The following is a 144,179-nucleotide window of genomic DNA, read 5'->3' on the forward strand; positions in this document are numbered from 1 at the left end:
CTTCAACTTTGCTAGCTATTGATGTGGTAATTTTGGTTATAGTTATTTATTTAATTATTAATCAGAGTTCCAAATTTGTAGTCAGTAAGACTTATTTCTTAAATTGGCTATCTTTTCCCTTCCTTTGAAGGGTGGTGCCCCGATTTATCCTTTATCAGTTTAATATTAATATTTTTAATATTAATATTTAATATTTCTCTGATAGCTACATTTATTGAATGCCCAAAAGCACACCATTTAATGGTGCCCCGCATGAAGGAAAGTACATAATCGTACCCCGCGCAAGGGAAAGTACATAATCACAACATTTTTGGTGCTCTGTGTGAGGCAAAGTCATGAATAATAACATTATTTTGACTCCTCGTGGAGCACAGCACAACAGTCAACGTTATTTAAGTGATCGCTACTGATGACGGGCTCTCCATCTTCCTCTTTAGTCGCATCCATTTTTTCACTAAATATTGATTTATCCTCACCCAAAAGGCAGAGCATATTCTCCAGTCCCTGCAAAGGCTTTGTTCTCACATGTGAACTGGTCCACGCACCCCTCCAGCCAGCCACGTCAGATGAAGATTCAGAGAGACTGCATGGAGAGGACACTGTGATGGGAGAATCTCCAAGAGTAGTCACACCACTGGGGCTGTGAGGTGGCCACCTTTTGTGTTTTCCTCCTGTGGATGACTGCTCTTCAGGGTAGGACAATTTCTCTTCCAGGAGTCTTTGGAGCTATTATATATGGATTGTTGGACAGAGCTGGAATTAGTGATACTGTGGCTTAATTGTTCATTTCTTCTTTGTTCCACAGGCACAGCAGCAGTGCAGCACGGCTAATCTCCAATTGGGACATGATGTTGCAACTTATCACCTAACTAATACTATTTCCAATAATGTGACTATTCCACGGAAATAATTCAGAAAAGAAAGGAGTACGCGGGAATTAAGAAAGTTTTAAAAGAGAGAGGAATCCGTTTCTAGACACCTATGGCCAGAATGAGGATACACTGGGACATGGCCATGGCAACAGGTAGGAAACAAAGAGGACACCGCAACACGAGCAAAACATAAACTACAGAAATACAGAGGAATGGACAAATAAAGTATGTAAGTGCATCTAAATGAATAAGTAAGTGAAAGATAACACATGTTAGACACTGAAGACAAATAGTCTAAGAGATTGTATATAGGTCTTCAGTCTTCACTGTTAGGACTGATCGGACGCTGTATGTGTGAGCTGTAATGATCACTTCATTCCCAAAACACAGGCTCTCTAGTGGTTCCAAGAGTCTGTAAGAGTAGAGCAGGAGGTAGAACTTTTAGCTATCAGGCTCCTCTCCTATGGAACCAGCTCCCAATCTGGGTTCGGGAGGCAGACACTGTCCCAGCATTTAAAGTAAAACTAAAAACCTTCCTCTTTGACAAAGCCTATAGTTAGGGCTGGATCAGGTGAGTCCTGAACCATCCCTTAGTTGTGCTGCTATAGGTTTAGACTGCTGGGGGAACTCCCATTATGCACTGAGCACTTCATCACTTCCCTCTGTCTCTCTGTCTCTCTGCCCCCCCACACCTGTTTATTTATTTATTTATTTATTTTAACATGTCATCATGTCAAAGTGTCACTTTTTCCTCCCATAGTCCCTCTGGCTCTTCTCTCTCTCTCGTTTCAGATAACTCTGGCACCGGGACTGCAGGACAACAACAACTACCATCACCATTTTTATCATTAATTACAATAACTCAGTAATTCATTAATATATATAATCCTTCTGTAGATCACTACATTGTTATTGTTATCTCTCTCTTCTCTCCCCCGCTTTCCACCCATCTCTCCTTTCCTCCCCCCTTACTTTTCTTTCCTCACCCCAACCGGTCGAGGCAGATGACCGCCCACATTGAGCCTGGTTCTGCCAGAGGTTTCTCCCTGTTAATGAGGGAGTTTTTCCTCCCCACAGTGCTTGCTCATTGTGGGAACTGTTGGGTTTCTCTACGTTAATATTGTTTTAAGGTCTTGACTTTTAAATGTAAAGTGCCTTGAGATAATGTAAATTATGAATTGGCACTATATAAAAAAAATTGAATTGAATTGAATTAATGAGACAGATGCTCAAGAGAATCTGGATAACAAGAATGGACCTCACTAAGGAGGGGCCCCCATATTTCATCTGAATTTCCCCTCAACCCACGGGGGAAACGTGGGGGGCAAGTGCCTACTGTTGTATTCTTAGTTCGATTTTTTTTTTATTGCTGAGTTGCTCAATGTTCTTTGGGCTATTGTTTGTTCTCATGGTATATAATATATATATATATATATATATATATATATCATGGAGTATAATGCCATTTTCCAAAGCTATAAATGAACAGCATATCGTTAGTGTCGTTAAATGTTAATGGGTTAAATAATCCAATTAAAAGGACTAAGATAATTTTGAAAATGAGAAAACTTAAGGCTCAAGTTATCTTCATGCAGGAAACACACCTTTCCCAGGAAGAGCATGAAAAGCTGAAGAAATTTGGTTTTAGAAACACCTATTACAGTACTTGTAAACAAAGGAACAAAAGAGGTGTGGCAATACTTATACAAAACTCAACTAAATTTGAATGTCTAAAAGAAATCAAGGATACAGAAGGATGATATATTATAGTGAAGGGGAAACTAGAGGAAGAGATGGTTACGTTAATTAATGTATATGCCCCTCCAGAGAGTACTAAACAATTCTTTAAATCATTATTCCCAGTCATGGCCTTAAAATCTGAAGGTATAGTGATATGTGCTGGTGATTTTAATATGATAATGGATCATAGGGTAGACACAACAAGTATAAAAAGAAATAAGACACATATATCTATATTTGTAAACATGTCGTTGAAGGAACATAAACTGTTTGATGTATGGCGTGAACTGCATCCGAAGGAAAAAGACTATACACATTACTCTACTTTATATAACACCCCTCGCCCGGGGAGTAACTCAATGTAGAACCGCCACTGCCCTTAAGGAAGGTAGATTGCCACCCTCATGTAATGAAGCAATCATATCTGGAGGGTAAAGACGCAGAATATTGTAACAATTACAGACCCATTTCTATGCTCAATGTAGATTACAACATATACACATCAATTATAGCAAGGAGATATCAGAATTTCATGACAGAATTAATTGACGAGGACCAAACTGGATTTACTACAGGACGACAAACATTAGATAACATAAGAAGGACCCTGCAAATAGTAAACTCGATACAAATGAAGGAAACTAAGGCTATATTGCTGAGTCTTGATGGCGAAAAGGCTTTTGATGGCGTAAATTGGATATTGGTATATTTAACATTAGAATGTTTTGGATTTAACAAAGAAGCCATTAAATGCATCAATACAATATACCAGAATGCTATAGCTAGAATAAAAATGAATGGTAGTCTAACAAAAAGCATAAAGCTACAGAGGGGAACACGCCAAGGATGTTGCCTGTCCCCTCTCCTCTTTGACTTATACATTGAACCTCTGGCGCAGGCTATAAGACAGTGTGAGGAAATAAAGGGAATACATATTAAAAAACCAAAACATGTAATAAGTCTGTTTGCAGACGATGTAATAATATATTTAGAAAGACCTGATACAAGCCTAACACATTTAAGTATATAAGGATATACAGAGACCACTCATGATATAAAACAAATGTGAATAAAACACAGATTCTGGCTTTTAATTATACCCCTTCCCAAGAAATTACAAATGCTTATAAATGGAAATGGAAGTCAGAAAGCATAAAATATCTTGGGGTAACCCTAACAAAACAGATAAGCCATCTTCAGAAGATAATTCCAGCCATGTTTTCATTGTGATCAGATTCATATACAAATTAAGAGGATATTGAGAAATGGTCGACCATATCACTGGAGTTCAGTTCAAAGATTGACATTATTAAAATGAACATTTTCCTGAGGCTGTTGTATTTCTTCCAGTCCCTTACTGTCAAGATACCGTTAGAAAGATTTAAAACAAATTGATATCGAGGTTCATTTGGAGTGGTAAAAAACCAAGAATAAAATATAGCACGCTACAACTGGCTAAGAATCGGGGGGGTATGGCACTCCCAAATTTAAAGGATTATTATGAGGCAGCACAACTTGGTCAAGTGGTGTGACAAGCATTATAACTCCAAATGGAAAGAGATTGAGATGAGGGTGGCTAACAAACCAGTGCAATCCCTTTTGGGCAACATTACATTGATAAAAACACTAAAGGGTTCAATAGATCCAATAACCTCCCACACACTGACTATCTGGGCTGATTTCAATAAAAGGCATAGATTGGAAAAGAAAGTGAGATTGTTGAGCTGGATTGCATATGATGAAAGATTCAAGCCAAACTTGAGTGACCTGACATACAGAAACTGGGAGAGGAAGGGAATCACTGCCATGTGTACAATACTAAAGAATGGAAACATAATGTCTTTTCAGGACCTTAGAGAAATGTATGGATTAAAAATTTAGGATATTTTTTTAGATAACTACAGCTAAGGCATTATATTATAAGGGAAATAGGGAGTGCAAAAATATTAAACGGAGTGATAGATGTACTAATGCGAGTATATAATGGGTCAAAAATCAAGGTGGTATCTGTGTTATATGAAAACCTCAGAGACTGTACGAGTGCTTCAACTGATTACATTAGGGCTAGATGGGAGACAGAGCTGGTCCTGCAGTCAGGCCCCGTGTTCAGCCAGGCAGGGCCTCACAACCAGACACAGGTAAGGTACTAACTATAGGTTAGAGAGCGATTCAGAGGAACTTTATCAATACCTGTATCAAGAAAGATACTTATTAATGGAGGAGGTCGTAATTCATGATTACTCAGAGTAGTGAACCTGACTGAGTATAGAGACTTATTATAATGGCCCAGTAAAGTATATGAGTTGCTTATGGACGAGGCAGTTATGTGATCCTGTAAGATAACTATAGAATAGATTTTTTTATTCGTATCTGAAAGAACATAGTTCCAAAGAAATCAGGTGTAATCATGACAGTGGATGTAAAGTATATAGTATATAGAAGCATAGGAAGTGTCCATATCTCCATTTAGCTCAAAATCACAGTGAAAAAATATCACAACAAAACAGCTTCTAAATAAAAGTATTAGATTCTTGTGTAACCCAGGTTAAAAATCTGTATTAAAAACAATAAATTAGTTGATTGAATGAAGACAAGTGAAATTCATGGTGGAAAAATCAATTCATTAATACTACGTTTTGGTTAATAATAAAAAACAGATGTTTATCTAAAAGGAGAGATAGAACCATAATAAAATAATTTATAGAGAGTTTTAGTTTGAAGGAGACGGGTTGGAGACGGTCTGTCACCCAATCAGAAAAGAAGCCCCGCCCATTGAGCTGATCGGAGCAGGTTCACTTCCTCTGAAGTTGCCGGGAAGAGAGAGAGCAAGGCGTATTAAACAGACACTCACCATAGGAAGATAAAACAAGAAAAGTGGATCAGACTCGGAAAAGCTGCCGAAGAAATCTCCCGGGACGACCAGGACCTGTGTGAGCACAGTCGGAGGAACCTCTCGGGAAGAGAAACGCATCGGTGAGCGGCCGTCTTGAGTTAAACCGTTAGCATAGGAGCTAACATCAGAGCACTAACTCCGGTGCTGATTGGCGCGAGAGAGACACACTACGACACACCACACATTAATGCTGAAGCCCTGATCCGACATTTTAAAGGTGCATTGTGAGACATTTGTTTGCTCCTTTGTTGCACATAGAGCTGTATTATGTGTGTGTTTAGCACCTTATTTGTGCATTCTAAGCTCATCCAGCCATATTTTATTAGCTGTGCACATTACATATTTTTCTTTCTAGATGATTGATATTGTTTTATGTGCTAATTACGATGTAAAGAGCACAGGATATTTTGATACTGTTGATTTGGAGTGAGGAAGATTATTTCAATAACATAATGTGATATTTTGAGTGTTGCTTATTTTATTACTGAACATTGTGATAGCATGTTGCAACAGTAATTGAGTAAAATTGTTATTCTCTATTAGTCGTGGGACGATAACAAATTTTGCTGGACGATATATTGTCCCACGAATTATTGCCGATAAATGATATTATTGTCAACATGATAATATATCATAATAATGCACACCCTTTCAAATACAATAAACTTTTATTTTTCAGTGATTTTTACCATCGTAATAAATACGATAAATATTGCGTCGACGCAAAAAATACGTCGACGCAAAAACTGTACGTCGATGCGTCGTCCGACCAAAACAAAAAATGGCGGCAGCGAGTAGCGGCAGCGAGTAGCGGCAGCAGCAACGCCAGTGAGTCAGCTGAAGCTGAACTCAGCAAAAAAAGAACACGTATTTCGAAGGTATGGGACTATTTTACAGTGAAAGGGAGCGACTCTGTTGTTTGTCGTCTTTGTAAAATGGAAATGGCCTATCATAAAAGCACGACGGCTATGCACCAGCACCTCAAAAGGCGGCATCCAGGAGCAGCTTGTGCAGATGAAAAAACACAGTAAGTTTTAAGTAACTTTTTTTTCTTTTCTTGTTTGTTTTGTTGTACATAGTATATTACGCAATGAGTCGTCACATTTTAATACCGTATTATAACATTAAACATCATAACGTACCCTGTCATTCATCCAAACACACCCCACGTACACATGCACGCACACCCACTCACTCACATACACACCCTCCTCAAACTCAAAACTGATATAAGCTGCTCTTTGTTTTGTTGGTTTTTATTTCTGAATTTTGTTTGTTTTGTTTTGGTTTTTTTTTTGTCTGCCTGCTTTGTTTTGCACTTTAGTCCTGTACTACATACATTGTTGTTTTGTAATTTCTTTTTTGTAATTTTCATTTTGTAATTGGTCACTGTCATGCCGTGACAGCTCAACTACACACATAGGATTTGATTACTTGCTGATTTAAACGATGGTAATAGACAGTATGATTAGGATATATTAAAATCCTACTATTATTATTATTATTTGTATTATTTATATATAATTAATATTTTTTTAAATTATTTTTATTAATCTGTGCGTTGTGTGTGAGATTTATGTTTTCAGGAATAAGCAGAAAAGTGTGGAGGACTACTTTCAGAAGAAAAAAACAACCCCCTGCACCCCCCAGGAGGCTGCTGTACTGACTGAGAGCATCCTATCTATGATTGTGAAAGACATGAGGCCACTTGCTATGGTGGTATCAGATTGCACTACTGTATTCATTACTTGAATTTTATTTTGGAATTTGTAATTAAGAGCAATAAAAATGTATTGGAATGAAGAAATTTGTGTTTTTTCATTGAGATACATAAATTAGCATATGTAAATTGCTATATAGGTCAAATTATGGGAAAATAATCGCTAATCGAATCGAAATTGAATCGAATTGAAAAATTAATCGTTAGATTAATCGATGCATCGACATATTTGCTAGATTAATCGATTACAAAAATAATCGTTTTGCCCAGCCCTAGTAGAAAGACATTTTTTTGTACAATGTTTACTTTTTTTAGTACATCAGTTTGTCTGAAATCTGTGGTGCTTCCACCTGCTGAACACAGAATAAACTATAAGTACCAGTCTTGGCTGCTTAACACAGCTCATATTACATGTGTAAAAATTATTGTAGGCTATTGTATTGTACAGTATCTGTAAATAATCGTGTTTCTCCTCTGTTCCTTAATATCTACAGATATGACAATGATTTCAGCATAAAACATCCTTTAACGTGACTTTTTTCATTTCATTACATGAAGCACTGCAATACCTGATGTCCTCTGAATCCACTGTGGCAGCAGCAACAAGGTGGAGATCGGCAGCTTCAGGCTGGTCAACATGATAATATTGAGTCAATTTCTATATCCATTATGGTTGGTAAAATGAACACTGTTATCACAACAATGTTCATCTTTTACTTTCTGATTTGATAAACTTTAGATAAAAAGTCTTTTCTTTTTTGCCATAAGAGACAGAACACGGTCAGCACAGCTGTGTCCCTCAGGTTCGTCCGTCCCTAATAAAATGACAGGAAACATAAAAGTATGGCATTATTGCAGAGATAAGTGTTACTTTCAAACAAAGTCTATGTCCTTATATTCTGTGGATATTCAACTATGTATTTGAATATGGTATCATTTGCTTTAATTGTTAGTAAGTTATGAAAACAGGTCTATACCTGGTAGGTAAACTGTTCATTCATAAATAAAGTCCAGCTCAACAAGTTTCACACTGCAGCAGCTGCACTAACCTTATTTCTGAACCAATAATCTAATAAAACATTATTACTGAAGTTACCCACAGTAACGTAGTCAAGCCAAATAGGTTGGGGAGCTGAACAACTTTACATAACGTTAAATATCTAACTTGGTGGAGCTCATTCACTAAACACACAGTCGCCTTCAGTTTAAAAGATTTATCACCATAAACTCTAACGCTCCTCTCTCCGCTGTGTGAACCGCTTCATGTCATGCCGCTCCAGTTAGCATTGCCATTACTGCTGGTATGTTGCCTGGAGGTTAGCGGAGCTAAGCTAACCAGCCAGGTACAGAGACAATGATACCTGCTCATCACTACTGACACGTAAATAAAAGGCAGTACTTTACACACCACAGACACTTCTCCGTCAGGACAATCAGCCGAACAACAAACGATAATATTCACATGTGAGTGAAAACTCCTCCCCAGACCCGGTCGCGTTCGGTGACGGGGATTAGCCTGTTAGCTCAGGTGAAGCCGAGCAGACCACAGGCTAACAGCCAGAGTGATGAGCTAACAGTGAAGTCACGTGTCAATCAAGTGATAATTATTCACAATTTCAAACCTCTGTATTATCTAAACGAGGGAGTAAGAAAAAAATCGCGCATGCACATGGCAATAAATCGAGGCCGGAAAAATTATCGAGTTCATTTTAATTTATCGTGCGAGTAATTGATTTATTGATTATCGGACCAGGCCTATTCTCTATTGATAAAGAGTTTATGTAGATTTAACATGATTAATGTACTATAATTCATTTTTTGAGATTTGAGAAAATTAAGATGAATGCTCTGATCCAACTTATCGTAGGTCAGGTTTTTTGATGGACCCATTGAGAGTTTGACCTACCTGGATGTTGGAGCCAGTCAAAGTTTGATGGCGAGCCAGACCCCGGAGGATACTTAGAGATACTACGCCATGGAACCTGAATCCTTTTACACTTCACATACACACACACACACACACCATCCACGCAACAGTGCGGTGGGACTGAACAGTGACTGAAAACAGGTGAACTGAACTTTAGAAAAAACGCAGCTGCAAAACTTTATTTTATATTTTATTTTCTATACTTACCCGGGTAAGAGTTGTGATAATTTGTGTGATTGATGTTTTTATTCATCCTTCCCATCCTGTAATAGATAGGGAAGCGTTATTGTTTCTTAAAGAGTATACTGAGTTTGTCTCATTCCTGCGTCATCGTTTGATCAATCCTGGGCTCCATAGTCGATCTTAGAACTTCTGATTTCACTGCTTATTGAACCTAGTTACTATTTTTCAGTACTATTCTCTTTTCCTCTCAGAAGGGTTACACTTGTATAGTTTTATTTCATAATACATTGGTTCAGTCATTTGTATTTATCAGCATGTAAGCTTGTTGCAGTGTCTCAAACCCAGTTTCTCATCAATGTCACAGAAGAACAACAATGAAATGGACGGCTACACACCAGAATTGTATGGACCTGAGGGCAGAAAGTGACCTTACTTTGGAGGAGATGGACGACAAAGAGTTGTTGGACATGGTCTGGGCAGTGGTCAACAAATTGTCAGAGGGCACAAATAACCATCCACTTCCTCAAGATGTCCCTGCTCAGGAATGGCATGACATGTTCAACTGGACTGGTTCTGATGAGGACCCCCCCCCCAATAGCATCACCTCTCAGCTTGGAGCAGCATCCTCCTGAAACCCAATGGTGAACTGGCTGCTGCCATAAACCACCAGCAGCAAGTGTCCTGCAGTCAGGCCCCGTGTTCAGCCAGGCAGGGCCTCACATCCAGACACAGGTAAGGTACTAACTATAGGTTAGAGAGCGATTCAGAGGAACTTTATCAATACCTGTATCAAGAAAGATACTTATTTATGGAGGAGGGGGTAATTCATGAGTACTCAGAGTAGTGAACCTGACCGAGTATAGAGACGTTTACATTGGTAGAAACCTCCCGTTTGGCATGAAGAAATTCTTCTTTCATTAAATTGTAAAAACTGTGCATGATTGATTTCTTCTGTGGTTGATTAAAGAATCAGTGGTGTCAGTGATAGTGCTGTGCTTTAGAGTTCTGGGAAACACCACAGAGCAACTACAGGTTACAGATATTATTCATCTTTGGTTCATCATGTTCAGGAGGACAATATTAAGATCAGGACAGAGATTATACAAGGCTGGGTTAGGTATAAATGTGTGTGGTGGTGGTTTTAACTCTCTGACACCAAGGGGACAGATGACACAGAGGATGCAGGTTGTCTTATCTCTTATTTTGTGTCTGTTCTTGTCTCCAGTTCAACAATGTGCCATCAGGGAAGCTGACCAATCACCTGGAGGTGAGGCTGGCTCCTGTTGGATTATTGTAAGTATCGCACACATTAATGCAAACACACACAAACACACCTCTGAGCTACTGTTTCTATTTGTCTTCTTATGTGTCTGATTGTGTTTATGTAGCAAAGGAAAGGGGGTTTACGGGGCTCCAGGAGACAGACTTCCTTTTCCCGTGAACAACCGCCACTCACAGTAAGTCTGCCTGACTAGTTCAGAATCACCTTTTCTGTCATGAATTTATATTTCTTTGATTGAGATGCTTTCTTGTTCTTTTCTTTCCTCACAGTTTTAAACATTGGTAATTCATGCTTTCTGTGTTTTTTCTGTTTTTCCACAGAAAGAGAAAATGTGAGAGCTAGCAGGATGATGACATGCCGTATGTCAAGCTTTCGAAGACGGAACAGACACTAAACGCTGTTGCTGAGCTCGAAACTCCTGACTGTGCAGTCGTTGACCCCAACGTTGAAAAGAGAGTATGTGTCTTTGCTTTGTAGGTTTGAGACTCTGTGTCACACAAACCTCATCCAGCTGTGTCTATGACCACACTTCTAAAACTGTTCTCTAACTATAATTCTTGACATCATGACACATCTATATACCCAGATTTAACTTGTGCAAAACAAGAAAGACACCAGTTCATTGTTGATATGCATTATGATACATACCAAATAGATATTAGAAATATAATAAAACAAATGATTTACCAAAATAAAATTAAAATCGCATTTATAAAAATACTATATATATATATATATATATACATATACATACATACAGATATACATGCAGATATACATGCATTTATACTTCTGACCAAATGTATTTATGCAAATATTTTAATGACCTACTTTTCTTATAGTAGAGTAGGTTTTAATAATGTGACTTTACTTTTACTTTTGTTAATATAAAGTATTCTGTTACATTTCATTACTGGATGTATAAGAAGTATTTAAGTGGGCAGAGAAGAGACGGGGACTTTGATACTGATTATAAAGGCTCAGTATAGTGTATGACTTGCTTATGGATGAGGCACTGATACAATCCTGGATGAAAACTATTATAACTAACAGGTTGTGGTTTTAACTCTCTGACACCAAGGGGACAGATGACACAGATGATGCAGGTTGTCTTATCTCTTATTTTGTGTCTGTTCTTGTCTCCAGTTCAACAATGTGCCAGCAGTGAAGCTGACCAAACACCTGGAGGTGAGGCTGGCTCCTGTTGAATTATTGTAAGTATCACACACATTAATGCAAACACACACACACAAACACCTACCTCTGAGCCTCCGTTTGTATCTGTCTTCTAATGTGTCTGATTGTGTTCATGTGGCAAAGGAAAGGTGATTTACGGGGCTTCAGGAGACAGAGTTCCTTCTCCCTGTCCAGACACAGGAGGCTCTGGAAGAGATGGCAGCTGACATTGTCGCTGCTGTCCAGATACAGGAGGCTCTGGAAGAGATGGCAGCTGACACTGTCGCTGCTGTCCAGACACAGGAGGCTCTGGAAGAGATGGCAGCTGACACTGTCGCTGCTGTCCAGACACAGGAGGCTCTGGAAGAGATGGCAGCTGCCGTTGCTGTCGAGGCACAGGGGGCTCAGGAGAAGATGGCAATGGAATTGAATGCTGCAAGAAAAAGCTCTCTGTCAGCTCTCCTGTTTTCTACTATGGATTATCCAATGCATCTAGTTGAGGACAATCTTCTTCTCCAAAATTCAGTTAAAATTAAAAAAAAAAGATTACAATGGTACTTCAAGCTCCTGAAGTTTGTTACATTCTCCTATGTGTTTTAACCTGTAATGGAAATTACATTTAATTGCATGAGCGGACAATGGTTGACCAAATTGTTAATCTAAAAAGGGTAACCTTAAGGTTTATGATGGTGGCTTAAGAGACACAGAAATTGCCACCACAATATCCAACCAGATGTTTTTTCATTTATCCAACCACCTTTTGTTTAAAAAAATGAGAAACCTTGGTGAGACAAACAAGGGGTGTTTGGATAAATTTATGAAGTGGGATGATTCAGATCTGTACGGACATTTTAAGGTCCTCATCAGTGCATAAAAGCAGAAGAGATAATTCTGTGCTTGGTTTCTCCTCAGAAACAGATCTCTGTCTGCTCGACAAGCTTTAAAATGATGGAGTACATGACAGTGGTTGTCCGATGGTGCCGTGTGCCACAGCCTCACATCAATTAACCCACATCAGGTCTTGGTGGTACATGAGCAGGTGGAACTGTACAGAAAATGAGACCCAGCATTTGAGAGTTATTTGCGCTCACCTATCCAGCGCTGGTGTTTGGAGCTATATAGCCAAAGTGTTCTCTACAATGAAGAAGCTATGGGCAGACCTGACGTTTAATCTATTGGGCTCTGGAGCTTTTGAGTTATTGTTGACAGATAAACAACCATTGACTGAAATTGTCAACCAATATAGTGTCACATACACTGAGATTCAGCCAGGAGTTAGCTTCTACGAAAATGTCATGAAGACAGTAGCATTGGTGAAAGTGTGCAGTCGGACCCTAAGAAAAGAGCTGACCGTTGCAGACCATAGGATGATGTTTAAGCTATCCTGCAGACATGTAAGTACTGAGCACATCCTCTCTTAAACTTTTTTTTTCTCAAAAAGTTTATATACTCCTTTTCTACAAATCGTTTGTTTGTTTGTTTCATGTCACCCTGACAGGAACCCCACAGCCTGGTAGTGTTGCCACCTGGGTCTGCCACCAACATGATCACAGTGCGATGCACTGAGCCCCAGACGATATATGACCTTATGCTGAAGCATGGCTTACATTGCTCCTGTAATGGAAATTTTTACATTTGTGTATGTTTAATTGCATGATGTATGTATGTGAATGACTGACCAAAGAGTTGACCAAATTGTTAATCTAAAAGGGTAACCTTAAGGTTTATGATGGTGGCTTAAGAGACTTGAGTTTTATGGCCTTGAGAAACCACAACTTTATGGTATCTCTTGGTATCTCTTATTGGGATCTCACACCTGGGGTCTCACAGGGGGGTCATCCACAGAACATGTAAACAAATGGACAGGATATCTCCTCCACTGAGAGAAACTACAGGAGGGTAATAAATACCTTTGCATGCTTAGTGGGAGGGGGCTGCGAGTTATAGGAACACTGATTCTCCTATGTTCTTTGCTCATTTGTGCATGTCATTCAGGTGATGTGTACTGATGAGTCCATCTGCAGATGCTGAATTTAACTTTCAGAAAGAAGTGTTTGACTTTGTGCTTGTTTCACAGAAATTGCCACCACAATTTTGGTGTTGTCGGCAGGATCACTCTTGTGAGAAGACACTCTGGATCTCAGGGCTGAAAGGTAAAGCTGCGCAGGGAGTCTGGGACTCTGACCTCAACCTCCCTGACAAAAGAAGGTAGAGACGTGAGGGCCTGATGCCTGAGAACCAAAGAGTGCTCTCACTGCTCTGATCCAGCGGACCAATTAGCACAAAGACACTGTCTTTCTGGGAAGACAAATTCAGAAGGGAAACGGTTCTCTCACAGGGTGAGTGACAGACGTGTCGGCATGGCAAGGTTTGGAACCGATGTAGAATCAAGGAAGCTTCGGGTGATCTTGGAGATCACGGGTGGTCTTGGAGACCACAGAGTTAATATAGAATAAGCCTCTTAGTGATCTTAGAGAAGGTCACATAGTTAATTGGGAACTAATGAGTATGGTATTAGAATAAGCAGGTTGGTGATCTGAGAGGAGGTCACAGAGTTAAGGAGTATGGATATATACAAGATATAATAATAGGAATATACGGAGTGTTTGTTGATTTTAATACACTTGTTATATTGGGTTCTGACGTCGAGTTCATGATTTAACAAACTATGATATAATATAGTAAATAGAGTTTTGCACTGGAGATGTGACTGGGACTGAAGGACTGAGACCTGAGCCAGGATCATCTCGACACTGCGATGAATCTGCTTTAAGAGAAGTTCTCAGCCCCCAAAGGTAAGTACATTTAAGTAAACTTAAGTATATTAGGGGTATAATTGGCTTTTTGAGGTTAAGACTTAAATCCTAAAATTAAAATCCTAACAACACATTTTTAACAAAAGTAAATTAAAAAGAACGGATTAAAATAAATTAGGGAATTTCTAAATGTCTTTTCCCATATCAGCATAACTTTGGTCCTCCAAATTTTGTATTTTGTTGAACAAATGGGGAGTTTAAATTGATAAATAAGAGTTATGTTAAAACTGCTGAGACAACCTATTAGAGAAATGGGTTTAAACATTGGCAAAGATAAGGATAATGCTAATCCACTTTCTTTTCTTAATGTTCAGTATATGTTAATAAGTGATAGTAAGTGTAGAGTTAGAGAGGAACGAGTTAGTGAGGACAAATTAGAAGGAAAAAAGAAATGTAGGGATATTTGTACTGGAGCGTGTGAATTTTGGTTAACTGAAGTGAATATCAGGGACAGTTTACAGAAGGTAGGGATTGAACTAATCTCCAAGTCTCAGTGTGTCCGACTAGACCCTGATCTGGACTCAGCTCCACCGAGAGGACAACTACAGCCAGCAGCGGTGCAGTGTGATGACCAGCAGGACACTCAGCTGCTACCGGTGCAGAGGGCGCAGGCGGCAGCTCCAGCTGTCCCTAACCTCCATCCAGACCTCGACCTTGTTGCAGCAGAGGAGTTGGATAGGCCTCCATCATGCACCACTCACATACTCCACGGCGCACCGGGAAGGAGGCAATTTATGATTTGAATGCAACCCTGCAAGCACCGATGGTGGAGGTGGCTGCAGGAGATGGAAACACTCAGCTGATCTCCAGACCATGGACATTCACCAATATGAAAGAACCTACCATTTCATCTCTCCCACAAGTGTTAAGTGGGGGAGCGGTATGCAGTGCAACTGGAACCAGCACTGAACAGCAGAGACTGCTGATGACTGAGATGGGGACTCAGTATTCGAAAGTGGCAAGATCCGTCTCTGCACAGGAGTGGAGAATGGTGAATCCAGCATGGGGTCATGCTGATCATGCAGAAAAACTCTTGAACAGCAAGACAAAGAAAAAGGACAGCTGGCAGCATATCAAAACCAAGTCTGCGGGCACAAGAAAGGTCATGGACGGAGAGGAAGGGGACGTGGAAGAACTGACGCTTGTTTCGAATGTGGCAAAATTGGACATTAGATCAGGGATTGTCATGAGAACCAATACACATAGTGTGATTGAGTAGTGGTGGAGCTGGGAACAGTATATAGAGAGATACACTGTACCATTGTTTTGTTAAAATGAGGTTAAGGAAATTTTAAACATACATTTTTGTTGTCACCACGCTGGCTGATAGATTTTATTGGTAGAGATTTGATGTGTTCATTGAGTAATATGCTAATTTTAACATCACAAGGCGTAGATGTAACTAGAGGATTTGATATATGCATATCAATGGAAGATTCTGAACTCTTCCCTCACCTCTGTAAGTAACACTTTCTTGTGTGTTCAATCACTGTGTTGTCTCAGTAGCTTACATTGACTCACTGGAAAGGTATCAAATTCTGATCTCCATGTTCTATCAGGCAAAGGAGAACAAAAACAATTGGTATTGAAAGTTTTGGAACTTTGGACCAAAAGGGGTTATGGGAAGGGAAAAAACATCTGATCCCAATAATAATAATAATTTGATCAGAGGTTTCGAGGTAAATCACAAAAGATTTCTGCAGTGATAAATGCAATTATCTTAAAACAGATCAGATCATTATAGCAGGTGATTTCAATATTCATGTAGATGTTGCCAATGACAGCCTTAGTTCAGCATTTAAATCAATAATAGACTCGATTGGTTTCACTCAACATGTGAATCAACCGACCCACTGCCTGAATCACACTCTTGATCTTGTCCTGACATATGGCATTGACATAGAAAATATAACTATTCCAACAGAACCCTCTTCTGTCTGACCATTTTTTACTTACATTTGAATTCAGAATAGTTAATTACGTCAATTCTGGACGGAAATTCTACTATAGTCGATGTCTATCCGACAAAACTGTTCACATATTTAAAGAACTGCTCCCCTCTTCCCTTCCCTCTCAGCCATGTGTCAGTACTATACAAGAAGATTATCAAGACCTTACTCCCACACTTGTTGATAACTTTGTAAATAGTACTGCAGCCTCACTAAAAACAGCACTTGAAGCTGTCGCCCCATTAAAAAAGAAGAAAGTAAGTCAGAGGAGATTAGCTCCATGGTATAATTCCCAAACGCGCGTTCTAAAACAGACATCGCGGAAGCTAGAAAGGAAGTGGTGTTCCACCAATCACCAAGACTTCCACCTAGCCTGGAAGAATAGCCTTATAAATTACAAAAAATCACTTAGAAATGCCCGAACCTCTTATTATTCATTATTAATAGATGAAAATAGGAACAACCCCAGGTTCCTCTTCAGCACTGTAGCCAGGCTGACAGAAAGTCACACCTCTACTGACCCATCTATTCCTCTAGATCTGAGAAGCAATGACTTCATGAGCTTCTTCACTAATAAAATTACAACCATCAGGGATAAAATCCACCACCTCCTCCCAGTGAATAACACTGATACATTGTCTGGTCCTGAAACCATAGCACCAGATTTATGTCTAAACAAATTTTACTCTATTGATCTTCCTGAACTGACCTCGTTAGTTTCATCATCTAAACCAACTACTTGTCAGCTGGGCTCTGTTCCAACTAGACTTTTTAAAGAAGTCCTCCCCCTAATTGACCGTTCCATTTTAAATCAGATTAATATGTCTTTGCTAACCGGCTACGTACCACAGGCTTTTAAGGTAGCCGTTATTAAACCTCTGCTTAAAAAGCCTACGCTTGATCCAGAGGTTTTAGCTAACTATAGACCCATATCCAACCTGCCCTTCATTTCCAAAATCCTAGAAAAAGCCATTGCTAACCAGCTGTGCGGTTACTTAGATAGTAACGGTTTATTGGACAAATTTCAGTCAGGATTTAGAACCCATCACAGCACAGAAACGGCACTATTGAAAGTCACCAATGACCTTCTTATGGCATCAGATGATGGACTTGTCTCTGTCCTCGTCTTGTTGGACCTTAGTGCAGCCTTTGACACAATAGATCATAAGATTCTGCTACAGAGATTAGAACAACATATAGGAATTAAAGGAACAGCACTACACTGGTTTAAATCATATTTATCAGATAGATTCCAATTTGTTAACGTTAACAATGACTCCTCCATGCACATTAGGGCTGGGCGATATGGACCAAAAGTCATATCCCGATATATTTAGGCTGAATATCGATATACGATATATATCCCGATATTTTTATCACAAAGTGACGGCAAATGTTCAGTCAAAGTCAAAGCCAAATATGACATGTCACAGGTAGTTTTATTGAAACCGGCTATTTCAGTGAACAGTTGCAAAATCAAATGAATGAATAAATGCTCAGCTGTTCAAATAACTATAAAATGTAAACATAAATACTGTATAACAACAGGAGTACCTTTTTTTTTAAATCAAAGCTCTGTAAAAAAATATCTTAAATAAAAATAGCCTATGAAAAAAAATAGGCCAATCTTTTATGAGAAAAGTACAATATCAACATTAGCCCTAGTAAGGGCAGCATTTATATATAAAGAAAGAACAAAATAAAGTGCTCAGTTTAAGGAAAATGTTTTTAAACATCTTTTTTTACTTAAAAACAACATAAACAGTAGTGCTGTCTTGAGGTAGACATTAGAATACAGACAAGCGTGTCCTCCTTAGTTTAAAGATTTTGTGCGAGAAACACCAGCCTGTCAACGGCATCTGGCTTCAGAGATGCTCTTTGGCAGGTCACAATATTGCCACTGCAGCTGAAAACCCTTTCGGAGGGTGAACTGCTAGCTGGTACCAAGAGATACTTTTTTGCCAGGTGGCTCAGAGCTGGAAAGACAAATTCATGATCCTTCCACCACTTGAGGGGATCAGTGTCACTCTCCACACTTGCTGACTGCAAGTAACTTGACAGTTCATTTTCAATAGCCCCCCTCTTGGTTGGTGCAGTGGTGGTTGCTGTGCGCTGCTTGAAGAAGCTTGCCAGTGTCTTCTTAGCTTTTGGTGCCACTGCTGATGCTTCTTCTCCATCTGCAGGCTCAGGCACAGTAGGCACACGTAAGTAAGGCTGCTGACAGCTGCTCTGATCAGCCAGTAGCGTCTCCACCTCCAAGACAGCTCTGTGCTTCAATGCATCGACCTTTTCACTTGGGATGTAGGTGGTCCTGAACCGTGGATCCACAAATGAAGCCATCTCCAGTAGGTCAGTAGTGGCTGGTTCAGAATACTTACTGTTGAGGTACTCAACAATGCTGGTCTTGATCGATTTGCAAAGCTCGCTATCACCCTCTTCACATGCCAGGAGACTTTCGTTAAAAAGGTGCAGCACAGGTTTCACATATGATAGAGTGATGTACTCCTCACCTGACAAAGCATCGGTAAAGTCCTGGAGAGGTTTCAGGACCTTTTGGACTGCTTCTAGGACCTCTAGGTCCTGCCAGGTAGGGACAAGGTGTCTGGTCTTTATGTCACTAGACAGGACTTTGGCTAGTGCTCCTTCCTGCTCCAGGACTCTCTGTATCATCTGCTGCCTTGATCCCCAGCGTGTGGCAGACTCGGTTATGAGTTTGTGACTTGGCAGACCCAGCTGAATCTGGACTTCAGCAAGATGTCTCCTTTTCTTCCAGCTGTATGAAAAACAGCTTACAACTCTCTTGCACAGAGAAATGGCCCGAGTGACGCGCGTGTCATTCATGCCATGTCCTGTCAGAATCATAAAAAACTATTAATTAAATGGGTTTATGCGAGAAATTCAACTCTGGTTTCACTTTAACACACTCATACAGCCAAGTGCTTTCCAAAATCAAGCTTTAGATTTATTCTACATTAATATTATTTTTTCGTTTCATAGTTTATTTTTTTAATCAACACCAGTCCTAAACATAAATAACAAATATTATATTCATTTATTTTCTGAATTTTAATCCTGTAAGAGATGTTTATGTATTATTATTATTTTTGTAGAATTTATAAATGATGACTTTACTATATGTACATTTACTCATGTTTCGTTCTTGTTGTTCTTAGAATGTATGCTATTTTTTAATGCTACTTCATATTTCTACTCCACTAAAAACTCCACACTGTTTAGGCCTACGTGTGAAAGTTGCAGACAGACACACAGGAAAATAAGGAAAAACTAACATTTTAATATGTTTTTGTTTAAAGTAAAAAATCTGAATACTCCTTAGAACACTGCACTCACCAATAACCAGGTGTAATCTGTGACCGAAGCACTGCATCCTCAGCCACTTGTTCAGCTCAACCGCTTTGACGATGTTGCTCCCGTTGTCGGTTGTTATAGCAACCAGATGCTTTTCTTGGAGTTTCCAGCTTGCAATTGCGTCCTGTAGGGCCTCAGCTATATGCTCACCAGTGTGATCCTGGGGGAAATAACTTGTCTGGAGACACACTGTTTTTATCTCCCAGTCTTGAATGAAGTGAACTGTCACGCTCATGTACGGCCCACACGTCCTGCTCGACCACATATCGCTGGTCAACACAAAATGGGTCACGTTAGCGAGCCGGTCAGCAAGGCTCAGTCTGACTTCATTGTACATTTGTGGCAGTGCTTCTCATGCAAAGTAGTTGCGACTGGAAAGCTCATATCTCGGGTCCATAGTTTTCAGTAGCTTTTTAAATCCGACTTGTTCCACAGTTGCAATAGGGACCATATCTTTAGCAATGTGATAGGACACCGCTTTAGTTATATCACACCACTTGTCACTTTTCTTTTCATAAGGCACAGTGCGGGAAAATGAAGCTTGCAGTGAGCTTTGTTTCGGGGCTGGAGCTTTTTCGGATTGTGGACGGCTCGCGGCTGGGGCTTCTGCAGCGTGCAGTTTCACACACTCTTCGTACTGCAGTTTGTGCCACTGTTTTAGGTGGTGAAAAAGATTTGTAGTGCTTCCACCCCTGGCTATAACTTGTTTATGGCACTCCCTACATATGATGTGATTTTGTTGCTCATCTGATACCTTGAATCCGAGCCATCTCCATATTACTGAGCCACTGCATTTTCTTTTACAAACCAAGTCCTCCTTCGCACGCTCCGCAGACGTTGTTGCTTCCTCCATGTTTTTTTAAGAGTGCCGGAGTGTCTGTTCCGGCCCCTCCCCTCTGTGTGCATGAAACAGGAGGGGCGGGGGCGCAGGGAGCAGTGCAGAGAGCTCCGGGTGAGCAGCTTGCCTGGAGCAAGGATCACAGCGCAAATTTGAACTATATCGATATGGTCTAATTCCATATCGCATTTAAAAATATATCGATATATTTTTTATATCGATATATCGCCCAGCCCTAATGCACATGCAAGCTAATCATCATCACAAGGTTCTGTCCTTGGACCAATACTCTTCACCTTATATATGCTCCCCTTAGGCAACATTATTAGACAGCACCACAGCAGACTGCTGGGGGAACTCCCATCACGCACTGAGCACTTCATCACTTCCCTCTGTCTCTCTGCCCCCCCACACCTGTTTATTTATTTATTTATTTATTTTAACATGTCATCATGTCAAAGTGTCACTTTGTCCTCCCATAGTCCCTCTGGCTCTTCTCTCTCTCTCGTTTCAGATAACTCTGGCTGCAGGACAAAAACGACTACCATCACCATTGTTATCATTAATTACAATAACTCAGTAATTCATTAATATATATAATCCTGTTGTAGATCACTACATTGTTATTGTTATAATCAGCCCTGATACTGATGGTGCCCAATTGTTCCCGGTCTCTCTCTCTCCACCTCATCTCTCTCTTCTCTCCCCCGATTTCCACCCATCTCTCCTTTCCTCCCCCTTCCTTTTCTTTCCTCACCCCAACCGGTCGAGGCAGATGACCGCCCACATTGAGCCTGGTTCTGCCAGAGGTTTCTCCCTGTTAATGAGGGAGTTTTTCCTCTCCACAGTCGCCTGTGCTTGCTCATTGTGGGAACTGTTGGGTTTCTCTACGTTAATATTGTTTTAAGGCCTTGACCTTTAAATGTAAAGTGCCTTGAGATAATGTAAATTATGAATTGGCGCTATATAAATAAAATTGAATTGAATTGAATTCGTGTCCCACGGAAATAACATTAACTTTATAACCTTACAGTAAAGTTTTTTCGTGGTGTTGCTAAGTTAAGCTCACGCTACTTTATACTGTATATGCAGTAGGAACAGAAAAGCACAGATATCGATGTTATTATATATAAAATGCAAAGACTTTCCCTAAGACAACGTGACATACATATCTGTCAATTATGTTACTATGCTTCCCTGCAGACTCTTCACTTCCTGGCACTTACCGAGACCTGGATCACTCCAGAAAACACTGCCTGAGCTGCTCTCCTGACGATTGCACACCGCTCGTTGTCCTGGGTGATTTCAACATCCCCCAGAGAAGCTGCGCTCCTCTGAATTCATTGACTTCTTCTCCACATTTGACCTCACCCTCTACCCCTCTCCACCGACCCACCGGGCTGGGAACCAACTCGATCTTGTCTTCACAAGATCCTGTAGTACCTCGCCACCCTCTGTTACCCCACTCACTGTGTCTGACCACCACGCTGTCACTTTCTCTCTCCCCTTAAAATTCACCACCTCCCTCGCCCCCAGGCCTCACACAGTCATCACCCGCTGCAATCTGAAATCCCTCTCTCCCTCTGCTCTCTCCTCTACTGTTCTTTCCTCACTACCATCTACAGACCAATTTTCACTAATGTCTACTGAGGAAGCCTCCTCCACTCTGCTATCCTCCCTCTTGTCCTCTTTAGATGCTCTATATCCTCTCACCTACCTACCGGCACGATCACCCCCCCCTTCCCTGGCTGTCTGAATCTCTGCGAACCAATAGATCGGTGCTACGAGCAGCAGAGAGAAAATGGAGAAAATCACATCATCCTGATGACCTTGCCCATTAGCACCACATCCTCTCTGACTTCACCTCAACAGTATCAGCAGCTAAATCTGCCTTCTACCTGTCAAAGATCAACTCCTCTGCCTCCAACCCCAGGAAACTATTCTGCTTATTCTCTTCTCTCCTCACCCCTCCTTCTCCTCACCCTCCTTCCTCCCTCACTGCTGATGACTTTCCAACTTACTTTACCAAGAAAGTAAAAGACATCAGCTCCTCATTTACTCCTATGCCCATCCAGAAAGCACCTCCCCCAAACCTCACCTCTGATGGCCTTACCTGCTTCAGCCCTCTCTCCTCTGAAGATGTTCTCACGCTAGTGACGTCTAACCGTGCCACCACCTGTTCCCTTTACCCGATTCCCTCCTCCCTTCTCCAAGACATCTCTCATGACATCCTGCCATTCCTCACCACTCCGATCAACTCCTTCCTCACTTCAGGCATTATTCCAGCTCCTTTCAAGACAGCCATGGTAAAGCCACTCCTAAAGAAACCCACCCTAGACTCAGCTGACATCTGAAACTACAGACCTGTATCTCTTCTTTCATTCCTCTCTATAACACTGGAACGTGCAGTCTAAGACCAACTGTCCTCCTATCTTTCAGAAAATGACTTCCTTTACCCTAATCAGTCAGGCTACAAGACTGGTCACTCCACTGAGACGGCCCTCCTCACAGTGACTGAGTTTCTTGGTGCCGCCAGAGCCTCGTCCGACTCGTCAGTCCTCATTCTCCTTGACTTATCCTCTGCATTTGACTCAGTCAACTACCAAATCCTCCTCTCCACTCTGGCTGAACTTGGCATTGCTGACTCTGCTCTGACCTGGTTCACATCATACCTGACAAATCGCACCTTTCAGGTCACATGGAATGGCTCCTTGTCCAATCCCTGCCTTCTGGAAACTGGTGTCCCTCAACGCTCAGTATTAGGACCACTTCTGTTTTCACTATACACTAGATCGCTAGGCTCTGCAATCACATCGCATGGATTCTCTTACCACTGTTATGCTGACGACACCCAACTGTTCCTCTCTCTTCCCACATCCTCCTCCAGCACTCCACTTGGACAGCTACGCATCACCTCAAACTCAACCTTAGAAAACTGAACTGCTCTTCATCGCGGGGAAATACTGCCCTCATATGGACCTGTAAGTCACTGTCGAGGATGTCACGGTACCATCTTCGTCGACGGCAAGGAACCTGGGCGTAATCCTAGACGATGGACTGTCCTGCGCCCCCCAACATCACTGCTGTGGCCCGATCCTGCAGGTCTGCCCTCTACAAATGTTCCCTAATGTTAGGCAACATTATCAGAAGGCACCACATACAATTCCACTGCTATGCAGACGACACCCAATTGTATATTTCCATGAAGCATGATGAATCTAATCCCCTAGTTCAACTTCAGGAATGTCTCAAAGATATCAAGGCCTGGATGACCCAAAATTTTCTACTTTTAAACTCAGACAAAACTGAGGTTGTTGTAATTGGCCCTAAACATCTCAAAGAAACACTGTCTGACCAGATAGTCACTTTGGATGGTGTCAGTCTGGCTTCCAGCTCCACTGTGAGGAACCTTGGAGTGTTGTTCGACCAAGACATGTCATTTGACCCCCATATTAAACTAGTGTCTAGGACGGCTTTCTTCCATCTGCGCAATATTACCAAAATTAGAAACATCCTGTCTAAGCAGGATGCTGAAAAACTAGTCCACGCGTTTGTAACCTCTAGATTAGATTACTGCAACTCTCTATTAGCAGGATGCTCCATGAAGACTGTTAAAAGTCTCCAGTTGGTCCAAAATGCTGCAGCACGAGTGCTGACAAGAACTAGAAGGAGAGATCATATCACTCCTGTCTTAGCTTCCTTACATTGGCTCCCGGTAAAATTTAGAATAGAATTCAAGATCCTGCTCCTCACTTTTAAAGCCCTCAACAATCACGCCCCCTCATATATCAAAGAGCTGATAACACCTTATTATCCAAGTAGATCACTTCGTTCCCAAAACACAGGCTCTCTAGTGGTTCCAAGAGTCTGTAAGAGTAGAGCAGGAGGTAGAACATTTAGCTATCAGGCTCCTCTCCTATGGAACCAGCTCCCACTCTGGGTTGGGGAGGCAGACACTGTCCCAGCATTTAAAGTAAAACTAAAAACCTTCCTCTTTGACAAAGCCTATAGTAAGGGCTGGATCAGGTGAGTCCTGAACCATCCCTTAGTTGTGCTGCTATAGGTTTAGACTGCTGGGGGAACTCCCATTATGCACTGAGCACTTCTTCACTTCCCTCTGTCTCTCTGCCCCCCCACACCTGTTTATTTATTTATTTATTAGTTTTAACATGTCATCATGTCAAAGTGTCACTTTGTCCTCCCATAGTCCCTCTGGCTCTTCTCTCTATCTCGTTTCAGATAACTCCGGCACCGGGACTGCAGGACAACAACGACTACCATCACCATTGTTATCATTAATTACAATAACTCAGCAATTCATTAATATATATAATCCTGTTGTAGATCACTACATTGTTATTGTTATAGTCAGCCTTGATACTGATGGTGCCAAATTGTTCCCGGTCTCTCTCTCTCCACCTCATCTCTCTCTTCTCTCCCCCGCTTTCCACCCATCTCTCCTTTCCTCCCCCCTTACTTTTCTTTCCTCACCCCAACCGGTCGAGGCAGATGACCGCCCACATTGAGCCTGGTTCTGCCAGAGGTTTCTCCCTGTTAATGAGGGAGTTTTTCCTCTCCACAGTCGCCTGTGCTTGCTCATTGTGGGAACTGTTGGGTTTCTCTATGTTAATATTGTTTTAAGGTCTTGACCTTTAAATGTTAAGTGCCTTGAGATAATGTAAATTATGAATTGGCGCTATATAAATAAAATTGAATTGAACTGAACTCCCTCTTGGCTGGACTCCCAGCCTCTGCAGCTAAACCGTTGCAGCGTATCCAGAACGCTGCAGCGCGCCTCGTTTACAATCTTCCCAAATTGTCCCATGTGACCCCCCTCCTCCGTGACCTCCACTGGCTTCCTGTTGGGGCCAGCATCCGATTCAAGATGATGGTGCTGGCCTTCAAGGCCGTCAATGCAACTGCACCTGTCTACCTCCAAACACTAGTCAGACCACATGCCCCAGCGAGAACACTTTGCTCATCTACATCAGCTGGCCGACTGGTACCCCCATCACTGAGAGCAAACAAAGCCCGCTCAGCGAAGTTGCGACTCTTCTCTGTTTTAGCACATCAGTGGTGGAACAAACTCCCGACCAATGTCAGTACAGCGGAATTGCATTCCATCGCCGCAAAAGACTCAAGACTCATTTGTTCAGACTTCACCTCGACCCGAGAACTGGAGATGAAGCTGAAACAGCGCCAAAATTTTCAGTGACATTACGGGAGGGGCATTACGTCTATAGTAGTTTAGCACTACCATAGACAATGAATGGGAATGTGTTTAGGGCCATTTAGCTAAACAATCCACGGCTGCTGCGCGGGAGACCGGGGTCGATTCCCTGATGGAGAGGAACATATTTTTTACATAAAATGTCGAGAATTTCCTGTGAAAGTGAAAAAAAAATGTTAAAACTGAATCCACACCTGCATCCACATTAAATGGGTTCCTCCCCTTCCATTCATCAAGTTTGCACAGGATCTAGAAAAGAGGGATTGTAGAGGAGGAAAAGATGTTCTCCATCTCATACATTATTATCTATTTGCTCAGGGTACTTTGTAAAAGACAAATAGAAGAAATATCATCTGAAAGAGGACAACAGTTTTGCTCTACTTCCACTGAATGTTGCTTGGTCAGAACCACTTCTTCCAACTGTCTGATTAAAGTTTTCATGACTTGTTCAGCATAATTTATATAAATAATATATAGATATAGATATATAAATTGTATAGATAATATCAATATACCTCTAGTAGCTGGGTTGAAGAAGACTGTGACTGTGTTGCTCCTCTTCATTGGAGGGATGAACACAAGAACAGCGAGATACTGTAGGACGAGGACGCTGAGCCAGTGAGGCACGGCACTGTACTGACTGGCCCTGAACTGGATGTTAGTGATGTGCACCGTCTCCAACAGACTGGCCACCATCAGGATGAGACTGATGCAGAAGAAAACGTCTGCAGGACACAACATACGACAGTTCAGTCAACTTTTCAATAACATCACGTATCTTAGCTATGATCTTGTGTTGGAAATGATGTTTACAATAAAACTCGAGGAACCTGTTGTTCACAATAAATTAAACAAATTAATAATTTCTTTTAAAGTCACACTGTCCCGTTGACCAAATAATTGACACACTTTTCAGTGGAACTACTTTCTACCAAGAAATGTTCTCTTTCCAGCATCACAGGGGTCGGACACTCACTGATGAGAGGCGTCCCCCTGGTGATGGGCAGCAGGTTATTCATGATGAGCAGGATGAGGGTCAGCTTGAAGGAGGAGCGGTTTGGGGCCCAATAATACTCAAGATTAACCGTATGATACATCTTACTGTGTGGTTGTTCACGTATATGAGGGGCAGAGGAGATCTCAGCATGTAGATTCCTGAAAAGATCAATGGTTCAGTTACAACCAGTATACTACTGTTTACTTCCCCTATTTACTTTGTATTCCATTTACATGCTGAAAAACACATATGGGTCACAGTGTAGAAATTGTTAAATAAAACTTTTGACTGTCCTTTCACTTTGCTGGGGACAGTGGAGGGGGCTGAGGCCTTAAGACAACAATAGACTTTATTTGTACACATTCACATGGATATATATAATCTTTTTTTTTTTTAGAGTTCATTTGTCTAAGCCAAGAAATATATCCTATATATCATCAAAAATCATGTACAAATACAGTAACAGAAAATCACAGAGATGGATGTAATTTAATATAAAAAACAAAGAGACACTGTGACACAAACAGTCTCTTACCTTTGCTGAATAAAACACCTCACATGTGTAAATTAGTTGTAGAGCAACATCTGCTGTAGTTTGTTGTTCTTCAGTCACGGAAGTTGAAGGAAAAGTTGAGGAAGAGAGTGTGGTGGCAATTTCTGTGAAACAAGCACAAAGTCAAACACTTCTTTCTGAAAGTTTAATTCAGCATCTGCAGATGGACTCATCAGTACACATCACCTGAATGACATGCACAAATGAGCAAAGAACATAGGAGAATCTGTGTTCTTATAACTCTCAGCCCCCTCCCACTAAGCATTCAAAGGTATTTATTACCCTCCTGTAGTTTCACTCAGTGGAGGAGACGTCCTGTCCATTTGTTTACATGTTCTGTGGATGACCCCCTCCTGTGAGACCCCTGGTGTGAGATCCCAATCAGAGATACCCCGAGAAGCCATAAAGATTGGTTTCTCGAGGCCATAAAACTCAAGTCTCTTAAGCCACCATTGTAAACCTCAAGGTTACCCTTTAAGCAAAACAATTTGGTAAGTCCTCCACATACATGTCTGCTAATGCAATTAAACATTCACAAATGTAAAAATTCCCATTACATTTCCCCCCTTTGAGCATTTCATGCTCACCAACCAGTAATCATTCCTACACAAACACATCATCTTGAAATGGAGGAGTCCATTCTAAATGAGAATCCGGGAGTTGAACATATTGTCCAATCGTAGTCTTGATTAAGGTGGCAATCATAGCTTTAACACAAGGGACAACACAACAGGCCAACAACAATATCATACAAATGGAAAGCAAAACAGGTGATACAAACTTCAACAACACATTTTCCCAACCATTTACAGTCAACCATGACCACCAAGTCCACCCGTCAGGAATCCGAGTGTCCTTGGTCTTTTCTTTAAGCAACAGGTCATTCAAATGAGAAACAATATGTGTCATATTGTCAGAAATGTCCGGTATGTATGTGCAGCAATCCGTCCCGATTATGTGACAAACACCTCCAAAGCCATCCTGTTTTGCAGCGCCACATTTCTGAGGCCCTGTATGCTGGGAGAAAGAGATGTAAACCCAGCCCCCACTAAAGCTGTTAAATTTTCCAGTTCCAGAGCAATCTCATCTATTCTGTGGGCGTTGTTCACAGTCCCCCACCATGGGAAGAGTCCTCCAAATCCCTTTTCCTGTGGAGACACTCTCACTGTGGAACGCTTACGTCTTGATGGTATATAATAGTGAGTGTAATCTGTGTGAAAATAAGTAAGGTTAGGTAACAGGATGACAGAGGGCAGTAGTTTAGCAAGATAACAAGTTCCACACCATCCTGGTCGAAGTGACTGGTATACATATGGCCCACACACCCACACATGTTCCTTCAGGGACCCATACCCATCACTAGATGGCATCCTAAGAACTGGGTTGTCAGCACCTGGGCGATGTAAACTAATTGTGTCAGTTAAATTTAATGGTGCTAAGTATGGTGTATTATATTTGCATGTGACTGTTTCCCCTTTATCCCATACCATCCCACAGGTAGCTGTAACTGTCTGCTTGCATAATGATGTTCCCAGAAAGTAATCGTTAACTGTAAAACACTGTCTAGTAAAGCAAACAATCCCTGTTTGACTGGTAGGATTTATCATCATCACAGGTTGGTGAATGTCTTGATCTGTCACCAAAGACACGTTTTGAAACCTGAATGTTGAGCCCCCATAGTTAACTACACTGATATTTAGTAGTTGGAGTTTATTAGTCATGTCCCTCACTTTCCTACTTTGAAATGAAACACCCTGTGTGAAAGCAACCATGACTCCTAATGTCTCTGAGATGTTTATTGGGTTTGTCTTCAGGGGCAGAGCAGTGCCTACACCATGTGGGAGTTGTGCACAAGCATAACAGCTCTCATTGGTGATCATCCTTGCAGTTATGCACATAGCTGCATACCATGCATTATCCTCAGGTTTTGTCAGTCCTTCAGGGGGGTCAAACAAGAGTTCTCTTTTTGTTCTAACCTCTATCTTCTTGCTAGCTTGATAGTGTTCCTCCTGACAAGGTTTTACATACCATATCAGCAGTGTAAGAACAACGATGACGGTTAGCAAGAACAGGGAGCACATCCCTTTCCTCAAACCAAATCCTTGTCGTCCCATCAGATGCCACTGTTTCTCTATCGGCGCCATCATATATCAGCAGTGTCACCCTAGCCAACCCCCTAATCAATGTGCCGCCTCTTCTTGAGTTTGGAGACGTATGGTCCTAGAGATTTTCACCCCCTCCTTACTCGCGGACACAAAGCAGTTGAAGGCTGAAGGTTCACTCACTGACATTAATGCACGCCCTAACTTGAAGAATTCCCTCCTGGCTCAGGAACTTTCCTGCAATGGCTTGCATGTACCCAGGTTGCCCTCTCTGCGACCTTCACTGCCGTCTCCGTGGTGAGAAGCACTTGGTAGGGACCACTCCACCGACGTGCTCTCCAGTTTTTCCTCCTAAGATCCTTCACCACAATCCAGTCTCCTGGGTTAAGATCATGCAGTTTCCTGTCTGTAGATCTTGGCAGTGCGTCCTTCACCTGTTTATGGATTTCAGAAAGCACAGAAGACAGGTTTGCACAATAACGCAACATTTCATCCTCACACTGATTAGTCTGGGGAAGCAGCCTCTTAACAGGTCCAACCCCTGTCTCCATTGGTCGTGCAAAAAGAATTTCATAAGGGCTCAAACCATGCCTACTTCTCACTCTAGCCCTCATGTACATTAAAACAATTGGCAATGCTTTTGTCCAGGTCAGTCCTGTTTCTTCACAACATTTTACCAGTTTGTTTTTCAATGTGCCATTTTCTCTTTCCACTGCCCCTCCGCTGGCGGGATGGTAGGCACAATGTTGCCTCATGTTGATACCCAGATACTCACCAACACTCTTTAATGCTGCGCTTACAAATGGTGTACCATTGTCACTGGATATCTTTCTCGGAATACCCCACCGTGGAATGAGATCTCCGAGCAGTGCCTTCGCCACTGCTGACGAGTCCTGTTTAGATGTGGGGAAAGCTTCCACCCACTTGGAAAACATGTCAACAACAACAAGACAATATTTCTTTCCCTCACTTTGCGTTAATTCAATAAAATCCATCTGTAGATGATCAAATGGCTTGTCTGGTGGTGGATGTACACTATGTTGAGTCTGAATACCCCTGCCAATATTATTTGTAGCGCAAATCACACAATTCTGACAAAAGTTTTGTGAGTAATTTGAGAATCCTTTTGTGTACCAATATCTCTGTATCTCTGCTTGCATTCCCCCTTTTGATACATGGTCCCTTCCATGTACCAACTTAGCATAATGGGGAAACAGATATCTTGGTAAACAAGGCTTCCCGTTTTGACCACACCAAACTTTATCAACCACTGAACAACCTGCTCTCTTCCAGGCAGTCTTTTCCTCCTTTGTGGCCCTCAGCTGCAGGTCCTGTAAGTCAGCATTAGGTGTTAATGGCCCATCAGGCAAAGAAACAGCCTGGATAAATAGGCTGCGTTTTGCTGCACCCTTTGCAGCAGCATCTGCTCTCGCATTTCCCTGTGAGACTGAATCAAGATCTTTAGAATGTGCTCCACATTTGCAGATGGCAATCAGTTTTGGCAACAACACAGCATCAAGAAGAGCAGCAACTAAGGTATGGTGGGTAATGGGTTTTCCTGTAGATGTTAAAAACTTCCTATTAGCCCAAAGTCTGCCAAAATCATGTGCCACCCCCCATGCATACCTACTATCAGTGTAAATGTTGACACTCTTGTCACCCGCATATTTGCATGCTTCAGTTAAGGCCACTAATTCTGCAGCCTGTGCAGAATAATGTGGTGGGAGTGGTTCAGCTATAATAGTATCATATAAGGTTGTAACCGCAAAACCCACTTGATTTCTACCAGTTGTTGGATCTCTTGATGCTGAGCCATCTACAAACAGCTCCATATCTGCATTCATCAGCGGTATATCCTGTAAATCTGGTCTGGGAGAACAAACTTCAGTTATCACTGCAACACAATCATGTGGCTCCCCATCTCCTGGTATAGGGAGGAGAGTAGCAGGGTTAAGAACAGTGCATCTTTTAACAGTGATATTTGGCATTTCAAGTAACACTGTATTGTATCTCAGCCACCTAGCTGTAGAAAGGTGAGAGGTCCTTTGTTCAAGCAAAATCATTGAAACCGCATGTGGCACCAGCAAAGTCAAGTCAGCATAACCCACAACATCACGTGATGCAATCACAGCCTTCTCAGCAGCTGCCACAGCTCTGAGACAGGTTGGAAGTCCTGCTGCCACTGAATCAAGTCGTGAGGAAAAATAGGCAACTGGTCTCTGTCGTCCCCCATGGTCCTGAGTCAGCACTGATGTCATGTATCCCCTCCTTTCATCCACTGTCTGTGTGAAAGGCCTGGTACAGTCAGGTAACCCTAATGTCGGGGGAGATTGCATAGCCAATTTCAAGTCAACAAAAGCTTTTTCAGCTTCAGTTGTCCACGTGACCCTGTCATTTGCAGTAAGGCCTTTTCCATAAACAATTGCTGCTAATGGTGCCTCAATTTCTGCATAGTGTGGAATCCACTGCCGACAGTATGAAGTCATTCCCAAAAAACTCATAACCTGCTTCTTATTTTCCGGCTTTGGAATACTTTGAATGGCTTCTATTCACTTAGGTGAGAGGGTTTTTCCCTCTGAAGTGATTATATGACCCAAAAAAGTAACTTTTTCAGACACAAACTGTAGTTTAGTCAAACTAGCCTTGTGACCATTTGCTGCTAAATGTTGAAGCAAAGCAACTGTGTCCTGAACACACAGTTCCCTTTCAGGGGAACAAATCATTAAATCATCTACATACTGCAAAAGAGCACTGCCTGCTGGTAGTTCCAGTGATTCAAGGTTGTCCCTTAACGCTGAATTAAAAATTGTAGGTGACTCACAATACCCCTGACAGAGGCGTGTAAATGTGTACATTTTCCCCTCGAAAGAAAATGCAAACCAGTACTGACTGTCTGGGTGAACAGGAATACTGAAGAAAGCATTTGACAAATCGACCACAGAAAACCACTTACTCCCGGATGGAACTTGTGAAAGAATAGTGTGAGGGTTTGGAACATTTGGTGCACGAGCCTGGACTGCAGCATTTACTGCTTGCAAGTCCTGAACAAATCTCCATTCCTGTGGTTGTCCAGCTCCTTTCATTTTTCTCACCGGAAAAATTGGTGTACGAACAGGAGATTTTTCACATGGAATTATTACTCCAGATTTTAAAAGGGATTCAAAAACTGGTTTAATACCTTCCACTGCTTCCTTTTTCAATGGGTATTGATTCTGACATGGTCTATGAGAAGATTTGGGTATTATTACTACTGGGTCTGCTCCTCTGATCAGACCCACATCATACTTATGCTCAGCCCACAAACATGATGGTACTCCTTTCAGTTCAGGAATACTACTGATGTTTACCACCAAACTGAACCCTTCATCAATTGTTTCACAAGATACCCCTATTGCCGGTGTATCACTGACATTGATAAAATCTAAATCAGGAATGAGTTCAACACTCCTAACTGCATTTACCACTGCACAAAATCTTTTGCGATTCACCTTTAACCCTCTGTGAAAATCAATATTGGGATCTGATGTCTTTTCCCATCCTGTAGCCGCATTACACCTTTTGGTCCCGTATTCCAAAACTTTCCACCCCTTTTGTTTGGGTTTAATTAGTGGAACATGGGGATCCGAATTTAATACTCTGAACAAATCTTGGTCCAATGAGCCAGTTAGAGCTACTGAGACAACACAGTGATTACTATTCCAATACAACCACTCTAACCTAAGTTTATCTTTACCCTGACCTTCTCTATACCATTCCTTCTCAAACAATTTATCTACCCCCACTGAAATGTGTGCCATGCAATATAAGTTCTGTGGTGCCATAATATCAGTGAGCACATCTGTAGTGAGGGATTCTGCCTCCTTCAGGAGGATGCTGTTTACAGACGTGAGGGCAGAGTTTGGAATTCTCCATTGATATGCATATACTAAATCCTCCTTAGCATACTTAACAAATGCTAATGTTCTTGGGACTCTAGTTACTTCGACACCTTGTGATGTTGAAATTACCATAATACCCAATGAACACATCAAGTCTCTGCCCATAAGATTTATTGGGCAGCGTGGTGACAACAAAAATGAATGTTTAAAATTCCCTTCAACCTCATCTTGACAAAACAATGGTACAGTGTATCTCTCTATCACTGTTGTACCTGTTGCTCCAATCGTTTTGAGATATCTAGCACTCATTTTAGGAGTAATTTCAAACTCTTCACATTTAATGACTGATTCTGTGGCCCCTGAATCTACCAAAAATGTGATGTCTTTACCACTTACTGTAATTGTGTGTTTTGGCATTTGTTTATATGCATCATGTGAATATTTAGCATAGAGCCCAGTGAGCCTCCTTTTACAGATCTTTTGATTAAGCTCACAGTGATTAATAGCATTCTTTATCATCTGCTCTGTTTCTAACAGTCGTTCACATGTGTGTGTGTCCGTGTTCTTACGAATTTGATGAGTAGGTTGACACTTTCTCTCCATCTCCGCGCCCGCACCAGATGAATCCTTCACTGTACCCAGCTCCACATCTAGTCAATCGCACTGTGTGTATCGGTTTTCAGGGCAATCCCTGATCCAATGTCCAATTTTGCCACATCTAAAACAGACGTCAGTTCCTCCACGTCCCCTTCCTCTCCGTCCACGACCTCTCCCCCGCCCGCGGATTTGGCTTTGATATGCCGCCAGCTGTGCCATTTGCAGTTTCTCTGTAAACTGCATCGTATTTCTCTTCTTCTTGTTGTTTAAAAGTTTTTCTGCATGAATGGCATGCACTTCAACGGTCCCAAGATTTGCAGACTCCCAAGCAATGCAGCTTGCTTGCACCATCTCACTGATTTCTGGCCTCATGCCATGGATGAAGCGATCTCTCAAATGAGCTTCCCATGGGGTGATAGGATTCTGTCCCCCCATAGCATTTGGTTTTTCAAGTCCACTATTTGCAGTGTGGATCTCTGAGAGTCTGTGAAGATATTCAGCCACATTCTCATCTTCACCTTGTTTACATGCAGATATTTTCCCCATATTCATTCTTGCGGGAAAAACTGCTCTTATCTCATTACACAGTTCTGTTATGAATTGCCTATACTCCACATTACCGGCATGGCCCCATACTGGATTAACCATTCTCCGCTCCTGTGCAGGGAAAATTCTTGTCACCTTCGAGTACTGAGAACCCATCTGAGTCATCAGAAGCCTCTGTAATTCAGTGCTGGTAGGTTTGAACTGCTGGCAAAAAATATCCAGTTGCACTGCATATCGCTCTCCCCCAGTTAACACTTGTGGGAGAAATGAAGTGCTCGACTCCTTCATATCGCTGAACGTCCATGGTCTGTAAATCAGCTGAGTGTTCCCATCTCCTGCCGCCACTTCCACCATCGGTGCTTGCGGGGTTGCATTTAAACCATAAATTGTCCCCTTCCGGGTGCGCCGCGGAGTATGGGCTGCCACATATGGAGTGGTGTATGCTGGAGGCCTGTCTACCCCGTCCGGTGCGGTGAGGTCGAGGTCTGGATAGATGTTGGGGACGGCTGGAGCTGCCGCCTGCGCCCTCTGCACCGGTAACAGCTGAATATCCAGATGGTCATCACGCTGTACCGCTGCTGGCTGTGGTTGTCCTCTCGGTGGAGCTGAGTCCAGATCAGGATCTAGTCGGACACACTGAGACTTGGAGATTAGTTCTGTCCCTGCCTTCTGTTTTCTATCCCTGATATTTGCTTCAGCTAACCAACATTCATACGCTCCCCAATCTGGCACAAATATCTCTACTTTTCTTTTCCCCTTTATCTTTTCCTCTTTGCTTCGTTCTTCCTTAACTAGCAATTTGATTTTTAGTTGCTGCAACTGGTTTAAACTTAAACTTCCCGTGCTCGGGAACCCACAGTCTTTCACCCACAGCTTGAACTGATCAGTACTACGTTTACCATAATTCGTTACCATATACTGAATATTGGGAGAAGAAAACTGAGGTGGATCAACGGTATCCTTATCTTCCTTACTAAGGTTTAAACCCATTTTCTTTAATTGGTTGTCCAAGCAGCTTTAACACAATTCTTATTTTATTTGTATTTTTAATCTGTCTAAACAGAATACAAAATTTCTAGGAACCAAAATTACGCTAACATGGGAAAAGACATTAGAAATTTCCTAATTTATTTCAATCCGTTCTCCTCCTTTTAAATCTATATTTTTAAAGAAAAAAAAATGTTTTATTTATTTTGGATTTAATTCTTTCTTAATAACCTCAAAAACCAATTTACCCCTAAAGTACTTAAGTGTACTTACCTTTTTTTTTTTTTTTTTTAATATTAACTCGTCTTTACGCTTATTTATTTATTTATTTATTTTTAACACCTCTAGGCACACTTCTCCTTAATACTATGTATGCAGATATTACAAGATATTCTTACCAGATTGATTGCAGCGCTGAGATGATCCTGGCTCGGGTCTCTGTCCTTCCTTCCCAGCCACACCTCCAGTGCAAAATTCTATTACTATATTATATAATAGTTTGTTAATTCATGAGCTTGACGTCAAAACCCAATATAACAAGTGTATTAAAATCAACAAACACTACTCCTTAACTCTGTGACCTCCTCTCAGATCACCAACCTGTTTACTCTAATAACTACGTGATCTCCAAGATCATCAACAGGACTCCTTAACTCTGTGGTCTCCAAGACCACCCGTGACCTCCAAGATCACCCGAAGCTTCCTTGATTCTACATCGGTTCCAAACCTTGCCATGCAGACACGTCTGTCACTCACCCTGTGAGAGAATCGTTTCCCTTCTGAATTTGTCTTCCCAGAAAGACAGTGTCTCTGTGCTACTTGGTCCGCCGGATCACAGCAGTGAGAGCACTCTTTGGTTCTCAGGCATCAGGCCCTCACGTCTCTACCCTCTTTTGTCAGGGAGGTTGAGGTCAGAGTCCCAGACTCCCTGCGCAGTTTTACCTTTCAGCCTTGAGATCCAGAGTGTCCTCTCACACGAGTGATCCTGCCGACAACGCCAAAATTGTGGTGGCAATTTCTGTGAAACAAGCACAAAGTCAAACACTTCTTTCTGAAAGTTTAATTCAGCATCTGCAGATGGACTCATCAGTACACATCACCTGAATGACATGCACAAATGAGCAAAGAACATAGGAGAATCTGTGTTCTTATAACTCTCAGCCCCCTCCCACTAAGCATTCAAAGGTATTTATTACCCTCCTGTAGTTTCACTCAGTGGAGGAGACGTCCTGTCCATTTGTTTACATGTTCTGTGGATGACCCCCTCCTGTGAGACCCCTGGTGTGAGATCCCAATCAGAGATACCCCGAGAAGCCATAAAGATTGGTTTCTCGAGGCCATAAAACTCAAGTCTCTTAAGCCACCATTGTAAACCTCAAGGTTACCCTTTAAGCAAAACAATTTGGTGAGCCATTTGGTAAGTCCTCCACATACATGTCTGCTAATGCAATTAAGCATTCACAAAAGTAAAAATTCCCATTACAAGAGACAGAGATGAAGCTGAAACAGCGCCATAATGTTCAGTTGCCGGGAGGGGCATTACGTCCATAGTGATTTAGCACTACCATAGAGAATGAATGGGAACATGTTAGGGGACGTTTAGCGCAGAAGGCCTTTGTTCGATTCCTGGCAATAGACTATTTTTAGCCAATTTTTTGTATTTCGAAAGTTGAGCAGATGTAATGTCAACATGTACTTCTGAAATTGGTTTATTTGTGTAACAGACAATGAAAACCATTTGAAACTTTTTTCTTGAAATATCACTTTTGTAATCATAAGATAGTAAAGTGGGCCTTTTCATGTTTTAAAAAATTTGTGGCAATGACATTGACTTGAAAATGAGAGCAGGCACTGCAAGTCAGAACTGTTCATCAATAGGCAACACAAGCACAGCATTCTGTTTACACGGTATATTTTAGAAGCTCATAGAATCAAGACTGTTCCCTTCAAGTCTAAATCACACGCTTTTAGCCCCACCCTGCCCGAGGTGTGAGTTGTTGGGCCATGAAGAGGTATATTGTTATCGTGGTAAAAGGCTCAAAGTTAACTAGGAAGTGATTCTGAGATTTACACACTTCCAGCACTACCAATTATTCTTTCAAAATGACTTTACAAGTGTGGATACGTCATGAGCCATAGTCATCCATAGTTATGCTGCTATAGGCCTAGACAGCTGGGGGATCACCCATTAGGCACCAGAAACCAGCACCTTCTCTCTTCTCTCTCTGCCTTGTTTATTTTATTGTATCTTATTACATGTCTCTAATTCCTTGGGTCTTCTCCTCCCCTCCTTGGTCCATGCTGTGCGGCTCTCTGGAGCCCATCCTGGCTCGGGTCCTGATGAGGGATGGACCTAGTGAGGTCACCGGTTTGTCACAGGGCTAACATGGAGGGTCATGCAACCACCAGCACTCTCACCTGAGGACCTCTCACCTTTGGAGCCATGTTCACTACTACTACTGCGCATGTTGGACCATGAGGGAGGTAGGAGTGCCCGGAGGGACCAACGCGCCCTTGGAAGACCATGCCAACATCCACGTGGAGATTCCCGGGCTGGATTCAAGCCCATGACCAGAGACTGTGACTCCACCCCCCCTTTATTTCCTTTTGTACCCTTTTTTTTTTTTTTCTCCACTCACCCCAACCAGTCCTGGCAGAGGCCGTTGATAGATACATGTAGGGAAAGTAGATTTAGTTCTCGTGGCCAATGTGTTTGATGTGCAAGTGCTGTCAAATATATACAGAATATATCCCTGCTGGCCCATCCACTGCAGACAGAGAGGGGAAAGCTGACATGGAGCTCCGGGATCCCCTCCCTCACCTGTTTATAATGCATGAAAATCGAACTTAACTGATTAAAGCTTTTGACAAGACCAGTTGATGCAGTCGTAGATGCCGTTTTTTCTGCCGCCGACTTGTTGATGCCTTTTGAGTACCTGTAGAGGGCTCCGATATGGATGATACCTCATCCTGTTGCCCCTCCATAGATGTTTCTTTAGTTGTCTGGAGATATTAATGACAGATATCAGACTGATGAAATCAAGTAAAAATAAATGTTCTAATATAGTCAATATCTTTCATGTGTGCATGTGGCAGTGTAGATGTATTTCACTAAATCTGAATGAATTTGAATTACTGTATTTAATGCAGTATAAATTATGTTAACTACAAAGCAAGATGGAATATATGTGTATGTATGTGAATTTTTGTATGGTAAGAGCATGTCCTTTATGAGAACTATCAGTTATACAAAGAATCATTTTGACCACCTTGCATTTCCACCGCCAGTCTGATTCACCATAATTATAGGTGATCTCCTCTCCTGGACTTATGTCACGTTTTGCAAACAAACACAGATGGGGCTTCCCTTCCACTGTCAAGTACTTCATCTTGGCATTGGGATTCATATGGTTGTCATTTACGAGCCTTCCAAGTGACACATCCACTTTTGCTGCATCAACACTACAAAAGCAAAGATAACACATTATTACAAATTGTAAATTGGCAATATAAATTTGCCTGACTTAGAAGCCTTCCCTCAACAATATAGTCTGAAAACTGGCTTACTGGCATTCCAACTGGCACGTGCATGTTCAATTGCAATCACCGATGTCTCAGCGTGCAAGAGAGCAGCATTAGGCCATGTCACAATGACTTGAGCTGAGTCTTGCAGCATATAACGAAATTCTCCCCAAACAAGGAAGAGGGAAACACAGAAATAACTTAACCTATTACATGTAAGAATTAAAAGTAGTTAGTAAATAATTGTTTTGCTGTATTGAGAGCCCTGCCTGACATTAACAGATAATTTACTCAAGCTGAGAAGTGCACCACCAGTGATGATGATTCCCAGACTGAGTGAGTTTGAGACGATATGTAATTACTTGCCAAAAAGTCCTTCTTTATGAAGTAACAACTAATTAAACACATTCCTGCACATGCCTAAACATGTTTAAACACATTAGCAGCAGTGTTCAAACATTGTAAGTGAAAGAAGTTTGACTTCTGACCCAGCTCCGAAAGCTGCCTGAAATGGACCACACTAAATGTCTGATTACTAGCAGCCAGTTTGTGCTAGGGTGGAAAGCTGATATTTGTTGGGAAGAGGAGAGTCTAATCTTTAATTTAGTGTACAATGGCAAAATTAAGCGAAATGTTTCTACATGTCACCGCCGGTGTACCAGGCGATGTACAAGTTCTTACCCCTTTTGCAAAATAACTTCCGCAAAATTCCACCCCCCCAACCGAACTCCACTCCTCGCCCGCTCTCCGCTTCCCCAACGGGCGCTGACCTTCGGGGACATGTGCATTTATCAGACCCGTGGTGCCCCGGCTGCTTTGGTGACACTAGATGACCTCGAACTGATCGCTGGCCCTCGTGGTGGCGACGTCTCATTCGAATGTCTGCCCTATAAACTTTCAGTGGTACTTTTTGTGCCTACAATGACCACAGGTAACAGGGATTCAGGGTTCGATTCCGGAGAGGGAGCCTGAGATAAAATATTAGTAAATTATTCATGACTATATACGACAAAGAATGACATAATGTGCCACACTCACAGCTGATGAAGGGCTGGATGCTGAGGGTCAATGAATTGTGTGAGATGTGTCAAATCTGTTGGTTATTATTTTTGTTCATTATCATATGTAAACAAATGGAGGCAAGATTTTTAAAATATATTTTGCATTGAAGAAATAATTGTCTGCATTCAGATTGAGCTCTATATCATCAAATCAGTAATGATTGGATGACTAATGTGCATAACAAAGACATAAATATTACATAAACAAATCCTTTTAGCCCAGTATTAAGTGGAACAAAGTAAATTAAGTTAAATGGAAACAGTCAAACACATCTGCAGAAGCATTGACAATTGTATTGATTTAATATACACACATACAAATATTAATAATATGCATTTTCATTAATATTTTATGCCAGTGACAGTATTCGACCAACACTCACAAAGCACTGCTCAATAGCCATGAATCTATGAATGAAATTAAAATATGAAACCTTTATTTGCAGTGTCAAATCACATTGAACACATGAACAACACACAACAATACAATGCTTAATCACAGAATGTCAGTGCCTGTGTTGTGCATCAATAGCTCTCACACACTAAAATCACATAGATCAACATGTAAATATACATCCTCTCAATTATTTCGCATCAGTTTTAAAAGCCAGCCAGCATCAAGGTCCACACTTTCCTGACACACAAACACACACACACATTTTTTACAAACACGAATCCAAACATGCTGCAGAAATGCACAATTCCCCATGCTCTCAGTGACACACAATGCAAAAATTAGTTTGCAAAAATGTACCCACTTTCCGGTGATGGTAAAGTAGTTGACTTCAGCTGCTCTACAGTGTTTTCCATTTTCATTATTTTATTTTCATCCTACTACATTTATTTTATAATGCTTGTGCTGTTAAGATTTCACACTATGTACTTACTGACACATAGACTTATATTTTGTTGATGCTTATGTACATATCTACATACTTAATTTAACACTTCATAGAATATTTCATTAATTCCCTCAAGCATATCACACATTATCTAATGGATCTGAAATCCTTGATTGATTTTCTTCATTTGATCAAGAGACTAACCTGTCTCAGACAGGGATCACTGTAGCTATCAGTGCAACATGTGTATAGTAGCCGCCTAGCTCAGGATTTGTGTATGCTCCGCAGTGATGTGCATCATATAGAAGTCAACCTGATAAACCCCCAGGGGCCGCCATGTTGTGCAGTTATAAAAATTGCCATGGAAACGGTTGCTTCTTAAAAATCTTCTTTGATGATTGATGTGGGGGCAACCATCAAAGGGATTGCTGGCCTGCAAATCCTTATCAAATCCAATCAAAGAACCAAAAACTCTAGACATTAAAGGATATTTCTTTGGTCCTCTGAACTACCAAACATAAATAACAAGTTCCCTTGCTTCAAGTTATTAGCTTGTGAAAATAACAGACCGTCAACTGAGAAGACCACAGTCCTCATTAGTGAAGACAACAATCCTGCCTACGGAGACAACCGCTGATTTGTTCAGTAAAAATCCATCAAGAAGACACTGCTCTCATAACTACAAATCCCCCTTTACCAAAATGGACATCCTGGTAAGAATTATTTTTTTTTAGAAATGTATGTTCAGGTTCAGGTCTTTTAATAATGAATTCCATGTTTCCATTTTTCAGACATGTGGAACAATGCAGTCTGAGATTAAGGCTTTGAAAGAGAAGCTCAAACTGAATGATGAGCTTCTGATAAGGGAGCAGGAGAAAATGACAGCTCGCTCTAAAGCCCACATTGGTGTCCTGGCTGAACTAGCTGTACAGAGCAACAAGGTGAAGGCTCTGGAAGAGAAGCTCAAACAGAAAGATGAGCTTCTGATGAGGGAGAAGGAGAAAATGACAGCTCACTCTAAAGCCCACAATGGCAAACTGGCTGAACTGGCTGTACAGAGCAACAAGGTGAAGGCTCTGGAAGAGAAGCTCAAACAGAAAGATGAGCTTCTGATGAGGGAGAAGGAGAAAATGACAGCTCACTCTAAAGCCCACAATGGTAAACTGGCTGAACTGGCTGTACAGAGCAACAAGGTGAAGGCTCTGGAAGAGAAGCTCAAACAGAACGATGAGCTTCTGATGAGGGAGAAGGAGAAAATGACAGCTCACTCTAAAGCCCACAATGGTAAACTGGCTGAACTGGCTGTACAGAGCAACAAGGTGAAGGCTCTGGAAGAGAAGCTCAAACAGAACGATGAGCTTCTGATGAGGGAGAAGGAGAAAATGACAGCTCACTCTAAAGCCCACAATGGCAAACTGGCTGTACAAAGCAACAAGGTGAAGGCTCTGGAAGAGGACAATGTGGCTCTGAGGGAGAAGGTGGCCCTTTTGAAAAGGGATTTCAGCAGGGTTGAGCTTGTGGTGACAGAGATGGAGGAAAGGCAAGCTCACAGCCAAAAGATTGACTCCATGGACAAGGAGACTCAAACCAGCGATCTGCTTCAGGATGAGAATAATGCTCTTCAAGAAGAGTTGATGAAGCTCAGAGCTTCTTATCATGAGGTCTGTCTGAATCAGACTACCAACCAGGAGAAGTTCGACACTGAGCTCCAGGAGGAGAAGCAGGAAAAGAACGTTCTCCAAGAAGAGCTGATGAAGCTCAGAGATTCTTATCATGAGGTCTGTCAAAATCAGACTACCAACCAGGAGAAGTTCAACACTGAGCTCCAGGAGAAGAAGGTTCTCCAAGAAGAGCTGATGAAGCTCAAAGCTTCTTACAATGTGGTCTGCCACTGTCATGAAGCTGATGTTTCCAGTCGGGAGCTCAATGGAGAGAGTAAGGATGATGTCACTGAGGAGAAGTCTCTCTCCAGTGTTCTCCCTGAGAAACCAAAGAAGACTTCACTCTGGAAGAGAATCCGCCACGCTCTGGGGTTGAGAAAACCACAGTGTTGGAAGTAGTCAGCAGCGCCCATCCAACAGCACCTGAGCTGACCTTACCCAGTGTTGTAATGTAACGAAGTACAAATACTTCTTTACATTTCTACTTAAGTAGAAATTTCACATATCTGTCCTTTACTTTGTTATTTTTATTTCTGACAACTTTCACTTTTACTCCACTATATTTCCTAAGTAAAATGTGTACTTTTACTCCAATACATTTCTCCCAACCATCTTCGTTACTCATTACTACAAATTAAAATAAGAAGAAATTTGAGTTGGTGACGTAATGCCGTAAACATTTTGTGGTATATACGTGTGCCTGCAATATATATTATGCCAGTGGGTGGCAGTGTCACTCGATGTACCCCATGAAGAAGAGAGTGACTGTGACTGGTACCTGAATAAGAAAGAGTAAAGTTTGTTCCTCTGAGTTAGCTTGCCTGTTAGCTTCTTTTTTCATATACACTACACAACACATTCATTGTCATGTCAACCGCCAAGCACGAAGAAGAAGAAGTCCCGCTTGTCTGGGTGTTGTGGTGAAAAACTAAGTTCCACTCGTGGTCCAAAAGTCCAAAAATTCAGTCAATTAAAAAAGCAGTAGAAGTCAACTTAAAAGCCGCAGAGTTTTATTGTCGACAACAAAACCTGAGAGCATTCAGTAGCGAGCCGGAGCTGCACCAGAAGACCTCTGACTAACAGTGGTGTTGCTCCGCTTTATCTATCCTTAAGGGCCACACCTGTTACGACCTTCCCCCTGGAAAGTCTCCAAGCACCGGGGTTACTTTGGCCTTGGAGCTGGGACTTTCCCTCTGGAGAGCCCCTACCGTACCATGATGAGTCTCTTTTTCTTTTACACAGTTTTTCTTTCACTTAACACCATTATATCTGTCCAAACCATTTACTATTTTTTAAAAGATATTTGTCTCTGATTTTACACCATTATATTTCATTCTTGTCAGACTGCCTTTAAAAAAAAAAAAGATTATCATTTCTTCACACAAGTTATACATACACTACATACTGATTGTTACACATAGAGTATATTGTTTGATTCGTTTGATGATTCGTAATATCTGTCTTAAACTTATTGTAATCATTAGCAATTTATGTTATAATCACTCCTCAGTTTGCAGTGCAGATTAAAGGTACATAGTGACATTCATATGTGACACAGTGTAATGAACAGAAATTTTACTACACGGGCATGTCACATTATTGATGCCATCATGGAAGCACTTGCTGCTCTGCTGCTAACGTTAATGCTCCGGTAGCAGATGACGAGCATCTCGACTAAAGTGGCGAACTTGGTGAACTCCGTGGTGGTGATGAAGATAACGTTACACCGGCCGTATTTTCAATAAATATTTTTTTACATTGGAGTGAAAGATTCTTCCTACCGGATTAAGTGCCTGTTATGCCTACAGAGAGAGACTGAAATATTGGCATTCAAAAACTCCCCGTCCAACCTGAAGAAGCACATGGAGATAGGTTAAATACATTTTCATTCAATGAAGCCATAATGTCATGTTTGGACCTGGTATCTGTGAACCATAGTTGGGCCTACATGTGTAGTCAAAAGCCTGACCGCATGTTTCCTTTGCTCTGGAGACAAAGGAGAGCTTCCAGAACTCAGTCTCCCAGGGTGCTTCATCTTCACATATAGGTGGTAAAACTGCTCCTGAAGACAACTCTCAACCACTATTGGTCACTGTGTGCCCCATGACCCATGAGGTCACAAGGCCAATATAAGCCGAGTTTCCTAGCTCTCTTCTCTGTTCTGCCTCTTCCCCTGCTGACCGCTCCTGGTGGAGTAGGTTCTGGCCCTGCTCTCCCAGCCAGGGAGACTTCCTCCCTACACAAGCTCCTCAACTTCCAGCAGGCCTGCCTGGAGCAGACTGCTAAAACCTTCCAAAGGCAGCGACGCGAGAGCCTGCCTAAGAGCTTCAGCACAATTGGCCACGACACAAGGTCTGACCAGCAGATGCACAACAGGAGCCACAAACCAACAAGACCACTTCACTCGACTTCAAACAGCACATCCAAAAAGGACCTTTCCCTCTTTTTCATGGACGGGTAACACAACTGGGCTCTATTATTATGCTAGGCTAAGCAAAGGACTGTTTAGTCCTATTTCAATTCCATGTGATGTTTATAAGTTTGAATTGCGTTGTTGTGATATTTGGTAATATGTTATTTGAAAGTTAATGTTAGTTCTGTTATACTGATCAGTTTCTTTGCATGCATCTAACTACTTTCTTTAACCTGGAACCAACACCTCACACACTCATTTCCACAAACTTAACACATAGATGTGATCTCAGCCACATGGTCTCACAACTCCATCTTCATTAATGTTGCATAAGTGTGAATTTTACCAATCTCTAAACTGTCAAGAACTCCATATCCTTCCACTTTGCTAGCTATTGATGTGGTAATTTTGGTTATAGTTATTTATTTAATTATTAATCAGAGTTCCAAATTTGTAGTCAGTAAGACTTATTCCTTAAATTGGCTATCTCTTCCCTTCCTTTGAAGGGTGGTGCCCCGATTTATCCTTTATCAGTTTAATATTAATATTTTTAATATTAATATTTAATATTTCTCTGATAGCCACATTTATTGAATGCCCAAAAGCAAACCATTTAATGGTGCCCCGCATGAAGGAAAGTACATAATCGTACCCTGCGCAAGGGAAAGTACATAATCACAACATTTTTGGTGCTCTGTGTGAGGCAAAGTCATTAATAATAGCATTATTTTGACTCCTCGTGGAGCACAGCACAACAGTCAACGTCATTTAAGTGATCGCTGCTGATGACGGGCTCTCCATCTCCTCTTTAGTCGCATCCATTTTTTTTGCCTAAATATTGATTTATCCTCACCCAAAAGGCAGAGCATATTCTCCAGTCCCTGCAAAGGCTTTGTTCTCACATGTGAACTGGTCCACACACCCCTCCAGCCAGCCACATCAGATGAAGATTCAGAAAGACTGCATGGAGAGGACACTGTGATGGGAGAATCTCCAAGAGTAGTCACACCACTGGGGCTGTGAGGTGGCCACCTTTTGTGTTTTCCTCCTGTGGATGACTGCTCTTCAGGGTAGGACAATGTCTCTTCCAGGAGTCTTTGGAGCTATTATATATGGATTGTTGGACAGAGCTGGAATTAGTGATACTGTGGCTTAATTGTTCATTTCTTCTTTGTTCCACAGGCACAGCAGCAGTGCAGCACGGCTAATCTCCAAGTGGGACATGATGTTGCAACTTATCACCTAATTAATACTATTTCCAATAATGTGACTATGCCACGGAAATAATTCAGAAAAGAAAGGAGTACGCGGGAATTAAGAAAGTTTTAAAAGAGAGAGAAATCCGTTTCCAGACACCAATGGCCAGAATGAGGATACACTGGGACACTGGCCCGTGGCCATGGCAACAGGTAGGAAACAAAGAGGACACCGCAACACGAGCAAAACATAAACTACAGAAATACCGAGGAATGGACAAATAAAGTATGTAAGTGCATCTAAATGAATAAGTAAGTGAAAGATAACACATGTTAGACACTGAAGACAAATAATCTAAGAGATTGTATATAGGTCTTCAGTCTTCACTGTTAGGACTGATCGGACACTGTATGTGTGAGCTATAATGATCACTTCGTTCCCAAAACACAGGCTCTCTAGTGGTTCCAAGAGTCTGTAAGAGTAGAGCAGGAGGTAGAACATTTAGCTATCAGACTCCTCTCCTATGGAACCAGCTCCCACTCTGGGTTCGGGAGGCAGACACTGTCCCAGCATTTAAAGTCAAACTAAAAACCTCCCTCTTTGACAAAGCTTATAGTTAGGGCTGGATCAGGTGAGTCCTGAACCATCCCTTAGTTGTGCTGCTATAGGTTTAGACTGCTGGGGGAACTCCCATTATGCACTGAGCACTTCATCACTTCCCTCTGTCTCTCTGTCTCTCTGCCCCCCCACACTTGTTTATTTATTTATTTAGTTATTTTAACATGTCATCATGTCAAAGTGTCACTTTGTCCTCCCATAGTCCCTCTGGCTCTTCTCTCTCTCTCGTTTCAGATAACTCTGGCACCGGGACTGCAGGATAACAACGACTACCATCACCATTGTTATCATTAATTACAATAACTCAGTAATTCATTAATATATATAATCCTGTTGTAGATCACTACATTGTTATTGTTATAGTCAGCCCAATTATTCCTGGTCTCTCTCTCTCCACCTCATCTCTCTCTTCTCTCCCCCCGCTTTCCACCTATCTCTCCTTTCCTCCCCCCTTTCTTTTCTTTCCTCACCCCAACCGGCCGAGGCAGATGACCGCCCACATTGAGCTTGGTTCTGCCAGAGGTTTCTCCCTGTTAATGAGGGAGTTTTTCCTCTTTACAGTCGCCTGTGCTTGCTCATTGTGGGAACTGTTGGGTTTCTTTATGTTAATATTGTTTTAAGGTCTTGACCTTTAAATGTAAAGTGCCTTGAGATAATGTAAATTATGAATTGGCGCTATATAAATAAAATTGAATTGAATTGAATTAATGAGAATCTGGTCAAGAGAATCTGGATAACAAGAATGGACCTCACTAAGGAGGGGCCCCCATATTTCATCTGAATTTCCCCTCAACCCACGGGGGAAACGTGGGGGGCAAGTGCCTACTGTTGTATTCTTAGTTTGATTTTTTTTTTTATTGCTGAGTTGCTGAATGTTCTTTGGGCTATTGTTTGTTCTCATGGTATATAACATATATATATATATATCATGGAGTATAATGCCATTTTCCAAAGCTATAAATGAACAGCATATCATTAGTGTCGTTAAATGTTAATGGGTTAAATAATCCAATTAAAAGGACTAAGATCATTTTGAAAATGAGAAAACTTCAGGCTCAAGTTATCTTCATGCAGGAAACACACCTTTCCCAGGAAGAGCATGAAAAGCTGAAGAAATTTGGTTTTAGAAACACCTATTACAGTACTTGTAAACAAAGGAACAAAAGAGGTGTGGCAATACTTATACAAAACTCAACTAAATTTGAATGTCTAAAAGAAATCAAGGATACAGAATGATGATATATTATAGTGAAGGGGAAACTACAGGAAGAGATGGTTACGTTAATTAATGTATATGCCCCTCCAGAGAGTACTAAACAATTCTTTAAATCATTATTCCCAGTCATGGCCTTAGAATCTGAAGGTATAGTGATATGTGCTGGTGATTTTAATATGATAATGGATCATAGGGTAGACACAACAAGTATAAAAAGAAATAAGACACATATATCTAAATTTGTAAACATGTCGTTGAAGGAACATGGACTGGTTGATGTATGGCGTGAACTGCATCCGAAGGAAAAAGACTATACACATAACTCTACTTTATATAACACCCCTCGCCCGGGGAGTAACTCAATGTAGAACCGCCACTGCCCTTAAGGAAGGTAGATTGCCACCCTCATGTAATGAAGCAATCATATCTGTAATCCCCAAGAGGGTAAAGACGCAGAATATTGTAACAATTACAGACCCATTTCTATGCTCAATGTAGATTACAACATATACACATCCATTATAGCAAGGAGAGATCAGAATTTCATGACAGAATTAATTGACGAGGACCAAACTGGATTTACTACAGGACGACAAACATTAGATAACATAAGAAGGACCCTGCAAATAGTAAACTCGATACAAATGAAGGAAACTAAGGCTATATTGCTGAGTCTTGATGGCGAAAAGGCTTTCGCCATTAAATGCATCAATACAATAAACCAGAATCCTATAGCTAGAATAAAAATGAATGGTAGTCTAACAAAAAGCATAAAGCTACAGAGGGGAACACGCCAAGGATGTTGCCTGTCCCCTCTCCTCTTTGACTTATACATTGAACCTCTGGCGCAGGCTATAAGACAGTGTGAGGAAATAAAGGGAATACATATTAAAAAACAAAAACATGTAATAAGTCTGTTTGCAGACGATGTAATAATATATTTAGAAAGACCTGATACAAGCCTAACACATTTAAGTATATAAGTATATACGGAGACCATTCATTATATAAAACAAATGTGAATAAAACACAGATTCTGGCTTTTAATTATACCCCTTCCCAAGAAATTACAAATGCTTATAAATGGAAATGGAACTCAGAAAGCATAAAATATCTTGGGGTAACCCTAACAAAACAGATAAGCCATCTTCAGAAGATAATTCCAGCCATGTTTTCATTGTGATCAGATTCATATACAAATTAAGAGGATATTGAGAGATGGTCGACCATATCACTGGAGTTCAGTTCAAAGATTGACATTATTAAAATGAACATTTTCCTGAGGCTATTGTATTTCTTCCAATCCCTTACTGTCAATATACAGTTAGAAAGATTTAAAACCTGGGACAAAATGATATCGCGGTTCATTTGGAGTGGTAAAAAACCAAGAATAAAATATAGCACGCAACAACTGGCTAAGAATCGGGGGGGATTCCCATGGCACTCCCAAATTTAAAGGATTATTATGAGGCAGCACAACTTGGTCAAGTGGTGTGACAAGCATTATAACTCCAAATGGAAAGAGATTGAGATGAGGGTGGCTAACAAACCAGTGCAATCCCTTTTGGGCAACATTACATTGATAAAAACTACTAAAAGGTTCAATAGATCCAATAACCTCCCACACACTGACTATCTGGGCTGATTTCAATAAAAGGCATAGATTGGAAAAGAAAGTGAGATTGTTGAGCTGGATTGCATATGATGAAAGATTCAAGCCAAACTTGAGTGACCTGACATACAGGAACTGGGAAAGGAAGGGAATCACTGCCATGTGTACAATACTAAAGAATGGAAACATAATGTCTTTTCAGGACCTTAGAGAAATGTATGGATTAAAAAATTAGGATTTTTTTTAGATAACTACAGCTAAGGGATTATATTATAAGGGAAATAGGGAGCGCACAAATATTAAACGGAGTGATAGATGTACAAATGCGAGTATATAATGGGTCAAAAATCAAGGTGGTATCTGTGTTATATAAAAACCTCAGAGACTGTACGAGTGCTTCAACTGATTACATTAGGGCTAGATGGGAGACAGAGCTGGTCCTGCAGTCAGGCCTCGTGTTCAGCCAGGCAGGGCCTCACATCCAGACACAGGTTAGGTACTAACTATAGGTTAGAGAGCGATTCAGAGGAACTTTATCAATACCTGTATCAAGAAAGATACTTATTAATGGAGGAGGTCGTAATTCATGATTACTCAGAGTAGTGAACCTGACTGAGTATAGAGACGTTTACATTGGTAGAAACCTCCCGTTTGGCACGAAGAAATTCTTCTTTCATTAAATTGTAAAAACTGTGCATGATTGATTTCTTCTGTGGTTGTTTAAAGAATCAGTGGTGTCAGTGATAGTGCTGTGCTTTAGAGTTCTGGGAAACACCACAGAGCAACTACAGGTTACAGATATTATTCATCTTTGGTTCATCATGTTCAGGAGGACAATATTAAGATCAGGACAGAGATTATACAAGGCTGGGTTAGGTATAAATGTGTGTGGTAAAGTATATGAGTTGCTTATGGACGAGGCAGTTATGTGATCCTGTAAGATAACTATAGAATAGATTTTTTTATTTGTATCTGAAAGAACATAGTTCCAAAGAAATCAGGTGTAATCATGACAGTGGATGTATAGTATATAGTATATAGTATATAGAAGCATAGGAAGTGTCCATATCTCCATTTAGCTCAAAATCACAGTGAAAAAATATCACAACAAAACAGCTTCTAAATAAAAGTATTAGATTCTTTTGTAACCCAGGTTAAAAATCTGTATTAAAAACAATAAATTAGTTGATTGAATGAAGACAAGTGAAATTCATGGTGGAAAAATCAATTCATTAATACTACGTTAATAATAAAAAAACAGATGTTTATCTAAAAGGAGAGATAGAACCATAATAAAATAATTTATAGAGAGTTTTAGTTTGAAGGAGACGGGTTGGAGACGGTCTGTCACCCAATCAGAAAAGAAGCCCCGCCCATTGAGCTGATCGGAGCAGGTTCACTTCCTCTGAAGTTGCCGGGAAGAGAGAGAGAGAGCAAGGCGCATTAAACCGACACTCACCATAGGAAGATAAAACAAGAAAAGTGGATCAGACTCGGAAAAACTGCCGAAGAAATCTCCCGGGACGACCAGGACCTGTGTGAGCACAGTCGGAGGAACCTCTCGGAAAGAGAAACGCATCGGTGAGCGGCCGTCTTGATGTGCTAAAGGCTAATAGCTAATCCAACGAGTTAAACCGTTAGCATAGGAGCTAACATCGGAGCACTAGCTCCGGTGCTGATTGGCGCGAGAGAGACACACTACGACACACCACACATTAATGCTGAAGCCCTGATCCAACATTTTAAAGGTGCATTGTGAGACATTTGTTTGCTCCTTTGTTGCACATAGGGCTGTATTATGTGTGTGTTTAGCACCTTATTTGTGCATTCTAAGCTCATCCAGCCATATTTTATTAGCTGTGCACATTACATATTTTTCTTTCTAGATGATTGATATTGTTTAATGTGCTAATTACGATGTAAAGAGCACAGGATATTTTGATACTGTTGATTTGGAGTGAGGAAGATTATTTCAATAACATAATCTGATATTTTGAGTGTTGCTTATTTTATTACTGAACATTTTGATAGCATGTTGCAACAGTAATTGAGTAAAATTGTTATTCTCTATTAGGCCTGGGACGATAACAAATTTTGCTGGACGATATATTGTCCCACAAATTATTGCCGATAAATGATATTATTGTCAACATGATAATATATCATAATAATGCACACCCTTTCAAATACAATAAACTTTTATTTTTCAGTGAATTTTACCATCGTAATTGTAATTTCAGGAAAATATCCTAAATAAATAAATAAATAAAACAAACAAAAAATAAAATGGACTCTCAGTCTCTGTTAGCAAAAACAGCACTCAAATATAAAACCACACACAACCAAGACAATAAATAAAATGGCTTATCAAGTCTCGATTAACAAAATTGCACTTAAATAAATATTGAACATTTAGGCCGTTTGTGACATGTATTTTCTCGCAGGCAATTCGTTCTGTCTGTCAAACGTTTGCAGCATCTCTCTCAATGCTGGCTTTTCAACTGTACTAAAGGGCAGCATTTCTTTTGCGATGCAGCGAACTACACTTTCTGTGAGCGCACACCATTTTTGCTCCATTTATATTTACTTTGTCGACCAAACGCCTCAGTGAGTGTTGAGGCTCTGCATCTCGAGGTGCACTTTTTTTTCCCCAGCTGGGAACACTGGGTCGGGTGGTTGTGCTTTAGGTGGGCATGCAACTTTGTTGTGTTGCCTTTTTTTGTTGCCTCCACTTTTGAACTGGCTCATCCGTGTTGATGGGCTCACCTTGCTCATTCGGTTTGAAGCCGAAATATTCCCACACCGGGCTGTGGCATTAGGCTTTGCAATCATCTTTTTTCCTCGAATTGCTCCGCACAACGCTCACTTGCTGCACTCTGTGTGTGTGGAGCATACACTGTATATAAAGATGGACGTAGTGTCCGTGACGTCACCCGTTGGTTTCTGAAGAGTGAAAATGAGGCTGGTAGTGGGCGTTTCACCCAGCGCCATCTTGCCGGGGCCTGACTCCTCCTAGTTCCTGGCTAACCCATACATGGGCAAAGAGGAGGCGCGCGAGTGGACGCTAGGTGAGCTGAGTGAAGACTGACAACCGAGCCACGCCCACAGAGCTTATCCTTACCTGGTTAGCTCATGCTAAGGAGCTAGGCTTAATGCTACCCGCTACTGCTAACCGGCTATCACTGCGGTGTTGTTGCTCCTGGATGGTCGCGGTCGTAACAACGAACACACTGAAACTTTACAACAACAAAACCTATTGATTTATTTATTATCATAATCATACCACATATACTTACATGCCTCAAGTGGTTTTTAATGTTATTGTGGTAATTTACCTTTTATTTAACACATATAATGAACAGTTTGAAGCAACTACTTTTAGTAAAGGGTTGTGTTTTGTCATTTTATTGTAATTTTAATAAGTTAATACTAATAAGCTGCATGTGTAAGTTGCATGTGATAGTAACTATGTTTCACAAATGTTCACAACCTCTTTTTTTAGCCTGTTATGGAATTCACAGTGAATTAGACCCAGTGCAGATGTGTAATTATATAACAGTTTAGATATGATTATAATCTCCTCACACCATATTTATTATATATGTATCTGTTTTCACACTGAGAGAAGTTGACGGACTTGATGTGGACTGTTATCAACAGCACTGTGAGAGATTATCACCTTGAATATTACAGATGTGGTAGAAAGACATTTTTTTGTACAATTTTTATTTTTTTTAGTACATCAGTTTGGCTGAAATCTGTGGTGCTTTCACCTGCTGAACACAGAATAAACTATAAGTACCAGTCTTGGCTGCTTAACACAGCTGATATTGTGTAAAAATTATTATAGGCTATTGTATTGTACAGTATCTGTAAATAATCGTGTTTCTCCTCTGTTCCTTAATATCTACAGATATGACAATGATTTCAGCATAAAATATCCTTTAATGTGACTTTTTTCATTTCATTACATGAAGCACTGTAACACCTGATGTCCTCTGAATCCACTGTGGCAGCAGCAACAAGGTGGAGATCGGCAGCTTCAGGCTGGTCAACATGTTAATAATATTGAGTCAATTTCTATATCCATTATGGTTGGTAAAATTAACACTGTTATCACAACAATGTTCATCTTTTACTTTCTGATTTGATAAACTTTAGATAAAAAGTCTTTTCTTTTTTGCCATAAGAGACAGAACACGGTCAGCACAGCTGTGTCCCTCAGGTTCGTCCGTCCCTAATAAAATGACAGGAAACATAAAAGTATGGCATTATTGCCGAGATAAGTGTTACTTTCAAACAACGTCTATGTCCTTATATTCTGTAGATATTCAACTATGTATTTGAATATGGTTTGGGATTAAACAGTGTACTACAATGAATGTGCAGTATGGAGTTCTTTCACATTAAAAGTATTGCATTTATAATGTAATGCATCATGTGCAATAATTTGCTTTAATTGTTAGTAAGTTATGAAAACAGGTCTATACCTGGTAGGTAAACTGTTCATTCATAAATAAAGTCCAGCTCAACAAGTTTCACACTGCAGCAGCTGCACTAACGTTATTTCTGAACCAATAATCTAATAAAACATTATTACTAAAGTTACCCACTAAAGTTACCCACAGTAATGTAGTCAAGCCTCAAGTGGCCACCCAGTGAACTGCAGTTTTTTGCACTTCCGCAGTGGCCTCAGCGCTCAGCCCGGGATGTTGCCGCTTGGTGTGGAGCCAATGCTAGCGGCCCTGCCTCCCCCCACAGAGACAAAGAGACTGGATGACTGACAAGAGGGTTCACTCCGTTCATTCCGCTATGGAACAAACGCCCCCAGGTGCTGAGACCGAGCACAGAGTGAACCCTCTAGTCATCCAGTCTGCTTGGAGGCGAGAGAAGAGGAAAACAAACGCGCATGCACATGGCAATATATCGAGGCCGGAAAAATTATAGAGTTCATTTTAATTTATCGTGCGATTAATTGATTTATTGATATCGGCCCAGGCCTATTCTCTATTGATAAAGAGTTTATGTAGATTTAACATGATTAATGTACTATAATTCATTTTTTGAGATTTGAGAAAATTAAGATGAATGCTCTGATCCAACTTATCGTAGGTCAGGTTTTTTGATGGACCCATTGATAGTTTGACCTTCCTGGTCAAACATGTTGGAGCCAGTCAAAGTTTGATGGCGAGCCAGACCCCGGAGGATACTTAGAGATACTACGCCGTGGAACCTGAATCCTTTTACACTTCACATACACACACACACACACACCATCCACACAAAACTTTATTTTATTTTAATTTTTTATACTTACCCGGGTAAGAGTTGTGATAATTTGTGTGATTGATGTTTTTATTCATCCTTCCCATCCTGTAATAAATAGGAAAGCGTTATTGTTTCTTAAAGAGTATACTGAGTTTGATCAATCCTGGGCTCCATATTCGATCTTAGAACTTCTGATTTCACTGGTTATTGAACCTAGTTACTATTTTTCAGTACTATTCTCTTTTCCTCTCAGAAGGGTTACACGTGTATAATTTTATTTCATAATACATGATAATATTGGATCATTCATTTGTATTTATCAGCATGTAAGCTTGTTGCAGTGTCTCAAACCCAGTTTCTCATCAATGTCACAGAAGAACAACAATGAAATGGATGGCTACACACCAGAATTTTATGGACCTGAGGGAAGAAAGTGACCTTACTTTGGAGGAGATGGACGACAAGGAGTTGTTGGACATGGTCTGGGCAGTGGTCAACAAACTGTCAGAGGACACAAATAACCATCCACTTCCTCAAGATGTCCCTGCTCAGGAATGGCATGACTTGTTCAACTGGACTGGTTCTGATGAGGACCCCCCCCAATAGCATCACCTCTCAGCTTGGAGCAGCATCCTCCTGAAACCCAATGGTGAACTGGCTGCTGCCATAAACCACCAGCAGCTAAGTGTCCTGCAGTCAGGCCCCGTGTTCAGCCAGGCAGGGCCTCACATCCAGACACAGGTAAGGTACTAACTATAGGTTAGAGAGCAATTCAGAGGAACTTTATCAATACCTGTATCAAGAAAGATACTTATTAATGGAGGAGGGGGTAATTCATGAGTACTCAGAGTAGTGAACCTGACTGAGTGTAGAGACGTTTACATTGGTAGAAACCTCCCGTTTGGCACGAAGAAATTCTTCTTTCAGTAAATTGTAAAAACTGTGCATGATTGATCTCTTCTGTAGTTGATTAAAGAATCAATGGTGTCAGTGATAGTGCTGTGCTTTCGAGTTCTGGGAAACACCACAGAGCAACTACAGGTTACAGATATTATTCATCTTTGGTTCATCATGTTCAGGAGGACAATATTAAGATCAGAACAGAGATTATACAAGGCTGGGTTAGGTATAAATGTGTGTGGTGGTGGTTTTAACTCCGACACCAAGGGGACAGATGACACAGAGGATGCAGGTTGTCTTATCTCTTATTTTGTGTCTGTTCTTGTCTCCAGTTCAACAATGTGTCATCAGGGAAGCTGACCAAACACCTGGAGGTGAGGCTGGCTCCTGTTGGATTATTGTAAGTATCACACACATTAATGCAAACACACCTCTGAGCTACTGTTTCTATTTGTCTTCTTATGTGTCTGATTGTGTTCATGTAGCAAAGGAAAGGGGGTTTACGGGGCTCCAGGAGACAGCCTTCCTTTTCCCGTGAACAACCGCCACTCACAGTAAGTCTGCCTGACTAGTTCACAGTCACCTTGTCTGTCATGAATTTATATTTCTTCGATTGAGATGCTTTCATGTTCTTTTCTTTCCTCACAGTTTTAAACATTGGTAATTCGTGCTTTCTGTGTTTTTTCTGTTTTTCCACAGAAAGAGAAAATGTGAGAGCTAGCAGGATGATGACATGCCGTACGTCAAGCTTTCGAAGACGGAACAGACACTAAACGCTGTTGCTGAGCTCGAAACTCCTGACTGTGCAGTCGTTGACCCCAACGTTGAAAAGAGAGTATGTGTCTTTGTTTTTTAGGTTTGAGACTCTGTGTCACACAAACCTCATCCAGCTGTGTCTATGACCACACTTCTAAAACCGTTCTCTAACTATAATTCTTGACATCATGACACATCTATATATCCAGATTTAACATGTGCAAAACAAGAAAGACACCAGTTCATTGTTGATATATGCATTATGATATATACCAAATAGATATTAGAAATATAATAAAACAAATGATTTACCGAAATAAAATTAAAATCACATTTATAAAAATACTAAATACATACAGATATACATGCATTTATACTTCTGACCAAATGTATTTATGCAAATATTTTAATGACCTCTTTACTTATAGTAGAGTAGGTTTTAATAATGTGACTTTACTTTTACTTTTGTTAATATAAAGTATTCTGTTACATTTCATTACTGGATGAATAAGAAGTATTTCAGTGGGCAGAGAAGAGACGGGGACTTTGATACTGAGGTTGTGGTTTTAACTCTCTGACACCAAGGGGAGAGATGACACAGAGGATGCAGGTTGTCTTATCTCTTATTTTGTGTCTGTTCTTGTCTCCAGTTCAACAATGTGCCAACAGTGAAGCTGACCAAACACCTGGAGGTGAGGCTGGCTCCTGTTGGATTATTGTAAGTATCACACACATTAATGCAAACACACACACCTACGTCTGAGCCTCCGTTTGTATCTGTCTTCTAATGTGTCTGATTGTGTTCATGTAGCAAAGGAAAGGTGATTTAAGGGGCTCCAGGAGACAGTTCCTTCTCCCTGTCCAGACACAGAAGGCTCTGGAAGAGATGGCAGCTGACACTGTCGCTGCTGTGGTGATGATGGTGGCTTAAGAGACATAGAAATTGCCACCACAATATCCAACCAGATATTTTGTAATTTATCTGACCACCTCTCGTTTATCCAACCGGACATTGTTGTATATCCAACCAGATATTTTGTAATTTATCCAACCACCTTTCATTTAAAAAAAATGAGAAACCTTGGCGAGACAAACAAGGGGTGTTTGGATAAATCTATGAAGTGGGATGATTCAGATCTGTACGGACATTTTAAGGTCCTCATCAGTGCATAAAAGCAGAAGAGATCATTCTGTGCTTGGTTTCTCCTCAGAAACAGATCTCTGTCTGCTCGACAAGCTTTAAAATGATGGAGTACATGACAGTGGTTTTCCGATGGTGCCGTGTGCCACAGCCTCACATCAATTAACCCACATCAGGTCTTGGTGGTACATGAGCAGGTGGAACTGTACAGAAAATGAGACCCAGCATTTGAGAGTTATTTGCGCTCACCTATCCAGCGCTGGTGTTTGGAGCTATATAGCCAAAGTGTTCTCTACAATGAAGAAGCTATGGGCAGACCTGACGTTTAATCTATTGGGCTCTTTTGAGCTTTTGAGTTATTGTTGACAGATAAACAACCATTGACTGAAATTGTCAACCAATCTAGTGTCACATACACTGAGATTCAGCCAGGAGTTAGCTTCTACGAAAATGTCATGAAGACAGTAGCATTGGTGAAAGCGTGCAGTCGGACCCTAAGAAAAGAGCTGACCGTTGCAGACCATAGGATGATGTTTAAGCTGTCCTGCAGACATGTAAGTACTGAGCACATCCTCTCTTAAACTTTTTTTTTTCTCAAAAAAAAAAAAAGAAAGAAGTTTATATACTCCTTTTCCACAAATCGTTTGTTTGTTTCATGCCACCCTGACAGGAACCCCACAGCCTGGTAGTGTTGCCACCTGGGTCTGCCACCAACATGATCACAGTGCGATGCACTGAGCCCCAGACGATATATGACCTTATGCCGAAGCATGGCTTACATTGCTCCTGTAATGGAAATTTTTACATTTGTGTATGTTTAATTGCATGATGTATGTATGTGAATGACTGACCAAAGAGTTGACCAAATTGTTAATCTAAAAGGGTAACCTTAAGGTTTATGATGGTGGCTTAAGAGACTTGAGTTTTATGGCCTTGAGAAACCACAACTTTATGGTATCTCTTGGTATCTCTGATTGGGATCTCACACCTGGGGTCTCACAGGGGGGTCATCCACAGAACATGTAAATAAATGGACAGGATATCTCCTCCACTGAGAGAAACTACAGGAGGGTAATAAATACCTTTGCATGCTTAGTGGGAGGAGGCTGCGAGTTATAGGAACACTGATTCTCCTATGTTCTTTGCTCATTTGTGCATGTCATTCAGGTGATGTGTACTGATGAGTCCATCTGCAGATGCTGAATTAAACTTTCAGAAAGAAGTGCCTGTTTCACAGAAATTGCCACCACAATTTTGGTGTTGTCGGCAGGATCACTCTTGTGAGTAGACACTCTGTTTCTCTGGGCTGAAAGGTAAAACTGAGCAGGGAGTCTGGGACTCTGACCCTGACCTCAACCTCCCTGACAAAAGAAGGTAGAGATGTGAGGGCCTGATGCCTGAGAACCAAAGAGTGCTCTCACTGCTGTGATCCAGCGGACCAATTAGCACAAAGACACTGTCTTTCTGGGAAGACAAATTCAGAAGGGAAACGGTCCTCTCACAGGTTGAGTGACAGACGTGTCTGCATGGCAAGGTTTGGAACCGATATAGAATCAAGGAATCTTCGGGTGATCTTGGAGATCACGGGTGGTCTTGGAGACCACAGAGTTAATATAGAATACGCCTGTTGGTGATCTTAGAGAAGGTCACATAGTTAATTGGGAACTAATGAGTATGGTATTAGAATAAGCAGGTTGGTGATCCGAGAGGAGGTCACAGAGTTAAGGAGTATTGATATATACAAGATATAATAATAGGAATATACGGAGTGTTTGTTGATTTTAATACACTTGTTATATTGGTTTCTGATGTCGAGTTCATGATTTAACAAACTATGATATAATATAGTAAATAGAGTTTTGCACTGGAGATGTGACTGGGACTGAAGGACTGAGACCTGAGCCAGGATCATCTCGACACTGCCATGAATCTGCTTTAAGAAGAGAGAGAGAGAGACGTTCTCAACCCCCAAAGGTAAGTACATTTAAGTAAATTTAAGTATATTAGGGGTATAATTGGCTTTTTGAGGTTATTAAGAAAGACTAAAATCCTAAAATTAAAATCCTAACAAGAAATTTTTAACAAGAGTAAATTAAAAAGAACGGATTAAAATAAATTAGGGAATTTCTAAATGTCTTTTCCCATATCAGCATAACTTTGGTCCTCCAAATTTTGTATTTTGTTGAACAAATGGGGAGTTTAAATTGATAAATAAGAGTTATGTTAAGACTGCTGCGACAACCTATTAGAGAAATGGGTTTAAACATTGGTAAAGGAAAGAAAGATAAGGATAATGCTAATCCACTTCAACTTTCTTTTCTTAATGTTCAGTATATGTTAATAAGTGATGGTAAGCGTAGAGTTAGAGAGGAACGAGTTAGTGAGGACAAATTAGAAGGAAAAAAAGAAATGTAGGGATATTTGTACTGGAGCGTGTGAATTTTGGTTAACTGAAGTGAATATCAGGGACAGTTTACAGAAGGTAGGGATTGAACTAATCTCCAAGTCTCAGTGTGTCCGACTCGACCCTGATCTGGACTCAGCTCCACCGAGAGGGCAGATTTACTCACCCAAGTGTAATTACAGATGTTATGCTAACACAAAGGATGGTAAAGAAGGTTAGAGTAAGTAGTTAAAGAATGTGATAGAGAAAGTTAGATTAAAGATTAACGATAGGTTAGGTTGGTTATACTAGAATAGTAATCACTGTGTTGTCTCAGTAGCTTAGATTGACTCACTGGACAAATTGTTTAAGGTATCAAATTCTGATCTCCATGTTATATTAAGCAAAGGAGAACAAAAACAATTGGTATTGAAAGTTTTGGAACTTTGGACCAAAAGGGGTTATGGGAAGGGAAAAAACATCTGATCCCAATAATAAAAATAATTTAATCAGGGGTTTAGAGGTAAATCACAAAAGATTTCTGCAGTGATAAATGCAATTAGGACTGTGGAATTTATTATTGTCAGACTGAACACTTTTCAAAAGCTAGGTGACTCAGATACAGTACAGCTGATAAATGCAGATATGAAGCTGTTTGTGGACGACTCAGCATTAAAAGATCCAGCAACTGGTAGAAGCCAAGTGGGTTTTGATGTTACAACTTTGAATGACAAATTTGGCTGAATCACTCATTACATTATTCTGCAGAAGCTGCAGAATTGGTTGCATTGATTGAGAAATGCAAATATGTAAGTGACAGGTGTCAACATATACACTGGTAGCAGGTATGCATTGGGAGTGGTATATGATTTGGCAGATTTTTGGCTAAAGGAAAATTCTCAAAACCATTACCTAACATACATTGGTTGCTGTTCTGATTGACGCTGTGTTGTTATTCAAACTAATTGCGTTCTGCAAATGTGAAGCATTTTTATAAAGACTTTTCAGTTTCGCAGGGGAATGTGAGAGCAGAAGCTGCTGCAAAAGCTGCAGCAAAGCACAGTCTGCTTGTCCGAGGTGTTTCTGAATCTGATAGGTCATTAACACCTAATGTATTTGATGGGTCATTAACATTTAAATACAGATTTACAGGAGCTGCAGATAAGGGCAGCTCAGTTAAAAACAAACAAAAAATAACTGTTTGAAGGAAAGTGGATTGTTTGGTGGCTATACATTTTTGGTCTGGAACAAATGGGAAATCCTGTTTAGCAAGATATATGTTTCCTCATAGTTGACACATGGTCAGAACCAAGTGTCAAAGGGGGGATGCCAAATGTAGGAAGAGATACAGATATATTGGCTTACAAAAGAATTGTCAAACTCACAAATTACTCACAAATTTTTTTTTAATTTTCATTAGAGTTATATAATTGGTACTATATAAAGAGGAATCCAGAATTATATAAAGTGAACTGATTTTATGGAAGGACAAAGTGAGGGAAAGCAATACTGTCTTGATTTTATTGACATGTGTGTTTCTCCACATTTAAACAGGACTCTTCAGCAGTTGCAAAGGCACTGCTCAGGGAAATGTTTTATTGTGCAACCTGTCCCCTATGCTTTTTGAGATCCACAGATAGGTGAATGAAGCCCTACCAAAATCCATAGATGGCAGTGAAGGCTGCTGAAAGATCAACTTGGATGTATGCAAGCCATTGCAGGGAGGTTCCTGAGCAAGAAGTGGATTCTTCAGAACACAGCGTGCATTGATGTCAGTGAGTGCACCTCAGCCTTCAACTGCTTTGTGTCCGCGAGCAAGGAGGGGGTGGAAATCTCTAGGACCACACGTCTCCAATCTCACGAAGAGGCGGCACATTGATTAGGGGGTTGGCTAGGGTGACGCTGCTGATAAACGATGACGCCGACAGACAAACAGTGACACCTGATGGGACGACTGGGATGCAGTTCGAGGGAAAAGATGTGTTCCCTGTTCTTGCTCACAGTCATCATCGTCCTGCCAACATTGCTATGGCAGGTGAAACCTTGGCAGGAAGAACAACACCAAACTAAACTGAGCATCATAAGCAGAACAAAAAATGGAAACTCTTGTTTGAACTGACAAAGCCTGAAGTCAATTCATGGTATGCAGCCATGAAGACAACTGCGAGAAAAGATCACCAATGAGAGACCTAACCTCAATTACTTCCATACAGATTGCACTCACTATTATGTGCCATGAAGATATGAGTGTTCCAAGTTGACAGTGTCTTCAAAGGATTTGGGGGACTCTTCCCATGGTGGGGAAATGTGCGAACATCACACACAGAATAGATGGGATTGTACTTTGGATATGATGCTCACCAGCCAAGGAGGTGTTGGTCACATAATCTGAACTGATTGCTGCACATACATAAATGGTTGTAAATGGTTGTATTTATATAGCGCTTTTCTAGTCTTGATGACCACTCAAAGCGCTTGACACTACAGTTTGCCATTCACCCATTCACACACATTCATACATACAGTGCTTCTATAGCTAGCACTTTTTTGTTGCTCTATTGGGCAGTTCGGGGTTCAGTATCTTGCCTAAGGACACTTTGGCATGCAGATGGGAAGACTGGGGATTGAACTTCCGACCTTCTGGTTGGAGGACGACTGCTCTACCCCTCAGCCACAGCCACCCCCATGCATACACACATACATGCATACTGTACATCTGACAATGTGGTGCATATTGTTTTTCATTTAAATTACCTATTGTTTGAGGAAAAGAACAAGGACACACAGATTCCTGAAGCATGGAATTGGTGGTCATAGTGAATTTTAAATGTGAAAAATGTGTCATTGGAATTTTTGACATCGATTCAGATTTTTGTTTGTATTTAAGTGTTGTTGGTCTGGTGTATTGTTATTTGTGTACTATTTGTGTACTTTAATGAAGAATGCAATTGGATATGTTAAATTTCCGGGCCCTCGTCTAGAATGAAATTCTCAATTTCAAGATGATGAGTTTGTCTGAAAATGATTGTTGTTTAGTGAGCATAAAATGCTCAAAGTGGGAAATGTAATGGAAATGTTTACATTTGTGTATGTTTAATTGCATGAGCAAACATGTATGTGGATGACTGACCAAAGAGTTGACCAAATTGTTAATCTAAAAGGTTTAACCTTAAGGTTTACGATGGTGCCTTAAGGTTTACGATGGTGGCTTAAGAGACTTGAGTTTTATGGCCTCGAAAAACCAAAACTTTATGGTATCTCATTGTATCTCTGATTGGGATCAAACAACTGGGATCTCACAGGGGGGGTCATCCAAAGAACATGTAAACAAAAGGACAGGATGTCTCCTCCACTGAGTGAAACTACAGAAGGGTAATATATACCTTTGCATGCTTAGTGGGAGGGGGCTGCGAGTTATAAGAACACAGATTCTCCTATGTTCTTTGCTCATTTGTGCATGTCATTCAGGTGATGTGTACTGATGAGTCCATCTGCAGATGCTGAATTAAACTTTCAGAAAGAAGTGTTTGACTTTGTGCTTGTTTCACAGAAATTGCCACCACAATATCTTAATTACTAGGTATTTGAGATGGTAGTGAATATTCCTATGGACCCTGAAGTTTACTTGATGGTCATTGGCTCAGAGGACATGCAGTGTGTAGCTATGCATCTCTCAGTGTATGTATGCTACACAATGGAAACGCAACCATGTTCACCTGCAGAACAGCCATGTCTACCATTTACCTTATTTTGTCAACCTTTAAATGACTTAAGTATAAAAATAGAAATACAGAAATAAATAAATGTGTAGATAAATAAATGTCTTAAATTTATTTCCACATTTATTTATTTCTGTATTTCTGTGACTGTATGCTCGGTCAGAGGACTGTGATGATCCAGTTCTACTACTTCAGCCTGTCAATGCTGGCTGTTGTGCAGTAGTTGCAGTGTTGTGTCAGTTAACACTTAAAGGGAACGAGTTAGAAAAACGAAAAGGTGAAAAACCTCACATACTGGTCTGATTTGTAAGTTTGGTTGTTCAAATGTGTAAAATACGTTTTTGAGGCTCTAACCCACATAACAAAAAACATTTTGTCTGTAGAATTGTGTCGATGCAGACGTTTGTTGTGTAGTTTTCATAATGCTCACAGTATCCCATATTTTGCCTCTGCACAGTCTCACCATATGTGGGGCTGATGTGTTAAACTGTTTTAATGTCAAGGCATGTTTTAAGATGCATTGATATGCAACATTGTTCTTGGTCAAGATTTTATGGACCGGTTATCTCAGATTTGAATCCTTGTACACCACTACCACAGCCACATAAAAGACTTCCAAAGGAAATGAATCCTGGAGAGGGCCTTTGTGTCCAATTAGCAGTCCAACCTGCATTCCTTTCCTTATCACGTCAAGAGTTTCTCTATGAACCTGAAGACATAAAAATATAAATAAGACATGACATTAACAGGACAAAGAGCTGGTGTTCGGTGTGTTGTTTTAGAGTAGGTATGTGTGCATGCGTGTTCGTGTTTATGTGCGCATGTTTGTGTGTAGAGTGCAGTGACCAACACAAAGGGGAGAAGACTGCAAATCCCTGCTCTGAAGTTTCTGTGGTGACAAAAGTTACCACATTATATTAAACCTTAATCTAAACATGATGAATCATGTTTAAGTATTCAAGCCATTTAAGACTGTTTAAGGCATGCAGAAACCCCATCAATATAGGGGGTGTATGTAGAGTGAATGATAATTTTTTACATCATTACGCTTGTTTTCACTGAAAAACATTAAAAAGATATAGTTCAGGTTTTTTTGAAGTTGTATGAGGTTCTTCTCCATAGTCAGTGTATTACTACCATCTACTGTAGGCAATACACTGACTGGAGAAGTACCTCATACAACCCCACTTCAACAAACATGAACTATCCCTTTAAGATGATTATTGCAGGGATCTGTACCAAAAAAAGTTAGATGTTTTCTTTAGTCTGTAGAATATGATGTGTAGGCCAGGAAAACTATGCTGCACGATTTAAAGATTGCAGAAAGCCATATTGCTATTTCAATAAAATTTCAATTAATTGTTCATCCCTACACTGTAAACCCAAATAAGTTACCAGAACTCATAAAAATTGAGGTAATTGATTGCCTCAATTTTTTTAAGCTGATCAACTTAAAAGTCAAATTTTTCCAGAACATAAAAGTTTGGATTACTTGTACCTTTTGATAACAGTTAATTTAAATGAAGTGCTCAAATATTTGCAGTTAATTTGACTTACAGTTTTCTGTTAAGGAAACTCAATTATTATCAGTTACTATTACTTAAAGGTTCCAGTTTTCAAACCACAGAACTTAAAAAAATAAGTAGACAACCACATCTTTTTATGTTAACAAAACTCAATGTTTATAAGTTTGTGTTGTCATTGTTTGAAGTACACTTTAGTCAAATATGTTGAGTTAGTATACCTAAAAACATGTGACTCAAAACGTAAAATCTTTGAGGCAATTGATTGATATAATTTATCATTATTTAACCAAGTCCCTTTGAGATCCAATACCTATTTTACAAGGGAGACCTGGGTCTCACTGTAAGAGGTAAAAAACAGAAGATCCATGTTCTGCACACATGAATCAGCCAATTTACCAGAGAATCTAAGTGGTGTGAGATAGACTGAAACTAAGCTAAAGGACATATACAGGAAATTGTTTTACTGAACATCTTATCACTTTGAACAAAATGCCAATTCAGTTCCTTTGTAGCGTGGAGAAAGAAAACAGACCATCAAGAAAACTGTATGGGTAGACTAAACAAAGGTAAGTCCTAAAACATGTTAGTATTTTGATGAACAATTTACATAATACACAGTAGTATCTCACTGTGCAGGTTCTGAAAAATCCAGAGACGTCTTTGTGCAGATACACAGGAAGGGCATGGAGAACGGTAGTGCGCTTGGTGTGGATGTCATGGATAACCTATTCAGATAAAAATAGAATTCTATATACTGCAGAGTTTACTGAACAAAGCTGATTTTAAACAGTCAAATCAAAACATATGTCCACAAATAACCTGTTCAAATCTTTAATGCAATCAGACAAATAGCAAACACAAAGTGGACTAATTGCAAATTTCAAAAAGCTCATTTGAATCATTAAACCTGTCCAATGTTCCACTGGTTCAACCTATGAAGGAAGATGGCAGTCAAGCTCAGCATAGAATGTGTTGAGCAGGTTCTGATTCATAATCCACTGTATCTCTGCATACAACTAAATTGAAGTAATAGCAAGAGGACAATACAGCAACAACACTTAAACCGTTCAATTTGAAGAATCTCACACACATTTATCAAGCAGCAAATAGCTACCAAATGAGTAAGAATCACAATTTTCACTTTAAAGAGAGAGCTGATCCATATTACCATGAGCTCGTTCACTGGTGGGCAGGACATCACTGTGGTCTGTCGGCGCAGGGGAAATGTGGTCTCCATCATCTTTCCAATGAGGGGCAGGTTCTTCTCTGTCTTCTTGACTTCTTCAACAATTGTCTGCCTCAACTGCTCAAGGCTTGAAGGATGCTTTCCTTGGGGAAAGTTGGGTAGGAAGTTGACTTCTGCTCGTGTAACCCCGATTAGATTTAGAGTACTAGAAAATACCGGGTTCCTTAAATGCATCGTATGGTAGTTTTTTGGCCGGTATTCAGATTTCCGCAACGCGCCTTGACCTGCAGCTCTCGGTGTGTGAGGGCGTGACACGAAAAAAAAGAGCAGAGAACTGAGAGAAGTCAGAAAAACTCTGTGCTGCTGCGAAGCACTCTGTTCTCCAATTAGCATATGATTAAGAGTTTTTAGCAGTGAACCATGAACGAGTACCTACCTCTAAGACACCGAAGTTGGTTGTAGGAGAGGCTCCGTCAGGGTGTTTTCCTCAATTTTAGAACTATTCTGACAGTTTTTTTTTTCAGGGACAATTCTGTCTGTGCCATGTGAGGAACTGCTTCATCGAGGTCCAGGACTTCATTGCTGTTCGTGGATGCCTTCTGCGTGCCAGGACGTCGACACGAGGATGCTTGCCGTACTAGGAGGGCAGTAGGAACCAAAACAAAAGGAAACCCACCTGAGAAGGTCTTTATCCATTTCTTTGCTACTTTATTCTGCCTGAAACTCAGGTTGTTTTTTGTTCTTGGGCCCAAGACTAACCAATAAATGACAGTTGACAACCAAGATAAACTGATAACTGACTAAAACTGACATCATAAGGAAACTGAAGGTTGACAACCGAGGAACATTCAAAGTAAAATGGTTCAAACCAGTGAGACAAACAACTTTAAGTGAATTTAAACGACTATAACTGAGAAACAGTGAAGTGGTACCACATTTATTAATTTTTTTTCCTAAAACAAAGTGCATTTGTGTATTGAAGTGTATTGAAATACTTTATTTTAGTTTTACATTCATTTTGGTTGTTTAAATTGTTTCTTTGTGGTATATTTGAGTTAATTATTTTACATGAAGCTGTTCCTACTTAAACAGAAGTTAAATGAAACTGAAAAGGATATTTATATAAAGATAATTTTCTGTTTCATAAAACTGTGGTCCTGTGTGTTGTGTGTGTTGGAGGTCTTATTTACTCCCTTACAGAGCCTGCTACTGCCAATCTCCTTTCCCAAACCTAGAAGATGAGTGAGCATGAATCTGAGTAAACCATCGATAATTCTGAGCTGAATGGTCCTAGGTCTAAGATTTTTGATACAGACCTGAGATTTAAATATTGTAGATATTATACTTAGGTCAGCAGCATAGATCTCTTCTGTAAGAGAGAGGGACACACGTCCAGGTTACACTCGCTTGGGTCTTTTAATATTGGAATGTGAAGGTTCATTTTCAGGAATACTCCTACTTCTTTTTCGAGCATTAACAGTGACCTCCTGACATCCAGTCCATCTCATCTTGTTCCTGTAATTGCCCACCTTAAACTTGATGCTGTTTTTCCATCCATTCCAGCCAGTCTCAGATCCTGCTTCCTTCAAGCTACAAGAGCCTCAGTAGCCATTGCAGTCTCTTTATCACTTTGGTAAACCTTAAAACCATATAAAGTAGATGCAAGCATTTCTAAAATGTCGTGCTTTAGCTCTCATCAACTTAAGGTGTCTGTTTTTCTTCTCATATTCGGCATTTCCATATTTAAGTTTCAGTTCAACATCAAGCACAAATGTGGGAACTGGAAAAGGACCTGGAGGCCACCTGCTGAGACGTTCTGGAGATGACACATCTGAAAGTAGATCAGTAGATGGAGTAGAGCTGGAGTCTTGCGAAAGTGAGATGGCATCGTCCTTGCCATCAATGGTCACCTTTGATGTCCTGTAGATTGTGTCACTAGTTGTTTGTTCTCTAATGTGTACTTGAGCAACCTCTGGTAGAGCTGAAACCAGAACAGAGTCAACCCTGGATACCTGAGTTTTTGGCTTGAAAAATGATGGTGCAGCAAGATGATATGCTGTCATGTGTTGGTGTCTGATTGCCATTGTCTTCAAAATATTTTTGAAATGTTGAGCGTCATGCAGTGTTAATTTTGTTGACAAAGACTATGACGAAAAATAGTCGTCAACAAACCTTTTGTTATTGAAGGAGTTCTTCTTCTTCTTATTCTTTGCGACGATTTAGGGGTGTTCCAGTGCGTGAAAACTCACCGTTTTTTGCAGACGCGTCAGGTCAGGTAGGTTGGCTGAGGTCTATCCACTTTATCGGTGCGCTGATATGGGAATGATGTAATCTTGTGGTTCAAATACTACAAAGTGAAGTACTTCAGCCAAATCATCTCTTTAACACAAAGAGAAAGCTCCATGGGAATGATACCTTCCAGAAGACCATGGAGTATATCTGGAGGAAACCAATGATTGTATGAAAGTAATTCAGGGACTCACGCAAGACACAGCCACCTTTAACACCAAAGTGGCTGCTCAAAGTGTCACTTTCTTGAATGGTTTGTACATGTAGGTCATGGCTGGCTTTGGTTCTCTGAGGAAATTTCCTCTGACTTCAGTTACTTGAAACTGTTCTACAGAGCCCATACAGAATCTGCAAACATGGCCTGCTCTAAATGACTCTACAAAGTCACCTAATCCATGAGCAGCCAGATTGTCAACAGAAACACAAAAGATGGTGCCTCTGATATTCTGACGAACTCTTTCAATGAAGACACCATCTTGTTCCAGAGTATGAACATCACTGCTGCATATCCATACTTATAGAGGTCTGTCACCAGTATTGCTAGCTGTATAGCATGTAATGCTGATGGGTATTTTGGCGGCACATTAGTGAGGACCTAATATACAGCGCAAAGTTTGTGAATTTTGCATGATGTGCCAAGCGGATTAGCAATTTCAAGATCATCAATATATAGCTGGAGTGGTAGGAGGAGATCACCTGTTGACAGTAACTCATTTTCAAGGAAATGAGAGCCATCAGAGCATGATGCATATTGACCAGATGCAGTATTTGGTTCAGTAATCTCGTTGAGAAAGTCTTTTCATTTAAAGGATAGGAACATACACACTGGTATGACCAGGTTGCTCCAACTGATACTCCACTGGCATTATACAAGGATAGTTGCACTCAATAAAGGTTTCTGCACTTGGATGAACTAAACTCAGCACCTTTAGAGGTTGATGTAGATAGAACATTGCAATCCATGACAGCAACAACTTCACTCAGTGTAGGGTCTGCAATACTGTGACCGTTTCTCTGCAGTATGTCACTAACTGCCTCTTTGATCAATGGCTCAGATAAGGAGAAGATCTGATTCAAGTGGTCTACTCTTTCTTGAGTAGCTGTGTTTGAGACATGGAGGATAGCCTGCACCTTTAGGAATAAGGAAGACCATTTTTTTTAAGTGGATTTCTTAGACTGTCAGTGCCACACTGATCATCATTCCCCACTTCTGTGCTCTGGCCTGGGCATTCTTCATGCAAATTATTAGTTACCTCAGAAATACTGGCTTGGAGATTATGGGGATCCTCACTGACAATATCAGTTTGAAAGTCTGCTGCAAAACTTGCTTGGTGTGCTCTACTTTTATGGGAATTGAATGAAGAGTCCATATTTGTGCTATAGCTACAATCCTTATATGGGCATGTCACTGTTTTCAAATGCTTTCTGAGATGACTGAAAAGGGCTGATTCAGAAAAGGGTTGCTGAAATGGGCATAAAGGGCATTTAAATAACAGAGGCCCCTGACGCTGCTCTGCACAACAGCTAAGTTGTGCTGTATGATATCTTGACAAATGACTCAGTGCATTAAGTGTCTGAAATGTACAAATGCAATCAGTGTAGAGGCATCTAGGAGGGCTGATTCTGGAATAGTGGCTGTGTTGCAGCCTTAAGTGTTTAAATAACTATTCTGGAGGTGAAAGAAGCTGCTGACAAATTACATTTCCTGATCATGTTGGAACCAGCAACCTAAAAGGCAAAAATAATTTTAGACCACCATCAAAAACTTTTAAAACCGAATTCTGTATACTTAATATAACAATAAGTTAATAACTATTAGCTTACCAAAACATGATCATGGACTACAGCTAACACTAATTTAAAATCAATTTTTTTTTTCTATATAGCGTCTATAGATGGAAAATAGCATAAGTAAAAATATAAATTAAATATAAAATAAAATAAATTAAAATAAAGAGAGAGGTGGTTGGTAGAAGAATTCACATACAAAATGTATTACCGGTATCTTTATTACATCCCCAGTTATCTTCCTTAACTCTGTCTTAACTTCTTAAAACTGGAAGACAGAGATGCAAAGGCATAAACTGATGAACAATTAAAAAGCATCAAAACAGTGTCAAATTATAAATACTTCCATGTATAATTTTTCTGCAATTACGCCACCAGTCGAAAACAGGGAAGGTAGAAGAAGCAGCAGAAGAAGAGCAACCCCCCCCTCCTTTTTCCTTTTTTTTCAACTGATAACTTACACACCCAAGTTCAATCAACACGTACAGATCTGATAACATTTTCAAATAGTCAACACAACAAATTACTGCAAGTTTAACTTTTGAAAACTCATACAATTGAGTTCAAAATCTAAAACTTGTCAGAGCTCTTCGAGTTAAAGGGAATAAGTATGGGGCTGCAATGTTTTACAGTGTAGTTATAGTGAGAGCAAGTCAGACTGGGGGAGGAAACAAAAACTCCAGCTTGATACAAATCAACTGCAGCTTCTGCTCTGATCATGAAGCAGCTGATCACTGAACAGCTGTGACCAGAGAGAAACTGTGTCCGTGTTTCCATTGGTCTTTAACTAAGTCTCTGAGAATTAGTTGAAGAACAGAACCTGCTGCTTCTCGTGAACAAGCTCTGATCTCACTGTTTATGTCGCTCTTAACGAGTGAATGGGGGGGGGGGGGGCGGTCCATTTTCTCTCGCTCCTGGTATTTCACATGAGGGCCTGATACGATGATAATTTAAAAAATTAACGCAAACGTGAGTGACGTTCACTCAGTTTCCTAACTATGCTACAAGGAAGATTTGCTAGGAATAGTTTGCTTCTGTCTGGATTGCTCAATTGACCAATCCTGCTTAAGCCTGAGGTTAGGACCACCTTAACTCATTCACATATGGACACAGAAATGTGGAAATAAATAAACGTGGAAGTTACACAGTAATACATGAATAAATGTTTTAATTTATTTCCACATTAATTTATTTCCACAAAAAATTTTTATTCATCATGCACAGACATGATCAGACACCCTCGATTAATAACTAAACACATGATCGTAAGTTCGTTACTAAATCATCCCAATAAAAAATTAACATGAACTCGTTCTTTTTAAGTGTGAACTGACACAACACTGCAAACAGCAATTGCTGCACAACAGTCTGCATTGGCAAGCAGAAGTAGTAGAACTGGATCATCACACTCCTGTGACCAATCCTGCATGAGACTGAGGTTAGGACCGCCTTTCTCATTAGCATACAGACACAGAAATAAATAAATGTAGAAATGTATTTATTTCCACATTTATTTATACATTAATTTAATTATACTTAAGTCATGTCTGGTCCTCCATAGGGGTTGTGATTGTAAATGCAGGCAGCAATTTCTCCAAAGAATTGATATTGTTACTGTAGTCATTAGTTATGTATAAGAAACATGGTTATTTATGGGGCCATAATTGCAGCAGTCTCAATCAAATTTGTGAATGTGTAAAGGAATCTCCAAATGTATGATGAGATTTGTGAATGTGACCATAGATCTTCAAAACTGTGTATAGAATGTGTTTGTGTGTATGTGTATAATCGTATTTGAAAATGTGTAAAGAAAATAACTTCAAATATGTCTTCAGAAGTGTATTTATATCTGTACATGTACACAAATATGTAAATGCATACATGGAGATTAATGCCTGAAAAGTATTTTACTTTAAGAGCTGAAAATACAGACAAGTCTGGGAAATTGGCAGTTTTTTTAACAAATACGTGTGGAGATTTGTCTGTGTTTTAAGAGCTGCAGCCTTCATATCACTAGGTGGACTAAGTATTTTAAGTTTGAAGATAACTGACACTCAGTGGCCTGCTTTGAATAAAACCAGGAAAATAATGATAGTTATGGAGCACTGAGCTTGATGAATATACTGCTTGTCAGACCACAGAAAGCAGTTAGGTCTGAGCGCAGTGTTTCTAATCGCAGAATCTCATGACAATAATGACTCCATAGATAACACAGCTGTGCTGAGCCTAATGAACACCATGTAAACTTCCTCCAAGAAGTACAGACTGAGTGAATACACTACAAAGGCTCCAACCAGGACTATGGTGGAACTACTTTAAATTCAGAGATTTTTAAATGGAGTTTGGTGTGACGATTTTTTTTTACACAATTTCAAATCTGTTTATAAACATGCACATACACATTTAAAATACAGATCCATGTACACATTCACATATAAATGTATGCATTCACAATTCTGATTATAGTCAGACCGATTAAGTCACATTTGACAATAGTTTTTGCTATAATAATGGCCCTATAGTTATTACTATCATTACTGTTAATTTGTGTGCTTTGGTAATACAAGCACTGTATTCTCATGCCAATAAAGACTATGAAATTGAAATGCATTGAAATTGATATCACATTACTTGTCCTCTGGATAATGAGACAGCATTGAAATTGCTGTGACAGTTAAAGTTTACACTCTATCACAACCATGTTCCACTGATTCCAACATGACTGGCAAAAACTGAATCAACTTCAAAAGTCCCCTCAATCAATTACTACCATAGCTAGTTTCAAATTAGTAAATAGTACTAGTAAAATAGTGTATATTCCTTCAGTGTATCGATTTGAATATAAAAACGAAAATGAATGGTATATTTCTTAATTCATTTGTTCACATACAGTAGCTGTCCTCTAAATTGGAATCCACATTTCTGTAATCATCCATCAGAGAAGGGTCTATAATAGCACATGTGTCTGTGTGTGCGTGTGCGCATTGAGTCAGATTGAGGTGTCCCTGAAGCCTTTCCGCTGCACCTGCATTTAGAGACGTGGTCTTTCTCTATGTGGCAGGAGAGGTGTACAGGCTGTGTTAAGGTAAGATCTTTCTTTGTATTTACTCTTTTTTTACATGATGCCAAATGTAAGTAAAGACAAGCAAGAAAACAAGTTATTGAAATTAATTTTGACATTATGGAGAGCTTGTAGTGGCAAGATCAATGGAGACTGAAGCATTGAATTAGTGTACAAAATGGCTGTGGTATCGACAAAAAAATTAATTGCAGGAGGGATCATCTCAGATTTTATTTAGGAAAAACAGAAACTGTAATAAAGTTATGGAAGTTTTGCTGTCACACCAGGAAAAAAAATCCATCCGTACCAACTCACGTTATAACGTGAAAGGTTTTGGATATTGATCTGAAAATTTAGATCTGTGAATATCTTTCCCACTTTACTGCAGTAATTTTCTTCTTGTCCTCTGCTCGCCGCAGACATTTCCTCATTTCACCATACCATTATAACGGGAAGCTTGACGTTATTCAAATGTTTAAAAACAACCCACGGTTAAGAACAAACATATAGTTAAGATCTGTTGATATAATGATAGTAGAATGTCATGAGTAGCAGACATACAAATGGAAGGACTGTATGCTTAATGTATGAATGAGTGTGAAGATCCAAGATTTATGAAGCTAATCATCTGTAGTGTTTAATGGGAGCAAAATTGTGAATAGATTGATTGTTACTGTGCGTTGGACTTATTGTTTTAATATGTTTACTTATTCAATTTGAGGAGAAGGTCAATGAGAACAGATATGTTTTTAGTTGTGATTTGAAGTGTGAGAGGGGGCAGATCTAATATGGAGTGGTAGGTTGTTCCATAAGTTTGGGACGGCTAAGTAAGGCGGTGCCAGTCCGAGATTTAAAAGTTAACAGTAAAATTTTAAAATCAATCCTGTGTTGAACAGAAAGCCAGTAGATATGGTCTCTATTTTTTTTTTTCAGTCAGGAGGTGAGCAGCAGCATTTGTACGAGATTTAAATGTTTAATGGAGGATTGGTCTAAGCCTACATACAGGGAATTACAGTAGTCAAGCCCAGAGGTTACAAATGTATGGATAACCCTCTCGAGATCCATGCTGGTCAAAATTTAAAAAAAAAGAAATTAAAATGGACACCAAGACTCTTTACGGTGGAAAGAATATTAGGAGCTAGGGGGCCAAGGGTGTCTCTTGTATAAAAGCTATCAGGGCCGCATCCTTTTTTAGGGATGACAGAATTTTACATCTTTTAACTACATTATAAATTCCCTTTACTTTCCATTTAATACATTTAGTGACACTCATCTTAAAGGTGTATTTCCCATGTACATGAATATTGGTGTCCACGAAAACCTGTCGCTCTTGGCTTTATTTTCTTTTCTGTTCTTTTCTGTGTCTGTCATGTGAAAAAAGAGGTCGTCCCCAAACGACGACCGCACACTTAGAGGAACCAGAACCCACCCAAAAATAAAAACAAACTCAAATGTGACTAGTACTGGGCTGGCTGTGGCTGAGGGGTAGAGTGGTCGTCCTCCAACCAAAAGGTCAGAAGTTTGATTCCCAGTCTTCCCATCTGCCTGCCAAAGTGTCCTTGGGCAAGATGCTGAACCCCGAATTGCCCCTCATAGAACAACAACAACAACAACAATAATAAGAAGTGCTACTCTCGATGCACTGTATGTATGTATGAATGTATGGGTGAATGGCAAAACTGTAGTGTTTTGAGTGCGCTTTGAGTGGTCTTCACGACTAGAAAAGCGCTATATAAATACAACCATTTACCATATAGTAGGTCTCAAGTATCCATGGGGTCTTACAAGGGGACGTGATGCTAGAGGAGGCCATCACTATAGAGAGGGCACGAGAGAGAAAAGAACACAGAATCCCCCCCCCCCCCCCCCCCCCCCCCCCCCAAAAAAAAGACCCCTCTCCAATCCCAATTTGGCAACAATATAATTAGATAGCACCTAAACAAATCTGGGCAAAATTCAGCAGTGTCCGCTCCTCTGTCAGACACAGAGCCACGAGCCTTAAAATTATATTAACTCTCTGACTATCCGGTGTATGATAAAGTAACCACCAAGGATGTAAACAAGAAAAACAGAGGAGCACATATATCAAATCAGAGACAGTTTTAACAAAGCCAACATTATAATAAAGAAGCTCAGAGCTTTCAAGCTTTTAACTGAGCTAAGCTTGGTCTAAATGAGGTGTAAGTATAGAGCTGGCATCACCATTTCTTATGGCGTGTTTATATCCACACCTCACCGACAGTGTGGTCAGTCAAGCGTGGCCAGAAAACGCAGAGCCTCCTCTGCATCGCTGAAACTGCACTTCGTCCCGTTATGCTGTATCACAAGCCTGGCTGGAAACCGCATCATGAATCTAATGTCCTTATCTATAAACTTTCAAACCATATCATTATATGAGCAACGCTTCAGCCAAACCGCGCTGGACAGGTCCTGATGGATGAGGATGCGCTACCCCCCATGTTCCAGGTTTTTCGCCTTTCTTGCGGCTGCTAAGATCCGAGGCTTGTCCCGGGAGTTGTGGAGTTTGATGATCACCTGTCTGGGTCGGTCACTCCTCAGTCTGGCGGTCCGATGCGCGGTCCATCTTTATTCACCCCTTTGCGGCGGACAAACTGAGCAATGTTGGTAGCCAGGATTCAAAGAACTCCTGAGGATTTTCACCCTCTGTACCTTTCTTCAAATTTAAGATCCGTATGTTGTCGCGTCTGCTACGGTTCTCCGCGTCGTCTATCAGCTCGGCCATGGTCACCTGCCTGTCCTCCACCTTTGAAAGACGGAGCTTGAGGGTGGCGACGTGATCCTCCATGGCGGAGACCTGCTGTTCAGCTTCAGTGATGCGTTTAGCATGACCTTCCAGGCTGCCGGCGATTTTGTCCAAAGTGTCGGTTAGTTTAGAGAACTTCTGCTCCATAATTTCACTTACGTTTTGAGTAACTTTCCGCACCAGTTCGGACAAGTCCATGCTGCTAGCTCCCTTCATGCTAGCTGCCGGAGAGGAAGTAGCGGCAATGCTAGAGTGCAGCAGGTGATCCATAACCTTCTACTGGGTTGTTTGCCTCAAATTAGCCAGTCTTTCTCTCTGAGACTGACTGCAAGTTTATTTGCCATGTTAAAATATTGTTAGATTGATCAGGTTGGAATAAGATGCTTTTAGGCTGAAAAATATCGGGATCAGAGCGGGAGCTCCGCAAAGAAACAGCCTTCAGCGCGCCATCATCAGGTTATCTGAATCTTTGTATTTTTAATCAAAAGGCAGGCACGCAGGGGAAGGCTGGGTTTGGGCTTTTGGGGGGGTGTATCTCTTGACATGCAAGGTGCAGAGCTTTGAAAACACAAATTTCCCTTTGGGGCTATAATGAGAAGCAGTGTGCATGTCTTCATCCCTCTAGCTGGTCAGGGGCCAAAATAGGGGCCAGTTGAATTGTGAAATATGAGGCCAGAAAAGAAGGGTCTGCTATAACTTTTGACGTGCAACTCACAGAGCTTTCCAAACACGTGTGGGTCATCAGGGGCCACTGAGGAAGCAGTGTGCAAGATTTCAGCCATTTAGCTGGTCAGGGGCCTAAACAGGGGCCAAAAAGACACGACTCAGAAACTTGTAGGCATTTTACAGAGGAGAAAAGTGCCACTAATTGTCGAGCAGGCATGCCTCACAAGGTGCTTCCAACTTGGGTAGTGTGACTTAGTTGGCAGCCTCTTGGTTCTGGAGCTTTTTGGGAAAATTATAATCCCTTTCGGGGCCTTCCCAAGGGCCTAGGAGCCCCAAATTTGACCCACTGGTCACGAGGGGCTCTTTGAGCCTGCATTACCAATTTTCACCAAAACCACAGAGGGGCCCAGGTGACCTTTGTGACCTTTGGTATCAATTAAGGCTATTTCTTCAGTTCGATTTTGATAGCAGTACCTCATAGTAATGGTTAATATTTACCAGTGTGTTAGATGAATGTGTATATGTGCTCATAAAACTATTTGTAATACGGTATGTTCGTGTAGCGTGAAGTAATGTTGATAATTACATAATGACGATTAAGCTAACATTGGGCACATTAATCTCCTGCAATGCTAACTGTGCGTCGTCTGTGGAATAGTGGAAAAACTATGTGACTAGTGTTGTTGCAAGTAGGCTATTCTATATTTATGTTTGCTGAAATATTTGCGTTACTGAGTGAGTGTACTGTTCTAAATTGTGAGTTGCAATATATTATCAGTATATTAGAAGTAAGCTGAGTTAGAGAATATTTTGTGAAATGCTGTATTTGTTTATCTTACTGTCACACCAAAGTAAAATCAAGTTAAGTTTTTGTCTTGTCTCCATGTTTGTATTTTGATTTCCTGTTTTATTTTGAAAAGTAACTCTCCTCTCGTTTCAGGTTACTTGCCCTTCCTCATGTGCCTCGGTCTGATTGTCTTCCCCGATCCTGATTATGCTCACCTGTTTCCCATTACCTCCATGTGTGCTTATAGTCCGCTTCTCCACTTTGTCCTGTGCCAGTGTATCTTGTCCCTTGTCGAGCCTCACCAGCCTTTAGTCAAAGATCCACAGTTACAGTTGTTTGCCTCGTTGAGAGTGTTTTTTCTGGGCTTTTGCCTCTTAGTTTTCATAGCTCCTTTTGTTAGAGTAGTTTAGTTATTGTTGGATCTTGTCCCTCTTCGGAGGACATTATTGTTTATATTTATATTAGAAGTATTGTCCCTCGTTGTAGGAAGCCTAGTTTATGCTTCTGCGTGACACAGTCGTTGAGCATTCAAAGTTCTGCGTCGAGGGAACACGTTGCTCTGCAATTCCCCACCATGCCGCTAGGGGGTGTGGATGTGTGTTTGTGTGGTTTCAGGGGTTATAGCCGAATCCTTGCTTTGTCTTCCGGTCACAGTATACAACAGTAAACAATGGTGACCGGGGTGGAGCGGCTGTATTTGGAGTTGGAGCTCATCAATATTGAACAACAAATGCTTATATTGCAAATGATGAGGCGCAGGCGACAGAGAAAACGTTTGCGGAGGTGGTCCTTACGACCACTAAACCGGTCGAGGCTGGAAACAAAGGTTTCAAAGTTTTCTAAGGTTTTATTTGTCATCTGTACAACAGATACAGCGTACATGTTGGCAATGAAAATCTTAAATCCCAGGCACCTCAAGCAACTCAACATGCAAGTGTCATAAAATAAGAGTAACAAAAAATACAAATAACATACACTAGTGCAAATGAAACAATAAGTACAAATGTCAGTACTAGTGCAAAAAATTAAACATTATAAGGTGCAAAAAAATTCAATAAAACATTATAATAAAATAATAAAACATTATAAGGTGCTAAAATGAGATATATACATGTCAGGATTTAGCAGCTATAGGGAGGTATGGACAGCTATGGATTATTGCACTCATTATATTTTTAAATTGGTTGGAAATATGATGAATAGAGATGATAATGACAGAATGAAAATTATTGTAAACTAAATAAATAAATATCAATTTTGCTTATGAATAATATAATGTGTAAATAAATATGTTGTTTTAAACAGATGTAGTGACTTTCACAGAGCTCAGGAGATCAGCAGTCTTACAGCCTGTGGGATAAAACTGACCCTGAGTCTTGTGGTCTTGGTCCGGATGCTGCGGTAAATGGTTGTATTTATATAGCGCTTTTCTAGTCTTGAAGACCACTCAAAGCGCTTTACACTACAGTTTTCCATTCACCCATTCACACACACATTCATACAGTGCTTCTATAGCTAGCACTTTTTTTGATGTTCTATTGGGCAGTTTTGGGGTTCATTATCTTGCCCAAGGACACTTTGGCATGCAGATGGGAAGACTGGGGATCGAGCTTCCGACCTTCTGGTTGGAGGACGACCGCTCTACCCCCTCAGCCACAGCCACCCCACTGGTACTGTCTGCCAGACGGCAGCACAGAGAACAGTTTGTTGCTGGGGTGATGGGGGTCTTTCAGTATCCTGTTAGCCTTCTTCCTACAACGCTGGGTGTAGAGGTCTGGATGGTAGCTCCTTCCTGGTGATGTGCTGAGCAGTTTTCACCACCCTCTGTAGAGTCTTATGGTTGAGGGCGGTGCAACTGCCGTACCAGGCCGTGATGGATCTGGTCAGGATACTCTCGATGGTGCATCTGTAGAAGTTGCAGAGTATCCTGGAGTCCATGTTGAACCTCCGCAGCGGGTGAAATTTACACGGGTGAATTTACAACACTTGTTCACCCACTGAGGGACCTGGATGAACAAATGCACTTTCGATACTTTCGAATGTCAACGGGGCGATTTGACCAGCTTCTTCGCCGTATACAGCCATTAATAACGTACCAGACAACGCACAGCATGCGTGTTGATGTCGCCCAGAGACTTTTAGCCTCGGGTGGAAGTCAGCAAGCTGTGGCGACTAGCTACAAACTGGCGTGTAGCACTGTGTCCATCATTTTGTCGGAGGTCTGCAAAGCATTGTGGACATGCGTTTCAGCCCGAGTTTTTGCCATGTCCTTTAACCAAACAATGGGAAGCCATGGCAGCAGATTACTGGCGGCTGTGGAACTTCCCAAACTGCGTTGGAAGTCTCAATGGTAAACATGTTACCATAAAAGCACCGCCAAAAGCAGGAAGCGACTACTTAAACTACAAAGGGGCTCACTCCATTGTGCTGATGGCAACATGTGATTCCAGCTAATTCCTATCGAGCAAAATAATTTAAAACATGTTTGATCTATGGGTCCAGTAAAAAAACATTAATGATAACATTGATGCATTGATGTCCTTTACAGATACAATTTCACAATGGTGGACGTGGGAGGATATGGAAGAGAGAGCGATGGTGGCATTTTCAAAGAGAGCAAGTTTGGGTCAATGCTGCTCAGCCACAAGCTCAATTAGCCCTCACCATCTGAACTTCCAGGAACCGGAGTCCAGATCCCTCATGTCATCGTTGCTGATGCTGCCTTTCCTCTGCACTGCAACTTGATGCGTCCCTTCCCAGGCAAGTATTACATACACATATCTAGTTATCTATCTATATCTATGCAGCTCTAATAATGTGTTATATGTATATACCATTGTTAAACAGTATGTTATAACTTCCTATACAGGAGTAGGCATGAACATGGACAAGCAGGTCTACAACTACCGCCACTCCAGGGCCAGGCGGGTAATTGAAAATACATTCGGCATCATGGCTGCGCGGAGGAGAATTCTTGGGAGTTTCAGCCTGAAAAAGATGTGGATGTCGTCAAAGCCTGTGTGGTCCTACACAATTACCTCACCTACACAGATGAGGTGAGCCCCCCAGACAGCAGATACATCCCGCCGCATTTTGTGGACACCGACAGTTGTGGATCAGTGCAGCCTGGCGAGTGGAGAAAAGTGGTGGCCAATGACTCGAACTTCGTTGAATCTGTGGATCCCACACTGATGTCCAGGGCCCGTTCCACCAGAGTGGCATTGGCTTTTCGGAATGACCTGATGGCTTTCTTTCAGTCACCTCAAGGAACCGTGCCATGGCAAAACGAGATGGTGTCCCGGGGCACACTACTCAGTGATGTTTGTGAGCTGTGTTCCATCAGTGATGTAAATGAGCTATACGTTGTGTGTAAACTGTGCTTGTGCTGTACTGTGTGTGCTGAAATAAATATCAGAACAACTGTTTGAAAACAAACCTGTGTGCTTTATTGTCATATAAACAGTATAATAATATGTATATTATGGCATGCCGTTCAGGAAATTAAACCTTTTAATATATGGAATGAAACCTTGTATATATGGAATGAAGTATGAATATATTGAATGAAGTCTGAATATATGGAATGAAACCTTGAATATATGGAATGAAACCCTGAATATATGGAATTAAGTCTGAATATTCGCCAGTGTGTTACTGATGTCCTCATAGTTTAATATTGCTGCAACGAGATTGTGAGCGGACTACCTCATTGTCATTCACTTTTAGCTATAGCATCCACACGTTACACAAGATGTCCGCAGACACTGCGGTGAAGTCTGACGTCAGTCAAGTTTCAATCCATATATTCAAGATTTCATTCAATATATTCAGACTTCATTCCATATATTCAAGGTTTCATTCAATATATTCAAGGTTTCATTCCATATATTCAGACTTCATTCAATATATTCAAGGTTTCATTCAATATATTCAGACTTCATTCCATATATTCAGACTTCATTCAATATATTCAAGGTTTCATTCCATATATTCAGACTTCATTCAATATATTCAAGGTTTCATTCAATATATTCAAGGTTTCATTCAATATATTCAGACTTCATTCAATATATTCAAGGTTTCATTCAATATATTCAGACTTCATTCAATATATTCAAGGTTTCATTCAATATATTCTGACTTCATTCAATATATTCAGACTTCATTCAATATATTCAAGGTTTCATTCAATATATTCAGACTTCATTCAATATATTCAAGGTTTCATTCAATATATTCAGACTTCATTCCATATATTCAAGGTTTCATTCAATATATTCAGACTTCATTCCATATATTCAAGGTTTCATTCCATATATTCAAGGTTTCATTCCATATATTCAGACTTCATTCCATATATTCAAGGTTTCATTCCATATATTCAAGGTTTCATTCAATATATTCAGACTTCATTCCATATAATTTCCTGAATGGCATGCCATAGTACATATATATATATATATATATATGTATATATATATAAAAAGGTATAATTTAAAAAAAAGTCAGGACAAAGTGCACCCAAAAAAAATACAACACACACTTCAAATATTTACAAAAAAACTATATGCAATACAAAGTTCAAGGATGTGGGCTCCTTCACTGTCTATTGTCGTGTATCAGGCCGTAGACGCTGAACATCACATCAGGTCTCCGGTCATCTGGAACCCTTCGGAGCAAGTCGGCCACCGTTTGCCCGAACCTGGAGCACTCATCAGCCCCATGCAGCTGCTGCTGAAGCTCTACCCTATGGTCTCCTAGGTTTGCCATCTGCTTTGCAAGCTCGTCCTGCTGGTCCCTCTTTCTTTTGGGCCGAGACACCGGGGACTCCACTGTGGCAAAAGCTGGTGGCCTGCTGGGAGTTTCAGGGGGAGCTGGCAAATCCTGTGTGGTAGACCGGGGGGGGCTCGGTGGGCGATGCAGATGTAGAGCCTTGTCGCTGTCTGACGAACTGCACGACGTCTGTTTTTAATGAAAGAGTGGATGCTTGATTAGTCTATGTGTTTGTTTACAACCAGTAGCCAATATTACATGTTGTTAATGTTTTACGTTACACATAAGCACACACATAACCAATGATGTAGCTGTAGTAACAGAAAACACATACCTTTGCCTCATAGTTTGACTCCGTTTCGCAGTGCTTTACGTGTGGTGCCAGCCATGATAAAAAATGATAAAATGCAGGGACTTTTTGGCCGCCTCCGTCGCCACTTTTTGTGGAGAGTTTTCTGCGCAGCCGGACAAATTTGTCCCAGAGGTTCTTCCATCTCTTTGTGCACTCCGCAACCTCCAACCCCGTGTTTTGGGCGATTTCTCGCCACGAGTTGTTTGCCATTTGGCAGTTTTTGTAGTTCTTGGACGAAATATTGTAAATGTGGTCGTACTTCCTGACCTCCTCGATGAGTCTTTCCTCCAGTTGGTCCATTGCTGCTATCGGTACACAAGAACTTTAAAAATGGCGGTGTAGGAAGAAAGACCGGAAAAAGCAACTCCCGGAAATTACGTTCTGAGCGGACCAATCACAGCACTTGCGTAGTAAGGATTTTTGGGAGGTGTGCGGTAGGCTACAGCGTAGGGGTCTTCGACGGCGTAGCTACGGCGTTGACGCGACGCAGAAGCATAAACTAGGCTTAAGAGAGTGCTCTGTTGCCAGCTACCAAGTCACCCCCGTCTCCCCGTATGGTCAATGGAGGGCCAGTTAACACTGTAAAGAAACTGCTGGCAGTGCGTAAACGGGGCCGGAACAGGCCATTCCTGGTGGACTGGGTGGGGTACGGACCTGAAGAATGCCAGTGGGTTCCGGACAGTTTTATCATGGACACTGATCTTATCAGTGACTTTTATAAAGAACATCCAGACATTCCAGGGCCGTCTGGTATTCGGCCATAGAGGGGGGGGGGGGGGGGGGGGGGGGGGAATAATGTCACACCACAGTAAAATCAAGTTAAGTTTTTGTCTTGTCTCCATGTTTGTATTGTGATTTCCTGTTTTATTTTGAAAAGTAACTTTTCTCTCGTTTCAGGTCACTTGCCCTTCCTCATGTGCCTCGGTCTGATTGTCTTCCCCGATCCTGATTATGCTCACCTGTTTCCCATTTCCTCCATGTGTGCTTATGGTCTGCGTCTCCCCTTTGTCCTGTGCTAGTGTGTCTTGTCCCTTGTCGAGCCTCACCAGCCTTTAGTCAAAGATCCACAATTACAGTCGGTTGCCTCGTTAAGAGTGTTTTTTGTTGGCGTTTGCCTCTTAGTTTTCATAGCTCCTTTCATTAGATTAGTTATTGTTAGATCTTGTCCCTCATTGAAGGAGATTTTTGTTCATATTTATATTAAAAGTATTGTCCCTCATTGTAGGAGTTTTGTTTTTTTGTTAATGTTTATAGTTAATTCCCTCGCAGGAGGTGATTTGATTTAGTAACTAACCTTAGTTAAGTGTTGTTTTTCTTTCCCTTATCCCTTCACGGAAGGTAGGATTTTTGATTTGTGAATCATTCCCTCTTTATCGAGACGCCCTCTGTATTTGCAGTCATTGTTTTTTTTTTGTGAAAATGAAATACACGCACTGCATCAGCTTTTCCCTAACTCTGCATCTGAGTGAATGTTTTTACCAAATTTGAAGAAATTCCCTCAAGGCGTTCATGAGATTAGCACACAGGGAAAGACCACGTCTCTAAATGCAGGTGTCACATGAAAGGTCCCGCTGACCACCTTGATCTGACCCGACACACACACAGACACATGAGAGAGAGAGAGAGAAGTTTCATTTCTGAGATCAAGCGGATCTCCCGTGTGTTGTTTTCTAATTGCTGGTGAAAGTGAAGGGGGTTAACCCCGAAGTGAGCACCATCACCTTCGGCCCTGGATGGAACACACCTCCGTGTTGATTGTTGTTATATAGTATACATTTGCAGATGCTATGAATGTGTTGGGCAGAGAGACAGAGAGAAGTGGAGAAGTGCTCTGTGGATGATGGGAGTTTAACCTTAGGTGAACAGAAGGCGTCTGCCTGGTAGCTGAATGCTCTACCTCCTGTTTTACTCTTACAGACTCTTGGAACGACAAGAGAGCCTGTGTTTTGGGAACGAAAACACCAACTGTCTTCACCTACTGTAGATGCTTGAGAGAGAGTCTGAGCCAGGGACAGTACATATGGTTGAGGTTCCATCAATAAGGTGAGTAATTGGGTGGCTGGGTGGGTGGGTGGCTGTGGCTGAGGGGGTGGCTGTGGCTGAGGGGGTAGAGCGGTCGTCCTCCAACCAGAAGGTCGGAAGTTCAATCCCCAGTTTTCCCATCTGCATGCCAAAGTGTCCTTGGGCAAGATACTGAACCCCAAAACTGCCCAATAGAACAATAAAAAGTGCTAGCTATAGAAGCACTGTATGAATGTGTGTGTGTGAATGGGTGAATGGAAAACTGTAGTGTAAAGCGCTTTGAGTGGTCTTCAAGACTAGAAAAGCGCTATATAAATACAACCATTGATCATTTTACCATTTTAATTAAAAATGTGATACCTTACAATATACTGTGATGTAAACTGTGTTCTGAGAATGTTTTGGAAATCTGTGGGGATTTATGTAGGTAACATAAGTTTGACAACTTGTACCATTTCTATTGGGGAGCCAATTTCGTGGCTATGCTCAGTATCAAATTCTAAATCCACATCAAAAAATTGAGGAGTAAAAAAATATGAAAAGATGAGGAGGGCGGTTGATTTTCATGTGATTTTTTACTGTGTTGTAGACTGGTTAGTTTTAAATGTCCCCCAGGCAAAATGGAACATGCGTAACTTGTAGTGACTACAGTACCAGTATAGTGCCTGGAAAAGATAATTTTGGATACATGCATGATACCTCGAGCTGCAACTGACAACTAACACAGAAAGTGAGGGTAAACAAATGCACGTAAGAGGCATTGTCATCATTCACTTTTCATTTTCACTCTGTAATGTGTATACTGATGACTGCTGCAGCTGGCATGACAACAGATTACTTTTCAAATTTGCTGATGACTCTGTGACAGTCAGTCTCCTCCATGCAGATGAGAACAGCCATGGTCCCATTGTGGATTATGAATCTGTATTGGTGTGACTGTGCATTTTTAGTACTAAATGTGACAAAAACCAAGGAAATGAGTTTTAGGCATCAGCCCTCAAACTCTCAGAGTACTATCATCAAGGGGCAGGTGGTAGACTTTGTAAAGAACTATGGTACAAGTACCTTGGGAAGATTATTAACTATGTTCTCTCTGATGACTATGTCCCTGATGATGGCTGTTTGTATTACAGATAGCAAGTGGCTGATCCCTTATTCAGTAGAACATGTAGTAACATGTCCATGTTCCATGCTGTTTATTTTAAAATAATTTACTTGCCTTCTTGTACAATGCTCAATGATATAGATATCCATTCCAGATTTCTGCAACATACTTTGTAATTTTATCCATAATTAATTATGTAAATAAATCCAGTTTATGATTTGTGATATATGACAATTTGATTATGACTGATCATTATTCAAGGTCAGCTTTAATTTGCCTCAATTTGAGATACCTTAAATTAAGTTTAAAGTGAGAATGTCATTGTGGAAATCCTGAACTTGAATAGTGACTAATGAAGCATTGTGTTAGTTCATGCAGGACACGGAGTCATGTGCTCAGCTACCGATAGGTTTATGGGTGCTCGTCAGTCACTCAACAATCACAGCCCATTCTCTCACCAAAGCGGTCCCTTTAAATCTCATAAACCTCATCCTCACTGATCCCTGCTCAGCTATAACACTTTTAGAACTGTAATGGAAATTTTACATTTGTGTATGTATAATTGTATGATCAGACATGTGATGTATGTGGAGGACTGACCAAATGGTTGACCAAATTGTTAATCTAAAAGGGCAACTTTAAGGTTTACGATGGTGGTTTAAGAGACTTGAGTTTTATGACCTCGAGAAACCACAACTTTATGGTATCTCGTTGTATCTCTGATTGGGATCAAACAACTGGGATCTCACGGGGGGGGGGGGGGGGGGGGGTCATCCACAGAACATGTAAACAAAAGGACAGGATGTGTGCTCCACTGAGTGAAACTACAGAAGGGTAATATATACCTTTGCATGCTTAGTGGGAGGGGGCTGTGAGTTATAAGAACACAGATTATCCTATGTTCTTTGCTCATTTGTGCATGTCAATCAGGTGATGTGTACTAATGAGTCCATCTGCAGATGCTGAATTAAACTTACAGAAAGAAGTGTTTGACTTTGTGCTTGTTTCACAGAAATTGCCACCACAGCACAGAGTACAAACACGGTTGTGGTAAATCATCTTAACCAAAGTACCTTGCCTGCTACGCCCACTGGGGGGTTCTGCATATGTTCCCTGTTTTTATCTTAGCACGCTGCTCGGCTAACCAGGGAACATCCAAAGAATGGAGCCTTCAGCGCCAATCATAACTGTGTCCCCATTTGCAACAAATGGGTAAATCATAACAAAGGGTTCCTGACTGAACTCGGAATTAAATGGTTAATATCTGAAACTATAACAGTTCAACTGAATTGTAGATATCTAATGTTATTTTAATGCTACCATTACCTGTCTTGACATGTACTGTAGATGTTTGAGAGAGTGTCTGAGCCAGGGACAGTAGACATCACTGAGGTTCCATCAATAAGGTGAGTATTGAAACACATGATATTTTACAGTATACTGTGATGTAGATTCTCAGAAAGTTACAGAAATTTGTGGGGAAAAATTGTTTGCAGATGCTATGAATGTCTTGTTAATTTCTGACACTCAGTTAAAATTTATAGAGTTGGCTTGTTTTGTCAAGAAATCATCCTTGTAAAATAAAAGAACATGGAACAAATTATTTATCATGTATTGCTATATTTATTTTTTTACCATGGTCACATTCAGTATGGCCAGAGGCATTATGTTTTCAAGTTGTCCATCCATCTGTCTGTCCCATTCATGTGAATGCGATATCTCATGAACAACTACGTTATGTTAATCAAAGGTCAAAAGGTCAAGCTCACATGACTTTGCATTGTTTTGAATACAATTTATCAAGATTGTCCAAAGGAAATATCATTACATGTGGCCAAAACATACATTTGGACTCAAAGATGACTTGAATAGAATTCAGTTGTCAAAGATCAAATGGCAAGGTCACTAGGACCTCACAAAGCACACTTCTTGCCTTGTAAATGCAATATATCAGAAATGCCTTCAGGGAATTCTTTCACATTTGGCACAAACATTCACATGAATTTGGGTTTCATTTTGGTAGCCAAATGTCACAGTGTTCTCACAAAGTATGTTAATATTTTTCCTGAAATTGATATCTAAAGATCAGCTCATGGGAATGTCGTCAAACTTGGTAAAAACATTAACTTCAACTCAAAGATGAAGGATTTTATTCCCTTTGAAGTAAAAGGTCAGAGTAACATCACTGTGAATGTGATATGTTAGGACTTTCAGTAGGGAATTTCATTATATCTGGTAACTTGGACTCACTGCTTGAGGGAATTTCTTATCAACGTTACATGAGTTGTCACTTGGATTTTAGCCCTCTACCTGGTCAGGGACCTAAACAGGGTTTGCAGCCTCTTGGTTCTGGAGCTTTTTGGGAAAATAACGATCTCTTTCGGGGCCTTCCCAAGGGCCTAGGATCCCCAAATTTGACCCACTGGTCATGATGGGCTCTTTGAGCCTTCATTACTGATTTTCACCAAAACCGCAGAGGGGCCCAGGTGACCTTTGTGACCTTTGGTATCATTTTAGCCTATTTCTGAAGTTCCATTTTGACAGCAGTACCTCATAGTAATGGTTAATATTTACCAGTGTGTTAGGTGAATGTGTATATGTGCTCAGGAAACTATTTGTAATACGGTATATTTGTGTAGCATGAAGTAATGTTGTTAATTACATGACGACGATTAAGCTAACATTAGGTCACATTATTCTCCTGCAATGCTAACTGTGCTTCGTCTGTGGAATAGTAGTACAAAAACTATGTGATTATGTTGTTGCAAGTATGCTATTGCAAGTATGCTATTGCAAGTATGCTATTCTATATTTATGTTGCCTGAAATATTTTCGTTACTGAGTGAGTGTACTGTTCTAAATTGTGAGTTGCAATATATTATCAGTATATTAGAAGTAAGCCGATTTAGAGAATATTTTGTGGAATGCTGTATGTGTTTATCTTACATGCTTATGTTTACTTTATTACTGGTATCCAAAGTTGTTTAATGAATGCAAGTGCTAGGTGACAGCTTAGACATGTTAAATGTCTGTTTGGATGTACATTGTCTATAGTAATATTTCAGTATCGTCTATTGACGTATGTTATATTTCAGTTCTGTAGATATTCAGCAGTAATTGTACACATTGTGGCATTTGTATTTACAGTAGGTGGTTACCCTGATAATGAATCATAAAACACATGATCTGAGAAAGGTTTGTGTCCATTTATCGTTCACTCAAATACTCCCTTTTTCAGGTATTTTAAACTTTCACACCCTGAGATTAAGAAAAATAACTTCCGGCTGCGGCGACCAGAACGTAGTTTGCGCTGCCTGGGTCCCCAGGGGAACCTCTACTGACAATTTGGGGGCCCCCGGGTGGTTTGGGGCTCGAACTGAGGCAGGTGGAATTTGAACCCAAAAGGCCCCAAATTTGATCTTTTGACCTGCAACACCCAGAGCTCTTTTTTTTTTTAATTATCTTTTTTATTGATTCCACATATCAATATTCCATCAATATTTTACATAATCTGTACAATTTTACAACAGTATAAAACATTCCTATACTTGTCCACCGCAGAGCAGAGACATAATTGGACATGAATTCTCAAGTAAAGTTACAGTAGAGTAAATAAGCCAAAATCCTCAAGTGTTGACATGAGTGCTGGAAGAGATTTAGTGGGATCTGTTAAGTATATTAATACATCAGCTGCAAATAATGCTATGTTCATTTCCCTTAAAGTTGATACCTTTTATATTTTCATTTTGTTTTATCCATTGACTCAGGGGTTCCAAATAGAGAGCAAATAATAGCGTGCTAATTGAACAGCCCTTGTGACACCTCCGCTCTAATATGAAAGCGTTTGAGAGATTCCCATTAATTCTAATCCTGGCTGTAGGTTTATTATATTATATAAAGATTGTATTGTATTGTACAAACGTTGCATGAAAACCAAATCGCTCCAGCACCATATATAGGAAATCCCACCTGATAGAGTCAAACGCTTTTTCTGCGTCCAATCCTAATATTATCGCCTCTATTCTTTTTTCAATAATGTTTTGCATAACATGTAATGTACGTCGGATATTGTCCTGTGTCTGTCTCTGCTTTATAAAGCCCGTCTGGTCCTGATGAATTATGTCTGGCAAAATTGTTTCTAAACGTCTAGCTAAGATAGTGGTGAATAATCTATAGTCCTGGTTAAGGACACTAACTGGTCTAAAATTAGAACACTCCATTTTGTCCTTTCCTTCCTTCGGGATAACCGAAATGTGGGCTTCGCTCCAGGAGTTCGGGATATCTCCCTCTTTTAGCACCCAGTTAAATGCATTATTTAGCAAGGGGATCATTGGTTCTCCGAGCACTTTATAAAACTCTGAGGTGTATCCATCTGTGCCTGGAGCCTTGTTGGTCTTCAGCTTTGAATCACTGAGTTTATTTCTTCTGCTGTGATTTCCTTTGTCAGAGCTGAATTCTGGTCCTCTGACACCCTGTGTAAATTTAAGGAATCCAGCCATGTGGCTATCTTATGTTTATTATTTCTTTTTGGTTGGGAATATAGATTCTTATAATATGTTTCAAAACATGTATGTATCTCTTCCGTCTTATATTTTGGTAGATTTGTAGCTGAGTCCTTAATTTTGTATGTTATTAATTGCCATTTGCTTTTTTAATCTGAACGCCAGCAGTTTTGTAGATTTACTTCCTGCTTCGTAGTATCTCTGTTTCATGTACAACAGCTTTTTTTGAATCTCTTGTCCTGAGATGTAATTTCTCTCTGTTCTAACTCTTTTGATATTTTGGTTTATTCTCTTGTCCACATTTTTTTTATGTTCTTTTTCCAATTTTTTAAGCTCTGATTCTAATTTATTGAGTTTTTCCTGTTTTTGCATTTTCAAGTATGTTGATTTAGCAATTAGTTTTCCTTTAATCACAGCTTTACACGCATCCCACAGCACCGAGGGAGACACCTCACCATTATCATTCTCCCTTACATACAACTGAATTTCTTTAATAAACTCGTCCTTCATTTGTCCTTTTAATACATTTATATTTAGCCTCCAAAGTGTTGATTTTTGTTCTTTTGACATAGCCAGAGTCATATATACAGGACTAAGGTCTGATATGTCTCTCACTCCAATTTCACAATTTTCGATCCTGTAACTGTCCTTACTGAACATGAAAAAATAATCTATCCTGGAGTATATTTAATGTGGTGCTGAGAAAAATGTATAGTATTTTCCCTTAGGATTTAATTCTTTCCAAACATCAATTACTCTTTATGTAAAAATTTCCCTTCGGTGATGAATAAAGTATGTCTATCTATCTATCTACCTACTCCCAATTTTGACATTAAACTTACAAACTTCTTACTAATCCCTGGTTTCTGTGTTCCACTGGCTTAACAATCAAGCTTTGGATGTAGTCTGATATTTAGGTCTCCACCCCAAATCATTATACCCTCCCCCTCTGATACCACTTTATCAAACAGTTGTCTGTAAAATACCCAGTGTTGTGCACTGCCCCACGTGGCGTCAAAATAATGTTATTATTAATGACTTTGCCTTACACGGAGCACCAAAAATGTTGGTATTAATGTTGTTATTATGTACTTTCCCTCGCGCGGGGTACGATTATGTACTTTCATTCACGCAGGGCACCATTAAATGGTGTGCTTTTAGGCATTCAATAAATGTGGCTATCACTGAAATATTAAATATTAATATTAAAAATATTAATATTAAATAATAATTAAACTAATAAAAGATAAATCGGGGCACCACCCTTCAAAGGACGGGAAAAGATATAACTATAACCAAAATTACCACATCAATAGCTAGCAAAGTTGAAGGATATGGAGTTCTTGACAGTGTAGAGGTTGGCAAAATTCACACTTATGCAACATTAACTAAGACATGTTTTGGAGAAAAACATTTATTATGAGAATAATAAAAGTATTAACACAAAAACTAACAAAAGGTGTACTTACTATATACAGGTGTGTATGCGAGTATGCATGTATTTGTGTGTGTGAGTGAGTGACTGAGATTTCAAAATGGCGGCTGGCCACTATGAAGACAAAAGGCCCCCTGGAGTGGTGAGACCATGTGGCTGAGATCACATTACGTTTGTGGAGATGAGTGTGTGAGGTGTTGGTGCCAGGTTAAAGAAAGTAGTCAGATGCATGCAAAGAAGTGATCAGCATAACAGAACTAACATTAACTTTCAAATAACACATTACCAAATATCACAGCAACAGTCAAACTTATAAACATCACATGAAATAGAAATAGGATTAAACAGTCCTTTGCTTAGCCTAGCGTAATAATAAAGCCCAGTTGTGTTACCCATCCATGAAAAAGAGGGTAAGGTCCTTTTTGGATGTGCTGTTCGAAGTCCAGTGACGTGGTCTTGTTGATTTGTGGATCCTGTTGTGCATCTGCTGGTCAGACCTTGTGTCGTGGCCAGTTGTGCTGTAGTTCTTAGGCAGGCCCACGTGTCGCTGCCTTTGGAAGGTTTTAGCAGTCTGCTCCAGGCAGGCCTGCTAGAAGTTGAGGAGCTTGTGGATGGAGGAAGTCTCCCTGGCTGGGAGAGAAGGGCCAGACCCTACTCCTCCAGGAGAGGTCAGCAGGGGAAGAGGCCGAAGGGGACGAAGAGTGAAGAGGAAAGAGAGCTAGCAGAGGGGAATCTCGGCTTATATTGGCCTGGTGACCTCATGGGTCATGGGGCACACAGTGACCAATAGTGGTTGAGAGTTGTCTCCAGGAGCAGTTTTACCACCTATGTGTGAAGATGAAGCACCCTGGGAGACTGAGTTCTGGAAGCTGTCCTTTGTATCCAGAACAAAGGAGACATGTGGTCAGGCTTTTGACTACACATGTAGGCCCAACTATGGTTCACAGATACCAGGTCCCAACATCCCCCCTTCGGTCGCAGGATCGGACCTGACGTGTGTTCCTGAGGGCAAAGCTCAAACATGTGTAGTCCACAACTGGAAAAGTTATTTTTCAGTTCATTTGGGTTTTAACATATGGGCATTTGTCTATACTAACTGTATCGGCTAAGCAAGAGTCAAGTTTGACAAATAATTCAGATCACAATGACAGTACAATATGAATAACCTGTATTCTTCACTAGGTTAGTGAGAAAAGGAAAGTTAGACATGTTAATTGTTAGAGTAAGATGCAGAAAGAGTGGCACCTACAATGATAAGGCCATTTCTGGACTATCCAAGAGTCTTCTGTTCACTGGATGCTAGTCAATGTGGACTCAGTCTGATCTGGGAGACTTTAACATTTTAACAGGGCAGGTTTCGCCCGGAAGGGTGTCATAAATCTTTCAACCTTCTCAGAATCCAAATGGCAGTATCATTGTTTTGTGTGATAATGTTCTCATGTCCTAACATGTGTCGTGAAAGGACATATATGGATTTTATTATCAGTGAATGGAGAGTAGTTTGTCCAAATGTATTTACAAAGTTGACAGTGGTGTCTAAGTTTAATCAGAATTTAGGTTTTTGGAGTTTGCTGCTGTTGCTAACAAAACTGTTTACCTATAAACTGCAAGAAATGTCATACCTACTGTCAGTACAAAGATTAGAGACTGTGTTGGTTACGGCCATGAGGAGCGAGCTCTGGAATGCCTGTGTCGTGGCTCAGGGCTGTAACTGTCTGCTGGGTTATAACTATGATTTGAACTGTATTCAGAGATGCTGTGGTCATCATCTGAGCAGTCTAGTGGCTGGTAATGTGTCTGGGCCAGAATGTCAGTGTATGACTTCCTACAGCTTCTGCTGTGGGAATGCCTATCTCCGGGAAGTTGGTGGACATGGCGGTTACGCTCTGTGTCCCTACGCTGCCTTTTGTCACCCCCCTTTGGTTTGTTGTGAGGGTGAAGTTTTGAGGCGGCGGATGTATTTGACACCTTGGTGTTTGAGTTGACAGGCTCAGGTGCACCTACTTTAGCCTTGGAAGTGACAACAGTTTCCCAAGCTACCTGTGTCATCTTCCTGATCTGCTGCATTGAAGGTTTACCTTGCTGTGTCATCAGTACCACATGTGTGCGTATACATGGATGTAGGTTACGCAAGAACAAGGACTTGAAGGTGGGGTGTTCTTCTAGGCCTGGTGTGTTCTTTCCCTGAAAATAAACATTCTTAAACGTCTGAAATAATCTCTGGGATTTTCGCGACGGGAATGTTTAATTTGGGATGCTGTAACAATGGATGTTATCTCGTCAACAGTAGAGGAGAATTCCTCGACTAGTGCTTGTCGGAGCTCTGTAAAGTTATTTATGACACTGGCAGGAAGTGTCTGAATAAACTTCTGAACAGCTGTAGAGCTGGTTTTCCACACAAGTTTGACCTTCTCTCTCTCTGATGCATTTGGCATGTCAATTAGATTGAGATCTAGTTCCCTAAAGTAATTGTCAACATTGTTATCACCATTTCCTGGGTCAAATTGTCCAATATCTTTAGCTAGAAACTCAAGCAAATCAAAACGCGGACATTGTGAGGTCCGGGCACGTGCATCACCTGCTACAGGTCTCTCTGGTTGAGGGGGAGGAGCTAAACTATCCTGGAATGTTGTACTCCCCGCTTCGGAGAGTTGTGCACAGAAAAATGTGTCATGCATCAGTGGCTGAGAAGAATATGAGGCAGAATATCTTCTGGAGGATAAACTGCATGTGTCATCAATGTGAGTGTCAGAGAGGTGGGAAGTTAGAGAGCTGTAACCTCTGTCTGTCAGTGGAGGTTCAGGAGGTGACTTAATTCCCAAAGATTTAGGGTCGGATTGGATTCTGTCCCATCCTCGGACTGAAGAGGGAGTTAACTTTGCACTATTGAAGGAGTGTGAATTGGAATAACCAGAATCACTTTGACTGAACAACTGACATGAGGCCAGGCCTTCTAATCTAAGTTTTAGGAACTCCTCCTTGTGTGAATAGAGATCTGACTCTGCTGATTGCAGATCTTCTAAATAGTGCAGGGCTTTCTTATTAGCAGATTGAACCTCCTGGAGGAGAAGAGCATTTTGAGCTCTCAGGGCTTTTGCCTCCTGTTCTAGGGCTGCTTTGCTTTGATAGGCAAGGTTGGTTTGCCTGTGGAAATTTAAAAGCAAACATCTCAACAATGGACCCTTGGATGCTGTCTGTGCATCACACCTGTCGTCAAGTAGTGAGTCTATCTCTTTCCTACACTCACTGAAGTTCAACTTAGTGATGAATTCAGGGTAGCCAGGGTTCAGGCTTTGTGCAAGGGAAGAAACAAACTGTTCTACACAGGGGTTCTCCATTGTTGGGTCTGAAATACAAGGATTAGATTTACAAGGTATATAAATCAACAAATCAGTGTGGTTGGCTACGGTGTTGCTCTGGCAGACACCTTGTAGTGTAGTTTTGGTCGTACACTAGCCTAACCAAAATTATGGTGGGTAAATCAGTTCACCAAAATGGTTTAATCACACTAAATGATATGCAGGGCAGTGACAGTTAGGGGTTCTATAAATTCACAGGGCTGGAAGCACGCTGTGGCTCTTTCTCAGGCTCTCTTATCCAACTTAGGCTGAAATGCTTGGCAGTAACAGTCAGGTATAAGCTCTGTTACATAGGGCCGGGGCCACGCTATGTCTTAATTACAGCACTTAACAGTTACAGGAAATTTGACAGCTTGACCAGTTAACATTGAATATGAGATATTCAAATGTTAAAAGACATTCTTAAAATTTGACAAGGAATATTCAATTGGAGTTATTAGCACCAATAGCAAGCTTTAAGTGTAACACTATGAGGACTTAGAATGGTTGTTATTAATAATTTATTATTAATAAAGGGTTCAATCACAAATACAATTTCACCACAATACACTTGTTTGTAAGTACGGTTGAATGTCTACTCCGGTGGCAGACTAGTGGAATTCAATTCAAACTTTGGCTTGACTGAAAATTCAGGATTCCACTTATTTCAGTTTTTTTTTTCTTTTTCAATATTGCATAATTATGAATTATTGCCAACTGTACTCTGCCTCACACAGGGCATCATTAATGTTGGTATTAATGACTTTCCCTCACACGGGGGCACCATTAATGTTGTGCACTTGCTGGTCAGACCTTGTGTCGTGGCCAGTTGTGCTGAAGTTCTTAGGAAGGCTCTCGCGTCGCTGCCTTTGGAAGGTTTTTTTAGCAGTCTGCTCCAGGCAGGTCTGCTGGAAGTTGAGGAGCTTGTGGAGGGAGGAAGTCTCCCTGGCTGGGAGAGCAGGGCCAGACCCTACTCCTCCAGGAGAGGTCAGCAGGGGAAGAGAAGAGAGAAGAAGCGAAGAGAGAAGAGGGCGAGGAGAGGGGAAACTCGGCTAATATTGGCCTGGTGACCTCGTGGGTCATGGGGCACACAGTGACCAATAGTGGTTGAGAGTTGTCTCCAGGAGCAGTTTTACCACCTATGTGTGAAGATGAAGCACCCTGGGAGACTGAGTTCTGGAAGCTCTACTTTGTCTCCAGAGCAAAGGAGACATTCAATTCAATTCAATTTTATTTATATAGCGCCAATTCATAATTTACATTATCTCAAGGCACTTTACATTTAAAGGTCAAGACCTTAAAACAATATTAACATAGAGAAACCCAACAGTTCCCACAATGAGCAAGCACAGGCGACTGTGGAGAGGAAAAACTCCCTCATTAACAGGGAGAAACCTCTGGCAGAACCAGGCTCAATGTGGGCGGTCATCTGCCTCGACCGGTTGGGGTGAGGAAAGAAAAGTAAGGGGGGAGGAAAGGAGAGATGGGTGGAAAGCGGGGGAGAGAAGAGAGATGAGGTGGAGAGAGAGAGGCCGGTAACAATTTGGCACCATCAAAATCAAGGCTAACCATAACAATAACAATGTATAGATCTACAACATGACTAGATATATTAATAAATTGCTGAGTTCTTGTAATAAATGCAGACAATGGTGATGGTGGTCGTTGTGGTCCTGTAGTCCCGGTGCCGGAGTTATCTGAAACGAGATAGAGAGAAGAGCCAGAGGGACTATGGGAGGACAAAGTGACACTTTGACATGATGACATGTTAAAACTAATAAATAAATAAATAAATGAGTGTGGGGGGGCAGAGAGACAGAGAGACAGAGGGAAGTGAAGAAGTGCTCAGTGCATGATGGGCGTTCCCCCAGCAGTCTAAACCTATAGCAGCACAACTAAGGGATGGTTCAGGACTCACCTGATCCATCCCTAACTATAGGCTTTGTCAAAAAGGAACGTTTTTAGTTTTACTTTAAATGCTGAGACAGTGTCTGCCTCCCGAACCCAGAGTGGGAGCTGGTTCCACAGGAGAGGAGCCTGATAGCTAAATGTTCTACCTCCTGCTCTACTCTTACAGACTCTTGGAACCACTAGAGAGCCTGTGTTTTGGGAACGAAGTGATCTACTTGGATAATAAGGTGTTATCAGCTCTTTGATATATGAGGGGGCGTGATTGTTGAGGGCTTTAAAAGTGAGGAGCAGGATCTTAAATTCTATTCTAAATTTTACCGGGAGCCAATGTAAGGAAGCTAAGACAGGAGTGATATGATCTCTCCTTCTAGTTCCTGTCAGCACTCGTGCTGCAGCATTTTGGACCAACTGGAGACTTTTAACAGTCTTCATGGAGCATCCTGCTAATAGAGAGTTGCAGTAATCTAATCTAGAGGTTACAAACGCGTGGACTAGTTTTTCAGCATCCTGCTTAGACAGGATGTTTCTAATTTTGTTAATATTGCGCAGATGGAAGAAAGCCGTCCTAGACACTAGTTTAATATGGGGGTCAAATGACATGTCTTGGTCGAACAACACTCCAAGGTTCCTCACAGTGGAGCTGGAAGCCAGACTGACACCATCCAAAGTGACTATCTGGTCAGACAGTGTTTCTCTGAGATGTTTAGGGCCAATTACAACAACCTCAGTTTTGTCTGAGTTTAAAAGTAGAAAATTTTGGGTCATCCACGCCTTGATATCTTCGAGACATTCCTGAAGTTGAACTAGGCGATTAGATTCATCATGCTTCAAGGAAATATACAATTGGGTGTCGTCTGCATAGCAGTGGAATTGTATGTGGTGCTGTCTGATAATGTTGCCTAAGGGGAGCATATATAGGGTGAAGAGTATTGGTCCAAGGACAGAACCTTGTGGAACTCCATGATTAACTTGCATGTGCATGGAGGAGTCATTGTTAACATTAACAAATTGGAATCTATCTGATAAATATGATTTAAACCAGTGTAGTGCTGTTCCTTTAATTCCTATATGTTGTTCTAATCTCTGTAGCAGAATCTTATGATCTATTGTGTCGAAGGCTGCACTAAGGTCCAACAAGACGAGGACAGAGACAAGTCCATCATCTGATGCCATAAGAAGGTCATTAGTGACTTTCAATAGTGCTGTTTCTGTGCTGTGATAGGTTCTAAATCCTGACTGAAATTTTTCCAATAAACCGTTACTATCTAAGTAACCACACAGCTGGTTAGCAACGGCTTTTTCTAGGATTTTGGAAATGAAGGGCAGGTTGGATATGGGTCTATAATTAGCTAAAACCTCTGGATCAAGCGTAGGCTTTTTAAGCAGAGGTTTAATAACGGCTACCTTAAAAGCCTGTGGTACGTAGCCGGTTAGCAAAGACATGTTAATCTGATTTAATATGGAACTGTCAATTAGGGGGAGGACTTCTTTAAAAAGTCTAGTTGGAACAGAGTCCAGCTGACAAGTAGTTGGTTTGGATGATGAAACTAACGAGGTCAGTTCAGGAAGATCAATAGAGTAAAATTTGTTTAGACATAAATCTGGTGCTATGGTTTCAGGACCAGACAATGAATCCGTGTTATTCACTGGGAGGAGGTCGTTGATTTTATCCCTGATGGTTGTAATTTTATTAGCGAAGAAGCTCATGAAGTCATTGCTTCTCAGATCTAGAGGAATAGATGGGTCAGTGGAGGTGTGACTTTCTGTCAGCCTGGCTACAGTGCTGAAGAGGAACCTGGGGTTGTTCCTATTTTCTTCTATTAGTAATGAGTAATACGAGGTTTGGGCATTTCTAAGTGCTTTTTTGTAATTTATAAGGCTATTCTTCCAGGCTAGGTGGAAGTCTTGGCGATTGGTGGAGCGCCACTTCCTTTCTAGCTTCCGCGATGTCTGTTTTAGAACGCGCGTTTGGGAATTATACCACGGAGCTAATCTCCTCTGACTTACTCTCTTCTTTTTTAATGGGGCGACAGCTTCAAGTGCTGTTTTTAGTGAGGCTGCAGTACTATTTACAAAGTTATCAACGAGTGTGGGAGTAAGGTTTTGATAATCTTCTTGTATTGTACTGACACATGGCTGAGAGGGAAGTGAGGAAGGGAGCAGTTCTTTAAATTTGTGAACAGTTTTGTCAGATAAACATCGACTGTAATAGACTTTCCGTCCAGAATTGACGTAATTAACAATTCTGAATTCAAATGTAAGTAAAAAATGGTCAGACAGAAGCGGGTTCTGTTGGAATATTGTTACATTTTCTATGTCAATGCCATATGTCAGGACAAGATCAAGAGTGTGATTCAGGCAGTGGGTCGGTTGATTCACATGTTGAGTGAAACCAATCGAGTCTATTATTGATTTAAATGCTGAACTAAAGCTGTCATTGGCAACATCTACATGAATATTAAAATCACCGGCTATAATGATTTGATCTGTTTTAAGGACTAATTCTGATAAAAATTCCGAGAATTCAGATAGGAATTCAGAGTAAGGGGCGGGTGGACGATAAATGATGACTATATTAATTGGTTTATGTGACGTCAGGCTTGGGTGGACGAGGCTGGTTCTAAGATTTTCGAAAGAGTTATAACTCTCTTTTGGTCGGGGGTTGATAGATAGATCAGATTTAAAGATTGCTGCAACCCCTCCACCTCTGCCTGTGTTCCGAGGAATGTGAGTATTAGAGTGGGTTGGGGGCGTCGCTTCATTTAAACCTACATATTCTCCATCTTGTAGCCAAGTTTCGGTTAAGCATAATAAATCTATTTGATGATCAGTAATGAGATCATTTATAAGTAAAGATTTTGAATTTAGTGACCTGATATTTAATAAAGCGCATTTTATAGTTGTGTTTTCAGCTGATGTTTTGGCTGTGTTAATTTTGACTAAGTTTGAGTGTATCACCCCTCTCCTGTGTACTTTTGATTTAAAGAAATTAGGTGGTCGGGTGGCAGACACAGTTTCTATAGGACATTGTGATGGTGACTGTTTGAATAGAAGCGCAGAGAAGCGTGTAGGACTGCGACTCTGCCTCCTGGTCTCAACTCTGGATTGTCACGGTGTGGACTTTCTAACAAACGTCGTCATGTTTCTAGATATGAGAGCTGCTCCATCCCAAGTGGGATGAATACAGTCTCTCCTAATCAGACCAGGTTTCCCCCAAAAAGTTTTCCAATTGTTAACGAAGCCCACGTTGTTATCTGGACACCACCTCGACAGCCAGCGGTGAAAGGATGACGTGCGGCTAAACGTGTCATCGCTGGAAACATTAGGCAGGGGTCCAGAGAAAATTACGGAGTCCGACATTGTTTTTGCATATGTACACACCGAATCAATATTGATTTTTGTGATCTCCGACTGACGTAGTCGGAGGTCATTACTGCCGACGTGAATAATAATCTTACTGTACTTACGCTTACCCTTAGCCAGCAGTTTTAAATAGGACTCTACGTCGCCCGCTCTGGCCCCGGGAATACATTTAACTGTGGTCGCTGGTGTCGCTAACTTCACGTTCCTTAGAATAGAGTCGCCAATAACCAGAGTTTGTTGCTCAGCGGGTGTGTCGCTGAGTGGGGAAAATTTATTAGACACGTGAACGGGTTGGTGGTGAACCTGGGGCTTCGGTTTAGGGCTACGCTTCTTGTTTCGCACAGTCACCCAACCCACCTGTCCTCCCGGCTGCTCGGGAGCTGCTGGGGGGGCTGGAGAAGCTACAGCTATGTGGCTCGCACCGGCTACTGGGGACTGGCTAGCTACATCTCTACACGATCTACTCTCCATGGTGCAGAGCCGCGACTCTAAAAGGCTCATCCTCGCCTCCATCCTGGCAAATAAGCTACATTTAACACATGTGTCGTTATCGCTAAAGGAGGCAGAAGAGTGACTGAACATCAAACACACTGAGCAGGAGAGAGCAGGGGAGTGAGAGGGAGAAGCCATCGTTAGCTGCTAATGCTAAATTGCTTTAGCTAACGGGTAGTGTGTAGCTCACAGTGGTTTTATCAACGAGTCGCTGAGACAAGGGGGTGTATGAGCGACAAGTCAAGATAGCACAACTATGAAAGCAACTTAGAATAAGCGTAAATGATTAGGATGTGAAAGGGTACAGTGAGAGACGAGGAGGAGAAGAGACCGATACAACACACAGTAGCTAACACCGGAAGTGACACAATACGCTCACCGCAATACGTCAGCACGTCCCACCCATGACATGCGGTCAGGCTTTTGACTACACATGTAGGCCCAACTATGGTTCACAGATACCAGGTCCCAACACTGATAATATATTGCAACTCACAATTAAGAACACTATACTCACTCAGTAACGCAAATATAGAATAGCCAATAGTTTCTCCACAGCCACGGTGTACTACTATTCCACAGACGACGCACAGTTAGCATTGCAGGAGATTAATGTGCCTAATGTTAGCTTAATCGTCGTCATGTAATTATCAACATTACTTCACGCTACAAGAACATACCGTATTACAAATAGTTTCCTGAGCACATATACACATTCACCTAACACACTGGTAAATATTAACCATTACTATGAGGTGCTGCTATCAAAATGGAACTTCAGAAATGGGCTTAATTGATACCAAAAGTCACAAAGGTCACCTGGGCCCCTCTGCAGTTTTGGTGAAAATCAGTTATGCAGGCTCAAAGAGCCCATCGTGACCAGTGGGTCAAATTTGGGGCTCCTAGGCCCTTGGGAAGGCCCTGAAAGGGATTGTAATTTTTCCAAAAAGCTCCAGAACCAAGAGTCTGCAAACCCTGTTTAGGCCCCTGACCAGCTAGAGGGCTGAAATCCAAGTGACAACTCATGTAACGTTGATAAGAAATTCCCTCAAGCAGTCGAAGTTACCAGATATAATGAAATTCCCTACTGACAGTCCTAACATATCACATTCACAGTGATGTTACTCTGACCTTTAACTTCGAATGGAATAAAACCCTTCATCTTTGAATTGAATTTAATATTTTTATCAAGTTTGACGACATTCCCATGAGCTGATCTTTAGATATCAATTTAAGGAAAAATATTTACATACTTTGTGAGAACACTGTGACATTTGGCTACCAAAATGAAACCCAAATTCATGTGAATGTTTGTGGCAAATGTGAAAGAATTCCCTGAAGGCATTTCGGATATATCACATATACAAGGCAAGAAGTGTGCTTTGTGAGGTCCTAGTGACCTTGCCATTTGATCTTTGACAACTGAATTCTATTCAAGTCATCATTGAGTCCAAATGAATGTTTGTGCCACATGTAATTATATTTCCTTTGGACAATCTTGATAAATTATATTCAAAACAATGCAAAGCCATGTGAGCTTGACTTTTTGACCTTTGACTAACATAACGTAGTTGTTCATGAGATATTGCATTCACATGAATGGGACTGACAGATGGATGGACAACTTGAAAACATAATGCCTCTGGCCATACTGAATGTGCAAATGGTAAATTCAATTCAATTCAATTCAATTTTATTTATATAGCGCCAAGTCATAATTTACATTATCTCAAGGCACTTTACATTTAAAGGTCAAGACCTTAAAACAATATTAACATAGAGAAACCCAACAGTTCCCACAATGAGCAAGCACAGGCGACTGTGGAGAGGAAAAACTCCCTCATTAACAGGGAGAAACCTCTGGCAGAACCAGGCTCAATGTGGGCGGTCATCTGCCTCGACCGGTTGGGGTGAGGAAAGAAAAGTAAGGGGGGAGGAAAGGAGAGATGGTTGGAAAGCGGGGGAGAGAAGAGAGAGATGAGGTGGAGAGAGAGAGACCAGTAACAATTTGGCACCATCAAAATCAAGACTAACCATAACAATAACAATGTATAGATCTACAACATGACTAGATATATTAATGAATTGCTGAGTTATTGTAATAAATGAAGACAATGGTGATGGTGGTCGTTGTTGTCCTGTAGTCCCGGTGCCGGAGTTATCTGAAACGAGATAGAGAGAAGAGCCAGAGGGACTATGGGAGGACAAAGTGACACTTTGACATGATGACATGTTAAAACTAATAAATAAATAAATAAACAGGTGTGGGGGGCAGAGAGACAGAGGGAAGTGAAGAAGAGCTCAGTGCATGATGGGAGTTCCCCCAGCAGTCTAAACCTATAGCAGCACAACTAAAGGATGGTTCAGGACTCACCTGATCCAGCCCTAACTATAGGCTTTGTCAAAGAGGAAGGTTTTTAGTTTTACTTTAAATGCTGAGACAGTGTCTGCCTCCCGAACCCAGAGTGGGAGCTGGTTCCACAGGAGAGGAGCCTGATATCTAAATGTTCTACCTCCTGCTCTACTCTTACAGACTCTTGGAACCACTAGAGAGCCTGTGTTTTGGGAACGAAGTGATCTACTTGGATAATAAGGTGTTATCAGCTCTTTGATATATGAGGGGGTGTGATTGTTGAGGGCTTTAAAAGTGAGGAGCAGGATCTTGAATTCTATTCTAAATTTTACCGGGAGCCAATGTAAGGAAGCTAAGACAGGAGTGATATGATCTCTCCTTCTAGTTCCTGTCAGCACTCGTGCTGCAGCATTTTGGACCAACTGGAGACTTTTAACAGTCTTCATGGAGCATCCTGCTAATAGAGAGTTGCAGTAATCTAATCTAGAGGTTACAAACGCGTGGACTAGTTTTTCAGCATCCTGCTTAGACAGGATGTTTCTAATTTTGTTAATATTGCGCAGATGGAAGAAAGCCGTCCTAGACACTAGTTTAATATGGGGGTCAAATGACATGTCTTGGTCGAACAACACTCCAAGGTTCCTCACAGTGGAGCTGGAAGCCAGACTGACACCATCTAAAGTGACTATCTGGTCAGACAGTGTTTGTCTGAGATGTTTAGGGCCAATTACAACAACCTCAGTTTTGTCTGAGTTTAAAAGTAGAAAATTTTGGGTCATCCACGCCTTGATATCTTTGAGACATTCCTGAAGTTGAACTAGGCGATTAGATTCATCATGCTTCATGGAAATATACAATTGGGTGTCATCTGCATAGCAGTGGAATTGTATGTGGTGCTGTCTGATAATGTTGCCTAAGGAGAGCATATATAAGGTGAACAGTATTGGTCCAAGGACAGAACCTTGTGGAACTCCATGATTAACTTGCATGTGCATGGAGGAGTCATTGTTAACATTAACAAATTGGAATCTATCTGATAAATATGATTTAAACCAGTGTAGTGCTGTTCCTTTAATTCCTATATGTTGTTCTAATCTCTGTAGCAGAATCTTATGATCTATTGTGTCGAAGGCTGCATTAAGGTCCAACAAGACGAGGACAGAGACAAGTCCATCATCTGATGCCATAAGAAGGTCATTAGTGACTTTCAATAGTGCTGTTTCTGTGCTGTGATAGGTTCTAAATCCTGACTGAAATTTTTCCAATAAACCGTTACTATCTAAGTAACCACACAGCTGGTTAGCAACGGCTTTTTCTAGGATTTTGGAAATGAAGGGCAGGTTGGATATGGGTCTATAGTTAGCTAAAACCTCTGGATCAAGCGTAGGCTTTTTAAGCAGAGGTTTAATAACGGCTACCTTAAAAGCCTGTGGTACGTAGCCGGTTAGCAAAGACATATTAATCTGATTTAAAATGGAACTGTCAATTAGGGGGAGGACTTCTTTAAAAAGTCTAGTTGGAACAGAGTCCAGCTGACAAGTAGTTGGTTTAGATGATGAAACTAACGAGGTCAGTTCAGGAAGATCAATAGAGTAAAATTTGTTTAGACATAAATCTGGTGCTACGGTTTCAGGACCAGACAATGTATCCGTGTTATTCACTGGGAGGTGGTGGTGGATTTTATCCCTGATGGTTGTAATTTTATTAGCGAAGAAGCTCATGAAGTCATTGCTTCTCAGATCTAGAGGAATAGATGGGTCAGTAGAGGTGTGACTTTCTGTCAGCCTGGCTACAGTGCTGAAGAGGAACCTGGGGTTGTTCCTATTTTCTTCTATTAGTAATGAATAATAAGAGGTTTGGGCATTTCTAAGTGCTTTTTTGTAATTTATAAGGCTATTCTTCCAGGCTAGGTGGAAGTCTTGGCGATTGGTGGAACGCCACTTCCTTTCTAGCTTCCGCGATGTCTGTTTTAGAACGCGCGTTTGGGAATTATACCACGGAGCTAATCTCCTCTGATTTACTTTCTTCTTTTTTAATGGGGTGACAGCTTCAAGTGCTGTTTTTAGTGAGGCTGCAGTACTATTTACAAAGTTATCAACTAGTGTGGGAGTAAGGTTTTGATAATCTTCTTGTATTGTACTGACACATGGCTGAGAGGGAAGGGAAGTGAGAAGGGGAGCAGTTGTTTAAATTTGTGAACAGTTTTGTCAGATAAACATCGACTGTAATAGACTTTCCGTCCAGAATTGACGTAATTAACAATTCAGAATTCAAATGTAAGTAAAAAATGGTCAGACAGAAGCGGGTTCTGTTGGAATATTGTTATATTTTCTATGTCAATGCCATATGTCAGGACAAGATCAAGAGTGTGATTCAGGCAGTGGGTCGGTTGATTCACATGTTGAGTGAAACCAATCGAGTCTATTATTGATTTAAATGCTGAACTAAGGCTGTCATTGGCAACATCTACATGAATATTGAAATCACCGGCTATAATGATTTGATCTGTTTTAAGAACTAGTTCTGATAAAAATTCAGAGAATTCAGATAAAGAAATAAATATAGCAATACATGATAAATAATTTCTTCCATGTTCTTTTATTTTACATGGATGGTTTCTTGACAAAACAAGCCAACTCTATAAATGTGAACTGAGTGTCAGAAATTAACACGACATTCATAGCATCTGCAAACAATTTTTCCCCACAAATTTCTGTAACTTTCTGAGAATCTACATCACAGTATATTGTAGAATATCATGTGTTTCAATACTCACCTTATTGATGGAACCTCAGTGATGTCTACTGTCCCTGGCTCAGACACTCTCTCAAGCATCTACGGTACATGTCAAGACAGGTAATGGTAGCATTAAAATAACATTAGATAACTACAATTCAGTTGAACTATTATAGTTTCAGATATTAACCATTTAATTCCGAGTTCAGTCAGGAACCCTTTGTTATGATTTACCCATTTGTTGCCAATGGGGACACAGTTATGATTGGCGCTGAAGGCTCCATTCTTTGGATGTTCCCTGGTTAGCTGAGCAGCGTGCTAAGTTAAGACAGGGAACATATGCAGAACCCCCCAGTGGGCGTAGCAGGCAAGGTACTTTGGTTAAGATAATTTACCACAACCGTGTTTGTACTCTCTGCTGCGGCGGCAATTTCTGTGAAACAAGCACAAAGTCAAACACTTCTTTCTATAAGTTTAATTCAGCATCTGCAGATGGACTCATTAGTACACATCACCTGATTGACATGCACAAATGAGCAAAGAACATAGGATAATCTGTGTTCTTATAACTCACAGCCCCCTCCCACTAAGCATGCAAAGGTATATATTACCCTTCTTTAGTTTCACTCACTGGAGGAGACATCCTGTCCTTTTGTTTACATGTTCTGTGGATGACCCCCCCTGTGAGAACCCAGTTGTTTGATCCCAATCAGAGATACTAAAAGATACCATAAAGTTGTGGTTTCTCAAGGCCATAAAACTCAAGTCTCTTAAGCCACCATACATACAAAAATGTAACATTTCCATTACAGTGCTAAAAGTGTTAGAGCTGAGCAGGGATCAGTGAAGATGAGGTCGTATTTAAAGAGACCAATTTGGTGAGAGAATGGGCTGTGATTGGTGGGTGACTGACGAGTACCCATAAACCTATCGGTAGCTGAGCACATGACTCTGTGTCCTGCATGAACTAACACAATGCTTCATTAGTCACAATTCAAGTTCAGGATTTCTACGATGACATTCTCACTTTAAACTTAATTTAAAGTATCTTGAATTGAGGCAAATTAAAGCTGACCTTGAATTATGATCAGTCACAATCAAATTGTCATATATCAAAAATCATAAACAGGATTTATTTTCATAATTAATTATGGATAAAATTACAAGGTATGTTGCAGAAATCTGAAATGGATATATATATCATTGAGCATTGTACAAGTTACATTGTACAAGTACATGTTCTACTGAATAAGGGATCAGCCACTTGCTATCTGTAATACAAACAGCCATCATCAGGAACATCAGAGAGATCATAGTTAATAATCATCCCAAGGCATGGAGGAGACTGACTGTCACAGAGTCATCAGCAAATTTGAAAAGTAATCTGTTGTCATGCCAGCTGCGGCAGTCATCAATATACACATTATAGAGGGGAGGTGAAAGGACACAGGAGGAGACCCTGTGGATGATGACAATGTGTCTTACATGCATTACTTTCTGTGTCAGTTGTCAGTTGCAGCTCGAGGCATGTATCCAAAATTATCTTTTCCAGGCACTATACTGATACTGTAGTCACTACAAGTTACGCACGTTCCATTTTGCCAGGGGGACATTTAAAACAAACCAGTCTACAACACAATAAAAATCACATGAAAATCAACCCCCCTCCTCATCTTTTCATATTTTTTTACTCCTCAATTTTTTAATGTGGATTTAGAATTTGATACTGAGCATAGCCGTGAATTGCCCCCCCAAATAGAAATGGTACAAGTTGTCAAATAAATGTTATGTACATAAATCCCCACAGATTTCAAAAACATTCTCAGAACACAGTTAACATCACAGTATATTGTAAGGTATCACATTTTTTATTACTCACCTTATTGATGGAACCTCAACCATATTTACTGTCCCTGGCTCAGACTCTCTCTCAAGCATCTACAGTAGGTGTTTTCATTCCCAAAAAAAAGGCTCTCTTGTGGTTCCAAGAGTCTGTAAGAGTAGAAGAGGAGGTAGAGCATTCAGCTACCAGGCAGACAACTTCTGTGCATTTACGGTTAAACTTAAAACATTCCTTTTTGATAAAGCCTTGCTGGATCAGGTGAGTCCTGAACCATCCCTTAAGCTGCTATAGGTCTAGACTGCAGGGGAAACTCCCATCATCCACAGAGCACTTTTCCACTTCTCTCTGTCTCTCTGCCCCCCCCCCCCCCCCCCCCCCCCCCCCCCACTCATTTATTTTTTTTAATAAATGTCAAAAACTATGTTATTGACGTGTCTCTTTTCTCCCATAGTCCCTCTCTCTCTTTCTCTCTCTCATTGCAGATACCTCTGACTCCAGAACCGAAGGAGAACAACTATTATTATTATTATTATTATTATTAACAACAATACTTAATTAATTATTATATTAATTGGTGCTGCCATCATTGATAATCAATAACTTCTTTACACTGTGTTTGTTTACATTTTAACTAGTAAGAGCTGACTAGTAAGTAACTAGAACTAGTAAGAGAACTAGAGTAAGGTCTCTCTTGCCTCCCCCTCCCCACTATTTCTCTTCTCTCCCCATTTTTCTCTGCTCACCCCAACCAGTAGAGGCAGATGACCGTCCATATTGAACCTGGTTCTGCTAGAGGTTTCTCCCTGTAAGTGAGGGAGTTTTTACTCTTCACAGTCACCAAAGTGCTTGCTCATTGTGGGAACTGTTATGTTTCTTTATATTAAACAAGATTTGAAGGTCTTGACCTTCTATGTATAGTTCCTTGAGATAATGTATATTATGATTTAGCGCTATACAAATAAACAGTCTTGGACATGGAATATCGTGAATCGTCTTCATAAAAGTGACACTAAAAACTCAAAGTACTCTTCAAATAAAGTTTCTCCAAACGTGTTTGTTATTTTATGTAGTTATTAACACGATATTCCATGTCAAAGAGTCCATTTCCCCGGATAAGATGTTTTTTTTCCCATTATTTGCCACTATAAACACACTCTGACCTCCTCGAGCTTTTATTTTGGTACTTCCTGTTACCGGCATTTGAATTTGCATATTAGTTAAATAATTAGTTTCACCCGAAACATTTAGATTTAATATTTAGATTTAGATTCAGATTTAACATTTAGTTTTAGAATTAACATTTAGATTTAGAATTAACATTTAGATTTAACATTTAGACTTAGATTAAGATTTAACATTTAGATTTAGATTTAACATTTAGATTTAGATTTAACATTTAGATTTAAAATTTAGATTTAGTTTCAGATTTAACATTTAGATTTAGATTTAACATTTAGATTTAAAATTTAGATTTAGTTTCAGATTTAACATTCAGATTTAGATTTAACATTTAGTTTAGATTTAACATTTAGTTTTAGATTCAGATTTAACTTTTAGATTTAACATTTAGATTGCATAGTTAGATTTAGATTTAGATTTAAATTTAACATTTAGGTTTATATTTAGCATTTATATTTAACATTTAAGTGTAACATTTAACATTTGGATTTAAATATTCAAAATATCTCTAAGTTAACAAATATTGTTGTAAATGTGCAAAAAAGTGACTCTCAAAATTTTTTTAAACATGGTTTGAAGCTAAATGTGACAAAATGTTGCTGTTATTTTCAGCGTGAGCTGCTTTACAAACTGCACCCCATAAAAGAACAGTTGAAGTAGCATACAAAATAGCCATGGTATTAATGATAAACTAATCGCATGAGGGATCGTCTCAGTTGTTCATTTGGAAAAAGGGAAACTGTAATAAAGTTATTGCATTACCTGAAAGGGACTTGTCTGCCCCTGCTGCCTTCACCGTCTCTCATCCTTCCCACTCGCTCTCTCTTGCTCGCTCTCTCCCACTCCATACAGCGTGTATATGTGTGGCGTACACATATACACTGCCCCTTCTCTTAAAGGAGCCACACTACTCTTACAACACTCTTCTGCAGCAGACATTTGATAATTTCATCATATCAACCCGTTACGCTATAATGTGAGCCGTATAATGTTATTAAAAATTAAAAACAAGAAAGATCTTACCTTTGCACCTTTCCTGCCACACAGGGAAAGACAACGCCTCCACGACACACACAAATGAAACTTATCTCTCTCTCACGTGTCTGTGTGTGTGTGTGTGTGTGTGCGTCGGGTCAGATCAAGGTGGTCAGCGGGACCTTTCATGTGACACCTGCATTTAGAGACGCGGTCTTTCCCTGCGTGGAGTTGGAGAGAGCGAGCGACCTCCGGTGACCACGGACAACGATATTCCGGCTGAAATCTTGATACGGACACACAGGGGATGCAGAGGACGCAAAAAACTACAGAGGAAAAGGGAGGCTGTGAAACAACAAAGACTTATCAAGAAGAGCTATAAGCCGAGTCTTCCCTCCGTTGTCATGGGAAACGTGAGATCGCTGGGGAATAAGATGGACGAGCTGACTGCACTGGTCCAAAGTCAGAAGGAGTATCGTGAGTGTAGTTTAATGTGCTTTACGGAGACATGGCTGCACCAGGATGTTCCCGACGACAACACCACCATCAAGGGCTTCCATACAGTGCGCATGGACAGAGACAGCGTTCAGAGCGGTAAGCGCAAAGGAGGGGGTCTTTGCAGGCGACTGAAAGACCGCGTCTCTAAATGCAGGTGTCACATGAAAGGTCCCACTGATCACCTTGATCTGACCCGACACACACAGACACGTGAGAGAGAGAGAGAGATAAGTTTCATTTCTGATGAAAGTGTGTGTCGTGGAGGCGTGGTCTTCCCCTGTGTAGGAGAGGTGTATAGGCTGGTAAGATCTTTGTTGTTTTTTAAATCTTTAATAACGTTATATGGATCACATTATAGCGTAACGAGTTGATATGAAGCGGAGCTCCGGTGTGTTGTTTTCCAATTGCTGGTGAAAGTGAAGGGGGTTAACCCCGCAGTAAGCAACATCACCTTCGGCCCTGGATGGAACACACCTCTGGCTACGACCGGTGAGCTCAAGGAGGCCTCAAGGAGGCCTCATCACTACTGACACGTAAATCAAAGACAGTACTTTACTCACCACAGACACTGCAGCACAGACGTCTTCCACTTCTCCGTCAGGACATCAGCCGAACAACAAACGATGATATTCATCCGACATGTGAGTGAAAACTCCTCCACAGACTCCGCTCGTGCTAGGTGACGGGGATTGGCCTGTTAGCTCAGGTGAAGCCGAGCAGACCACAGGCTAACAGCCAGAGTGACGAGCTAACGGTGACGTCACATGTCAATCAAGTGATAATCATTCACAATTTCAAACCTCTATATTATCTAAACGAGCGAGTTAGAAAAAAAATCACCCCTCCCCAGAGTTGTCATGAAGGAAGAACTTACTGTTTGAGAATAAAACCGTTTTTTGAACCAGGCTGTAAACAGGTTTAATTCTGCTCTAAAGTCTGGCGTTGGAGCCAGTCTCAAGTGGCCACCCAGTGAACTGCAGTTATTTGCACTTCCGTATTGGCCTCAGCGCTCAGCCCGGGATGTTGCAGCTTGGTCTGAACCCAGTTATCTTGCATGGCTTAAGCCTGGCCCCCAGCTTTACTGTGGGGAACCTTGGAGTTACATGAAAACAAGCCTCTGGGACAGCCTTCTTCCACCTACAAAATATGAAAATGAGAAACATCTCGTCTCAAAGAATGCTGAAAAAGTATTCCATGCATTTGTTACCTGTCGACCACTTGGGGAATTCTGAATTCACACTGTGATGTGAGAGCTTGTAAATGGTTTGTATTTATATAGCACCTTTCTAGTCTTGATGATCACTCAAAGCACTTTACAATACAGTTTGCAATTCACCCATTCACACACATATTCATACAGTTTTTATTTCAATGAAGGGCAATTTGGGGTTCAGCATCTTGCCTAGGTATACTTGCTTGTGTGTCTTGTGTTGCAAGATCCTGCTTTGGCTGGAGCTGGGGGCCATCAGTGAAGTAGAGGTAGCTGGCCACTGCCTCATATAATAATAGCCATGCTTATCCTGCCATTCAGATGAGTTTTGATTTCTGTAGCATTAATTTGATATTGTTTTGGTCTGGAATTCAGTTCCTGTCAGCCTTATCAGTTGAATTTCTTTTTTGTTTTAGTTCTTTGAAAAATCTGATCCATCATGTGTCTTCCCTTATTTAGTGCCAGATGACTCTGATGCGCCAAACCAAGTTATAAATTGCCTGTGAAAATAAAACTGAAAATCTTGTAATTGGTACTGATGTTCAAGGACAAAAGATTATCAGCAAAGTTAGAGCAGCAAAACAAATCAAAAATAAAGAACCTGGGTGTTGCTCAGGACTAGATTTTAATCCACACATAACAATGTCACAAAGATTGCCTTTTATCATTTAAGAAACATTGCAAGAGTAAGACTGTACCTCACTTTGGAAACTGCCAAAAAGTTGATTCATGCTTTTATACTTTCTTGCCTGGACTACTGTAATGCACTTTATTCAGGATTACTGAAAAAATCCATCGATCGCCTACAGCTTTTGCAAAATTCAGCAGCCATGGTTTTAATGAGAAATAGTAAAAGATTCCATATTACTCTTATTTTAGTGTCTTTACACTGGCTTCTAGCATCACTGAGGATTGATTTTAAAAATATTTTACTTGTTTTTAATTCTCTTAATGGTACAGCACCGTCATACATCTCTGACTGTTTATCGGAATATGTTACAAATCATTCCCTCAGGTCGTCTACAGCGGGCTTGCTCAATGTCCCAAAAACAAACTATAAAAGGTTTGGGGAAGCAGCTTTCTCTTGCTATGCTTTCCTATGCTATGCTATCCAAAGGTTTGGAACAAACTCCCACCACACATCAGACAAGCTTCTTCTGTTGATAGTTTTAAGAAACAACTCAAGACCTGTTGCTATGATAATACATTTTAGCTGCATTTTATGTATAAATACATGTATTATTATTATTGTTATGGTCTCAGCCAGCCAGGCCATAACAACATGTAATCAGGAAAGCTGTCTCAAAAGCCATCCTCCTGGGAAAGTAGATACAGTAAACACAAAGATCGATGTCATGAAGAAAAGCAGGAACTTGAAAGGTGCATAAAAATATCAAATGAAATAGAGAAAACAACAACAATTTTCTTCTACAACTCCCAACATGCACTGAACTGTGCCTGTGGCCCCATATTTTTATCATATTACTTCATGTAACTAAAGTCCATTGTTTGTGCTTCCATCTCTCTATCTCTCTCCCTCTCTCTCCAAATTTCACTACTAATACTACCACCATATTATGATTATGCTGATGATGATAAACTGTTATTATTAATAATATAATTGCATCTCAATGTATCACTATTCATTATATTTATATTTTTATGACAACAACAGTCTCTCTCTGTCTCTCTCTCTCTCTTCTCTCCCCTCTTATCCACTCATCTCTCCTCTCCTCCATTATTCTCCTCTAGTCAAGGCAGATGGGCGCCCACACTGATTCCAGAAACTTGTTGTCGTCACTCACTCATAGTAAACTCACTTGAATACTATACGATAATAATAATATTGATACTACTACTACTAATACACTTTATTCATATAGCACTTTAAAAAACGGAAGTGCTTTGACTGAAAAGCAAGCAAAGTAAATAAAAACTTGAACAAATAAAAGCAGTAATATGACAATCAAATATTAATTTGGTCCAATTTTGAGTGAAAATGCCAGAGCAGATGTTTTGGTTGCAAACCTAACAATGCTCAACTTGGCTCTACTATTGCTCTACTACTTACTTGTATGCAAGTAGAGCTATAATTCATCCTGCACATTGAGGCCTCCATCATGAAATACAATGCACAACAAAAGACATAAAACAGTTTATATTTTGTTACATGTGTAAAACATGACATACAGTACAAAATACTATGAATATACACATTTCACTTAATAGTAACATGCCATCACCCAAAGATATCAGTAATCATATCTTCAGTTTTAGAGCATTCCATTACTTCTGACTATACGTGTTGGCAGCTCTGTGCGGTAAACACATTTCCGTTAGTCTGCATGAAGGTGACTGTCATCTTATGCTCAGTGACCTGGAAGTAAGCCACACCTCCTATGGTGTGATTGACAGGACTGGAGTAGAGCTGCCAGGACTGAGGAACACTGTCCTGGTGAGTGGTGTCAGGATCGCTGACCACCCCACTCCCACTGACTACATATGAGCTCCCATCATCCTCTCTGATGAACTGTTAAAAATACAGAGACAGACAGCATTAAAGGCATCAATGTTGTGCTCAATTAGACCAAAATACAGCGACAAAATTCATTAAAGGTTCAGTGTGTATGATTTAGGTGAAAGGGAGCAGAAACTGAATACAAAGTAATCCTAGTGATGTTTTCACTAGTGTGTTTTATCTAAATTGTACGATTGTCTTTTTCTTAGAATGAGCCATTTATATTCAAATACTTTATATTTACATGATGAGCAGGTCCTCTCTACAGAGTCCGCCATGTTTTTACAGTAGTAAAAACTGGACAAACTAAATGCCTCTTGAGTTTTTATGACAAGTGAAGGCTGCCACAGGTTCTCTTTCATGTTTGGAAGAGGAGGGTAAGATGAGGGGTATTCAGCTGCAACATGATGCTGCGCAGTATAAGTAGGAAGTATAATTCAGGAAGACTTTCTCATAAACCGTTCCTGGCAGAGGCCGTCCACACAGAGCCCAGTTCTGCCGGAGGTTTCTTACACCTGGGAGTTTTTCCTCCCCGCTGTTGCTCATGCTTGCTCGGTGTGGAACAAGTTGGATTTTGTGTTTCTTCTTGGACTTGGACTTTTGTGCAGCATACTTAGACAACTGCTTGTTGTGATACCGTGCTATATAAATTTGAAATTTGAAATATTCAATTACTCACAAATCTATCTCTCTATATATATTTCTTCTTATTAATCAGCTGATTGTGGGCATTTTGAATGGCCATTCAGATATTGCCACAATCTCATCCAGCCAGTCGTGCGGTTGTGATCAAATTTGAAATCCTTTCTCCTCTCCCCGGCAGTCAGCTATCATTAGTGATCCGCTGTAACTCCCCTTCAACCCAATCTCCTCCGGTTTAATCCGAAGCCATGGTCCAGTCCAGCAGAGTCATTCATAATTATTTCTCCATCAACCCCTCTGATGCCGATGACATCACATAGGGGTCAAAATGCCAAAAGACTTAATTGCATAGAAATAAAAAAAATTATTCAACTGTCAAGTTAAAGTCTCTCCTGATTGAACTGTTCTCATATCCACCACTTGTTTCCAATCTTATTTCATTGTAGGGCTTTATGCAGCACATTGATTCCCTCTTACACTGACACACACATATTGACAATCAACACATCTGTATGCTTAGACTGCAACACTCACGTTGCACAGTAGATTCCTCTTGCTCCAACGTGTTTTACAGACACACAGATAACTTCATAATGTTGAGGTAATTATAAAATTAAATATAGAACCATATCATACAAGTGGTAGATGAAGTTACCAGATATTCCATCACAGTGTATCATTCTATGTTATTGTTTCCATCTTTTCAATCCCCCCTCCCTTTCTGCTTCTGTTGTGCAGTGACTTTATTTTTTTTACGGTCATTTTGTGCCATACAGACTTGCATAGTGAAGATAAGGCTTACAGTGTACCATTCTTAATGCTGTCTTTACTCAGTAGCCATCACATTGTGCAATCATTTACTTCATTGAGATAAGTTGAAGCCAATTGTTGGACTGTAAGTTATACTACTGCAGGAAAAACAAATGCTCATCTTCCTGGAACAATATGTCAACACTGTGCTCATATAAAATAAATAAGATTTCATCTTTATGACTAATTATATTGACCAGTAATATCCAATGAAACAAAGTATCATTTAACCCAATAACTATCTGGATGGTTTCTAATTTTTGGAAATTGAAAACCTGTGATTGTGTAATGTGGGCACATGCCAGTCTTGGTGCCAGAAAATGATGCCAACTAGCTTTGAACTATCAACAAGTACAGTCTTTGTAGCACCCACTAGTGAATGCCACCGCCTGTACAGAGAGGGGCAATCTTGCACATACTCTTCTCAAACACAGTGTGATAAGTGGGATATGAAAAAGAATAAATAACTGTCAAAGAGACAGACAGACAAATAACAACACACTGAGATACACTTCCTTGATGAATCTATGTACACATGATATGTTTTATGATTGAGCGTGCACTCACTTACATACCTGCAGATTGTGGTCATGGCCAGACAAGTACACAGTGACTCTGTATTTCTTCAGCAGGGGCCTCAGTCTGTTGACCAGACAGGATAATGACCAGCCACCACAACATAGGCTGATCTGACACATGTCATACATACTGGCACTTCAGTTAAAAGGCAACAACAGAACAAAATGTAACTGTATCAACACAAATAAAACAAAAATAGTTATGAAACAAGATGGAATAAATAAACATATTATTTTATATATGTGGGTGTGTGTATATATGTACATATATAGTTGTTGAAAGTGAGGGAGTAGGGGGAGGCAGAGTTCACAGCCCGAACAGGCGGGGTAGGGCTTAGCCCAGACAGGCTTCTCTCCCCGACTCTGCTACCCTTATTATATGAATGGTATAAAAAAATATGAAAAGGAGGATTCCAAACCAAATCACTTTCAATAATTATTTTTTTTTTAAATATACGAATTAATTAATAAGGAGATATTTTATATATATATATTTAATGAATTTTTCTCCATTCATTTCCCTTATATCAACCACCAATCCTAAAAAAAGTTGGAATCATAAACAAATTACTGTCCCAATAAGGATTTCCCTAAAATTAAAAAAAATATTTTAAAACATACTCAGAAATTTCAATTACTTATGAATTTTTTACAACTTTAAAATAATTTTTTCTCCTTAAAATACACATCCCACTCTCAAACAATGAGAATTAAACTTTACAAATATATTTTATCCACTAATTAACCAAAAAATGGTAAATACACTGAGATTCTCAGACGTTTTGTTTTAACCACGATAAATAGGAACACGTGTGAGCAAGGCATCCCCCCAAAATACATTACAAAACACAATAGAATGAAATACAACAATAAAATGAAATACTTGTTCTACTACTACTTCTTATGGTGAGTATACTGATGACATGATGCTATTGTGATTGTTAACAACAGTATGTAACAATAATACTATATAATGATAATATTTCTAATAATATATTAGAAATATGTGTTGTGCTTCTGCTGCTGCTTCATTGGAAAAAAAAACATTCAGCCACTCGGCCCTGTCCAAGATGAAACTCTAAAACACTTGACTTCGGCTAACAATAGTCTTTGGCTTCCACTGACTGCATTTCCATTGGATTTTCACTAAAAATCAATGCTTTTTAATGCTTTGTGAGTGTGGGAATCATGGGGATTGTGACTTGATCAGGTGGGTGCAATTGTTTTTTTCGTCCACCAGATGGAGGTCAATGACCACTGATCACAACAGTTTTTTCAAGCTTCAACATCTTGAATCAACTTTATCAGTCTTCAAGTCAAGTCAACTTGTCACTTATCAATAATGCCATGTGTGCAGGACATACAGAGAATTGAAATAGTGTTTCCCTCTTATCCCCGGTGCAAACAACATTCAACATGAAATATCAAATATCAAAAATACAAGTCATTCAAAGATAGAAACAGGCAGTGGCAAATCTAGATGATATCAAGAGTATAAATATTGCAGAAATGGTGGGATGAACAGAATGAACGGTATAAATAGAAACAAAATTATCAGTGGAATATCAATAGAAATATGGAAATATGAACAGAATTACAGTAGAAATAGAAATGGGATGCTCTCCAAAAAAAATCCACCACCACCACCACGACTACAAATGACCTGAAACGTGCTCCTAAAGCCTAGTTTATGCTTCTGCGTCACGTCGACGCCGTAGCTACGGCGTAGCTACGCCGTAGACGCAGACCCCTACGCTCTCCCAAAAATCCTAACTACGCGGACGTCGACGCGGACCGTAAGCGCTGTGATTGGTCCGCTCAGAACGTAAGTTCCGGCAGTTGCTTTTCCGGTCTTTCTTCCTCGTCGTAAAAACCAACTCCGCAAACGTTTTCTTTGTAGCTTGCGCTTCAACATTTGCAATATAAGCATTTGTTCTTCATTTTTGATGAGCTCCAACAACAAATACAGCTGCTCCACCTCGGTCACCATTGTTTACTGTTGTTTACTTTACGGAAGAAAAAGCGAGGATTCGGCTATAACCACACAAACACACCGCTACACCCCCTAGCGGCATGGCGGTGAATTGCAGAGCAACGCGTTCCCTCGACGCAGAACTTCGAATGCTCAACGACCTACGGCGTAGGTACGGCGTAGACGTGACGCAGAAGCATAAACTAGGCTTAACACTATTCTGGAGGAACGATTTGGACCTCCACAGTTTTTCACTCCTGACCGTCCCATTCATTATCATGATCATTTATTGTTCACTTAGTTTGTTGTTGTTGTTGTTGCTGCTGTTGCTGCTGTTGCTGCTGTTTGGTGTGATGTTTTAAATCCATGTTTTATTTTGCTACAAAGGACAATGCCTTGAATACATTGATTTTATTGAATTAAAATACAATACATAATACAATAGAATGAAATACAACCATAGAATGAAATACAACATTAGAATGAAATACAACCATAGAATGATATACTTGTACTACTACTACTACTACTAATGGCAACCGTACTGATGACTTGATGGTCGTGTGATTGTTAACAACAGTATGTAATAAAGTAATAATAGTAACACACTTTGAATCTGTCTGTGTGTATGTAATAATAATAACACTATATAATGATCACATTTATAATAATATAGTAGTAATATGTGTCTGTTGTGCTGCTGGGAACGTGGGTTTCATCTTTCTACGAGCTTCCTATCAAAAGCGATTCACTTTGGATCTGTCTGTGCAAAGCCGCTACAGTCTGCACCACATGTTATGCTCGGTCTCAGGGAGGGCCGTGCCCACCCTCTGGTGGCCGCTCAGGGACCCGCACCAGACACACTTTGGATCTGTCTGTGCAAAGCCGCTACAGTCTGCAGCACATGTGATGCTCGGGCTCAGGGAGGGCCCTCCGGTGGCCGCTCAGAGACCCACTCCCGAGCTTTTTTTTTTTAAAATCAAGCCTCTCAAGCCCTTTAAGGCCTTATCTCTGATAACTCATGGAGGCTTCGGGCAGGGGATCTGAAAAATGAGTATGCTTGTCAGGGGACAGGGTCTGACCGCTGTGCCGAGTTTCAGACCCGTGCGACCTCCGCAAAGGTCAGACACACCCCTCTTATTGTTCTATAAAGCCTCTCAGGCCCTTTAAGGCCTTATCTCTGATAACTCATCGAGGCTTTGGGCCGGGGATCTGAAATCTCTGTATGCTTGTCAGGGGACGGGGTCTGACCGTTGTGCCGAGTTTCAGACCCGTGCGACCTCCGCAAAGGTCAGACACACCCCTCTTTTTGTTCTATACAGCCTCTCAGGCCCTTTAAGGCCTTATCTCTGATAACTCATCGAGGCTTTGGACCGGGGATCTGAAATCTCTATATGCTTGTCAGGGGTCGGGGTCTGACAGCTGTGCCGAGTTTCAGACCCGTGCGACCTCCGCAAAGGTCAAAGGTCACATGATGAATGGCTTATCTCAGTGTTTGTGCCGTCTTCTTACCCCCTCTCGCCCCTACACCCTGACCCCCTAACCCATATGACCTGAAACGTACTCCTAACACTATTCTGGAGGAGCGATTTGGGCCTCCACACTGTTTCACTCCCGACCGTCCCATTTGCTTATCACGGGGATACCATATCTCCACAACCATGGGTCATAGCTGCCGGCCACTGCCACCAATGGAAAGAGCACCCCTGAAAATGGGAGGGTAGCCAAAGTCCCGAGTCTCTGGCACCCCGGGAAATAGCGTGTCCGCAGAGCCGGACGCGGACACACTTGGCTATTATCCCCTTACCTAACACTAACCCTAACTCCCTAACCCTAACCCCTAACCCTAACCCCTAACCCTAACCCTAACCAGTGGCCCCATGCCTAAACCTAACCATTAACCTAGCCCTAGATCCTAACCCTATCCACTTCCCCTTCTCTAATCCTAACCACTTCTCTTTTTCCTAACCCTAACCAAATCCCCCTTTTCCCTAACCCTAATGATTGACATTTTAAATTTAAATTTAAAATTTTTTAAATAAGGGGATGAAAATGATGACAAACACAGGACTAATGCTCAAGGCCGTAAGCCAAAGAATGGAACCAACAGGTTCTGTTCATGACTGTGACCAGAACAAACCTGGAGCAGATTCTTCCCTTTAAACAAATAAAACAAAAATAGTTATGAAACAAGATGGAATAAATAAACATATTATTTTATATGTGTTTGTGTGTGTATAGTATATGTACATATATAGTTGTATGTGTGTATACATGTACGCATACATTATTATTTTTTATTATTATTATTATTATTATTATTATCATTATCATTATTATTATTATTATTACTATTACTATCACAATAATATTATTTATCCAATTTAATTTAAATCAATTGAAACAATTCCTAAAAAAGTTAGACATTTTTTTAAACAAAATCACTTTCCTCACCTCTTTTCCCTCATGAAAGTGAGGGAGTAGGGGGAGGCAGAGTTCACAGCCCGAACAGGCGGGGGAGGGCTTAGCCCGGACAGGCTTCTCTCCCTGACTCTGCTACCCTTAATATATGAATGGTATAAAAGAATATGAAAAGGAGGATTCCAAACCAAATCACTTTTATGATTTTTTTTTTTTTAAATATACGAATTAATTAATAAGGAGATATTTTAAATGTTATTCCTAATTCTATTTTACAACTCAAACTAGATTATAAACAATATTTTACATTCAACAACAGGTTTTAAACTTGATAAAAATAACGTTTTCCTCTGATTGGCTCCACTACTCCCAAAGGATCATGGGAGTTGATTAAATAATGAATTTTTCTCCATTCATTTCCCTTATATCAACCACCAATCCTAAACAAAAGTTGGAATCATAAACAAATTACTATCCCAATAAGGATTTCCCTAAAATTAAAAAAAATATTTAAAAAAATACTCAGAAATTTCAATTACTTATGAATTTTTACAACTTTAAAATAATTTTTTCTCCTTAAAATACACATCCCACTCTCAAAACATGAGAATTAAACTTTACAAATATATTTTATCCACTAATTAACCAAAAAATGGTAAATACACTGAGATTCTCAGACGTTTTGTTTTAACCACGATAAATAGGAACACGTGTGAGCAAGACTCCCCCCCAAAATACATTACAAAACACAATAGAATGAAATTCAACAATAAAATGAAATACTTGTTCTACTACTACTACTACTTATGGTGAGTATACTGATGACATGATGCTATTGTGATTCTTAACAACAGTATGTAACAATAATACTATATAATAATAATATTTACAATAATATATGAGAAATATGTGTTGTGCTTCTGCTGCTGCTTCATTGGAAAAAAAAACATTCAGCCACTCGGCCCTGTCCAAGATGAAACACTAAAACACTTAACTTTGGCTAACAATAGTCTTTGGCTTCCACTGACTGCATTTCCATTTGATTTGCACTCAAAATCACTGCTTTTTAATGCTTTGTGAGTGTGGGAATCATGGGGATTGTGACTTGATCAGGTGGGTGCAATGGTTTTTTTCGTCCACCAGATGGAGGTCAATGACCACTGAGCACAACAGTTTTTTCAAGCTTCAACATCTTGAATCAACTTTATCAGTCTTCAAGTCAAGTCAACTTGTCACTTATCAATAATGCCATATGTGCAGGACATACAGAGAATTGAAATAGTGTTTCCCTCTTATCCCCGGTGCAAACACTGTTGTGCTGCTGGGAACGTGGGTTTCATCTTTCTACGAGCTTCCAATCAAAAGCGGTTCACTTTGGATCTCTCTGTGCAAAGCCGCTACAGTCTGCACCACATGTGATGCTCGGTCTCAGGGAGGGCCGTGCCCACCCTCCGGTGGCCGCTCAGGGACCTGCACCAGACACACTTTGGATCTGTCTGTGCAAAGCCGCGACAGTCTGCAGCACATGTGATGCTCGGGCTCAGGGAGGGCTGTGCCCGCCCTCCGGTGGCCGCTCAGAGACCCACACCCGAGCTTTTTTTTTTTAAATCAAGCCTCTCAAGCCCTTTAAGGCCTTATCTCTGATAACTCATGGAGGCTTCGGGCAGGGGATCTGAAAAATGAGTATGCTTGTCAGGGGACAGGGTCTGACCGCTGTGCCGAGTTTCAGACCCGTGCGACCTCCGCAAAGGTCAAAGGTCACATGATGGATGGCTTATCTCAGTGTTTGTGCCATCTTCTTACCCCCTCTCGCCCCTATACCCTGACCCCCTAACCCTTATGACCTGAAACATGCTCCTAACACTATTCTGGAGGAGCGATTTGGGCCTCCACATTGTTTCACTCCCGACCGTCCCATTCACTTATCACAGGGAGTCGTTTTTCGCCCATATCTCCACAACCGTAGGTCGTAGCTGCCGGCCACTGCCACCAACGGAAAGAGCACCCCTGAAAATGGGGGGGGTAGCCAAAGTCCCGTGTCTCTGGCACCCCGGGAAATAGCGTGTCCGCAGGGCCGGACGCGGACACACTCGGCTATTATCCCCTTACCTAACCCTAACCCTAACTCCCTAACCCTAACCCCTAACCCTAACCCCTTACCCTAACCCCTAACCAGTGGCCCCATGCCTAAACCTAACCATTAACCTAGCCCTAGATCCTAACGCTAACCACTTCCCCTTCTCTATCCTAACCACTTCCCTTTTTCCTAACCCTAACCAAATCCCCCTTTTCCCTAACCCTAATGATTAACATTTTAAATCAAAATTTTAAAAATTTTAAAAAAGGGGATGAAAATGATGACAAACACAGGACTAATGCTCAAGGCCGTAAGCCAAAGAATGGAGCCAACAGGTTCTGTTCATGACTGTGGCCAGAACAAACCTGGAGCAGATTCTCCCCTTTAAACAAATTAAAAAAAAATAGTTATGAAACAAGATGGAATAAATAAACATATTATTTTATGTTTGTGTGTGTGTGTATATATTTACATATATAGTTGTATGTGTGTATGCATGTACACATACATTATTATTTTTTATTATTATTATTATTATTATCATTATCATTATCATTATCATTATCATTATTATTATTATTATTACTATTACTATTAATATTATTTATCCAATCTAATTTAAATCAATTGAAACAATTCCTTAAAAAAGTTAGACATTTTTTTAAACAAAATCACTTTCCTTACCTCTCTTCCCTCATGAAAGTGAGGGAGTAGGGGGAGGCAGAGTTCACAGCCGGAACAGGTGGGGAGGGCTTAGCCCAGACAGGCTTCTCTCCTTGACTCTGCTACCCTTATTATATGAATGGTATGAAAAAATATGAAAAGGAGGATTCCAAACCAAATCACTTTTATGATTTTTTTTTTTTTAAATATACGAATTAATTAATAAGGAGATATTTTAAATGTTATTCCTAATTCTATTTTACAACTCAAACTAGATTGTAAACAATATTTTACATACAACAACAAGTTTTAAACTTGATAAAAATAACGTTTTCCTCTGATTGGCTCCACTACTCCCAAAGGATCAAGGGAGTTGATTAAATAATGAATTTTTCTCCATTCATTTCCCTTATATCAACCACCAATCCTAAAAAAAAGTTTGAATCATAAACAAATTACTATCCCAATAAGGATTTCCCTAAAATTAAAAAAAATATTTTAAAACATACTCAGAAATTTCAATTACTTATGAATTTTTTACAACTTTAAAATAATTTTTTCTCCTTAAAATACACATCCCACTCTCAAACAATAAGAATTAAACTTTACAAATATATTTTATCCACTAATTAACCAAAAAATGGTAAATACACTGAGATTCTCAGATGTTTTGTTTTAACCACGATAAATAGGAACACGTGTGAGCAAGACTTCCCCCCAAAATACATGACAAAACACAATAGAATGAAATACAACAATAAAATGAAATACTTGTTCTACTACTACTACTACTACTTATGGTGAGTATACTGATGACATGATGCTATTGTGATTGTTAACAACAGTATGTAACAATAATACTATATAATGATAATATTTATAATAATATATTAGAAATATGTGTTGTGCTTCTGCTGCTGCTTCATTGGAAAAAAAAAACATTCAGCCACTCGGCCCTGTCCATGATGAAACACTAAAACACTTGACTTCGGCTAACAATAGTCTTTGGCTTCCACTGACTGCATTTCCATTGGATTTGCACTCAAAATCAATGCTTTTTAATGCTTTGTGAGTGTGGGAATCATGGGGATTGTGACTTGATCAGGTGGGTGCAATTGTTTTTTTTGTCCACCAGATGGAGGTCATTGACCACTGAGCACAACAGTTTTTTCAAGCTTCAACATCTTGAATCAACTTCATCAGTGTTCAAGTCAAGTCAACTTGTCACTTATCAATAATGCCATGTGTGCAGGACATACAGACAATTGAAATAGTGTTTCCCTCTTATCCCCGGTGCAAACAACATTCAACATGAAATATCAAATATCAAAAATACAAGTCATTCAAAGATAGAAACAGGCAGTGGCAAATCTAGATGATATCAAGAGTATAAATATTGCAGATATGGTGGGATGAACAGAATGAACGGTATAAATAGAAACAGAATTATCAGTGGAATATCAATAGAAATATGGAAATATGAACAGAATTACAGTAGAAATAGAAATGGGATGCTCTCCAAATAAAATCCACCACCACCACCATGACTACAAATTACCTGAAACGTGCTCCTAACACTATTCTGGAGGAACGATTTCAGCCTCCACACTTTTTTCACTCCTGACCGTCGCATTCATTATCATGATCATTTATTGTTCTCTTAGTTTGTTGTTGTTGTTGTTGCTGCTGCTGTTGCTGCTGTTTGGTGTGATGTTTTAAATCCATGTTTTATTGTGCTACAAAGGACAATGCCTTGAATACATTGATTTTATTGCATTAAAATACAATACATAATACAATAGAATGAAATACAACAATAGAATGAAATACAACCATAGAATGAAATACAACCATAGAATGAAATACAACCATAGAATGAAATACAACCATAGAATGAAATACAACCATAGAATGAAATACAACCATAGAATGAAATACTTGTACTACTACTACTACTACTAATGGCAACCGTACTGATGACATGATGGTCGTGTGATTGTTAACAACAGTATGTAATAATGTAATAATAGTAACACACTTTGAATCTGTCTGTGTGTATGTAATAATAATAACACTATATAATGATCACATTTATAATAATATAGTAGTAATATGTGTCTGTTGTGCTGCTGGGAACGTGGGTTTCATCTTTCTACGAGCTTCCTATCAAAAGCGGTTCACTTTGGATCTCTCTGTGCAAAGCAGCTACAGTCTGCACCACATGTGATGCTCGGTCTCAGGGAGGGCCATGCCCGCCCTCCGGTGGCAGCTCAGGGACCCGCACCAGGCACACTTTGGATCTGTCTGTCCAAAGCCGCTACAGTCTGCAGCACATGTGATGCTCGGGCTCAGGGAGGGCCGTGCCCGCCCTCCGGTGGCCGCTCAGAGACCCACACCCGAGCTTTTTTTTTTTAAATCAAGCCTCTCAAGCCCTTTAAGGCCTTATCTCTGATAACTCATCGAGGCTTTGGGCCGGGGATCAGAAATCTCCGTATGCTTGTCAGGGGACGGGGTCTGACCGCTGTGCCGAGTTTCAGACCCGTGCGACCTCCGCAAAGGTCAGACACACCCCTCTTTTTGTTCTATACAGCCTCTCAGGCCCTTTAAGGCCTTATCTCTGATAACTCATCGAGGCTTTGGACCGGGGATCTGAAATCTCCATATGCTTGTCAGGGGGTGGAGTCTGACAGCTGTGCCGAGTTTAAGACCCGTGCGACCTCCGCAAAGGTCAAAGGTCACATGATGGATGGCTTATCTCAGTGTTTGTGCCGTCTTCTTACCCCCTCTCGCCCCTATACCCTGACCCCCTAACCCTTATGACCTGAAACGTGCTCCTAACACTATTCTGGAGGAGCGATTTGGGCCTCCACACTGTTTCACTCCCGACCGTCCCATTCACTTATCACGGGGAGTCGTTTTTCGCCCATATCTCCACAACCGTAGGTCGTAGCTGCCGGCCACTGCCACCAACGGAAAGAGCACCCCTGAAAATGGGGGGGGGTAGCCAAAGTCCCGAGTCTCTGGCACCCCGGGAAATAGCGTGTCCGCAGGGCCGGACGCGGACACACTCGGCTATTATCCCCTTACCTAACCCTAACCCTAACCCTAACTCCCTAACCCCTAACCCTAACCCTAACCCCTTACCAGTGGCCCCATGCCTAAACCTAACCATTAACCTAGCCCTAGATCCTAACCCTAACCACTTCCCCTTCTCTAATCCTAACCACTTCCCTTTTTCCTAACCCTAACCAAATCCCCCTTTTCCCTAACCCTAATGATAAACATTTTAAATTTAAATTTTTAAATTTTTAAAAAAGGGGATGAAAATGATGACAAACACAGGACTAATGCTCAAGGCCGTAAGCCAAAGAATGGAACCAACAGGTTCTGTTCATGACTGTGGCCAGAACAAACCTGGAGCAGATTCTCCCCTTTAAACAAATAAAAAAAAAATAGTTATGAAACAAGATGGAATAAATAAACATATTATTTTATGTATGTGTGTGTGTGTATATATGTACATATATAGTTGTATGTGTGTATACATGTACGCATACATTATTATTTTTTATTATTATTATCATTATCATTATCATTATCATTATTATTATTATTATTATTATTACTATTACTATTACTATTACTATTACTATTATTTATCCAATCTAATTTAAATCAATTGAAACAATTCCTAAAAAAGTTAGACATTTTTTAAAACAAAATCACTTTCCTCACCTCTCTTCCCTCATGAAAGTGAGGGAGTAGGGGGAGGCAGAGTTCACAGCCCGAACAGGCGGGGGAGGGCTTAGCCCGGACAGGCTTCTCTCCCTGACTCTGCTACCCTTATTATATGAATGGTATAAAAAAATATGAAAAGGAGGATTCCAAACCAAATCACTTTTATGAATTTTTTTTTTTTATATACGAATTAATTAATAAGGAGATATTTAAAATTTTATTCCTAATTCTATTTTACAACTCAAACTAGATTGTAAACAATATTTTACATACAACAACAAGTTTTAAATTTGATAAAAATAACGTTTTCCTCTGATTGGCTCCACTACTCCCAAAGGATCAAGGGAGTTGATTAAATAATGAATTTTTCTCCATTCATTTCCCTTATATCAACCACCAATCCTAAAAAAAAGTTTGAATCATAAACAAATTACTATCCCAATAAGGATTTCCCTAAAATTAAAAAAAATATTTTAAAACATACTCAGAAATTTCAATTACTTATGAATTTTTTACAACTTTAAAATAATTTTTTCTCCTTAAAATACACATCCCACTCTCAAACAATAAGAATTAAACTTTACAAATATATTTTATCCACTAATTAACCAAAAAATGGTAAATACACTGAGATTCTCAGATGTTTTGTTTTAACCACGATAAATAGGAACACGTGTGAGCAAGACTCCCCCCCAAAATACATTACAAAACACAATAGAATGAAATTCAACAATAAAATGAAATACTTGTTCTACTACTACTACTACTTATGGTGAGTATACTGATGACATGATGCTATTGTGATTCTTAACAACAGTATGTAACAATAATACTATATAATAATAATATTTACAATAATATATGAGAAATATGTGTTGTGCTTCTGCTGCTGCTTCATTGGAAAAAAAAACATTCAGCCACTCAGCCCTGTCCAAGATGAAACACTAAAACACTTAACTTTGGCTAACAATAGTCTTTGGCTTCCACTGACTGCATTTCCATTTGATTTGCACTCAAAATCACTGCTTTTTAATGCTTTGTGAGTGTGGGAATCATGGGGATTGTGACTTGATCAGGTGGGTGCAATGGTTTTTTTCGTCCACCAGATGGAGGTCAATGACCACTGAACACAACAGTTTTTTCAAGCTTCAACATCTTGAATCAACTTTATCAGTCTTCAAGTCAAGTCAACTTGTTACTTATCAATAATGCCATATGTGCAGGACATACAGAGAATTGAAATAGTGTTTCCCTCTTATCCCCGGTGCAAACACTGTTGTGCTGCTGGGAACGTGGGTTTCATCTTTCTACGAGCTTCCAATCAAAAGCGGTTCACTTTGGATCTCTCTGTGCAAAGCCGCTACAGTCTGCACCACATGTGATGCTCGGTCTCAGGGAGGGCCGTGCCCACCCTCCGGTGGCCGCTCAGGGACCTGCACCAGACACACTTTGGATCTGTCTGTGCAAAGCCGCTACAGTCTGCAGCACATGTGATGCTCGGGCTCAGGGAGGGCTGTGCCCGCCCTCCGGTGGCCGCTCAGAGACCCACACCCGAGCTTTTTTTTTTTAAATCAAGCCTCTCAAGCCCTTTAAGGCCTTATCTCTGATAACTCATGGAGGCTTCGGGCAGGGGATCTGAAAAATGAGTATGCTTGTCAGGGGACAGGGTCTGACCGCTGTGCCGAGTTTCAGACCCGTGCGACCTCCGCAAAGGTCAAAGGTCACATGATGGATGGCTTATCTCAGTGTTTGTGCCATCTTCTTACCCCCTCTCGCCCCTATACCCTGACCCCCTAACCCTTATGACCTGAAACATGCTCCTAACACTATTCTGGAGGAGCGATTTGGGCCTCCACATTGTTTCACTCCCGACCGTCCCATTCACTTATCACAGGGAGTCGTTTTTCGCCCATATCTCCACAACCGTAGGTCGTAGCTGCCGGCCACTGCCACCAACGGAAAGAGCACCCCTGAAAATGGGGGGGGTAGCCAAAGTCCCGAGTCTCTGGCACCCCGGGAAATAGCGTGTCCGCAGGGCCGGACGCGGACACACTCGGCTATTATCCCCTTACCTAACCCTAACCCTAACTCCCTAACCCTAACCCCTAACCCTAACCCCTTACCCTAACCCCTAACCAGTGGCCCCATGCCTAAACCTAACCATTAACCTAGCCCTAGATCCTAACGCTAACCACTTCCCCTTCTCTATCCTAACCACTTCCCTTTTTCCTAACCCTAACCAAATCCCCCTTTTCCCTAACCCTAATGATTAACATTTTAAATCAAAATTTTAAAAATTTTAAAAAAGGGGATGAAAATGATGACAAACACAGGACTAATGCTCAAGGCCGTAAGCCAAAGAATGGAGCCAACAGGTTCTGTTCATGACTGTGGCCAGAACAAACCTGGAGCAGATTCTCCCCTTTAAACAAATAAAAAAAAAATAGTTATGAAACAAGATGGAATAAATAAACATATTATTTTATGTTTGTGTGTGTGTGTATATATGTACATATATAGTTGTATGTGTGTATGCATGTACACATACATTATTATTTTTTATTATTATTATTATCATTATCATTATCATTATCATTATCATTATCATTATTATTATTATTATTACTATTACTATTAATATTATTTATCCAATCTAATTTAAATCAATTGAAACAATTCCTTAAAAAAGTTAGACATTTTTTTAAACAAAATCACTTTCCTTACCTCTCTTCCCTCATGAAAGTGAGGGAGTAGGGGGAGGCAGAGTTCACAGCCGGAACAGGTGGGGAGGGCTTAGCCCAGACAGGCTTCTCTCCTTGACTCTGCTACCCTTATTATATGAATGGTATGAAAAAATATGAAAAGGAGGATTCCAAACCAAATCACTTTTATGATTTTTTTTTTTTTAAATATACGAATTAATTAATAAGGAGATATTTTAAATGTTATTCCTAATTCTATTTTACAACTCAAACTAGATTGTAAACAATATTTTACATACAACAACAAGTTTTAAACTTGATAAAAATAACGTTTTCCTCTGATTGGCTCCACTACTCCCAAAGGATCAAGGGAGTTGATTAAATAATGAATTTTTCTCCATTCATTTCCCTTATATCAACCACCAATCCTAAAAAAAAGTTTGAATCATAAACAAATTACTATCCCAATAAGGATTTCCCTAAAATTAAAAAAAATATTTTAAAACATACTCAGAAATTTCAATTACTTATGAATTTTTTACAACTTTAAAATAATTTTTTCTCCTTAAAATACACATCCCACTCTCAAACAATAAGAATTAAACTTTACAAATATATTTTATCCACTAATTAACCAAAAAATGGTAAATACACTGAGATTCTCAGATGTTTTGTTTTAACCACGATAAATAGGAACACGTGTGAGCAAGACTTCCCCCCAAAATACATGACAAAACACAATAGAATGAAATACAACAATAAAATGAAATACTTGTTCTACTACTACTACTACTACTTATGGTGAGTATACTGATGACATGATGCTATTGTGATTGTTAACAACAGTATGTAACAATAATACTATATAATGATAATATTTATAATAATATATTAGAAATATGTGTTGTGCTTCTGCTGCTGCTTCATTGGAAAAAAAAAACATTCAGCCACTCGGCCCTGTCCATGATGAAACACTAAAACACTTGACTTCGGCTAACAATAGTCTTTGGCTTCCACTGACTGCATTTCCATTGGATTTGCACTCAAAATCAATGCTTTTTAATGCTTTGTGAGTGTGGGAATCATGGGGATTGTGACTTGATCAGGTGGGTGCAATTGTTTTTTTTGTCCACCAGATGGAGGTCATTGACCACTGAGCACAACAGTTTTTTCAAGCTTCAACATCTTGAATCAACTTCATCAGTGTTCAAGTCAAGTCAACTTGTCACTTATCAATAATGCCATGTGTGCAGGACATACAGACAATTGAAATAGTGTTTCCCTCTTATCCCCGGTGCAAACAACATTCAACATGAAATATCAAATATCAAAAATACAAGTCATTCAAAGATAGAAACAGGCAGTGGCAAATCTAGATGATATCAAGAGTATAAATATTGCAGATATGGTGGGATGAACAGAATGAACGGTATAAATAGAAACAGAATTATCAGTGGAATATCAATAGAAATATGGAAATATGAACAGAATTACAGTAGAAATAGAAATGGGATGCTCTCCAAATAAAATCCACCACCATGATTACAAATTACCTGAAACGTGCTCCTAACACTATTCTGGAGGAACGATTTCAGCCTCCACACTTTTTTCACTCCTGACCGTCGCATTCATTATCATGATCATTTATTGTTCACTTAGTTTGTTGTTGCTGCTGCTGTTGCTGCTGTTTGGTGTGATGTTTTAAATCCATGTTTTATTGTGCTACAAAGGACAATGCCTTGAATACATTGATTTTATTGCATTAAAATACAATACATAATACAATAGAATGAAATACAACAATAGAATGCAATACAACCATAGAATGAAATACAACCATAGAATGAAATACAACCATAGAATGAAATACTTGTATTACTACTACTACTACTAATGGCAACCGTACTGATGACATGATGGTCGTGTGATTGTTAACAACAGTATGTAATAATGTAATAATAGTAACACACTTTGAATCTGTCTGTGTGTATGTAATAATAATAACACTATATAATGATCACATTTATAATAATATAGTAGTAATATGTGTCTGTTGTGCTGCTGGGAACGTGGGTTTCATCTTTCTACGAGCTTCCTATCAAAAGCGGTTCACTTTGGATCTCTCTGTGCAAAGCCGCTACAGTCTGCACCACATGTGATGCTCGGTCTCAGGGAGGGCCGTGCCCGCCCTCCGGTGGCCGCTCAGAGACCCACTCCCGAGCTAATTTTTTAAATCAAGCCTCTCAAGCCCTTTAAGGCCTTATCTCTGATAACTCATGGAGGCTTCGGGCAGGGGATCTGAAAAATGAGTATGCTTGTCAGGGGACGGGGTCTGACCGCTGTGCCGAGTTTCAGACCCGTGCGACCTCCGCAAAGGTCAGACACACCCCTCTTTTTGTTCTATACAGCCTCTCAGGCCCTTTAAGGCCTTATCTCTGATAACTCATCGAGGCTTTGGGCCGGGGATCTGAAATATCCGTATGCTTGTCAGGGGACGGGGTCTGACCGCTGTGCCAAGTTTCGGACCTGTGCGACTTCCGCAAAGGTCAGACACACCCCTCTTTTTGTTCTATAAAGCCTCTCAGGCCCTTTAAGGCCCTTTAAGGCCCTTATCTCTGATAACTCATGGAGGCTTTGGGCAGGGGATCTGAAAAATGAGTATGCCTGTCAGGGGACGGGGTCTGACCGCTGTGCCGAGTTTCAGACCCGTGCAACCTCCGCAAAGGTCAGACACACCCCTCTTTTTGTTCTATACAGCCTCTCAGGCCCTTTAAGGCCTTATCTCTGATAACTCATCGAGGCTTTGGACCGGGGATCTGAAATCTCCATTTGCTTATCAGGGGGCGGGGTCTGACCGCTGTGCCGAGTTTCAGACCCGTGCGACCTCCGCAAAGGTCAAAGGTCACATGATGGATGGCTTATCTCAGTGTTTGTGCCGTCTTCTTACCCCCTCTTGCCCCTATACCCTGACACCCTAACCCTTATGACCTGAAACATGCTCCTAACACTATTCTGGAGGAGCGATTTGGGCCTCCACACTGTTTCACTCCCGACCGTCCCATTCGCTTATCACGGGGAGTCGTTTTTCGCCCATATCTCCGCAACCGTAGGTCGTAGCTGCCGGCCACTGCCAGCAACGGAAAGAGCACCCCTAAAAATGGGGGGGTGGGGGTAGCCAATGTCCCGAGTCTCTGGCACCCCGGGAAATAGCATGTCTGCAGAGCCGGACGCGGACACGCTTTGTGAGTGTGGGAATCATGGGGATTGTGACTTGATCAGGTGGGTGCAATGGTTTTTTACGTCCACCAGATGGAGGTCATTGACCACTGATCACAATAGTTTTTTCAAGCTTCAACATCTTGAATCAACTTTATCAGTGTTCAAGTCAAGTCAACTTTATGATCAATAATGCCATATGTGCAGGACATACAGAGAATAGAAATAGCTTTTCCCTCTTATCCCCGGTGCAAACAGCATTCAACATGAAATATAAAATATCTAGTATGTAATAATGTAATAATAACAACACACTTTGGATCTCTCTGTGTGTATGTAATAATAATAACACTATATAATAATCATATTTATCACAATATAGTAGTAATATGGGTCTGTTGTGCTGCTGCTACTGCTGCATCATTCACTACTGACCGTCCCATTCGCTTATAATGGAGAGTGTTTTTCCCTGAATATCTCAGGGACGGAAGGTCGTAGCTGCCGGCCACTGCCACCAACGGAAAGAGCACCCCTGAAAATGGGGAGGTAGCCAAAGTCCTGAGTCTCTCGCACCCCGGGAAATTACGTGTCCACCGAGCCGGACACCGACACGCTTGGCTATTATGCCCCTACCTAACCCTAACCCTAACCCCTAACCCCTAATCCTAACCCCCCCCCCCCCACACACACACACACTCATTTATTTATTTTAATAAATATCAATTTTTGTACAGTTTACTGAATATATTGCGGCCCAGATGGCGGCGCGTGTAGACGCAGCGACCACCCACGCTCCCGAAAAAGCGGTGTTTTGTTTACTTAATAAGTGTTTGTCCGAAAGTTTGTCTTGTTCGTCTCGTCTGTATGCGTTGGATTACAAGTACAGTCAACAGGCTCTGCTGAACATCCGTAAAAGCAACAATAACAACGTGTTGGACACTACAACAGAGAAAACAATCAAGGAGCTCGGACTACTTCGCCAGCCCTGGACTACACCGGACCCACACCGGACTACACCGGACCCACACCGGACTACAGCCCCGATCAGGAGACGTCGGAAGCGGTGTGCGAGAGTGCAGAAGAGGGGCAAGCGTGGAGGTATCCGAGCCAGGCTAGCGGCTAGCCCAACTCGCCCAGCCATACCATCCATCCTCATGGCCAACGTAAGATCCCTGGACAACAAAATGGACCACATACAACTGCTGAGATCAGCGAACCGAACAGTGAGTAACTGCTGTGTGCTTGTCTTCACTGAAACATGGCTAACTGACAACATCCCCGACTCTGCTGTACATCTTGAGCAGCTAACATGCTATCGAGCGGACAGAGCCCACGTTAACGGGTGTAAACAACGCGGAGGAGGAGTCTGTGTTTACATTCGTGACGCGTGGTGCCAGGACATTGTGGTAGTATGCAGACACTGTTCACCACTGGCGGAGTTTATGATTCTAAAGTGCCGTCCTTTCTACCTGCCGAGGGAATTTACTGCGGTTTTGATAATCGCGGTTTATATCCCTCCAACCTCCAGCAGCAGTGACAGGAATGCGGCACTCTGTGAATTACATCAGGCCATCAGTGAACAACAGACAGCACACCCAGATGGATTCACTATCGTCGCTGGAGACTTTAATCATGCCAATCTGAAAACACTACTCCCCAAACTTCACCAGCATGTTAATTTCTCAACAAGGGAGAAAAACACCTTGGACTTGGTTTACACTTCACACAAAGGTGCATACAAAGCCTCCCCCCTCCCCCACATCGGACTTTCTGACCACATCACTGTTATACTAATGCCAGCATATCGGCCCAGAGTGAGAGTGGAAAAACCGGTTCGGAAAGAGATTTCAGTGTGGCCGGAGGGATCAATGAGTGCTCTTCAAGACTGTCTTGAGACAACAGACTGGGACATGTTCAAGCAAGCAGCCACTCACAACAACCTCATTGACAATGAGGAGCTCACAGACACTGTTTGCTCTTACATCCGCAAATGCATGGATGATGTGACCCACACAAAGACCATCATCACTCGGGCTAACAAGAAGCCATGGCTGACAGGAGCTGTCCATCAGCTGCTGAGGGCCAGGGACAAAGCCTTCAGAGCCGGGGATAGGATTGGCCTAAGAACAGCGAGAGCCAGCCTGTCCCGTGGCATCAAAACAGCTAAACAGGACTTCACAAAAAAGATTACAAGCCACTTCAAGGACAGCAGAGACACGCGCAGCCTGTGGCAGGGCATCCAGACCATCACGGATTACAAGCCTGCATCACAGACCTGCGACGACAACATCTCTCTGCTCAACGACCTCAACAGCTTCTTTGCAAGGTTTGAAGCAACCAACAACACAAGCCCACAGAAAACTCCAGCCCCCCCCCCCACGACCAGGCTCTTTGCCTGTCTGCAGAAAGTGTGAAGAGGGCACTCGCCACTATCAACCCCCGAAAAGCAACAGGCCCAGACAACATTCCAGGCCGTGTACTGAGGGACTGCGCAGAGGAGCTTAAGGATATCTTCACAGTTATCTTCAACACTTCTCTGAGTCAAGCTGCTGTTCCATCACATTTCAAGACCTCCATCATCATACCTGTACCAAAGAAACCGGCTCCATCCTGCTTCAATGACTATCGCCCTGTGGCACTTACCCCCATCATAATGAAGTGCTTTGAACGGCTAGTCATGTCACACATCAAGACCATCCTGCCCCCCACCATGGACCCCTTTCAGTTTGCATACCGGGCCAAACGTTCCACAGAAGACGCAATCTGCTCTGCTCTCCACCCAGCCCTCACACACCTGGAAAAAGCAGACTCACATGTAAGAATGCTTTTCATAGACTTCAGTTCAGCTTTTAACACCATTATCCCACAACAACTCATCTGTAAACTGGACCAGCTGGGGCTCAACACCTCCCTTTGCAACTGGGTGTTGGACTTCCTCAGCGAGCGGCCACAAGCAGTACGAGTCGGCAACAACATCTCGAGCAGCATCACACTGAGCACAGGGGCCCCACAAGGCTGTGTGCTCAGTCCCCTGCTCTTCACCCTGCTGACTCACGACTGCACACCTACCTACAGCACCAATCACTTGGTAAAGTTTGCGGACGACACTACTCTGGTGGGTCTCATCACCAAGAACGATGAGACCTACTACAGGAAGGAGGTCAACCTCTTGACCACGTGGTGCAGAGACAACAACCTCCTGCTGAATGTCAGCAAAACAAAGGAGATTGTGGTTGACTTCAGGAGAAGACACACTGAACACCCACCACTGACCATCGATGGTGCTGCTGTGGAGCGAGTGAGCAGCACCAAATTCCTGGGGGTGCACATCAGTGAGGACCTCTCCTGGGCCACCAACTCTGCATCACTAGCGAAGAAAGCCCAGCGGCGCCTCTACTTCCTCCGCAAGCTCAAGAAAGCAAAAGCCCCCACTCCCATCCTGAACACATTCTACAGGGGCACCATTGAAAGCATCCTGTCATGCTGCATCACTGTGTGGGGCAGTAGCTGCACTGAATACAGCCGAAAAGCACTGCAACGCGTGGTGAACACAGCTGCTAGGATCATTGGTGCCCCACTCCCCTCCTTGCAAAGCATATACACCACCCGCCTCACCTGGAAAGCCACCTCGATTGCGAGGGACACCAGCCACCCCGCACACAGCCTTTTCAGCCTCCTACCCTCTGGAAGAAGGTATAGGACCCTCCGTTCCCGCACCACCAGACTCAGCAATAGCTTCATCCACCAAGCTGTCAGGAAGCTAAATTCTCTCCACTCACTCCCCCCAGCCATATCCGACCATCTGACAACAGGCTGAAATCCCCCCCCCCTCCAAAAATCACTCAGGACTCTGAAACAAACTGTCTCTGCACTTTATCACTTTATCACTTTATCACTTTTTTATCACTTATCACTTTTACCTCTTTTAACTTGCACTGCTGTAATGTAATGTTTATCTGTTGTTTATCTGTTGTGCCTGTGCACTTTATATGTTTCACTGTGGGGAGAGTGGGAAACGTTCTTTCGACTGCTTTGTATGTTTACATGTGAAATAGTTGACAATAAAGCTACTTTGACTTTGACTTTGACTTTGACTACTGCTCAATTAATTACTATTATTATCCCATCACCTATTCAATTTGTAACCCATGTCAAGATATGATATAAATAAGAATAAATAGTTTAAAGGCTGCATAAATAAGTTTAAAATTAGTGATCCATTTTATGTAAGTCAATTCATCAAAGTTAATTAGAAATGTTCATACAACAATAATTTAATGTCTATTTAAGATTAAAGTATGCTGACAGAAATTTCATGCCTGCCCCTTTAAGGGACTAGTGACACTCAACGCAGCGCCTGCGTGATGCTGCAGCAGAGACCATAGGGAGAGAGCAGAGGAGAAAACGGAGAAAAACGAGCTGCGATTAATAAGCAGAAAAAGAGTGAAAAAAGTTGATTTAGCAGTTGAAAAATATAACTTACCTGGTCGGGAACTGACGGGGATTTTATGAGAACTAAGTCACACCGGTTTTGGTGAGTTTTGTGTTTATTTTCTTGCAATTTTGCTGCGTTGTTCCTTTTTAGCGGAAAGCTAATGCTAAAAACGTAGCTATTCACAAGGAAATGCTCCGTCATAACCTGTTTATCAGTTATTTTTTTGGGTTTATGAAGACTGTAAATGTTACAAAAGTGTGTGTAAGCTGTATAAATGAAAGGTATGCGCTGTAGTTTGTGTGGGAGACGGAGCCGTGAGTTGAAAGAGACCGCTCCGCTGCCATTTTGAGACGAAAAAACACCGCAGCAGTAACGTTACAACTCAGAAACTGTGAAACATTTAATTGTGTGATTTGAGGATTTAAAAAGAGATTATTTGTGTTTATGACATGTTACACAGGTCAGGGTTTTTGCTCGGTTTGAAGCTGGGTCGGAGCAAGGACTGTGCACACACAGACGGGATTCAAGATGGCGAGCCAGACCCAGACCTTCACCTTCAACTCATCTACTCCTTCGCGCCAGTGAGGAAATCTTCGGCGTATGGTGACTCAGTGGTAGGAGTATCAGGAACTAGTTTGAACTGAACTGATTGATTTGTTATTTTTTTCGGACTAAATTGAACTGAGGAGAAAAAAGACTGGTCTAACTTAACTTAGATTAGCTACGAAAGGAAAAAGTGAAATACTCTTTTCAATTATACTTGCCTTAGTATTAGGAACCTGCAGGGTATTTGTTTTGTTTTGTGTACTGTATTTTATATGTGAGTTTTGCATTCAGTAAATTGCCGGCCTTTTGTACTTAGAGCAACGGTCTCTGGTGTGATTAGTCTTGCTTCCCACTCCTTAGAACAGGGGTGGGGAATCTTTTTCACATCAAGGGCCATTTCAATTTTTCCAAAGTCCTCAGAGGGCCATACCATTATGAACACATAACTAAAGATGAAAAAAAAGACAAAAAAAGTCTATAACTGCTGCGTTACTAAGCCTCATGTTTGCTGCATGTCTAGACTCACCTAATGTGATGGCTGGAACTGTTTTTCTCTAGCAAGGCGTCTGATATTAGCTGGCAGTGATGATGATGCTACTCGAAGCTGGTTTTCCAAGTTTGAGTCAGTCAGTCTTGAGCGGAAGCGAGTCTTTGCAAGAGTCAGTTTTGAAAAGAACTGTTCACAGCGATACGTTGTCCCAAACAGAGATGCAAACTTCAGGGCATGTCTCCTCAGGATGGGAAAATCCTCAGCACGAACATACAGTTTGTAAAAGTCCAGCAGAGAAAGGTTGTGGTACTTGGCTTTGAGCTCGTTGTTGTTTTGCAGATCAATTATTTCCATTTGGAGGTTGTCTGGCACATCAGACGGTTGCACATTAAATGGTGTCGCAAACACGTCGAGTTCCTTTTGTATATTTTTCACATCATGAAACCTCTCATCAAGTGCCTGGATGAGTTTTGCACACTCACCAGCATATTCAGTCGTAACATCAGGCTTTTGTTCTTGTAGGGTGGGAAAGTTCACAGTGTTTCCCCTTTCCAGCTGTCCTTGCCACAGCCTTAACTTCACTTCAAATGATTTCACATTTGAAAGCAGAGAGCTGATGAGCTGGTTGGGACCTTGCAGCTTGATTTTTAGCTCTGACAGGTGCTTGCTGATGTCCACCATGAAGGCCAGATCACGGAGGAACTTGCCATCACTGAGCTCCATGACAGGTCCACCCTTCATCTCCATGAAGCGTCTGACTTCTTCCCGCAGTGTATAAAACCGTGCGAGCATATTTGCACGACTCAGCCATCACACTTCACAATGATAAACCAGATCACCATACTCTGACTCAAGCTCGCTGAGTAACTCCTTGAACTGGCGGTTGTTCAGCCCTCTGCTTTTAATGAAGTTTATGGTGGACACAACTGTTGTCATCACATTGTTAAGCTTCAGGGAATGTGCACACAAACTCTCTTGATGTATGATACAGTGGCATACAACTAAATCACTTGGATCCAGACTCAGTCGGCTCATTTCTTTTTTGACTAAAGCAGTCAATCCTTTTTGCGCGCCAACCATTGCGGGAGCTCCGTCAGTGGCGATGCCGCTCAACTTCTCAAATGGCAGTTCAAAATTGTTCATGGCCACAATAACTTGATTGAACAAATCCTCACCTTTAGTAGTGCCATGCATGGCTTGCAAAGACAGCAACTCTTCCTTTGTTTCAAACTCAGACGTAATCCCACGCAGAAAAATGGCAAGCTGCGCTGTGTGTGTGATGTCTGTTGTCTCGTCACAGGCCAGAGAAAAATACTCGAAGTCTCTTGCAGTGTTCTTGAGTGTTTTTTCAATATCTTGCGCCATATCAGTAATCCTTTCTGAAACGGTTCTCCGGGACAAACTGATGCTTTGAAATGATTTCACTTTGTCGGGGGCTAGCAGCTCCGCGGCGGCTACGAGGCACTCCTTCACGAACTCTCCTTCAGCGTGAGGTTTCAGCTTCGTGGCTATCAGTTCACTCACCACAAAACTTGCACGCGTAATATTCTCTCTGTCAGTCTGTGGCCGTGTGATAGCTGCCTGTTGAGCACCCAAACTCCGACGAAGAGCGTTAATTTTATCCAAACGCATTTGTCCTTTCAACTCGTCGAGTTTAGCATGTTTCGAGCTGTAATGGCGCTCGACATTGGCCTTTTTCATCACCGCAAGCGCCTCGCCACAAACTAGGCACACTGGCTTGCCTTTCACTTCAACAAAGAAAAAGTCATTTGTCCATTTTTCCTGAAATACGCGGCATTCTCCGTCCACCTTCCTTTTCTTGACAGTCGCCATGATGCATCACTTGTTTGTGTCGGTACTTGTCATGTGTCAGTCACTCCGACCCAATGCAGTGGTACGTACATCACATGCTGTGTTCACTGACCCTGACGTTGACTCGGACATAGGACTCTCTCTCGGAAAACTAATGACGGGCGATATATTTTTTTTCCTGATTTTTTTTTTTATTCATGTATGCATATATGAAGATATAAAATATAAAAATTGTATTGCATTGCGGGCCAGTTGAAATGGCCTCGCGGGCCGTATACGGCCCGGAGGCCGGACGTTCCCCACCCCTGCCTTAGAACCTAGAACTGGTCCAGTGGCGCAGTAAGTGGTGTGATACCGGTGCTACAAATTCAATTAAATTTTATTTGTATAGCACCAAATGATAATATACATTATCTCAAGGAGCTTTACATAGAAGGTCAAGACATTAAAATATTGTTTAATATAGAGAAACCTAACAGTTCCCACAATGAGCAAGCACTTTGGTGACTGTGAAGAGTAAAAACTCCCTCATATACAGGGAGAAACCTCTAGCAGAACCAGGTTCAATGTGGACGGTCATCTGCCTCTACTGGTTGGGGTGAGCAGAGAAAAATGGGGAGAGAAGAGAAACAGTGGGGAGGGGGAGGCGAAAGACCAGAACACTTGAGCAACATCAGGTAGCAGCTCTGACTAGTTAAAATGTAAACGATAACAGTGTAAAGAAGTTATTGATTATTAATGATAGCAGCAACAATTAATATAATAATTAATTAAGTATTGTTGTTAATAATAATAATGATAATAATAATAATAATAGTTGTTCTCCTTCAGTTCTGGAGTCAGAGATACCTGCAATGAGAGAGAAACAGAGAGAGGGACATGGGAGAAAAAAGACACGTCAATAACATAGTTATTGACATTTATTAAAATAAATAAATGAGTGTGTGTGTGTGTGGGGGGGGGGGTTCAGGACTCACCTGATCCAGCCAGGCTTTATCAAAAAGGAATGTTTTAAGTTTAACCTTAAATGCACAGAAGGTGTCTGCCTGGTAGCTGAATGCTCTACCTCATGTTCTACTCTTACAGACTCTTGAAACCACAAGAGAGACTGTGTTTTGGGAACGAAAACACCTACTGTAGATGCTTGAGAGAGAGTCTGAGCCAGGGACAGTAAATATGGTTGAGGTTCCATCAATAAGGTGAGTAATAAAAAATGTGATACCTTACTCTGATGTAAACTGTGTTCTGAGAATGTTTTGTAAATCTGTGGGGATTTATGTAGGTAACATTAATTTGACAACTTGTACCATTTCTATTGGGGAGCCAATTTCACGGCTATGCTCAGTATCAAATTCTAAATCCACATTAAAAAATTGGGGAGTAAAAACATATGAAAAGATGAGGAGGGCAGTTGATTTTCATGTGATTTTTACTATGTTGTAGACTGGTTTGTTTTAAATGTCCCCATGCAAAATGGAACGTGCATAACTTGTAGGTACTACAGTACCAGTATAGTGCCTGGAAAAGATAATATTGGATACATGCATGATGCCTCGAGCTGCAACTGACAAGTAACACAGAAAGTGAGGGTAAACAAATGCACGTAAGAGGCATTGTCATCATCCACAGGGTCTTCTCCTGTGTCTTTTCACTCTGTAATGTGTATACTGATGACTGCCGCAGCTGGCATGACAACAGATTACTTTTCAAACTTGCTGATGACTCTGTGACAGTCAGTCTCCTCCATGCGGATGAGAACAGCCATGGTCCCATTGTGGATTGTGAATCTGTATTGCTGTGACTGCATTTTTACTACTAAATGTGACAAAAACCAAGGACATGAGTTTTAGGCATCAGCCCTCAAACTCTGAGTACTATCATCAAGGGGCAGGTGATAGACTTTGTAAAGAACTACAAGTACCTTGGGATGAACATTAACTATGATCTCTCTGATGACTATGTCCCTGATGATGGCTGTTTGTATTACGGATAGCATGTGGCTGATCCCTTATTCAGTAGAACATGTAGTAACATGTCCATGTTCCATGCTGTTTATTTAAAAATAATTTACTTGTCTTCTTGTACAATGCTCAATGATATAGATATCCTTTCCAGATTTCTGCAACATACCTTGGAATTGTATCCATAATTAATTATGAAAATAAATCCAGTTTATGATTTGTGATATATGACAATTTGATTCTGACTGATCATAATTCAAGGTCAGCTTTAATTTGCCTCAATTCAAGATACCTTAAATGAAGTTTAAAGTTAGAATGTCATTGTGGAAATCCTAAACTAGAATTGTGATTAATGAAGCATTGTGTTAGTTCATGCAGGACACGGAGTCATGTGCTCAGCTATACCGATAGGTTTATGGGTGCTCGTCAGTCACCCACCAATCACAGCCCATTCTCTCACCAAAGCGGTCCCTTTAAATACAACCTCATCCTCACTGATCCCTGCTAAGCTATAACACTTTTAGCACTGTAATGGAAATTTTACATTTGTGTGTGTATAAATGCATAAACAGACATGTATGTGGAGGACTGACCAAATGGTTGACCAAATTGTTCATCTAAAAGGGCAACTTTAAGGTTTACGGTGATGGCTTAAGAAACTTGAGTTTTATGGCCTTGAGAAACCACAACTTTATGGTATCTCGTATCTCTGATTGGGATCAAACAACTGGGATCTCACAGGGGGGGGGAGTCATCCACAGAACATGTAAACAAAAGGACAGGATGTCTCCTCCACTGAGTGAAAATACAGAAGGGTAATATATACCTTTGCATGCTTAGTGGGAGGGGGCTGTGATTTATAAGAACACAGATTCTCCTATGTTCTTTGCTTATTTGTGCATGTCATTAAGGTGATGTGTACCAATGAGTCCATCTGCAGATGCTGAATTAAACTTAAAGAAAGAAGTGTTTGACTTTGTGCTTGTTTCACAGAAACTGCCACCACAGCACTGAGTCCAAACACGGTTGTGGTAAATCATCTTAAACAAAGGTACCTTGCCTGCTACGCCCACTGGGGGCTCTGCATATGTTCCCTGTTTTATCTCAGCACGCTGCTCGGCTAACCAGGGAACATCCATAGAATGGAGCCTTCAGCGCCAATCATAACTGTGTCCCCATTTGCAACAAATGGGTAAATCATGACAAAGAGTTCCTGACTGAACTCGGAATAAAATGAATTTCTGAAACTATAATAGTTCAAATGAATTGTAGATATCTAATGTTATTTTAATTCTACCATTACCTGTCTTGACATGTACTGTAGATGCTTGAGAGAGTGTCTGAGCCAGGGACAGTAGACATCACTGAGGTTCCATCAATAATGTGAGTATTGAAACGCATGATATTTTACAATATACTGTGAAGTAGATTCTCAGAAAGTTACAGAAATTTGTGGGGGAAAATTGTTTGCAGATGCTAT

At 40.7% G+C, this 144,179-nt stretch overlaps 1 protein-coding gene and 5 long non-coding RNA genes across 7 annotated transcripts in view; 3 read left to right on the forward strand and 3 right to left on the reverse strand.

Annotated features, from left to right (window-relative positions):
- Window positions 1–17,990: 17,990 nt before the first annotated feature.
- Window positions 17,991–20,391, reverse strand: LOC138413526 (E3 SUMO-protein ligase ZBED1-like). Its single transcript, XM_069537424.1, has 2 exons — window positions 19,910–20,391; window positions 17,991–19,407 (listed from the first exon to the last, which is right to left on the reverse strand). The coding sequence occupies exons 1-2, from the start codon at window positions 20,262–20,264 to the stop codon at window positions 18,377–18,379; spliced, it is 1,386 nt and encodes a 461-aa protein (XP_069393525.1). The 5' UTR covers window positions 20,265–20,391; the 3' UTR covers window positions 17,991–18,376.
- Window positions 20,392–46,787: 26,396 nt separating this feature from the next.
- LOC138413538 (uncharacterized) lies at window positions 46,788–110,530 on the reverse strand. 2 transcript variants are annotated; one of them, XR_011245897.1, is made up of 3 exons: window positions 110,459–110,530; window positions 108,293–108,405; window positions 46,788–46,823 (listed from the first exon to the last, which is right to left on the reverse strand). It is a non-coding gene; the product is annotated as an uncharacterized lncRNA (long non-coding RNA). The 2 variants fall into 2 exon arrangements; XR_011245896.1 differs by lacking the exon at window positions 46,788–46,823 and having other exon boundaries at window positions 107,526–108,405.
- On the forward strand, window positions 65,031–81,950 carry LOC138413571 (uncharacterized). The gene is made up of 3 exons (XR_011245946.1): window positions 65,031–67,360; window positions 80,580–80,791; window positions 80,901–81,950. It is a non-coding gene; the product is annotated as an uncharacterized lncRNA (long non-coding RNA).
- On the reverse strand, window positions 102,996–106,843 carry LOC138413584 (uncharacterized). The gene is made up of 3 exons (XR_011245957.1): window positions 106,648–106,843; window positions 106,454–106,512; window positions 102,996–103,486 (listed from the first exon to the last, which is right to left on the reverse strand). It is a non-coding gene; the product is annotated as an uncharacterized lncRNA (long non-coding RNA).
- Window positions 110,531–137,837: 27,307 nt separating the features above from the next.
- On the forward strand, window positions 137,838–141,951 carry LOC138413542 (uncharacterized). Its single transcript, XR_011245905.1, has 3 exons — window positions 137,838–137,989; window positions 138,351–138,504; window positions 141,825–141,951. It is a non-coding gene; the product is annotated as an uncharacterized lncRNA (long non-coding RNA).
- A 2,015-nt stretch (window positions 141,952–143,966) lies between these two features.
- LOC138413543 (uncharacterized) overlaps window positions 143,967–144,179 on the forward strand; it is a 2,108-nt gene continuing 1,895 nt past the window's right edge. Inside the window, exon 1 of the long non-coding RNA XR_011245906.1 lies at window positions 143,967–144,082. This is a non-coding gene — a long non-coding RNA (uncharacterized lncRNA). The remainder of the gene's footprint in view (window positions 144,083–144,179) is intronic.

This window comes from Paralichthys olivaceus, chromosome 13, assembly GCF_024713975.1.
Source record: "Paralichthys olivaceus isolate ysfri-2021 chromosome 13, ASM2471397v2, whole genome shotgun sequence".
Lineage (NCBI taxonomy): Eukaryota > Metazoa > Chordata > Actinopteri > Pleuronectiformes > Paralichthyidae > Paralichthys > Paralichthys olivaceus.

Excerpts from the sequence above, each read along its gene's own strand:
- LOC138413526 (XM_069537424.1), bottom strand. The coding sequence starts at position 20,264 with ATGTACAATGAAGTCAGACTGAGCCTTGCTGACCGGCTCGCTAACGTG. Across the intron at positions 19,408-19,909 it reads CAGATTACACCTGGTTATTG|GACATGGCATGAATGACACG; the intron begins GTGAGTGCAGTG and ends TGATTCTGACAG.